Source organism: Spea bombifrons, chromosome 5 (genome assembly GCF_027358695.1).
Source record: "Spea bombifrons isolate aSpeBom1 chromosome 5, aSpeBom1.2.pri, whole genome shotgun sequence".
Lineage (NCBI taxonomy): Eukaryota > Metazoa > Chordata > Amphibia > Anura > Pelobatidae > Spea > Spea bombifrons.
The window spans coordinates 4,215,469-4,358,739 of record NC_071091.1 but is presented as its reverse complement, the minus strand read 5'-3'; the positions used below and the strand labels follow the sequence as shown (position 1 = coordinate 4,358,739).

Here is a 143,271-nt window from a genome sequence, read left to right as displayed (position 1 = left end):
TCTTTTTGTTTCAAGTAAAAAACATGCAATTTTATGCAAACCGCCGTTTTTCTGACACTCGGTGTTACAGAACGCTCCTTAAGGCTGTTTTTCAATGGAAATCTGATTATACAAAATTCTGATGACGAAGAAATGTTATTTCTGACTATAACCTTATCTTTAGCACAATTTGAGGTTGCCGGGGAACGCACCGGATCAAAGAATCGAGAAAGATCTATGCTGCGAAGGCCATGACTATTCTCTCCTTCACGCTTTACCAATTGTCATACTAAACCGCTTGCGTGTTTACGTGTCCTTCCGTGACCTTATTCCAAGACAAAAACAAAAGCTGGGGGTTTTTTTGGCAGAAAGAGTCAAATGATTCCCAAGTCTTATCTCTTATAAACTGCATTCGACCCCGAGCCTTTGTTTGTCACAGTTGGATGCGTTCCTTTTGGCAAGACGATCACCGTACAACACCAAACATATCTGCATATTGTAACAACGTGTGATTCAAATCAACAGAGCTACAATTACCCCATCAGGAGCAAAGAGGCCACCAGAGAGCGGTGAGCGTGCCGGGGCCAGCGGCAGAATCCTCATACCTAGGAAGGGAATATTTGCCAAAACTCATGTAGGATTCTTAGGATTCTTACGAAATCTTTTTGTGGAAAAAGGTAACCACATGAAATATTATTTTTTAATCGTGGAATGTGAGGAATTTTTACTTTATTGAGAGGGGATTACGCCACTACGTCAATGTACCCCAATATTGGCGAGTCCTATGTGCTCCTAACATGGCTGGATTGTTATTGTAAATATTCTGCATTGGAATTCGTCTTATGAATCTCCGAAAAGAAGACCAGACCCCAGCGAAACTGAAGAAAGCGAAGCAACGAGCTACAAATGTTCTTCTGAAATTCACAGGCTTTTTTACTCCCATTTTCTCAAATCTCTGAATGTCTCCCTAGCTTCCATGTCTCGCAGTTCCACTTCTGTCTCTCGTATTTTCTTGTTCTGCATCTTCTTGTTCTTCTCTTTTCTCTCCTGTGTCTTCTTTCTTCTCTCTTTGTCCGCATCCAGACAAACGGCGGAGCTTCTGGTGACATCTCTCCCCCGACTTTAGACTTGGGAGAAGGGACGTCACCGGATGCTCTGCTATTTTGTGCTACGATAACCTGGGGTGACCATCTGCCGAAATGGAATAGCTTCTGGTAATGTCCTCCCCCACCGGAGGAACGGGAGAGAGGACATCACCAGAGGCTCGGGAGGATTTATCAATGGAGATGCGGACGAAGAAAGAATAGATAAAAGAGAGCATAGAAACCTAGAATCTTCAGTCAGATCGGCCCCATCCGGCCCCCGTCTAGTCGCCCGTTTCTCCTGCTGTAAAGACTCAAACCTTAATCAGTCGTTGGTCTCGTCTTAGATTCAGGAGCCGTATTTCTATCCCGCGCATGTTTAATACCCTCACTGTATTACCCTCTACCACTTCTGCTGGGAAGAAAAAAAGAAGAGGTGCCTCTCTGGAACTTTAAGGAATCTTTAAGGAACCTTTAGCTGACGACGAGAGTAATTATTCCTTGTTTTAAAGTCGGCTGAATCGCCACGTTCTGTTTTACATGCTAAATCTTATGTTTTTCTACGATCATCAGTCTCCGCAAATTTGAAATAGCAGTCCTCGTCTCTGCCGGTGTCGCTAATTAATTTAGAAATGCTGCTCCGGGTTTGTTAATTAGCATGTTTCTGAAGATCCCCGGAGCCCTCCCTACCAGTTACAATATTATGCAGATTCTTATTAATAATCCCTCTCGCTGCAAATTAATCAAATAGCGAGATGGATATATCGACAGTCACAGTCATTTCTGAATGTTTGTTAATTTTCTTATTTTAAGTGTATACTGGGTTCTCCTTAAAGAAGCCAAAGCACACAGAGCTACAAAAATATTTTTTTTTAAAAGTAAGAATAAATAAATGAAAATTAAATGAAAATTCAAATTAAAGACTCCAGTGATGTCACAATGACATCATAAGGGAGGGCATCCAGTTTCAAGAGAGATCCCTGTAAAAAAAATGTAAAAATTAAAAAAAAATGAAAAAGAAGAAAAAAGTGTACAATTTAAACAATTTAAAAAAAAATTATGAATGTGGGTTATTATTCTACTCTTGGAACATAAATCAGAGTTTCTTTTTATTTGTGGAAGAAATTCTAACTATAATTGTAAAAAAAAATCTTTTTGTATTTTTTACTGTTTTTGACATATTATTTATAAGTACCATATGCAAAAAAGTGGTATAAAGAGAAAGTCCCATCTGTCCTTGAAAACACGATATATAATAATTTGTGTTTGTACATGAAACGTGGAAAAAGGAGAATTATGGTTGGACAACGATATGCTAAAAATGGCAAAAAAGCTCTGATCACCCCGTGGGGGTAAAAACCCCTCCGTCACAAACACCCCTTACTGAGCATCCAATAATCATATTCTGTGTGACATTCAGATGAGGGCGACCAAAATGGTCTACATGATTAAAGATGGTCAGTAACGACTACGGGATCTTAACCCCTTAATGACAAAGCCTGTACATGTTTTCAATGGGTTTAGGGACCTCCCATTGTCCTTAAGGGGTTAATATGCCCGGCTTTGGGGAGAGAGAAGATAGAGAGGTTGGGAGAGAGAGACGGAGGAGAGAAAAGAGAGAGAGAGAAGGGATAGGGGAGAAGAAAGCACAATAGGGTTTCCATCAGCTGCACATTATAACCTTTCCATGTTTAACTAATACCTTAAAGACACAACTTAATATACCCGGCTTTGGGGAGAGAGAAAAGAAAGAGGGTGGGAGAGAGAGACGGAGGAGAGAAAAGAGAGAGAGGGGGGTAGGAGAGAAGAAAGCACGAGAGGGAAGTTTATTATCAATCGGTTTCCATCAGCCACACATTCTAACCTCTCCACTAATACCTTAAAGACACAACTCGAGACGACTCATGGTTGAGTAGTTGACAAGCACTCGTCTTCACACGGAGAAGAAAAAGCCATCTGTGGGCTGTCATGGCCTCATCGCTAGCATATGTATAGATCAAATGCTGCCGGTGTCTGGTCTTCGTAGAACAGCCGTGTATCTACCCCTCCGAGTTCCACCAGCGCTAAAATAATAAACCCCACTTTGTATGAATTACGTTCTGAGCTTCAATTGTTTCTAATCAAATGTTTTGTGGAGTTTTGCATTCATTTGGCTAAATGTGTTATTTTTATTGCCTTTGGGAAATATCATCACTCGAAATAAATATATTTGATGAGCAGGAAAACGTCTAAACAAATGATCCCAGAGAAATAAACTGCTGGAGAATTCACGCGGGAGGCATTACTTGGCTGAGCGGATGATTAAAAACAGATACACTGACACCGGCTGTTCCGTAAAATGACATAATTAAAGATGATTACACCCAACACTAAGTAGGATTAATTCCAGGAAGTAAGGAACTGACCCAGAGCTCACCGAGAATCTCTTAGAACGGTCGTTTCTCCCCCATCTTTGTATCCATCAAACCAGATACTTTTAAATATCATAGAAAACATAGAACCCATCAGCAGATCGGCCCCATTCGGCCCCCGTCTAGTCGCCCGTTTCTCCTGCTGTAAAGACTCAAACCTTAATCAGTCGTTGGTCTCGTCTTAGATTCAGGAGCCGTATGTCTAGGGCAGTAGAACCCTGCGATACTCTCATATCCAGCAAACATTCTAACCTCCTAGAAAAGAGAGCCATCAGGGGAGGAAAAACAGACACAGAGATTTGGGGACCAAACAGAGACTGGCCCTCGTCGAGATACTTGGGAGGTATGTCTACTCTGTGGGGGCCGACATCAGTCTTGGGGGAGTACTGGCATTGGGATGGCGCGGTGGATCCTTTAATAGGAGTTAAAGGCCTGGGGTAAAAATGTTTGCATCATACCCGGGAACTTTCTAGATAAGCAGCCCCTGAGACTCTTGAAATATTAACCCTTTAATAGCCCATCGCGAAGATTCCATGGGGAGACTCGCCCACATGGCTCTAATACCGGCCCTCATGGAAACCTTGACTTGTCATTATTAAAGATAATTAATAGATAGTAAAGATTCACTTAATGAAGTCACCTGCATTCAAGCAGGGTTATCAACCATAACATACTGGGAGCAAATGTACCAATTGTGAGTCTAAATGATCTTAGCAGGACTCGGCTCCAGACTGTGTGACCCTGAGAATCTACCCCTTCACCCTGAGATTGGGGCAAAACCCCTGAGACTTATGCCCAAACCCTGAGAATTCCCAGGCATGCCCCCCATGCATTTGCAAGGGGTACACCATGCATTTAAAGGGAGTTATTCGCCCCTTAGTGATTACATTGTCTATGAGTCTGAAAGCTGGCGCTTACACCGTATGTATTATTGCTCAGTAAGTATAATATTGTATCAGCACAGTAGTGAAATTTCATCATCCATTCTGTTTTAAATGACGATTTAATTTGTGTAGTTAAGTTACGCAAACGACTGATTCAATTCCGAACGCTGTCGGCGCCTACACAATTGTGAAATTCGTACAGATTAATTCTGTGTACTTAAACGATGATTATCAGCGGTGAAATTATTTTTAAAGACTAACGTAAAACATACTGAACCTATTAACCTCGCATTGCATTGGAGGACTAGGTGGGGGTTTATTTTTTTTTATCAGATGATCTGGCTTTTACCAAATTTTCATAGAAAGGGGATAATAATATAGTATTGTGGGTTAAAATTAAGTAAAAAAGGAAAAACATCAGAATCCAAGAAATGAAAAAGAAAGATGTAGATTGGTTTAAGATGCCGAGAGCCCAAATATTACCTCTTGAACCCTTATGGGTCTATTCACTAAAAAGTCAAGTAGTCAGTCAAGATAAGGGTTACCTTGACTAACCAGACTCAAATTCAGTCGCATGCCTTTGTATGTTAACACTTGCAAAACAACTCAAAGATTCACCACTTTGTGACTTTACATTGTGTGAGTTTCAGACGAGGGCATGTGAGTTCAATGTCATTGCCTGAAACCAAGGCGGTGCCAATGATTGGAGGTGTTAAATACAATACCTGCCCCTTTGTTTTCCCCAACCCCCTGCCCATTAGGCAAAAAAAAATTAACAAATAATCCATAGGAGGGGCTCAGACCCCATCCCTAAAGTTTGCCACCTGTAATAATAACAAAAAACATTTGTTTAAGTGCAGATCCAGTGATTATCCACAAAGTCCGGGCTCATCTACATTCGGCCTATGGAAAGGGGCCATCCAAAAAAACACTTTAAAAAAAGCCTGTGGGGGAAAAAAACTGGGTAACTTAGAACACAGAATATGGATATAAGAGGGTCATGAGATGGAGTCTCTGCACCTCCAAAGGTTTTTTTTTTACCTCCCTCAGAAAGATAAAGATGTCCCCCCCAAAGCCATTCCATTGTCCTAACACATAATGGAGTAGATTGCACCTGCAAATGCCTTGTTTCTGAAATACGCCTCCAAGAATCGAGGTGACCTGGCTAAACGTAGCTTACTTCCAGTTCTTCAGCACCTTACCCGTTATTCACTATTCATGGTTCACAGCGCTTACTGTAAATTATTACTTACAATAAATTAGAAGAAGCGTAAGTAATTTCCATTTTTTGGAGTTTTTGCTATTTAATTATTTCTATTCTAATTTATTCGCAATTATATTTCGATCTATTAAACAAATTAAAGATATCCCCCCGAACTGTTCCAAATATTTTATAATAACTTGATACCTAAACGGTAAGTCATACATATAAAGGGCGCATTAAGAAGGGTATTGGATTCCATCACAATGAAGCCATTATATATGCAAAAATACTTTGAATCTCTTTATCCCAGCATTAATATTTTCTGAAGATCTAATAAACTGCTCTTGAAGGTAAGTCCTTATGAAACCTGTCTCATATTTTCACTTTTTATCTTTCACTGGCCTAAAATAACCAACTCGCCGCGCATGGACACCCTTTGAAATGAAACATAAGCACAGATTAATTTCTTTAAGAACCAATTAAAACGTCGCTCAATGTAAGTTTTGATGGAATTAAAGCAATAGATTTTTACTAACAGAAGCCATAACTAATCACCTAATTAACTTTTTTCATCCAAAATCCAAAATAAAACTGCCTAATAAAAAACGGAATAAAATCTTTCTTTGAAATGTAAAACGTGAACGTCAAACTTAAAATCCCAACATTCAGGATGATTTAAGGAATGATTACATTGTTAAAGTGATAATTGATTTTAAAAAAAAATATATTCAACGTGTTTTGCTAAAAAGAAGAAATGGCAAGTAATTATGTTGTTCCTTTCGATGGAAGACTAGTGCCGTACGTTGATTATTTTATCTGTTATTAGTTTTTTCCTACGTTGTTAAAATTGAATTTTTTACTTTTCATGAAAATTAGTAGTTTTCATGAAAATACTTGACATGTCAAAAATCATACTAAATCCGAAATAAATACACAAATACAAACAGTGAAAAGATTCAACGGACATAGTTTTTAATTTTTTACTCATGTCTGCCTTTTGCTTTCCTCTCACTGTGTAATGCTGGGAGTAATGCTCAGTAGCAGTCATAACAAAAAGAGAATTATTAAAATAATAACCTGCGTTTAGCAGTTAAAGCCCTTTTACGCTTCCTTTTCAAACTAAATCAAGGAAATCAAGAATGTGATGTCCCTGGTGAAAATGGCTCGCTGAATTCATCTGCTACAATGTATCCGGTCTTCTCCGAGGGCAGGCTGTCTACTCTTTGTTACATGGTATCAGACAGAAGGGAGCAAGCGATGTCGGTTAGACAAGTGCATGGACACCAGAATCGATTAGGATAAATTTATCGTTTTTTTTTCTTGCCTTACTTTTTTAAGCAACAAATGTAGTTTCCTGCACTTTCGGATCCAACAAAGATTCTTAGGTTCTTTCGGTTTGGAAATGAACTCTCTGGCTCTTCTTGCTCTTCTTATTTTAACGACTTGGAATCTGGCACGGATTATTTTCTAGGAACTTTGCCAACAGTAAATTGGCATCTGTTACATTTTGTTGGAGTCATAAACGCTAAAAAGCAACCACTTGGAGCCTTGGTCGGATTTGCTGGGAACTTGTCCAAAAGTCAACCACTGTTTGTTAGCACCTGTTACATTTTATTGGAGTAATAAAAGCTATCAAACTGTTTCACACCAACATACTAACAACACAACAATGCTATCTCGATTCACAATCTCTCTGTGTGTTACTGTATAAATATATGAGCAATGTCTGCTTCAAATGCATAAAATGCCCGAGGAAGAGACTTAGTCTCGAAAGCTTGCAACCGATTATACGTCAGCGAGCCAATAAAGGTATCATCTTTACCAAACTTGCTTTCCCTAATAAACTGTTGGCAAAGTTCCCAGAAAATCTGTGGGGGGGGGGAATCAGCCAAAAAAATAAAATATTTTATATCTCCTGGTTCAGCTTTTTAAATTAAAAATTATTTTAAAAAAATTGAATGCAGAAATCTAATGTCGAGCAGGCTGTCTATACAGTATCCAATCGATTATTGGCTTGACTTTGGTCAATTCGGTCAAACATTGGCCACAAATACTGTATACCTGTATGCTGGGATCTACCCCTATCAACCAAGGACCGTTAAGTCTCTCTGACTCCAGATACATGGGAAGGGCAGCAAAAAAGAATACATTGGAAGATATATTTTATTAATTTCTAGCCTTAAATAACGGTGTTTCGTACAATTATTTTTTTGTATTAAAGGTGTAACGACTCCAGCGTCCGCCAGAGGGACTACGGGTGGGCTGTTTGACATCACATATGGTACCAGAAGCCGGGATCATGAGGCAACATTTTAACTTAAACACACGACCCTGGAGAACGACGAAGATGAAAGCGAAGGAATGCCGAGACACTGCGGATTTACCTCAAAAGGAATATTTCCCTCTTTCTTCTTATAGTGGGAAGAAGTTGAAACTTTAAAGGCTGCATTCAGTACAAGAACAGAGGAATGGCCTCCTGATAGACCCTAATTAGCGCAGATTATGCGGTACACAGCTTCCCAGCAGAGCTCTCGCAAATCATACTTAAAAGCAGAAAGGGGGGAAAAAAATTGTAAGGTTTTTCTGAAATGACTTTTGTATTTTCAATGTCATAATTAATGTCAATTGTTTACGTCAAATGTTCGGGCTTTAACTGCTAATGTATCAGGCCCTTTCAACCGTAATATATAAATCAACATTTTTTTATTTTGATAAGCTTTACCCGTAATCGGCGTATTTTTTTTTTGAACACTATTCTCTTCAAGATAAGTGCAGGGTCTCAACAAGCGATGGTTGTTTTTGGACAGCGCAGGAATGAGAATTCAGATAAAATGCCTAAAATTAGAAAATAAGTAATAATGGATTAAATAAAAAAATGTTGGACATTTTTTTCTTTAGGACAAGCCAACAAATGCATGAGCGCGCTCAGCTCCTCTGGACCATCTTGAGACATCGACCCGGAATCTTAGCTATTATTGAAGGGGTCCCAACAAGGGGTTAATGCTGAGCCAAGAAGTCCTTTTTTTAGGGTTAATATTTCGGCCCTTGATGTTGAGGTTTTCAAAATGGAAACTAAAAAAATGAAGGCACCAAACCAAAATGTTGTCTTGGCGCGCTTCTCGACGACTTTTTTTTACGCAACCGGAGGAAAAATTGGTTACAAGAACCTTCGGCTGACGACGAGAGTCATTATTCCTTGTCTTAAAGTCGGCTGAATCGCCACGTTCTGTTTTACATGCGAAATCTCATGTTTTTTCTACGATCATCAGTCTCCGCAAATTTGAAATAGCAGTCCTCGTCTCTGCCGGTGTCGCTAATTAATTTAGAAATGCTGCTCCGGGTTTGTTAATTAGCATGTTTCTGAAGATCCCCGGAGCCCTCCCTACCAGTTACAATATTACGCAGATTCTTATTAATAATCCCTCTCGCTGAAAATTATTCATACATCCCATTTCCAAGACAAAACGGGACGCCCTTCTTGGGAGCAGACATTGTTTTCTCTGGAAAACACTTTTCTTGTGTAAAAACAGAATAAGCCTTATGGCGCCCAGCCATAGAGCCCCCCCCATAAGAAGAGACCCTATCATAGCTTACAGCAAGATAAACAGATTATTACTAGACCAGGGGTTCCAAATTTAGTACCTTTTTTTGAGGTCTCGCTATTACTTTGCTTAGAGGGTGGTAGATAAGTGGAACAGCCTCCCAGCAGAGATGGCAGAGGCTAATGCAGTGAGGGCGGTAAACATGCATGGGATAGGCCTATCGCTCCTGAGACCAACGACTGATTAAGGTTTGTAAAAAAAAATGTCATGGTGTTTTGGGGCTTTTAGTTTTATTTCTCCATTTTATAGTAGAAGTTGGGCGGCTGAGAACAATGAAATTCCACAATAGAATTCTGAGAAATATATTTGATGGTCTAAACCTTTTTTTTTACGCTTCACTAAATGTGATTTTTTACAAATTCTCATAATAATGATAATAATAATAATAATAATAATAATGATAAATTAATAATAAATTAATCATTTAAGTTTGGATTTACAGGTTACTTCGGCCGTAGTTGAGTTTGGCCACAGAGTCCGCTTTGTAATTATTGTGGGATCACCGCGGCTAAACCTGGGGTGGCCACCCGGAGCTCGGCAAACACAATTGCAAAAGAGTTCTATCCTGAGTCTCCCCTAAATAAATTAATTCGGTGGGGGGAATGGATATACGGGTGAAGTTATTATTCCTGCTTTCCTTCTTCTGGACCCGTTACAGATTTGGTGTTTGAGGCGACCATCTCATTTCTCTTGTGGGAAATCTGTCTGACGTTTCGAGCCATGATGTACTTTGAATGAATAATATCCAGTATCCAAGAACGTCGGTAGGATGTTCTTCTGATAACATTGGTCAAACCCAAAGAGTTTCCAGGTAGGGGCTTTAACGAGGTAGGGGCTTTAACGAGGTAGTCCCATGTATGATTATGGAACAATAGAAGGTTCTTATGAAGTTCTTCTCCAAATTGTCATACGGCTCAACAACCAAAGCAATGTTACTTTGTAGAAATTTGACGAGGCTTGGAAGAATCTCATTTTCTTAGGTGGGTCTTTATTCTCATATCATTCAATATTATTCTTCTTCAGATAAATGCTGGACCTTGGAAGGCTTTGCGATGATGTCCCAGCTGGGTAAACGTTGGACCAGCGAGAACTGTCTGCCTTCACGATTCCAGCTTCCGCCATTCATATCATTCATTTGCCACTTGACTGCGACTCCTACTTCATGCCGTTATCCTGGAACATTTGATTTAGACAAACAGAAATGGGGATATTGCATGAATAAATTCAACTGCTTAAGGCTGCCCAGGTGTCTGGAATTTACCGCTTTCATTATCTTTTTTTGGCTGCGATTATGTATAATCACCCATTACGTACATGCTGAGCATCTCAAGTTTTGGAAACCGAATGAGAATGTTTGTTGTGTTTCTAAAATAACTGTCTGTTAGAATTAAACTTGTTTTGGTATCAAGCAACGAATGATTGAAGGGGCACGGCCAGACTGGGCATGACGGGGGCAGCCCTGGCACTTTAAGGTCGACGGCCGTAACGTAAGTATGGCCGGCGGCTGCTTATGAGAGCCCACACGTTATGTTTTTAATGCTCATGTAGTGTGTGGCCGGGTACATCCAACTGGTGGCCGCACACTGCAACATTATATCTGCCACCAGAGTATGGAGCGATGTCAGCCAGCGGCCCACCGGGCTTTTGCTATATAGCCAATCCAAGACTGATCGAAGGCTGGAGAGTTTAATAATTACATCTTGATACAAAGTACCAACCACTACCTACCAAATCTCGTTGCCCGCAGGCAGGGGTGAGAGTGGGCTGTTGCTTTCTCCTGGAATTTTGGCCAAGTGACCGCAACTTTGTTGAAGTTGAAGGCACGCCTAGTCCGAATGGACGGCATGAAGTGGGGGTAACATGGAAACATGTCTGAGGATACTTAGATACTCCATGGCTGTCTGAGTTCGTGTTAAGTATAGGCCATTGCTTAATTATTTGGAGAACATGTACGAGAAAAGCTTTCCGCACATCAACAAAGTGCACAGAAATAACAGTATAGGGTTGGATGTTCCCTACCATATGTCTAATATTCTCAGGATTTAAGTATCGAGCTGTTCCATTGTGTCGGATTCATCTGGACCACTGCATACCACTTTTCGGTCCTTCGTCAAATAAATGGTCCAAAAAAAACAATAAGCGATAAAGATACATTATTTGGAACCCGGAAGGATATGGCATTGTCTTTAGAAGTCCAGGAGATGGAGAACAAGGAACTAAGTTACCAAGATGAGACACGAACCTTGTTGAAGATGGAAACCGACACAGAAATCAGGTTAAAGACCTCTTTTAAACATAGAGCAAATGGTTAAAAAAAATAAAAACAATTGCAGGTTTCGCATGTAGCTGACACAGTCATAAATGTTGTGTGGATTAGATTTAAAATTGATGTTTTTAGCACAAGTCTTGACAAATAAAGGCATTAAAAATGATTTACATTGAACCTACACGTTAGGGAAAACAGGAATAATCTGTAACTTATCTCTTCTATTAGCCTGGGACCTTTCTACCACAGTAACAAAGTGACAAGACTCTATTTATTATGATAAAGGGACCGCGGTGTCGTCGTGGATGGACCAACTGATATATTCATTCACCCTGGAATCCCAATATAAATTGGAACGATAACTCAAAAACCAGCTGACACTTTCTCTTTATAAAACTATTAGCCAGGGGTCGTATAATCGGAGAACATTATGAAATACGCATCAGCAAAGAAAATCCGTTATTCTACTTTAGAAATGCTCAGCTTTCTGGAATATTTTTTTTCACTCATGGAGACCGGTTCCCATTATCGGCCGATGCAGCAGAAAGAAAAACATTCCATAAATTAATGAAAATTACAGAAATAAATAAAAATCTAGATTATCTTGTCGAGAGGTTTGCTGTGTACAGGCATTAGGGATGTGTGATTGTCTTCCTCCAACCTTCAAATATTGTACCTGGGAGTTCTCCGCGTTGGACTCGGAGTCTCGGGGTGAAGGAGAGCTTCCCCAGGTCTCCGGGTGACTTTTCTCTTTCTCCAGGCAAGGGGAGCGGATCGGCTGCCCACCCACTTCTCCTCCCACTGTCAGCTTATTTAAGGCTATCTGAAGCTAGCCCCACCTCCACGAGAAGCCACTCCCCTAAAAGCGGGCCATTCTAAATTCGAGACCAATAAGAAAGCATGTCAGTAATAAATTATTAAATGTAATAATTCAAGAAGAAATTATTTTATTAAAAAAATAATAATAATAATAAGATTGGAAATGATTGTCATTAATTAATTCAATAAGAATTCATTATTTTCATTAATTAAAGACGTTGTTAATTTTTAGTTGGATTTATACAATAAAATTTTCAGACGTTTAATGTGTCATTTGATGTAATAGCTCATAATTAATAGATACTTTTATGTCGTCTTTCTTTTTTAATTACCTCATCAAAACGAAGGTCTTTGCACAGCGGTTGCAGCCCGAGAATTATCCTTCATTCATTCTTCCGCTGCTGGAATATTCCGCTAGAAAATCATTATTTCTTATTTCCAAATTGTTTTTAAAGCTTCTTCTTCCTTCCCTTCGCCGGCTTTCAGATTTCCCTCATCGAAAGGGAGCTTCACGTTTCTTTGAAGCCTTTGGGATAAGGAAAGGAGCCATAATCTGTAACAAACCAGTGTCGATAAAAAAAGGAAAACAAAAATAATGTCTTAAAGAAAAGATACTCTCTGCCGTCATAAAAGGTCGGGAGTTGGACGGTGTAAGGGGCTGAGCTAAGCCTGGGTTTGGAAGGAGTTGAAAGACCGTGTTAGTATTTGGTGTGTGGGAGTCAGCGTGTGGTTTTATGGTGAGTGTGTGTGTCAGTGCATTGTGTTCCAGTGTGTAAGTGTAAGCAAGTGTATGGTGTTAGCATGAGTGTGTGTCAGCGCAGAGTGTTGGAGTGTCAGTGTGGAGCCTGGAGTTAAAGACGCCTGGAGTAAGGATAGGAGGAGCAGGAGAAACAATGTGTGTGTAAGTGAATGGTGTTAGAGTGAGTTGGTGTTGGCCACTAATCCTAGGCTTGCCCTTGCTCTCGTAAGTTTTGCTTATGGGAAGACCGTACGGTGGGGCATTAGGTGGGGTAATGGGTAGGGAATGGGATAGACCTGCCCCATGGAGGTGGGATGAGAAAGGGCCTGTACTTGACCCCAAGAGTTTTGATGGCAGCCCTGCTCAAGAGTGTCCCCCTTTTCCCCACCCCAGCTTTTTTCAAGCGGGAGATTTCATCGGTCCGCTCCCCTGCCTGGAGAAAAACGAAAGTGAGCCGGAGGCCTGGGGAGCTCTCCTTCACCCGAGACCGAGAGCCAAACTCGGAGAGGTTCCAGGGATGGTTATAAGACAGTGTCAGGGTGGGAAGCTGCAGCTTTAACGAGTTAAAGCAGTAAAAGGTATTTAAATATGACCTAATAGGCTGTAAGCTCTCCTTCTGCACCCATAGGCCTTAATGTGCCTTAATGTGATTGTCCCAGTCGCCTATTATAACAGCGCTATGGAATCCGCTGGCGCTATATAAATAAACGTAACGCGCGGCAGGTCCGCTTAGAGCGCCCCGGTTGGGTTTGGGTTAATAAGATGGAAATAAACATTTATCTAATATTTAAGCCGCAGCGGGAGAAATACTTAATATTTCACATGACTTCTGACTTGCAGCGTTCCCGATGTACACCGAAGCTTGCGGCCAGCGGATCAGATATAATTAGTTTGGACAGAAGGCCAGGGGTGAGGGATCCGTCAGCGCCCGATGCCCAGTCAGTCATTCCAGCCGAGGGCAGAAACCTCGGTGAACGGGGGGGGGGGGCAGCTCTAGAACTCTACCGAAATGCGTAAAAATGCAGGATCACGACAGGCGGAGAGTCTGGGAAACTGCGGCAGGGACTCACAAGACAGCATATTTACTTATAAATGGTGGGGAGGAAAAAATGTCTGGGCTCCACTTTTACCAATGTTTGTCATACCTCCTGTGACAGGGCCAGGCTAGCTGGCTCATGTGTCATATGAAGTTTAGCAGGGTCACGGAGCACTTTTGTGTCCGGTTCCGTATACCGTGACCCGGTAATATTTTATATTGTGTATTATTGTGTAACCGGCCCAGAGACTGATGTGGCTTCAGCTCCAGCCTTCAAAGAGACGATCCTATAATCTGGCTGGGGCTTCTAATCAGCCAACACAGCCCGGTCTGCCCAGACGGCACCCGCACTACAGGGGGGATAACACAGGTGGGGGAACCCATTGTATCCCTTAATCCCCTCACCTGATGCATCCCCTGTACACTGATGGAATTTGTGAGGGGATGTGGCTGATGGGATTTGTGAGGGGATGTGGCTGATGGGATTGGGGGTTGGGTTCGGTGCACATAGCATTGAGATTGTATATAAATTCTGTGTGTTTGTAATAAAGAGAGTTCTTCTTGGTTGACTACGAATGGTGGTCTGGATGATCCGTGGATAGCTGAGTGCTATCCGTATGAGGGACTGACTGGTGATTCCGCAGCCCTCAAACAGGGGTACCCAGCCTTGGGTACGGTGACCCTGTAACATTGGTGGCAGCGGTGGGATGAATCCCACGACTTGGGTGAAATCCAAACCACCAACTGGGATTGCAGACGAGAGACACCAAGAGAGCTCCTGGAGGCTTGTAGCAAAGGAAAGGCTACTCTGATTGCGGACTGCAGAGAGATGGACCGGCACCAGGATGCCCCAGAGGAGATCCTCGGACTGAGTGCTCTACAAAAGAACATTCTATGGCACTTATCGCTGTACCCAGGAGGGGCTACATCGGAGCAAGTGACGGCGGTGATTAAAATGTGTCACCAGGAACTGAGCCAGAGTGGGTCTGTATCTCCCAGACTAGGGGAACAGAACACCAAAATATTGCACCAGGATATCCAATCCTTCCGAGAACCAGAGAATGAGACAGACCGGGTTACAGCCGAGGTGTGTGAGCTGGAACACCAGCAATGGCAGTTAGAGTCTGCGCCCCCAGACTGGAGGGATGATTTCTCCCATCCCCACTTTGAAACGTACTGGGCACAATACTGGACAATGTGGGATATACGAGTTCCACTCCTGGGGGAGAACCCGTTGCCGGAGTGGGAAGACGAATTGAGGGGTCTCATATATGCAGAGCTCGACCTCCAGAGCCGCTACCAGGGATTCTCCCAGCAGTTAGAAGGTGAAGACCACAGCGACCCTCTGATGCTGTATAGCCCCGTCGACCCAGGACTGATATATGATGCCTTCCAATTTGACTCGTCCTTCGGAAGCCCCTGCCAGTACCGCAGGGATACAATCTGGGACAACCGTGCAGAAGTCCTGGTTTATGCTATTCCCCCCGAGCTGGAAGCTGTTATGGATTGCCTGGTCCAAGATGAATGGCAGCTCGAGAGGGACTATAAAGAATTGCTGCGGAGAGTGGAGCTCCAGGAGTTACAAGGAGACTGGAAGCATGATACTACAACTTGCGGGAGTGGGACCGAGGTCCTCGCCAGCAAGAAGAAGCGGAGGAGGAAGCCAAAAGCTCCGACCCAAGTGCTCACCAACAACCCTGGCTGCTCTACCCCGGCAGAAGAGATGACTGTCCCCACCGCCCGAGTAAGTGGCACAATCCCCCTCACCAAACCCCTAGCTATGCCCGTAGAAGCCAGTGCCCCAGACTGTCCTCCTGATTTCCCGAGTGTCCTGGAAGAAGCCCGGGTCACTGCCCCAGAGGTTCCCTATGAAGTCCCCGGTGACCCGGTAGAGGCACCGTTCCCCGACTTAGCGAGGGCGCCAGAGGGGCTGCCGAGTTCCCTGGGTCCTTTCAGTAGCCTGGCGCAGGCCCTGGTTCCTATCCCTGTGTTCTCCGAAGTGTTCTCCGATTCCCTGAGTATCCTGGGAGAAGCCCAGGTCCCTATCCCTATGTATCCCCCTTGTCTCCCTGAGATTACCGCAGAGCTGTTTGGTTCTGCGTGCGCCCCTGAGAATACCTGTGACCTGAGAGAGGTACCGGCTCCTGAACTAGTAAGGACGCCGAAGGGGCTGTGTACTTTCCTAGGTCCTTCCGGTGACCTAATACAGGCACCAGGTCTAGTCTCCGAAGTGATCCCTGGTTCCCCAAGTGTCCTGGTAGAAGCTCAGGTCACTGTCCCAGAGTGTTCCTCTGACTCTCCCCGTGCCCAGGCAGAGGCACCTGTCCCAGAGAGGAATATCGAGGGTCTGCTTAACCCTCCCGGTGGTCCAGTATTGGCACCTGTCCCTGCCCCGGAGTATTCCCCTGGGTCCCCTGAGTACCCCGCAGAGCTGCTTAGCTCGCCCAATAACCCCGTAAGGACACCCGTTCCTGTCCCAGAGTGTCCCCTAGGTCACTCCAGTGTCCAGGTAGAGGCCTCTCTTACTACCTCTACGTGTTTCCCTGGTTCCCTGAGTGCCCCTAGCCCGATCAGCAGGGCTTTCCTTCCATGCAACTGCCCTGGCCTGGCAGCTGCCCCAGACTCAGTTCCCAAGACTAGGGAGCAAGAGTCCCCAGGTGGCCCTCTTACCCCGGTGAGGGGGATAGCCATGTGCCCCCGGCTGAGCTGGGACCGCCCTCCAATTCACAGAGAACTACTGACTATCTTTTTGGGCAACCAGGGCCCTGGCCCACCTTCTATGGATGCTTCTGACAAAGGGGGCCATGAACTAAGGCCTGCACCTTTTGAACTTTGTCCACTCGGACAGCCTGCAGCAGACCCGTGTGGATCTGCCTGGTCTGCCGGACCGTTGGTCAAGGGGGAGATCTGTGACAGGGCCAGGCTAGCTGGCTCATGTGTCATATGAAGTTTAGCAGGGTCACGGAGCACTTTTGTGTCCGGTTCCGTATACCGTGACCCGGTAATATTTTATATTGTGTATTATTGTGTAACCGGCCCAGAGACTGATGTGGCTTCAGCTCCAGCCTTCAAAGAGACGATCCTGTAATCTGGCTGGGGCTTCTAATCAGCCAACACAGCCCGGTCTGCCCAGACGGCACCCGCACTACAGGGGGGATAACACAGGTGGGGGAACCCATTGTATCCCTTAATCCCCTCACCTGATGCATCCCCTGTACACTGATGGGATTTGTGAGGGGATGTGGCTGATGGGATTGGGGGTTGGGTTCGGTGCACATAGCATTGAGATTGTATATAAATTCTGTGTGTTTGTAATAAAGAGAGTTCTTCTTGGTTGACTACGAATGGTGGTCTGGATGATCCGTGGATAGCTGAGTGCGATCCGTATGAGGGACTGACTGGTGATTCCGCAGCCCTCAAACAGGGGTACCCAGCCTTGGGTACGGTGACCCTGTAACACCTCCCAAGTGTCTTTGTTCAGTTTGGGCAGTCCCTCTTTGGGTCCAAAATCCCTTCTCCACCCCCCCCACCCGATGCCGATCTGCCGGAAGGTTCTGTGTTTCGATGTCACGCGGCGTATCCTTGAGAAAGCCGTTAAACAGGATGTAGACATTTCCTGCGCCGGTGACGACAGGTAGAATAATCCTCCGCAAACACACCGGAGCGTTCAGAAAAGAGAGAGGCCAACTCAAAGCAGAATTTCTGGCCTCGGTCAACATGCAGTCAGAATTCCCATGGCTTCTTTTATTACGCGCCATCTGTCCGCGCCGCTCCCAGGGGCCCGAGCACAAATATTTGACACGTTTGGTTGATTTTTTTTTACTATATTTGGAAACAATATTTTGATAAATGTATATATTTGCTAACATTTCACTTATTTTGTTTGTGGCATAACTATAATATATATGTATGTTTTGCCACAAGCAACACATTCAGCATCACCCCTATCTTTACACACAACTCAGTTATTATTATATACAGCATGGGGGCTTATATTTCTGTATACAGCGCTGGGGGTTATATTACTGTATACAGCGCTGGGGGGTTATATTACTGTATACAGCGCTGGGGGTTATATTACTGTATACAGCGCTGGGGGGTTATATTACTGTATACAGCGCTGGGGGTTATATTACTGTATACAGCGCTGGGGGTTATATTACTGTATACAGTGCTGGGGGGTATATTACTGTATACAGCGCTGGGGGGTTATATTACTGTATACAGCGCTGGGAGTTATACTACTGTACACAGCGCTGGGGGGTTATATTACTGTATACAGCGCTGGGGGTTATATTACTGTATACAGCGCCAGGGGGTTATTACTGTATACAGCGCTGGGGGTTATTACTGTATACAGTGCTGGGGGTTATATTACTGTATACAGCGCTGGGGGATTATATTACTGTATACAGCGCTGGGGGTTATATTACTGTATACAGCGCTGGGGGTTATTACTTTATACAGTGCTGGGGGGGTTATATTACTGTAAACAGCGCTGGGGGGTTATATCACTGTGTACAGCGCTGGGGGGTTATATCACTGTATACAGCGCTGGGGGTTATATTACTGTATACAGCGCTGGGGGTTATATTACTGTATACAGCGCTGGGGGTTTATATTACTGTATACAGCGCTGGGGGGTTATATTACTGTATACAGTGCTGGGGGTTATATTACTGTATACAGCGCTGGGGGTTATTACTGTATACAGCACTAGGGGGGGTTATTACTGTATACAGTGCTGGGGGTTATATTACTGTATACAGCGCTGGGGGTTATATTACTGTATACAGCGCTGGGGTTATATTATTGTATACAGCGCTGGGGGTTATCTTACTGTATACAGCGCTGGGGGTTATATTACTGTATACAGCGCTGGGGGTTATATTACTGTATACAGCACTGGGGGTTATATTACTGTATACAGCGCTGGGGGTTATATTACTGTATACAGTGCTGGGGGTTATATTACTGTATACAGTGCTGGGGGTTATATTACTGTATACAGAGCTGGGGGTTATATTACTGTATACAGAGCTGGGGGTTATATTACTGTATACAGCGCTGGGGGGTTATATTACTGTATACAGAGCTGGGGGTTATATTACTGTATACAGTGCTGGGGGGTTATATTACTGTATACAGCTCTGGATGGTTATCAATTATAGGGCACAATGCAGTGTGTGTTGGCTACTCTGGCACTAAAGGGGTTAAAAATGCTGGAATCATTATAACAACGCCTTAAGGTTCATTGTGGGGGATGAAAAAAATGTTACAACCTGGGGGGGGGTTGGTGTTCAAATAACTTAGATGTTTCCAGCCAATAATGAATGATATTGTTAATTATTCTTTTTTGTTGGGGAGGAATAAAGTTTACACAACGAGAAGTCGCACAGTCTGCGTCTCGTACCAGCTGGGAGTAACACGCGACAAATATAGAACGGCGAGCTCCCGGCGAGGCCGGCCAGTCTTCGGCTTAAATAAATATCCGAGTTGTAAAGTAATGATCTCTCCTGAGATGTTTATCTCAAAGAAAGAGCCTGAGAGGTTTCCATAAGATTTGGACAAAAGGCCAGAGTAACATTGTTTCTATTTCCTAGACAGCGAATTTACATGAAGCCATATAATAAAATGTACGGTATTTCTGTAAAACTCAGAACATTATATATATATACACACAGTATATATATATACAGTATATATATATATATATATAGGGAGTAAGATTATTAAATTGTGAAATATTTATCTTTGATCCATGTAAAAATATGAATTTATTTAAATGAAATTAATTTGATTAAAACTATTAAAAGTGTTTGCTTTTGTTTCCCAATCTGTGTCATTGTGCTGGAGATTGTATTTAAAAAAAATAAGGGACTTTTTATAGATTAAAAACCAAGAACTGTGGCAAAAGGTGGCAGAGCCAGCATTATCTGACCCGACGTTCTCTCCCTTCTCCTCCTTCCGTTTCTACAAATACCGTCTGAACGAAAACAACAATCTGTAATTGAACGGTAACTGTTACTTATCGGCACGTATTTCTCTGTCTCATTACACTCAGGGGGGAAGATACCGTGAGGGATGAACAGGTAGAGCAGGTAGAGGGACATTTCTCGTCACGAATTAGTATTTTGTGACTTGGGATACTGAGATGTTGCAGCAATAACTCACATAATTCTTGTTACAAGCTCAGGCCGGTCCGGACATTTTCATCGTCGGTAAAGGAGTTCCCACCGTGTGAAAACACGGAACTCGCCTTTGCCACTTTATTTCTGTCCGTTGGGAAAGAGCGTGAGCCGCGGTGTTAATTTGAAACCTGCACTCGCTTGGTTTAACTGGAAAATTACATGTCTAGTCATCTGCGCCGATGTCAGCCGGGCCGCTGCTGTTTACAGATGAAGTCGTTGACGTGCTACAACATTTAAGTTCTTCTAGATGTATCTGCTGTACCTTAGTGGATTGTGGACAAGTCCCCAGTTAATTTGGAAGTGCAATAGTGTTCCTTCATTGTAGAAGGTCCTTAACCCCTATACAGTGTATCCAAGAAGATACAGTTGGATACATTGTAGACATGGAGTGATACGGTGGCGGTAGGACTTACGATGGAAAGCGTGTCTTCCTGCTGGGTGGTTATGCATTGATCCTACCGTTCTCCTACCCCCCCCCCCAAACTACCCCCCCTACTGTTCAGAAAGAGGCCCAACGATGGATTTTCTAACTTAAAGGAGGCCGACGTCAGGGACGGTAAAACAAACTGAAGACTGGGCTGTACCGGTCCTCCGTGCAACCAAGCAGATAAAGGAGGAAAAAAGATGGCGGTGGCAACCCTGTCTTGGGTATCGCTGAAAGTTTATTAAAGTGCCGGAGCCCCCATAGGAGAAACCGGAGGGCCACTTCACACCTCATCACTTCCTAAGACAGCTTTACCGCGGTAGCCTTTTGTCATCTTTCTACCCCGTTTTCTTACTCTTTCTCCAGAACTAACACATAAATTACAAATAAAATTTATTGGCTTTTCTTGGAAAAGTTGCTGTTACGTATAGAACAATCTAGAACCCCTAAACCTCTTTATATGACTTCAGTGCTCGTTAGTATGTATCATGATGCCAGTTTTCCATTGGCTTGTTCTGTCCATTTAGTTGCCGTAGTTACCAGAATTTTGGATGATCAAATAAGAATGAGGTGGGCGACACGTTGCATTAACATTGCTTAATGTTTATTGCTTGTATCCAGCAGTGACAGTCACGGGAGTCAAGCCTCTCGTAACGAGGAGATGAATTTGGAATGAAGCAAAAGAAAAGCAACCGGGACCCAAAATTCCACGGCCCTCTTACCGTACATTTGTCCAAACCAAATAAATAACATATCAAAAAGCTTAGGGCGTAGAAGTTAGAATTTATGTCCCGAGCAAATATTCTGATGGATTTTCACAGCAAATGACATATTAATAGGTACCATATAACACGCACACACATACACGCGCCACAAATTAAACCCAATATACAGGTAGAGAGAAGTCACAGTGTTTAGCACTCCTAATTCAAAGGTAACAGAATGATCTGACTCTATGTATGAGACATGGAATAAGCAGATCTGACAGATATACAGGGCCGGATTTCAGAGAAGGCAACGAAAACACACGGGCTTGGGAGTGGCTAGTGGCCGGGCTCAGTCGCTTTGAGATATATGCTTTTAAGCTCCACCCATGCACTGTCCATTTAAATATATGCCCCGCCCTATTCCTGAAACCACACCCCCCCAGAGGCCGGTTACCTGGGAACTATTTAAGGTTTGCCGTAGAGGTTCCAGGTTATCAGGCCCCTTTTGTTACGCGGGTAGGTGGGAGGAGTGATGTTTAACCCTGCCCACCCACTCCAGCTGTGATGTAATAGGTTATAGCCCCGCCTCTCCCAGCTCCCATATAGAGCCAGAGATTTCGAGGTATGCCTTACTAATGCCGCCATGTTTTTTTTAAACAATGGAGGAGCATCCAGTGCTTTCGTCCCTTGGGCTGCCTTGGAGATAAATCCGGCCGTGCACAAAGAGTTAAAATATTTGTCACAAAACCAGTCACTTAACGTCAAGAACAAATCCAATTTTAAATGGTGAAGTATATTCATATATATAAGCTAGACATCATCAACATATTTCAGGACTATATATTTACAATTCACATTGTATCAAAACATACATTCATTTATATTTCATGTGCTATTCATTAAACCTTATATACAAGTTACTGTACACTTTGAACATGGTCTGCAGGGGGGGGGTGCTTTGTCAAACCTAATGCAGATTCTGCGGCTCAAATTCCCATAATGCAACAATCTAATACACAACGCGGTTTGAAAAATGACCCCCCTCTTTTGAGTATTCCTCATAGTCCTTCAACTTTGACATTGCATTGTTAAAAGTGGGAAAAAGATAATAATAGTGCAAAATATCTTTACTATTGCACCAAAAGTGGTAACTAATGCAGTTTGTCATCTTCCTCAAAGGAGATTTAAGGAGTAAAAAAAAAAAAATCAGTCTGGGCAAATTTTGTTTTAACTAAAAGGCACAGAACAGTGAAATACCCTGTGCAAGATACCATTCCTACAACATGGAATGGAGACAATCATACCTTCTGGGTGAAGGTTAATATGCCTCTTGGTCAGCAAGTTGAAGATTAATTCAAAATGTATTATTTATTAACGGGCTGCAGTACCATTTGGAGCCTGAATACTGATGGGGGCACTGTGGGCCAATTAATTTCTTGATTAAACAGCGCCACCAGCTCTCAGGCTGAAAAAAGTACTGCGCTCGCAAAATGGCATTTCAGTCTTCACGTTAGAACCCCAGTAATTTGGTGAAAACTATAAAAGCGTCACATGGCCACCAAAAATGCACCTTAATAAGAGGAGCTTGTGAGATGTGACAGAGTAGAAGGAGCACAGAATGGACTCTCGTATGGTCTCCATTATCACATCTACTGAAGGCCTAGAAATGTAGCACTATAACATTTAGCCAATATTTCCTTTTAATGACTCATCACAACCTTTGGCATATGGAAATTTAATAATTATAGTTTTTGACATTAAAAGAACTTTTAACCAGACTATTCATGTTTCTTGACGGTACCTGTTTTAGAACTCATAACAAAAGCAAAGGAATTTCTAGATTTTGACAAATTTAGTGCATTATCTGCCATTTTTTTGCCAAGCTACGCCTTTCCGTATCAGTATGCAACCCTGTCTTGGGTATCGCTGACCAACACCCTGAAAAACTGTTGTGCGTACGACCTTTTCGCTGCTCTTAGAAAAATCCTAAATTAATATTAATTACTGAACAAAGCCATGGAAATACACAATTATAATTTACTTTACCAAGAAAAGAAAAAAAACAAAAAAACATAAGATAGGGTTCACTTAATAATAAAAATCAACTAATTCGGTAAAAAAATAAAAATAAAATTAAAATATGTTATTAATGTTAGAGGTAGGGTTAATAAATGAGGTAATGGATCTTAATTCTATCTAGTTTTAACAAAAATATTTATAATCTTCTATTTAGTCTTAAATGAGAATATTTTAATTTGAATAAGGCATACTCATCTTAAATATATTTAAATTAAAAAGCAAATATATATATATCTATATCTATACTTAGCTATATTGTCTACTTTTTTACTAAAGTTACTTTAATGGATTAGTATAAGCTGTCTTTGATTTTTTGCAAGTCAATTGAAACATAAATCAAGCCTAAAAAAAAAAATCATCAATCGCTTTTGGATATATAGATAAAAACACTGTGTTTTTATGCAATTAAATCAATGGGAGCGAGTGTGGGGGGGAGGGGCATTCTTTAAACACCAAAAATCTAAATCAATCTGCATTTTGCCTTAATTACTCTTTATATAATATACTTTTATTACTTTTTATTGGCACTTGAACTGCTTTTATAAATGTTTCACAGAATTATATATCGATATATCCAGAAGTTTCTGCCTACTGATTTATAAAATTTTAGTAATTAGGTGAATATTTTGAATTAGAATCGTAAATTGTAGTCAATCATTAATGGTCCCTATGAAGACGACTGACCTACCTCCTTTTATATATCAAAATATGCTTGTCTTTTTTTTCTTTTTTTCATTTAAAAAAACACATTATTATATAATTAATATATTATATATAATATAATATATATTAAAGAATCATTTTGTTTGGTGTCTGATATTTAGGTCAATCTTTTTTTTTTTCAAAAATAAAAATAGGCCTTGATTCTAATTTTTTTTTAAAAAAAAACCCTTTTCTGGAATATACATTATTTAAATAGTTTTCAACACATATGCAAATTAGATTAAGCATAATGTTCAAGAATATTGCTTCCCTTAATTTGGAGGGAAAAAAAACAATGAAAGTCAACTTATTTAAGTATAACAACAAATAAAAAAAATTAAAAAAAAATTACTGCAAACAATAACAAAAAAAATACTAAAAATATAAAAAAAACATTCTTTTATAGAAACTATAGTTTTGTTATTTTGATAGATCTTGTGCATTAAGTAGCTTAAGCTTGTCTTTGATGCGTTACACCCCCCAAAAAATGTTTTGACTGTGTAAATGGGTCTTGGCTTCCAGCGATACATTTGGTCAACGATTCGGAACGCGATATAAAAAAATCCCACCGCTGTATCAGTCCAAGTCACGTGAGTCGCTGCCTTTGATTATTTTGTAGCTTATTCAGCATAATGGAACATCATTTTTAGTTGAGCGGTTTCATATCGCCCCTGTGAATTTTTTCGCCTTTTTAACCAGTTAATTTCTGGGATGTCACTTTTATCCAGGCTTGGTTAGCAGGTCTTCTTCTAAACGTTGGTTAAAGATGAGGTTTTTAGCGTGATGTCAGGAGCTTCTCGGTCTTGAAATGTTTTAATGGAGCGTTAATAGTCCGCATGATCGAGACCACTCAACCATGATGAGCAAAGTAAAGGTCTTAGAACCTCCTAAAGTGCAAATCCAAAAAGTATTCAGAACTTCCATCAATCTGCATTATCTTGAAGGTGACCCAGCCAAGATCACCGGGAAAAGTTTTACTCTAAAGTCCTCTATCGACGCGTAATATGTCACACCAAGGACAATTCTGCTTGGAAACTGGAACACCTCCTCGTTTTTGGACTGCATTTTGTTAACATGGAGATCTGAGTGCTGAAGTTGGTTCCGTTGCTGCCGAGGGACGGATGGTGGTACTTCATATCAGATCCGAGGAACCTTTCCAGATGCCACCTTCTCCACTTGCGTTTCAGTTCGCCTTGAACCTGGGTTGGGAAACAAGACATTTACCCCAAAGGCAACTCATACACATTGTCGACACACTACTGAAATGATGTTGTAACAGACACATTTGGCTAGTAGTTTGGGCAGTTATTTGGATTTAAGATAAAAAATCTCATATTTTGGGCAAAAATCTCTAAAATTGATAATATATGTGATTCTAGCTGAAAAAAAGGAGGTTGTTACTGATTAAAACGGTTCTCGAATTGTTAACCAGTTCCAGAATCTATAGGCAGCCTTGATGGGACGCACCGATTGGCTGCACACCGATTGGCTGCACACCGATTGGCTGCACACCGATTGGCTGCATGATGTCGGTATGATCAACTGGAGGAACGCACATAGCAAGCAGCAGTTGGAAACATACTCAATTGGGCCAAAATTTTAGCCATATGTGAATTTTCTGTTCTTCCAGTTTCTTGCACAACAATAAGCACAAAACATAAAAAATGTAAATAGCGTAAACATATAAAAAAAAATGTTAACATGAAAATATAACCCAAATTAAAATACAGGTTTCGGCTAGAAATTATTTTAATGTAACAGCATAATAACTCACTCTTACCTCTCCGTTAAGAAAACAGTACAGAACGGCCACCACGAAACCCTGCAATGACGAAGAAAAAAAGAAGAAAGGTTTAAGGTGGGTCTTCCAGCAGAAATTGGGGACAGAAGTCTCGGTTATGGGGAAAATTGGGGACAGAAGCCTAATTGTGGCTTTTTTTAGTAACAAGGGCAGTTGATTTTAATTGGTATTATATTAGATATATTTAATATATTTTAAATATTTTTTTTAAATATTTAGTTGTCTATTGTCGGAATGCACCTGTTTAACATTTTTGGTGGGCCGGAGAAAAATATATATATTTTACTGCATTTGAATAACTCATACCTGAAAAGATCCGAGGATAAGATCAAACACCAGCCTCACTTCAACTTTAAAATTGTCCGGAAAAAACCCAAACATTATATAATGAATTCCAAAAAGTGGAATTAGCAGAAGTGTGGACTTGGCCAGTCTCCTGTATAAAAAAAAAAAAAAAAAAAAACACAACAAATTATTACATGTTAATTCATGTAAAAAAAAAAATATATTAAAATAATTAGGAAAATAGCATTGATTAATTAAAAAAAATAAATCCATGTTTTAATACGTAATATTGTTGTGTTTAAAGGGTTAATAACATATCTAGCCTGTTTTTGCTGGGTATGAGGGTATCACAGGGTACTGCAGCCCTGCAAGTATCAACAATGTATATAGAAACAGCAGGAAATGGCTTTTTAACCCCTTAATGACAAAGCCCGTACATGTATGGGCTCAAAATGCATTGTTTTCAATGCGTTTATGGACCTCCTATTATCCTTAAGGGGTTAAATTAAACTGCATTAATAAAATTAATTCTTCTATATGCCCCACTCAATCAAGGCTTAACTGCCCCAGCTTTTATTTATATATAATCTAACATTGTTGCTTAAAAATCATGTTGCCTGCGGTGTCCAAGGGGTTAAAATAATATAGTCTTTTCTCATTTTCTTTCCCCCCAGAGGTTTCTAAACATCTTCTTTTTCTACAAATGTTAAAAACATGTCAGTTCCAAAACACTTTTATATTATGTAACAGGTTATTTGCGGAAACATTTTATTTTGAAATCGTCCACATTTCCAGAGAGAAAATGGATTTGCGGCTTTAGAAGATAGAAACACTAATAGGCTGTTACAATCAGAAAATAACAGATTTGGCACTTGTAGGCAAAAAGTGGAAAAATATATATTTTTTTCGTTTCAGTTTTTAAGGATATTGGTTTTACCCATAATAACCCATAATTACCCATAAAATGCGGTGAATGGACTGAAGGTAGGTTGACAATTAAGTTTTTGAGAGCACTTAGTCTGTCTTGCCTGTTTTTAAGACTGAATCGTCAAGGACATCATTATATCCATACCTACCAAAAATGTAAATGCTCAACGAGGGGCAATTTTAGGGGGTTAGAGGCATCTCTGGGAGGGGGGGCTTTCTCAAGACTTTTTATGTGACTTTGTGTACTATTGCTGGGGATTTGTATAACGGAGTGGGGCATTTAAAGGAAGAATAATGGGTTTTACTTTATAAAACCATTCCCTGCTGGTTCTATACACATTATTGGGGCTTTTAGGGCTGTAGAACCCTGCGATACCCTCATACCCAGCAAACATTCTGAGCATCAAGGGAAGAAAGAAGGGTATCAAGAGATGAAAGAGATATCAAGAGATGAAAGAGAGATATCAAGAGATGAAAGAGAGATTTCAAGAGAGGAAAGAGGGATATCAAGAGAGGAAAGAGAGATAAAGAGATGAAAGAGAGATTTGAAGAGAGGAAAGAGGGGTATCAAGAGAGGAAAGAGGGGCATCAGGTGATTATCATGGACCTATGTTGGCCCATGGTGTTTGTAAGTTAAAAGGTGACCAGTTCCAAAAAGATTACTTGATGGGCATCATAACCTCAGCCATGTTTCAGGTTGAGAGGTCAACGTGACAAAAGAAAAAAATGGAGGAGGCTCCTAAAAAATGGAAAGACCACGCTTTAGAGGGTAATTATTCATGAGGATGAGAACAAGGACAGAGATGGATGACGTTCGGCTCTTGGGTTCTCATGAGCTACGGGTCCGGCTTCCAGGGTACTCGTCTCCCATACGCCCATCTGCTCCCTTTAATCATACCCAACTGAAGGATCCCCTGATCAGATTACCCAATTTATGGATCCCCTGATCAGATTACTATGCACTAACTGGTTTTTTTTTTTTTTTTTACTGTTCATCCTACCATTTTAAGATTTTTTCGTGCGTCGTTAATCCCGTTCCGGCCATAGTATGAACTGAATTGATATCAAATATATATAAAAACAAAAAATAAACACTTGAAAAAAAATGTTAACAACACTTACATATATTGGCTATTTTCATTTCTTCCAACATCCGGTGAGTGTAATTTTTGCACCAAAATCCTTATGATACAGATAAAAAGAATACAATTGACCTAAAAAGAAATGACATAAAAAAAACAGCTGAATTTTTTTTCACTTTTTTTTTTTACCTAACTTTACAGACAAAAATCCTGTTACACGACAAACACATTTTTATAATAATAAAAAAAAATAATTAAAAAAGTCATTCGAAGCAAACCTAATGAGTCTTTTACTCTCCCGCTGGAATTAATTCATGTTTGGTATAGAGAGACAGCCATCTTGAGCCTAACATCAACTTGCTTGGGACTTTGTGTCATATATCCCAAGTATGATGATGTCAAGCTCATAGAACACAGCCATGCATGACGGAGCAGGGGCCGACCGCGGACAGACGACAAGGCAGCAAGCGTTCGGTTCTATCGAGAACTGGTCATTAAGCGGAACCACAGATATCCAATGCAAATTCTTTCAATTCCAAAAATAAAGTCACGTCAATTTGAAACAACACAAACAGTTTTCTATACAGTGTATGCATTACAAAAATAACCACGAAAAATTAAAAAAAATTCAACTAAATTTTGCATTAAAAAAAACATTCTGTAAGCAGAATTAAAATTCAGAAAAGGCAACAAAAATAAGTTAAACATATAGCATTTATTAAATGTAATGACTGTGTACCATTAGTAAGTACTCATTAAAGTTATCCAAACATCGCAGCAGGCCTAGCCCAATGCTAGATTTTTTTTATATTAAACCGCTAAATAAAAATGTAAAAACAATTCAAAAATAGTAATAACGGCGCCCACATGGAATGGTTCATTTTATGCAGAAGCGCTCGCGGCACTGTATGAAATCCCCCCCCAACCCCCACCATGTGTTCTATATTCAACCTCCTTTGGCTCTCTTACATACAGTTTTAATATTTGATGCTGATGAGTGCTATGTGGTTTAATATCCAAATGCTTGGGTTTTCATTCATAAAAATCAACACATTTTTTATTTTTTTTTGCTAATCTAGAGCTCAAGCTTGAAGCGCAGGGCGGGACCATGACCCAATATTGAATAAACGTGAATAATTTACCGAAAATGAAACCAGAATGGGGGCTCTGATGATCCACCAGTATGGCGAGTCGATTATATCCCAGCATCTGCGAAAAAGGGACAAAAACACTTAAGGGTAACTATGACGGAAAAGGCTATGCTATATATATATATATAATAATTTATTTTGTCGTTTTTTCTTTTTTTAAATAGATCTATCTATAAGATGATTTCATGACATCATTGAATTAGTCGCTGGCCATCAGACTTCTGATATGTGTAAATATATCTATCTATCTATCTATATATATATATATCTATATATATATATATATACACACACACACATATATATATATATATATATATATATATACAGAATAAAATAATTAGAATAACACTTATTCTGGGGATTATGAGACAGTAATGAATGTTTTATTTCGTTAGATTAAATTGTGGTATTTTTAATTTTGATCTGTCTTTAAATCCAATTTAATAACATCAACAATAAACATTTTTTTTTTTTTTTTTTTTTTAATGGTGACTGTCTCTTTAAATGGTTCTTACCCTTCATCATCATAATTGATCCTGGTAACAGTCCAGGCCGTAATAAATACCGTCGGGGACCCTGTTGTGGAAGGAAATAACTTTAGGTTACCCGAGTAAAACCATTTGCATTAAATATCATTACCGAGTATTGATTAAGTGCCAAGACTAATGCCGGCGATGCTTCAACATACAGCCCGCCGCGTTGGATTCAGGCATCGGTTAATCTGATGACTCAATAGGAAAACGATCAGTTCTTTAACCCTTTGAGCACTGAAGGGCCAGACAGCAAAAGGTTTGAAGGATAGACTTCTTTTAGAACTTAAAAGGAAATAATTTACTCCTGGAGTACATAAGTGACTTCACCTGACCAACGTAACCCTGCCACGGTTTCGCTTCCCCGGTTTTTTGTTATCAATTCATAAAACGTCATTTCAGAAAATGCTTAGTGAACAAATACATAATTAAAAAGTGAAACCATTACCGCGGATAATAAACTATTCCGGGTCTGAAAGGGCAAAGTTAATTAATATTTCCCAAAAGCTCGCATCTGTTCCTTCCGATGCATTCCGCATGCAAATCGCCCTAATTTGCAGGCACGCCGTAACTCTGCAGGCAACGCAAGCTGCGAGGGTCTATTCCGCTCCCCGACTGGCACATCATACCAGCTCCTGAATGATGGCGAATAATGGTCATTCTTCTAATAATTGGAGATTTTTTTAAAATTTTTCTTTTTTTAGCAATTTTTTTCCCCTATTTTCTTGCACAGAATACAAAACTATCCCAAATTTTATACTTTTTTGGAGATGAAAAAAAAAAAATCCATAAACCCAAACAGAGGCATCTTGCTGGCCCCATACGGTTCGACTGGAGTCTGCGCTGATTGTCAGTAAAAGCCAACGCTGTGGGATACGAAACACTTAAAGATTTATTTAGGTCCCTGAAGTCTGCTCTTAAAGTCTTGCATTTATTTTTTTGGAGGCTCGAGACGCTACTGAAAGGCACCTTCATTGCACAGACAAGAACGAGCGGACAGCTTGATGGAGCCATCAGTTCTGGTTTGTAATTAAAGAGACTATACCGCCTGTAGGAATCTAGCCTCTAAACATTTCTTTTCGGCAGACCGCATACATTTTATTTAAATAAAATATATATATTTTTATCATTATTTTTTTTTTTTTTGCGGGATCTCTGCAAGCATTTTAAGGGTCACTGTAAAAAAATTCATAAAATGAAACTTATTGGTAAAAAAAAAATCTCTAAAATAACTGATGTAAAATGAGAGGTTCTAAGGTTGTGGTTTTTTTTTAGATTTTTAGCTCAATATAGAGACCTTAAAACTGTCGCAAATTTGCAGTTTTTGCAATACTTTGTGTAATATACTTCTGAACTTAATTTTATTTAATAAAAAGGTGTAAAAGTATTTTTTGTTCAATTGGCAATGATTTTCTACATACTGTAGATTTACCCCCCTCCCCCATAGCGACACTGCCAACAGTCACAAGTTTCCTTGGCTGGTCCTGACAAGCAGGCATTTATCTCGGGTCTCAGGCCCCAAAAGATCACGAAGCGCAGCTTATTATTTAGTATAATATGGTCTAAATAATAAAATGAATGAAAGGAAAAATATTTGAAATGAAATGTTTGGGTTTCAGATTTTGTAAAATTAAAATGTTTTTTTTTTTGTTTAGATTTTTACAGTTTTACTATGAAAGAAATAATAATAAAAAAATAAATAAATAAATAAATATATATATATATATATATATATACTCACCCCAGCCAATCAAAATGTACCACCAGAAATACTTTCTTTCGGAAAAAGATATGACCAGGAGCGTGTGAAGATAAAGTCCTTCCACCAAAAGCCAAAAGAAATTGGCCATAATGCAGTACTGGAAAAACACCATGGCCGCTTTGCACCCAGGCTAAAAGAAAAGATCAAAACGCGTTGGTAGCATTTTCTAAGGATCTTAGCAATAAAGCTGCATGTATTGAAGTTTATATATTAGTTGCAGTGGCGGCCATAAAAACTATTTTCTTTAGGGACACAAGACGTAGAGTTTAGTTCAAAATAAATAGTTAATGTTCCAAACAAATTAGAATTGTTCTGCCTATACCATTAATAAAGGCCAGGGGGTTCCTTGATGATTTTCCCTTCCTTAAGCACGTGAAAGCAGAAAGTGGGTGGAGCTTAGAAGTGGGTGGGGCTATCTGGCAGAGTGGGTGTGGTCAAAAGAATGGGTGGGGTTTAAAAGCAATCTCCTCTTGTTGACTTCAAAGGAATAGGGAGAGAGGAATGGGATACCCAAATTCCAAATTTTGTCTCTACCTCCCATAAAAATCATATTTAAAAAAAAAAATTATAAAAAAATAATAAACATTTCTTGTATATAACCATAACAACCCAACACTAATAAATTATACTATATGTAGAGTTTTTTTTTTAGAGGTTTATATTTTAATTTTTTTTTTTATATATTTTTTAGATTTGTATATATTTTTTCTATTTTTTTAATTTTTTATTGAATGGTAAATAAGCTATAGCTGTCCACAAAAACTATATAAAAAAAATGAGGCAGAATCAGTCTATATATCCATTTTTCGAGCGATCCATACATTAAAAAAATCTGCGGTTTTAAATATTCCGTTTAAACACCCGTAACAAGCTTCTGATATTAAATACATATATTTTAATTAATTGTCCAAATGTTACCACGTTATTGAGTGCTCAATGAACAACAACATCGCTAGTCGCTAAACAAGGAATGTTACCATTTCAAATACATTATTACACGTTGTGTTCATCTGAAAACCATTAAAATGTAATTAGGTTAATGGGTTTGAAAGCTACGACGTGATGAGGTCTGCGGGAAAATATTTCTATTTCTGCTGCGGAAAGTGCCAAGTGTTTATTATGTATGATGACAGAATGCAGCTCATAAAAGTAACAGATTTGGCTCCTTGCGAATTTTTCTTTCGACAGTTTTTAATTAAATCAATTAGCTTATTAAAGATTCTGTCCCACTTATAGGAGACATTAATCAAAGTCTCTAAGTGAATCAAATAAACATTGGCAGACATTCCCTGAAAAATTATGAATGGGGCAAAATGTTACAGGAGTAAATCGTTATTTCTTACGGGAGCTTCCGACATTCAGCCCAACCAGGAAGAACGTTGTGTTTAAGTAACAAAAGTGTTAAATTCAGCAAAGTGGAACAGCATCTTTAAAAAGAACCGGTTACCCCCCCAAAAATGGAGAAAGATACTTTTGGGGACTATGCGTTAATGGCCAACAGGTAATTTTTATTGTTGGGCTATACAGGCAAAAGTTCGAATTAGTGAACGACTAATGGAAATTCACTGGGAGCTCCCCAAAAAGTTTTAACCACTTGTTTACCATAATTTATGAAATAGACTCTTTCTTTTGGGTTGATATGTTAAATTTTAAATTCTATTAATAGGACCTAGACTAAAAATGGCCGTAGGCAAAGCAGATTGTGTCTTTCGCATTCAGGGACGCCATTCACTGCTCCACGTAGGCCAAGGTAAGAAACATCTTTCCCGATTCTTTGGTTTTCTATGGAACTTCTTTTTCTAACCCAAAAAATCTTAGTACATCGAGTTTATGGAATAACATACGGGAGACCCTTCTCCAGAAAGTGGAACAGCCGCTTTAACTTCCTGTTCTCCGCAGGAAGTTATCTCTCCGCTGCTGTTAAGTTGCTGATTGTTATGGATTGGCTTGTGCAGCCTTGACTAATTTCTTTCCCTACAGAGTTTAAATGCAAGAAAAGTAAACAAAAAAAAACAAAACAAAAAAAGGCCAAAAAACTGATTTTTTGAAACAAAAACATCTCTGAAAAGAGGGGTACACAGGGAATATTTGGAGGTGTGGCTAGGAATACATAGTCTGTAGGTATATAAAGCCTGTGTTTAATAGGTGCCTTTAGAGACAGTGCTGCGGTAATTCCTTTAATAAATGCAACATTTCTGCTAAATTTAGACTTTTAGAGATCTGGCGGCAGAGCTATTAAGAGACCTCCGAGGATTTGGAGGAGAAGTAAACATAAAACGGCATTAAATGTGGCATTCAGCCGTCTGCAATATTCAGGTGTTTTAAGTCGTTGGGAGAGCAGACAAAGTGGTTAAGAAGGGCACATAGTGCTGCTGGGAAATATGCTGATCTTTAACCCTTTCAGAGCCAGACAAAGTATTGTCTAAGTACCGTAGAGCAGAACCAGGGCTGTTGGGAACTCTATTAGCCTTTTAAACGTAAACTTAGATCAGTGAACACAACGTGCCATTGGAACACAGGAGTGATGGGAGTGATAAAGGGCCATTGGAACACAGGAGTGATGGGAGTGATAAAGGGCCATTGGAACACAGGAGTGATGGGAGTGATAAAGGGCCACTGGGACACAGGAGTGATGGGAGTGATAAAGGGCCATTGGAACACAGGAGTGATGGGAGTGATAAAGGGCCATTGGAACACAGGAGTGATGGGAGTAATAAAGGGCCTCTGTACGCCATTAAAAAATCAGCCGTTTCCAGCTACAATAGTAATTTACAACATTAACCCCATCAGCGCTGGATTTCTGATCCATTTAATGTTATTGTAATGAGCAAAATGTGCTTTTGTTTCAAAAACAAGGAAAAAAGTGACCCCAAACTTTGAAAGGTAGTGTAAATTATAGATATATACACACACACTGTATTTACAGATATAATATACTCACAAATGGTGGTACAAATTATTTCATATTTAGATTAAATGGGACTTTCGCCTAAAGGGCTTCGGGGAAAATTGCTCCTGGGAATCGACCGTTAATTCTGACCCACTCACGGCGTGTTAATCCGTTTCACACACGAGTGTGCGCGCTTGTAATTCCGCTGAACACGTCAGACGAAAGACTTCAGGAAACCGTAACAAATCGCTGTAGGCCAATATACTCAAAAACAATGATTTCATGCAACGGCTAGCTGCGGAGCCGTGTTTATGGAGCTTTATCTTTTCCTGAATACCCATTAATAACACCACAGCCGTTGTTGGCAATATAACGTAAGGGCCGATAAGCGGAGATAAGATTAGCTTAAAGTAGTTTGTTTTCAACTGATATCAGTAAAAATAATGGGACGTGCGTGACTTTAAACAAAGAGTGTTCCGTGGGGTCTTAGCTGGACTTGTTGAGTAGGTGAATGATATAATCTGCCTCCCAGCAGAAGTGGTAGAGGGTAATACAGTGAGGGGATTTAAACGTGCATGGGATAGACGTTCGGCTCCTGAATCCAACACGAGACCAACGACTGATATATGGCACCTTGATGATGGAATAATTTCCCGCAGATCAGTTTTCCTTCCTTGTTTTATTACTGTTTTTTTTATTTATTTAAATATTCTCACTATTTGGCAGTAAATACAAAACCGTGAGCCTAAAATATATATAAGAAAGAACCAATTATTCTAATAACAGTAAGTTTTCCAGAATGCAGAAACTATAACAAACACTAAAAGCCCCAACTTGTCTTTTTACAGCAAATCCGGACAGTATTTGGACGGCAAAAGTTTGCGTAACAAAGAACTCACGCAGAAGAGGAAACCATTTATTAAAGAATGTTAATGTTTTATTTATTTAACAGAACTGTCTCTTCCACCTCTAGGACTAATAGCGTTCAGCAGCTACTGGTTCTCGCATGTCCTCGAGGAAGAAAACCTTGTCCTGACAGAGAAATATATTGTCTGGGAAATTAAATATAGATCGCATGCCTCGAGCCGTCGATTTCACCTCCCCCTCAAATTAGCCAATTTATAACTCAATCTTATTTATTTCTTCAGGGGTAAAATGAAGAAGAAAAGAAAAGGTGAGAGAGAGAAAGAAAGAGAAAGAGAGAGAAAGAGAAAAAAAGAGAAAGAGAGAGGGAGAGAGAGAAAGAGGGAGAAAGAGAGAGAGAGAGAGAGAGAGAGAGAGAGGGAGAGAGAGGGAGAGAGAGAGAGAAAGAGGGAGAGAGAGAGAGAGAGAGAGAGAGAGAGAGAGAGAGAAAGAAGGAGGGAGAGAGAGAAAGAGAGAGAGAGAGAGAGAGAGAGAGAGAGGGAGGGAGAGGGAGAGGGAGGGAGGGAGAGGGAGAGGGAGAGGGAGAGAGAGAGAGAGAGGGAGAGAGAGAGAAAGAGGGAGAGAGAGAAAGAAAGAGGGAGGGAGAGAGAGAAAGAGAAAGCGAGAGAGAGAAAGAGAAAGCGAGAGAGAGAGAGAGAGAGAGAGAGAGAGAGAGAGAAAGAAGGAGAGAGAGAGAGAGAGAAAAAGAAGGAGGGAGAGAGAGAAAAAGAGAGAGAGAGAGAGAGAGAGAGAGAGGGAGGGAGGGAGGGAGAGGGAGAGGGAGGGAGGGAGAGGGAGAGGGAGAGAGAGAGAGAGAGAGAGAGAGAGGGAGAGAGAGAGAAAGAGGGAGAGAGAGAAAGAAAGAGGGAGGGAGAGAGAGAAAGAGAAAGCGAGAGAGAGAAAGAGAAAGCGAGAGAGAGAAAGAGAAAGCGAGAGAGAGAGAGAGAGAGAGAGAAAGAGAGGGAGAGAGAGAAAACAGGAAGGAAAAAAAGGAGAAAGAAGGGAAGGAGGAAGGAAAAAAGTTTACAAAACAAAAAGGAAAGAAAAAGTAATAAAGAAGAAGAGTAATAAAAGAGAAAGAAAAGAAAAAAAGGAAGAAGAGAAGGAGGAGAGGAAGGAAAATGTAAAAGAAAGAAGAGAAAGAAACAAATGAAAGGAAAGAAAGAGCCACAAAGCAAAGAATGAGAGAGATAATGTCCCTTTTTACCCCGCAGATCCTGCTTTTCTAGGAGGTCAGAATGTTTGCTGGGTATGAGGGTATCGCAGGGTTCTACTGCCCTAAAAGTAGCAGGACCTTTGATGGTCACCTGAATCTTACATTTCTTAAGCTATATGTTTTTTTTTTTCTTTTATTTCACAAAATATCATCACAGTCCTGTCTTCACCCACCAAAAAAATCATCTCCCAATTTCCTTAAATATATATAAAAAAAAAAAAAAAAAATGTACTTACCGAACCGACAAAGCAGTGATCGGACTCTCCGCTTTCGAAGAGAACGACGTCCTTCACAAACACGGCTATGGCCCTCATGATGAAGGACATGAAGAGGTGCATGTGGATATAATTCCGGGTGCAGTGCAGCTTCCTGCGGGGGAACGAAACCAAGACGCGCGTTAGCTTTATTGATCCCCGATCAACACTGATTTGGCTGAGCGTGTTGGGAGTTGTAGCTTGAAAACCCTCAAGGTTATTATCTACCACACAGTAGGTCCCTCGCGTTGCCGGAACCTTAATTAATGCCGTTGGATAAAAACGGGGAGCCATCGCAGGAATATATAACCACAGAGATTTGGGGCAAAAGTAGCCTAACAAGGCAGAAATAATGTAATGGGGAGGAATAATCACACAGATCCTATAGAACAGGAAGTTAAGACAATCTATTTTTTTTGTTTATGGAGTTAAAGATTTCTGGCCGTATATAAAGCGCTTTTCTGTACATTTACGTAGGACGAGTACGAGTGACAGGTCCGCTTTAGCCGTTTAGTTCCTCTTTAGCTCAGACTGCGAAGCATCCCTTTCTGAGGCTTATCAGATAACAAAAAAAAAATTCCCTGACTCATTTCCATGCGATATCCTTATCGGGAACGTCAACAGGCAATAAGAGCCGGCTTTAAATTTATTACGCTAAATGTATATTTACAACTTAAACAAGATAAAATAATGGCTGTTTTTATGGGAAATTCCTAGAATGCACCTAAAAAAAATAATAAAATAAGATAAATCGGAGACGTGCCCGGCGCGCCCCCCATAATACTACACGTTATCGTATCGATCTTTTCATTTTATTTTTATTTTCTGCCCCGTTCCGTGCCCGCTGGCGGGCATTGCGTGTACCGTTCGCGTCTAATAAAAGTTTGCATTGCCGGAAAAGATAGAATCGTTCATCCCGAGAAATTTCTGCATATGCCGGAGATTTGCCTAAAAGGCACCGAAATATTTCCGCATGGATTCATGAATATTTAACCGTACGGGTGCCGGAAAAAGCAAGCGTGCTCACTGCTGCTCAGCGCTCAAAGGGTTAAACGCCATTTGGTGTTTGTTTACAGGATGTGCTTACGTATTAAAATAGGTATATCCTGTGGCGTGTTAAACTTTGGGGTAACCGCCCCCCCCCCCGTCGCCTCTTCCCTCCTAGGGTGACCACATCGGCCATGTTTTCCAGGACTCATATCATTTTTACATACTGCTGGCAAGCCCAGACAAAATGCTGCCCTGCAGTATGGAGGATGTATAACTGGTTAATTCCCTTCCGCGAGTCTATACATTCCACCCCACAGCTTCTATGTTAGGTAAAAAAAAAGGTGCTGCGTCTTTAAGAACCGGAGTCCCCATATATGATGTCATAGCCTGGCGTGTCATCTCTTAAAGGCACAGCAACTTTTAATGAAGTCTATGGCTCAGCACAGCCTCCGTAGCGTAAAAATAAGGCCGGTTAAGGCCTAGCATTTATGTGGTTGGAGACAGCAGGGGGCTCGATCACCTAAGAGGGCGATCTGCCCCACCAGTTTGGTACAAGGGGGGCTGCTATCCCCTTGGACATGTCAGCTTAGGCCAAGATACGTCACCGATTACATCACAAACATTTATTTATTCATTACAGAAACTGCTTACTTTCAGTAGGGTCATAACAGGTGGATGACCTGGCAAGGGTTTTGTTTTAACATTAGAGGATAACCCCAAAAAAAAGTTTTGCTAATCACCACAAGAATTAACACTTTTTTAGGGCAATACGGGAGCATTTTTATTCTTTTATTTTATTTTCTGTCCCCTGTCATGCGCTCGTTGCTGTTAATTGGGGTTTCTCAGGAAGGGAAACAATTTTCTTGAAGATATAAGAGGTGCCCGGAAGCTCAGACGGATAATTGGCGTGGTTATGGCAGCTACCAGACAGCCCTTTGATTTTTTTTTCAGGGGCTCAGAAAGGCAGGAGCCTCTTGCGTTAAACGCAAGCATTTTTTGCATAATAAGCAGAATTTCTCAGAAACCTGCATTTTAAATCTTTCAGAATCAGCACAAATTGTAAATTATTCACAGAATAAGTGAAATTATATTTTTTTTATTTGCCAATTACTTTTTTACAACATTCAGAGAAATAATGAACAGCAAGAAATACAGAACATTTTGTAGGATGAAATATTAATTAGGATTATTTATACAGCCAGAGAGTATATAATATATAATATGAGGAATATACAGGATATAACGGGTTATAAGGACGGGATTAGTTATACGGCCGGAGAGTATATAATATATAATATGAGGAATATACAGGGATATAAAGTGTTATAAGGACGGGGTTAGTTATACGGCCGGAGAGTATATAATATATAATATGAGGAATATACAGGGATATAAAGTGTTATAAGGACGGGATTAGTTATACGGGGGGAGAGTATATAATATATAATATGAGGAATATACAGGATATAACAGGTTATAAGGACGGAATTAGTTATATGGGGGGAGAGTATATAATATATAATATGAGGAATATACAGGATATAACGGGTTATAAGGACAGGATTAGTTATACGGCCGGAGAGTATATAATATATAATATGAGGAATATACAGGATATAACGGGTTATAAGGACGGGATTAGTTATACGGCCAGAGAGTATATAATATATAATATGAGGGATATACAGGGATATAACGGGTTATATGGACGGGATTAGTTATACGGCCAGAGAGTGTATAATATATAATATGAGGAATATACAGGGATATAACGGGTTATAAGGACGGGATTAGTTATACGGCCGGAGAGTATATAATATATAATATGAGGAATATAACGGGTTATAAGGACGGAATTAGTTATACGGCCGGAGAGTATATAATATATAATATGAGGAATATACAGGGATATAACGGGTTATAAGGACTGGATTAGTTATACGGCCGGAGAGTATATAATATATAATATGAGGAATATACAGGGATATAACAGGTTATAAGGACGGGATTAGTTATACGGGGGGAGAGTATATAATATATAATATGAGGAATATACAGGGATATAACGGGTTATAAGGACGGGATTAGTTATACGGCCGGAGAGTATATAATATATAATATGAGGAATATACAGGGATATAACAGGTTATAAGGACGGGATTAGTTATACGGGGGGAGAGTTTATAATATATAATATGTGGAATATACAGGATATAACGGGTTATAAGGACGGGATTAGTTATACGGCCGGAGAGTATATAATATATAATATGAGGAATATACAGGATATAACGGGTTATACGGACGGGATTAGTTATACGGGGGGAGAGTATATAATATATAATATGAGGAATATACAGGATATAACGGGTTATAAGGATGGGATTAGTTATACGGCCAGAGAGTATATAATATATAATATGAGGAATATACAGAATATAACGGGTTATAAGGGCGGGATTAGTTATACAGGCCGGAGAGTATATAATATATAATATGAGGAATATACAGGGATATAACAGGTTATAAGGACGGGATTAGTTATACGGGGGGAGAGTTTATAATATATAATATGAGGAATATACAGGGATATAACGGGTTATAAGGACGGGATTAGTTATACGGCCGGAGAGTATATAATATATAATATGTGGAATATACAGGATATAACGGGTTATAAGGACGGGATTAGTTATACAGGCCGGAGAGTATATAATATATAATATGAGGAATATACAGGATATAACGGGTTATAAGGACGGGATTAGTTATACAGGCCGGAGAGTATATAATATATAATATGAGGAATATACAGGATATAACGGGTTATAAGGACGGGATTAGTTATACGGGGGGAGAGTATATAATATATAATATGAGGAATATACAGGGATATAACGAGTTATAAGGACGGGATTAGTTAGAGGTTGTTGTTCCAGTGAGAAATCAGAGGCAATTTTTGAGTCAAGAAGGAATTTTTCCCCTTTTTGAGGCAGAATTGGAAATCGCTTCGATGTGGGGTTTATTCTCTTCTTTAGCATAAACAGCGAGGGGTAATTGATGAGCTTTCTGTCTTCTTCCAACCCAAATCACTAAGTAACCATTGACAATTAAAAAAAGCAGCAACCATTTATGGGGACTCTTACAGCTCCGATCTTTGATTATCTGCTGGGGTATTTTGCCTATAGGCCATATTCCGTTTTCTCCATAAACTGTGGCTTTAAGCAGCAGAAAGATTCCAGATGGTTTAAAACGATCTTTAGACGTTGCCCAACCTTTTGATTTGGACGGTCGCGTTAATTGCTGGAGAAGTCCTGTAGCTTTAAACTTTTAACGAGCTTATAACAGACATATGGTCACAACGTGAGATCGGGAACGCGGAGTCCGAATGTTTCTTTGGATTCTATTAGGATACATTGTACTAGATTTTAACAGAATTGGATACAATTGACCTTCAGGCTGGCATTTTCTTATTTTATTTATTTTTTCTGTATCAGAGCTATTTTTAATTTAGTACAACGCATCAGTAACATATAAAAGAATATAAAGGAACTGGCCTCCTGAAGGCCACAATGTTAAAAGGTCATTAGTTATTTTTTTTTTTATGAAGTTTCAGAAAAATACGATTTATAGCGATATACAACGACCTGGGGCAGATTTCATACTATCCATTACACAGGGCCATGTCAGTCCATTTTGCAAAATAAGCTCACTGGGACGGCCCCCCGTAGTTCATCTTACCTTTAGGCCAAATTCATACACTGACAACATGCTTTATGAGATAATTTTGTGGATTTTTTTTAGTTATACCCTTTTTGGGGAACGTGAATTAAACTATTTCAAATTTTGTGAATTTTGGTGAATTTGTCATCGTCTGAAAGACAATAAGCTGCAGTTGGCCAAGATGTAAGACTTTAGCCTTGGTGTTCAAAATCCCAGTTAATTGAGAGAGGAGGAAAGAGAAAAAAAAGAGAGAATGAAAGAGGAAAAGGAGAGAGAAGGAAAGAGGAAAAGGAGAGAGAAGGAAAGAGGAAAAGGAGAGAGAAGGAAAGAGGGAAAGGAGAGAGAAGGAAAGAGGAAAAAAGAGAGAAGGAAAGAGGAAAAAAGAGAGGAGGAAAGAGGAAAAGAAGAGAGAGGCAAAAGAGAAGGAAAGAAAGCAGGGGGAGAAAAGAGTCAAAGAGAGAAATAGAAAAAGAGCTGGAGATAGGTGATAAAAATGCAGTGACACGTCTCTATATTTATCTTTTCTAATCAGTTATTTGATGTGCGTTAACTTTGAATTATTCAATTATCTTAATCTTAGCTTTACATTTCTAGATTAGTTTAAGGAAAGGCTTATCTCCTTATTTTTGTTGAGAGAGAGAAAGGAATGCCGTTATATTAGGGACCTTTACAGGGTAGGATTATAAAAACTATATACGTATAAACTATATGAGATAATTTTTAGATTTATGCTTAAAATTTCCATCAGGAGCTAGCGAGTTAAATGCAGGTGAGTGGCCAGACTCAACATTTAAAAGAAGGAAAGGAAGGTGTTAAAAGGAGAACGTTGTGTTATGGGGGGGGGTTAAGAAGAATAGTTCAAAAATATGACTTTTGGGAACTGAGAATTAAAAGCAGAACCTATATAAGCTATTTCTATATGTTCACAATCCCTGGTTTAGCCATCTGACCACAGAAGACCGTATGTTATGTGTGTGGCACCATCCGACTTCTGTATTATGCCACACAAGTATTTGGATTTTGTACACACATCAAAGCAAAAGATCAGCGCATACCCAGTAAATACTAATTTAAAAGCCCCCTATATGAGACATAAATATTGGGAATTCCGACACACTATATGAATCATATATCGCTTAGCCCACCACTACGTCAAATGGGACTGTACTACATGTTAACCGAAAAGAGGCTATTTAAAGCCTTCTCTGGACACCATTAATGAGGTATCGGTAGGTCAGGAGGTTAAACACTCATATAGTTTTGAAGAGTACCCAAGACTGATAACTTTTAGCTTCATCTTAACAGGAGAAGAATGAGAAAAAGAAAAAACGAGGAAAGAGAGAATGAGCGAAAGAAAAAAACGAGTAAAGAGAGAATGAGAGAAAGAAAAAAACGAGTAAAGAGAGAATGAGAGAAAGAAAAAACGAGTAAAGAGAATGAGAAAAAAGTCAGAGAGAGAGAGCGAGAGACAGAAAGAAATAGGGAGAGCGAGAGAGAGGAAGAAAGAGGGAGAGAGAGCAAGACATGTTATGTTTCAAACCAAACTTTGCGTGAAATTTACATTTTAAAACTGCCCGTTAATCTCTTTCAGGCCACTTGGTAAATCTCAGCGCCGGCCTTTTACAGAGGAAACTTAATTAAAAAAAGAGTGTCAGTCTGCGGTGCAGGATTCAAAATCATTGGCACAATTTTTTCTAGACAATTTAATAACAATAAAAATGTTCAATAATTAAAAAAAAAAGTGTTATTAAAACTGCATTCCTGATTCCAGATAAATCGTGATTCATATTCTCGGGAGAGCAGATCGTTTCGGTTAACTTAATACACGTGGAGCTGACGGAAGACCTTTTGGTTAATGAGCCAAATCCTCATTTAATCCCATTTATTATTTGATCATTTTATTATTCATGTAACGTCCCAGATTTACAGTTAAAACGTTGAGGAGTGCGTTATTAGGATAAAAACGAAAGATATAAATTGGTCGATTTCAAGGAACCATTTCAAGGCAGAACCTGCCATATTATATTATTATTTATTGGTAAATTTTAACGATTGTGATTTTTTTTTGGGCTGCAGAGCCCTGAAATTGCATTAGTTTCTAGTACATGCTATAAGGCTTGCATCCACTTAGAAGTTACGTAAAGATGTTTTACTTTACTGAGAGGGTGGTAGATAAGTGGAACGGCCTCCCGGCAGAAGTGGTAGGGGCTGATACAGTGAGGGAATTTAAACATGCATGGGATAGGCATACGGCTTCTGAACGCGACATCCTCAGCTGACATGTTAGTCAAGGAGTGCCAGCGGTCCGTGGCAGCCGTGCCCGTTCTCTGTTAAATATTTGACCACCCCGGGCAATAATTGGTGTTTCAGTAGCTTAAATAAACACTCGACGCAGATAATGATGGAGCGAAACTCTGATCTCGTTATTTAACCATTTGCTGCTCTCTGTATTTTCCCTTGACATATTTCGAGTCTTAATTCTGACATTTTATGATAAATGGAATATATAATACAGATTACCCCAGGGGGGTGGGGGCGGGGGGGTTATTACTGTCTATCGCATATATTCATACCTCGGTACTTTCTAAATGAGCGGACCCCTGAGACTCTAGAGATATTAACCCTTTAATAGGCCATCGTGAAGATTCTATGTAGCGACTCACCAAATGTCCCCCCCCCCCCCAAAATGGCTCTATTACCGGCCCTCATGGTAATCTCGATTTGTCATTCTTTAAAGATAGACTTAATTGAGTCACCTGCATTCAAGCAGGGATATCAACCACAACATACTGGGAGCAAAAGCACCAATTGGGAGTCTTACATCCAAACCTGGGAACTCTCAGCCCACTTCCCCCATTAAAAATAGCGTGTGTCCCGCGACGTCGGCAGGACCACCCACTGGCGCCGGCGGGACGCCCAAGATGTCACCGGGACCTCATACCCCGCAACCCACAAGGGGGACTCTGGGTAAGTTCCCAGATATACTTTTATATATATCTATATATATATATATCTATAGATATATATATATCTATAGATATATATATATATAGATATATATATATATAGATATATATATATATATATATATATATACATATACATGATCATAGCAGGTAGAATAGGAAGGAGTCGGCTCCAGACTGTGTGACCCCCAAGAATCTGCCTCTTCGCCCTGAGACTGGGGCAAAAACCCCATACACCATAAACATTTAACGTTCATATACCGTAGCTATTTGTTTATACTTGTAATATACCGTTTATTACCAGATTATATTTTATTTTAATAAAAATTCCCCTCCGACTCTTAAAATATATAATAATAATAATAATAAAAAAGTGACGATCGACATGAAAATAATCAATTAGTAAAAGTCTGACCTGAATATACAAAGAATGATCATTGCAGCGGTGAGGGAGATAAGAGACAGGCTGTGTCCGATGGTGTATCCGGTCCGTATGATTCCAAAGAATGCGGTCTGTGCGAGAGAACACGAGAAGTTACTATTATTATAAAAATATAGCAACATGTACACAAGAAGGCCCTAAAAGTCACAATAATGTGCGTAGAAACAGCAGAAAAAGTGTTAAAAATTAAATTGTGTCAATGAAAACACATTCTTCTTCTAAATGCCTGCAATACCTCCCTAACATCCCTGTTTAATTTATCCAGTCCCTCTTTGCCACCCGGCAGCAGTAAACTAAACTATGTGATTTTCTCTAAATATTTCACTTAGTTACATAAATAGCTGTCAATAAATAAAAAAAAAAAAAAATCGCATGAAAAAGTCTTGTAAAGCCCCACCCTGCCCACGCCTCTAACCACACCCCCTAAAATAAATCTGGCCATTGGAATTATTGGGAGGTTTGATAATTTATGCGGTAAGAGGTATACGAGTTGGGGGTTTGTAGAAACTATAGATCTTTAATAACCAAAATAAACATTTTTTTTTTTTTTAATATATATATTTTTAAATTAAATATTAAATTAAAAATGTGATTATTTTCGATTGACAAAGTATTAAAATGAGAGTTTTCTTTAATAATATTTCGCTTCAGTTCTGGGCATTTCATTTTTTATTTGGTAAAATTATGTGCCGTAAATGAAAGTCCTCTTCAGTTTTTTTAATTTAATTTTCATATGAAGAGTACATATATCATGTTTATTTTTTTATATATTTTTTTAATGCACCGAAAACACTGTCCCCAATATTTTGAACAGAATAAATGGAAAAATGTTAAATTGAAAAAGCAATACATTTCAAGGCTTTGGCAGGAATTATATATCATTTATTTCTTCCCAGTAAAAAATAGGCTATCAAAAAAATAATAATAATAATAAAAAAAAAATAAAAAAAAATCCAGATAAACTAATGTGTGCGCAGCTTGGCTTTCAGCCTGTTCAGTTTGAAGCGGACATCGCCGGGTGTCTTTGTTAACATTATTGCTTTGGAAATTTTAATTTAAAAAATAAAATAGTATTTTCCCTTCACCAAGCCTGGGTCGGTGTAATGGGTGGAAAAACACAGAAAAACAACTTCATTTCCCATTTCTATATTTATATAAAAAAAAAAACTATAAAATGGTATAGCTGCTAACGGTGCAGAATTTCCCCAAGCAGTCTTGACAAGGGGGCTCACGTCCTGGCTGACTGTTATTTTGGCAGAACGTCGGCGAGTGAGAAGCAGCTATTCCCGACTACATGCAGGTAAGGCCACTATCAGTATAGATATCCCATTATACTTTATAGACATCATCGGAGGGAGCCCAAAATCTAGAAGTAGATTATCAGAGGCTAAGATGTTTTACTTTAATGAAAGGCTGGTAGATAACTGGACCAGCCTTCCGGCAGAAGTGGTAGAGATTAGTACAGTGAGGGGATTAAACATGCATGGGATAGACCAACGACTGATTAAGGTTTGAGTCTTCACTCTATTGCTGTCAGTCATGTGATATTTTGGTGACTTTCCCGGCTCAAACACCACACTGAGCTGATGCTTTATGGCGATGCTAATGAAGTCCGTTCCTCCATAGACTTTCATTAGTCAGAGAGTCCTGCTGGTTGATTGAGACTGAGCCATTCTATTGTTCCCCATAGGCAGTATGATAAGGAGTCGGGGTGTTTAGTAGATCGGGGCTCAGATAACAGTGAGAATCATACAAATGGCTGATATGCAGCTGCCTGAAAACATTATATTATGGGGCAAAAACTGCACCTGGGTGAAAAATAAAAAAGTTCAATTTTTTTTTTTTTTTTTTTATCGGATACAAGGAATAAAACATTTTCATTTAATCATTTTAGAAAGATGATGCCTAAACACTAATTAACATCTTCGTTTCTCGTGGTTCATTTGACATCACGTCATCTTTTTGTGATTGGTTTCCGCTTACATTTTTAATAAAGTGCCAAGTACAAGGTCGAAATTATCCAGTGTTCTGCCTCTTCGGTCTCGTCGTCTCTATTGTGTTTGAATATCAGTAATAGGAGAGTAATGATTTCGAGACGGCGCGTTGTATCAGCAGTAATTTCACCGCCATTGTCCTCGCTGAAAGCTCGGTCCCTTTCCTGACGATTTCTTCCCGTCTCAATTAGTGATCGAGCCCGAAACGTCCAGTAATTGTAATGAAAAAGCCCCGTTATTGGAACAAAAAAGTCCCCCCCGCCGCGGCAGCGACCTGATTATGGATCTTAAAGGAAACGCTGTTCTGTATCATGGAATTTATAATCCCGAAAGCAGCTCTTACACCATATTTACTACTATACCTTTTTTTGGGGGCTTGGAGGTAAATTTTAGGCCAGTCGGCATGTTCAGCTAAATGACAAAGGCTTTCTGATGCTTACAAACGTACCCGAAAATGAACTGCATAAATAAGCATGTAGAAAGCTCTATTGTGGCCCTCGGTGGCCAATCCTTGGTTTCCTTAACCAGAATACCTTCCGAGTGCCCCTGTTTAGTTTGACCAGTCCCTCATCAGATGATCTCCCCTTCCTGTGAGAATCCAGGACTGTTGAGAGGTATGTATCCATTCAATGACATAGAAACATAGACTGTTGGCAGATCGGCCCCATTCGGCCCCCGTCTAGTCTGCCCGTTTCTCTTGCTGTAAAGACTCAGTCGTTGGTCCCGTCTTAGATTCAGGAGCCGTATGTCTATCCCGTACATGATTAACCCCTTCATTTCTCACAGGCTGACAGCCTGGACTCCACCTTGTCAGCGTTGCCGGCTTCCTTCCCACTGATTGTCTGTGATGGAGCAACACCCGGGGGGCAGATAAACTGTTATAACACATGATCGGGCATTGCCTTTTGCCTCCAGAACAGGAGAGACTTGTCAGGGTCTGCCAGACACTGCTGGGATCTCCAATCGCAGCCCCTGCTGGCTGATTGCACGCATTGCGATCAGAAATGCAAGGCTATGGAGCCCTGCTTGCTGACCATGGTGTGATCAGTGCAGAGGAGATTTGAGGGAAGAGATTGAGAAACGGCGTTCTCAAAAGTAATTTTTTTAATTAAATATTAATAAATAAATAAAATATTATATACAGTGAGCTTAGTGATTAGCGAACGATGCGCCGCGCGATGTTTTCTACGCGACAGACGTACCTGATCCGTTTGGCTGCTGTTCGGATTGAAACCACAGGTGAGCGCGTAGGGGCCGGGGTGCAGCTCCGTCCAGCCTTGGTCAGTGCAGTTTCTGGACACGTTTGCTGCAGAAAAAAAGGCTTTTAATGTTAATAGATTGTGAACCGGATCCGACCCGCAACAACCCACGAAAAACCACAACCATTCATTCACCTAACAGCGTTAACATACTGATATAAAACACTTTATATTTAACAGACATTATACAGAAATAACCCCCAGCGCTGTATACAGTAATATAACCCCCAGCGCTGTATACAGTAATATAACCCCCAGCGCTGTATACAGTAATATAACCCCCAGCGCTGTATACAGTAATATAACCCCCCAGCGCTGTATACAGTAATATAACCCCCAGCGCTGTATACAGTAATATAACCCCAGCGCTGTATACAGTAATATAACCCCCCAGCGCTGTATACAGTAATATAACCCCCTGCGCTGTATACAGTAATATAACCCCCAGCGCTGTATACAGTAATAACCCCCCAGCGCTGTATACAGTAATATACCCCCCAGCGCTGTATACAGTAATATACCCCCCAGCGCTGTATACAGTAATATAACCCCCAGCGCTGTATACAGTACCCAGCGCTGTCTGCAGCCCCGTTGCAACACCGCACTGAGCGGATGCTTTACGGCAATGCTAATGACGTCCATTCCTCCACAGACTTTCATTAGCCAGAGAGTCCAACTGCGCAATTAAGACTGAGCCATTATATTGTTTCCCACAGGCAGTATGATAAGGAGTCGGGGTGTTTGTCTAGTAGATTGGCGTTCCGATAACAGAGCGGGAACCTCATACAAATGGCTAATAGGCAGCTGCCTGAAAACATATTAAGGGGGAAAACACTATCTCTGGTTTAAAACAAGGAAAGCAGAGTTTGGGAAAAAAAAGGATTATTAATCTGATACAGGAATAAAAAAAAATCGTTGGAAGTTCCCCTTAAATCCTCCCAGGTGACCCGTGACGTGTAGAGATTGCATGTAGAGCTGCATGTCTCCGCCCCCTTTTTTGGTGGATGGTATCTTAGCGTGTTCTGTAAGATGGACAGGTCCTGGCAGGGTTCAATCTTTGCTAAGCGAGGATGAATTGAAAATGCTTGCATGTGAAGTAGAGGCATGATGGGTAAGCAAGCGGCATTTCTAAGCCAAAAAAAGTTTTTTTTCCAACTGAAAGATTTTTTTTTTAAACTTGGGAAAAAGAATTTGCTACTCGGCGTAGAAACTACAATAAGAATAAGACGAGAGGGCTCAGGCAGTAACGTTTACCTCAAGGATGAGTAGCTAGAGACACCCGCAGCTTCCAGCGATGCCCCAAAAACAAGGCTTACGTGGCCAACAACTACTTACACCACTTTAGGGATACTCAGGATTATTAACATTCCACAATGTTTATAAAATGTAAATAATCTCCACAATTTAGAAAAAAAAACCCGTTCTGCATAGAAACCTAAAATCTGCCAGCAGATCGGCCCCCATTCGGCCCCCGTCTAGACGCCCGTTTCTCCTGCTGTAAAGACCTTAATCAGTCATTGGTCTCGTCTTAGATTCAGGAGCCGTATGTCTATCCCACGCATGTTTAATCCCCTCACTGCATTACCCTCTACCACTTCTGCTGGGAGCCTGTTCCACTTATCTTTAACCTGTGATCCAACACAACTTTTCGTCGGTCCAACGGATGATTTTCATTCATTGCTGACGTCAAGTTGACAAATATCTCTATGAGAGACCCGGCTACCCCTAGTCCTGGAAAATGAAGGAGATGGCTCTTTCTTGCAGGCAAAACCCCAGCCTGCATATTGCTGCCTATGACATCAGTCACACAATGATACCCTGACACGCATAGCTGCCAACAGTCCCGAATATGCAACTAACAAACTAATGAGAGTTAGTTAATCTCTAAACAAACTAATGAGAGTTAGTCTAATCAAGGTGTCCCCCACCACTAGGTGAGAAGACGTTGAGAACATTGGGAGAACTTGAATAATGAGTTAAAAAAACAACCCTCCGCTGGTTTCCATAATGTAGTTAATACTTAATGGAGAAATATTATGTTTCTCTGTTTATTATATTCTGGGGTAAAACCATCGACGCTGACATTTTCCAAAACTGTTGTCAGATTTATCTTCTCAGCCTCCTTCCGAACAAAGTCGATATATATCCCTGGGGGAGGAAAAGAAAAAAGCAAACCAATGCATTCAAATGACCAGAGTTGTGTTTACCGTTATTCTGTGTTCTTGGCAAATATCATTCAATAAAATGAAGTTCTCCAACTCCCGTGGGGTCCTTCGCTGTCCAAAGCAGCATCTCATTTCATCTCTTCGTGTGTTGGCAGTCATCATCGATACAAATTAAGAACGTTTTTTCTCTCGGTGGATTTTCAAAGAATGTGTTTATTTACGACCTTTGTTATTGCAACATAATAAAAAAATACCACTTATTGGGTCGATAAAGCATTCTAACGGAGGAGGCAAACGGGTAGGAAGTGTGGAGAAAGCAAAGGAAGCTTCCAAGTTGTCTCCGATGTAAGCCTTTGGAGAACTTTGACGAGGTTGGTGGTGGCCATCAAGAACCTCCTAAACAGACATGTCATGTCTTCTACTAGGTATGGTCTAGTCTTCTGGATGGATAGACCATTCCAGGTGGTGGTGGCCATGGACAGAGAACATAACAGCAAGCTCTTTTTCCCATCCATGGTTATCTCTTCATTTTGTATTTCTTGAGTTTGTTGGGGTTTTTTGAGTTTGTTGGGGTTTTTTTTATGGATGGCCCATTTTCCTCGGTTGTTGATGAGGATACAAGATCCATGCTCACTGGGCGGTCAAATCATACAGAGATAACTTCTTACAGAGGGATCACCAATGAAAATCACCCAAAACAGCAAGTAAGAGAGGACCTTGTCCTCTCCTGACACAGTTAAAAGGTAAAAGTCTTGTACCAGACCGCTGGATATTTAAAGTTACCCTCACCCCAGCTCATCAGGTATGATGTAGGGGGTCTCGGTGACCATCTGCCCACTTGAGGGGGAGAGGTGATCCAACTGCAACACTATTCCGACTTACAATTACAATTTCGCTAAACAGGACAAGTCCCAGTTGACCAACACCACCAATGAACCTTAGGCTAGACATGAACTTTAAGCGATACAAAAATATTTTTTTAAAAAAATACATTTTCCATTAATCTTAAAAAAGGGACTTCCGACGGCTACATTCCCAGGCAACTCTCTCTCTGGATATACCCGCTAAGGCTTGAAGCTCCATTCTAATTACGATGGACATTTTAATGCTGATTGAAATGGCGGTAACCGCACAGCTGGGGTATGCCACTTCCACAAGATGCTGTAATTAAATACATTTTTTTTTTAGCTTTTTGTAGCGGCGCTATTGGTTACCGTGCTCTGCGGGGGGTCTTTTTATATGTTCTACAGGTGCTGTGTACGTGCGCAGAAACACATTATTATTATGATCAATTTTTTGCCTACGATTAGGAACACAAATGCGAAGCGAGTAAGACTTGTGGAGATTTGCTTCTATCCGATGCCTCGGGCAATGTCTGACTCCTCAATTGATTTGATGAAAAAAAAAGTAGGGACATCTATCTGGCGTCGTTACCCGCTGATTTTTTACTGTGGATGGGAAGGTTTCTTCTCTCTCTGTAATACCTAAATTACATCACATGACATTTATTTATATAGTGCCGGCAGATACTGTATTGTCGCCTTCCAACTCTTTGTTTTGCCTCCAGGAACCCCAACCTCTACCAGGTCCCGATTCAAACAGTGAGCTTAATGGGACTGAGCACCATTATTTAGTCTGAGCTATCCATAAAAGCCATAAAGTGAGGTTGAGGTGCTGTGTTGTCACTTTAAAGGGGGGCCCTCTAGGTTTGACCCAGGGTCTCTCGATAAAGCCCTGTTTCTTCAGGTCTCCAAGTCACTTTCTTCTTTCTCGATGCAGGGTGAGTAGTGGTTAGCCACTCCCATTCCCTGCCCACTCCAAACTGTTGGGAGCTAGCCCTGCCCCCTTGTGAAGCCACTCCCCCAGAAGAGAGAGCTCTGGATAGCCTGCCAGGGGAAGTCTCCAGATATACGTTTTCATTAACTCAACCCTCAACCACAGCATCGCCAGCGATCAGTCGTTGGTCTCGTCTTAGATTCAGGAGCCGTATGTCTATTCCATGCATGTTTAATACCCCTCACTGTATTACCCTCTACCACTTCTGCTGGGAGGCTGTTCCACTCATCTACCACCCTCTCGGTACAGTAAAACTTCCTGCCGTTACAATTAGCATAGAGAATATTTAATCATTAAGCGTTATTCTGTGTTATCCCTTCCGGCGTCTTTATTTAAAGATTATTAAAAGGTCGTATTCCCGAATGTCTAAAAAGCAAAACTGTTTACAAAAGGAACACGCGCTCCGAACGCATGCTATGGATCCCGTGACATTTTACATGTCAAGCCGTGTCAGCGTCTATTAAACATGGCAGATTGCAGCTGCTTGGCTTTACCCTTTACGGTTCCGGCGACAAACAAAAAAGCCATGCAAAGTCATTTTAACTCTTCTTGTGCCACATGGCTGGCCCCTTCAGAAGCCAGATATATACAGTAGATATAGATACTCCTTGCTATAAGAAGAAGCGCACTGTAGGCATGGAACACACATTTCTACAGACATTGCACCCTCCAGAGCACCTGCGTTTATGGGTTACGTCTCCGACGACAGGCAAATCATTCTGGGTGAGGATCATAGGAATTGTAGTCCTATGAACTAAACAAACTATAGAAATCTTTTTGTCACAGCCTCCAATCCTTGCACGTTAGTCGGTGTTAGAAGCTTTCCTGCATGCTGGCGAGCTAATGTAGCTATGGCCAAAAAAAAAATCTATATATATATTATATATATAATAATAAAAAAGAAATTAAAAGAATAAAATATATATACACACACAGAAAGGGGAGCGTATGCACTAAAAGAAATAAAAGGCATAAACATTCAGATTCCTGGGTTGCAGCTAGAATAATAATGACCGCAAAACAAAGCAAATATTCAGCGCATATCCAGTTAATAAAACACCTGATATACACAGGGCAAATTTGGAGAAATGAGATAGGACTCGCCAATCTTGGGGTACTTTGACGTAGCGGCAGGCGAATCGATATGTGGCCATATAGTGCGATATAGTAGATATAGTAGAGAGAGAGAGAGAGAGAGAGAGATTTATTTTTGCCGAGCAGAACGTTCCACTTATACTTTCCAGGGAAACGGGTTGCATCTCTTAATGAGTCGTGAATGTTTAAAGGGCTATTACGCAATACTGGAAATTCGTTTTATTTCATAAGTTAAAGAGGCGTGATAAACGAGCGGAGGATAAAGTCACGATCACAGCGAAAAATGTGAAAGTGCGAAATACAAATAAAATTCTACCCCTCACCATATATATAAAACACAGACTCTGCCGGCCCTATCTGGCCCCCATCTAGGCGCTTGTATCTCCTGCTGTAAAGACTCAGTCGTTGGTCTCGTCTTAGATTCAGGAGCCGTATGTCTATCCCATGCATGTTTAATACCCTCACTGTATTACCCCCCTTCTCAGTAAAGTAAAACCCAAGGAAAAAAGTGATAGGTTTTGATTGCACGCTATGAATGCAAAGGGTTAATCCTATTTTTTTTTTTAAATCTAAATTCTTCGTGTTCCACTTCCAATGTGTTCATCCTGTCACTGCAATTTAATTTCAGACTCTTGACATGCGCCTCTCTCTCCTGCAAAATACGAGGGCTTTTTAGGTTTTTTTGTTTTTTTTTTCTTAAAAAAAAAATATTTTCTCTATTTTTGAACTTTAAAACTTGAGTTACAACACTTCCTGTTAGACTACGTTACTTTGCCAAAAGCTAAACTTACAAAAAAAAGAAAAAGGAAGATAAACTAGGTCAGGTTAACTGCACTGACACTGAATCCGAGTCCTATTCCGGGAGGATAATAATTATTCCGATCAGGGCCGGTCCTAGACCAAGTCTCCCCCCCAGGCAAGAATATAGTACAACCGAGCGGTGAAGAAGCTGCAGAGACTAAGGGGCATCACACCCCGGCACAGGTGGTAATTGCTCTGCCCCCCTACTCTGTACAGCTTCTTCACTGCTCGATGCTCTGCTCTCTGCATGTCGCTCCGTGGACCACCTTCCTGACTTAAACACTATATGCAACCACACACACACATTCACGCTAACACCACACACCAACACATTCTAACACTCAAACAATGCACTTGAACACGCACACTCTGTAACAATGTACATTGACACTAATACTGTATACCGACATCGCCCCATATGCACTCACGCTAACACCCCAGCCACACCTCTAACCACACCCTCTAATACAAAAGTGCCTCTCTTTGGCCAATTAGAATGTTGGGAGCATTGAAAACCATGCCAAACATAATAAGCATAACATATAGAATATATAATTCACGAACAGCACCAAAACAGGTTAGCCAATAGGTCACTAAGAGGTTGATGACCAAGATCATAGAACCGATCCGACGGTTGCTTCTATCCAGGTACAGAAACCCAATGATTTCACCCGTTTGCGCTTTCTCCGTTCGCCTAAAGCTCCCTCGCTGAACACGGCGTCTCAATTAATCTCAATAGAAAGCAGCGCTAGACAGGGAAAGATTCGTTACAATAACTCAGAGCTGCCAGAGCCAAGCCTTTGATTAGGTCGACTTACTGGCCTGCAGGAAAAAAAGAACAGGGTTACCATCAAAGGCAGGAAAATATTGGATATTTGGGATTTCTACACTAGAGGCTCCGGTAACCGGAGGAATTCTGGGTAAATGAAAAGATATCATTGGAGGCCAAACTGACTTCTGCATCTCTATAGCTGATCCATTTACTGGGAAGATGCAATAAACACGCAGTTGAACTTCCTTTGATGCAGCCTGTTAGCTCAACTGCTTGATATAAATTCATAAAGGCGGGGGCTTGAGTTGCCGATGGCGGAGTTTATTATGTGGCTTTGACAGACGTTTGGGTTTATGAACCCAAATCATGTCCATGACATTAGTTAGTAAGCCCCTCGTCTTCATACCCAGAGATTCAGCCTCCGGGTACCCAGAGCCCAAAGGGGGCCCAGGGAGATTGAGCGTTATACATAACCCACCATATCATTAGTGGTCCAGGGGGTCCATTTAGACTATTTGGAAAGGGGAATCAAGGTCGAACCAAGGCTGGGGGGTATCACAAACCATTGAGTATAATATATAAGTGGGCTTCTGCATGAGACAGCTTGACATTTAGTGAACTAGAATTCTGGATGTCAGCCAGCAAGCACCTCTATCTTCATGCAGTTGAGTTACTGCTTAATTAATTAGGCCAAGCAGTGTGTTGTTACTAAACGCACGAAGCTTTTACAAACTATCGAATAACAATGCTTCGTGATCAAGCTGAGGGCATTATTATGTCATTCAATAAATCTTTAGGACGGCGTGAGCCGAGTCCATGCGCAGAGAGATAAATTAGAACAAATCCATACGACCAGAGCCTGGCAACTACAAATAAACTTCATTAGGACGTCTGTATTATGTGATTTTAATCCAGAAGACCTATAACCGGAAATATCGACTATCGTTCTCAGGGCCACGAGGCACGTTCTATGCCACATGCATTTGGTACAAAAATAAGTAAATAAGGCAATTTACTTAAAAGACAAAACAAATCTACGTAAGAGTTTATTTTACTTTGGCCCCCGTGTGCAAAAACTCTCTTTCTCGTTTAATTCAATGCTTTCCGAACCTGAATACAAAGTAACCTTTGCCAAAGTTCCTGCTCACAAACCATTTCTTCGATTTTCCGCCCATAATATTTTCCTGTATTAGGTACGGCCTTTAGAATTTTAATAATTGAATAAAGTATGAAAGGTGATATAAAACAGACATATTTCTATCGCGGTTCCTCGGCTCAGAGCCGTGGAACTCCTCTGTTCTCTCTGGGCAGAGCGAGCGAAGGATTGTAAGACGTGAAACGTTCCGGTGAAAGATGTCCTGGTAGAGCCGTGAAGGCCCGGCGCGTTTCTCAGTCAATGCCCTCTCCCCGCTATTTTTAGGAAAAAGTGGGTTTTGTTGGTGGAATAAGAGCACCACAACCCCTCCGATGTGATTTGGGTTGTCTATGTTAATATCCCACGGTCATATGCGTTTAAAAAGTATTGTTGTATACAGAGTGTTACGGGATGGAGGACAGGAACGCGTCAGGAGGTATCTGTGCTTTTGAGATTCTAGATACACAGAAATCAGAAAGTTGCTCAATGCAGCACGGGCAGGGATAGAACCGAGCCACATTGCCACCTTACATCTTGTGCTTCAGACCTTCAGAATTTTATAAAAACACAGAACCTGCCGGCAGATCGGCCCCATTCGGCCCCCGGTCTAGTCTGCCCGTTTCTCCTGCTGTTAAGACTCAAACCTTAATCAGTCGTTGGTCTCGTCTTAGATTCAGGAGCCGTATGTCTATCCCGCGCATGTTTAATACCCCCACTGTATTACCCTCTACCACTTCCGCTGGAAGTAGGCCTCTGCTGCCTCTGACCCTCATCAGAAGGTTGCGTTTTGCCCTTCCCACCTGTAAAAACTTGTCCAGTCTCACTCCCACACTAACATTTTTAAGGGGTTATTGGCAGTCAAGGATGTGCTCATGTGTGAGTGAATCTGTTTCTGCTACAACATAAAGAGACCCACCTTCTGTGTTGGTGAAGAAGTCAAAGTAATGAGGGCACTGCATCACCACGCTCTCCCCGACCTCCGCTGATGGCCAACAGGTTATGTTGTCCCACATTCTTTGACATCCTGAAAATGAAGGGAAAACATACAATATGTCAGAAAATCGCATCCAATAGTATCTAGATCTGATGATCTCCACAACACAAACAAACCAATCAATGGCAAAGTCCATCCATGAACCTTTGGACCTGAAGCACCTCTTGTGTTGGGAGTTCTCGTTCGGGTTGGAGAAACTTCCTAGCTCTCTTATTTTGCACTAAAATGAGTAACGCTTTACATGTTTTAGTGCATAACCTCTGCAGAGCGACCTGGCCAACGTGGGCCATTCATCATGGTTTCTTTTATTGTCCATTTTCTAGATACTTCCTTTAGAACCTTCAAAAGCACAAGATTTACTCACTATGCCCAGATCCAAACAGCAATTATTTCCAGGCTGTTGGACAGCAATAAGTATGGCCATTTATCACCAAAGAGAACTTGGGAGAAAGCCGAGGTGAACGTGGTGGCATCTCAGGGACCCTGTTGAGTTCAGCATGGTCTGGGGAGGACCTAATGGGGCATCTGCTGAGTTCCTTTAGGGTTCTGTTGCGGAATCAGCTCTGTAATGAAGTTAAAGTAGACCCGAAAGAACAGGGTTTCCAGCCGAACGTACCAAATTTTCTAGTTCAAGTATCCTTGTGTGGCCACCAAATCTGGGATAACATCTCAACTATACGATTACAATGTAACAAGAAGGTAAATCTCCAAGTTCTTAGCAGCGTTAGGGTTTGCAGCTGTTAAATGTCTTGTATGACATCATCTAGAAGAATAACTCTGTGTGACTGATTTCACCCACCTTCCACAAAGCGAAAAACCCACATCTTCAATTAAATGGCAACTTTCACGTTTTGATGCATTATATATCACTTCGAAAAACTGCCTTTGTTGTTTAACCGTTCCTGTACCCCGGGAGTCAAACAGTAAAACCTAAGCGCTACTATATCTTCAGTGGGATTTGCAAGTAAAACTTCACTTCCTCGGATAATCTAAATATGGAAGCTCAAGTGACCCTGGAAATTTGCGGAATGTCACTCAAAAGGACATTTTTGGATCCGTTTACATTCCATTTAAACTAAAAAAGAAAGCTCATCGACTGGAGTAGAACGTTTTCTTTTTATTATTATTTTGAGGGAAACCACGGATAAAAGGTTTGCTTGACTGTTCAGAAATACATATTAAATACGTAATAATAAATAATAACATTATTATTATTAATATTATTATTAATAATAATGACATTTATATAGAATCAACAATTTCCACTACTGGATCTGCTGACGGGATTGTGCTTGGCTGATTTGGGGCAGTGGTCATAAAAGCCAAAGCATCTTCTCCCCAGCCTTGACCAGCAAAGTGTTAAAGGGGCATTATGGGTGACCTTGGCAATAATTAAAAGGAATAAATTAAAATAGAAAATGAATAAATAAATATGTTCTTCAACTGGTGTCCAGTAGATACCCTAGTGGCAGGGTCTAAAATGTTGGTGTGAAGGAATCATGGCTGGACACATAAATAAGTTAACCCTTAAAATACTAACCCTTCCATAGCGGATTAAAAAGGTTATACGACTGCTTAATGGTGGCAGCTGGTCCCAAACTGGCCAGTGGGCAGCTGGTCGAAGCCCGGGGATGGATAGGCAGGGCCGCAGGCCACGGCCCAATAAAAACATAGTGTTCGTCCGCGTCTACACAGCTGTTGGCCACGCTTTACGTCATCAGACGGGCCTCTGGCCTTAAAGCGCCAGGGCTGCCCCGTCGTCGACCAGTCCTGTCCTGGTGGCAACCAAATGGTTCTAAGGCTGTCCTTATGGAAACTATGACTCGTCAGGAGGTTAAGATATTCCAAAAGAAGTTAAAAAAAAAAAAAAAAAAGTTAAAAGAGTCTGTTGAAAAAAAAAAACAACAAAAGACTAAAACCAGCCCGTAAATTTTCCAGGATCAGGGTATAAAAAGCTTTTGCAGATCCCAGGTTTCGTGATAATAACCAGACATGAGCAGAAAATAGTCCGGCCCGGGGTTTATTTCTCTGTGGGAAGAGAATTCCTGTGTGTTTCCAGCACATACCTTCCTGAATTATTAACAACGAGCCGACCTGACGGACTACAAACAAATCACAGGGGCTGCGCTTCCTTATTTTATTGCATGCTCCGGGGTTCATTTGTTCTTAATTTACTATGTAAGAGCAGTCTAATAATTCCGAGGCGAACCTCTCTGCGCACCGGGTGATTAATAATTACAGATTTTATTTGATCTTAAACGTCTCCTGGAAAAAGGAACTCCACGTCCTAGAAGGGATTCGGTCACCAAGATGGATAATACTTCAAAATGCTGACATTTAGAATCAAAACCCAATGCTGGAAACTTATAAGAATTACAAAACTATCGGAGATCCTCAGTGACCTTAAGCTTTATACACAACCATTCAAAAGTTTGGGGTCACTGAGCTGTTTTCATGGAACACAAGGATATTTCTGGCTGTAACATAATTACAAAAGGGTTTTCTAACCATCAGTTAGCCTTTTAAACTTAAACTTGGATCAGCGAACACAACGTGCCATTGGAACACAGGAGTGATGGGAGTGATAAAGGGCCATTGGAGCACAGGAGTGATGGGAGTGATAAAGGGCCATTGGAACACAGGAGTGATGGGAGCGATAAAGGGCCATTGGAACACAGGAGTGATGGGAGTGATAAAGGGCCATCAGAACACAGGAGTGATGGGAGTGATAAATCCACTTCATTCGCTCCGCCGAATATTATCATTTCCCGGTTATGCGATTGCCTTTTGATCGCCATTTACGGCAATTATCAAAAACGCGTCACATTGGCTTGATACGTTTTAGCCGTCAAACTCTCACGGACATTCTGATACTCGCGCATTCCGTGTTTATACAATGCAATCTTTCAATGTTGGGTCTTTTCAGCACAAGTGTTTTCCTCCAGCAGAAACGCTCATTAATCAAAGGAAGGAAAAAGATGTTTATTTGGAATCATTTTTGGGCCGCTAATAGGGAATGAGTCACCGACCCATTCATTTGGAATGCGCTACAATCGGCCCGTCGGACATTCTACTTTCTCAGGCAGCATAAACAAACAAAAACTGATAAAAACTCATAAGGGTCCGCACTTGACTTTAATGGATTAGACTGGAAGCGAACAGCATTTTAATTCCTTAGATACAATTTTTCCCATGCGGAGGGAAGCTGAGGATCGCAGGTCCAGTTACAGTCCTGCAAGAAGACTTTTGGGGCTAATAACTGACTTTTATACCCGTTTTAATGCCCCGCAGTCTGCATTTGGGGCTATAAGTATTATCACACGCAGAGAAAACCAGGTGAAAGTCCTTCTTGCTATATATATATATACCACCCAACAGTCCTGGTTAGCTGCCCCGTACCATGTTTGGGTAATAAGTGCCGGATTCTCTATATCCCACGTACAAACATCTCTATATTTTTTTTCTCTGATCTCCTAAGGTATTTTCCTCCATGTCAAGATGTATAAACGGAGCCCGGGGCCACGCGTCAGATTCGATCAGCGAACGCTTCACAATACGCGAGCGACGGGCGTGGAATATAAACGTTTGAACAAAGCCGTTCTGCATCAGAACGGAGAGAAGGATAGGAGAACTTCTGATGGTTATCGGAATCACTTATGGGGAGGGATGCTGGGAATGGCAGTCGGGAATGCAAATATTAACGCAAATGGGCATTCTATTAAAAAAAATAGAGAACTTACAGGCTCTTTGCATTTTTCTTATTTCTCCCCGCAATCTCATGAACAGCTGGCCAATCAATCACATCCAGAAACCAGGTCATTTTAACCCCTTAATCAGGGCTGGACTGGGGATTAGGTGGCCACGGCACTGGGAGGCTGATTGCTGGCTAGCGCGTCCCCTTTTTATGCTCATGTAGCATGTGGCTGGGCATATCTGGCCAGTGGTCATGAACCGCTGCACCTGGTCGGCTGCTGGAGTGGCAGAACGGGAGCGTATGGAGCGAGGTCAGGCACCGGGCCTGCCCTTAATGCCGTTGCCGGTGGAAGATGGCGTAGGTGACCATTAGGATGTATTACGTTTCCCCACCAGTACACCGGAGATCGGACAGGCATTAGAATACCTGCGAACTCTCCCGTTTTTGGTCTCCGGGACTGTCCTGGATTTGCCCGGAGACTCCGGGTGAAGCGCCACTTCTCTGGGCCTCCCCGTCCACTTCCTCTACAAGGGCTTTTTTCCTGCAAGCGACATCAACGGGACCGCCCACAGACATCCGCGGGACCGCCCACAGACATCCGCGGGACCGCCCACCGACAATCCATAAACTTCCCAGGTATACCCACTCCACGCCCACTCCCCTCCCCCTCCTACCATGCTACAAACCGCGATCAGCAGCCCGTCCACCATTGTCAGTGGACTGCCCACAGTAAATCGGCAATCAAAGATATGAGCATCAAAGAAACACTTTAAAATAATATTAAAAATTATTCCAAAAATAAAGTGTTTTGTTTTTTTAAAAAAAATAAAAAATCTGTTCCGTATATTTGGCGCCATCTTGATCTTTTCTAGCATAATCCACACAAAAACCATTCTAATTATTTAATGTTTGTTCATCTGATCCACCAGATAATCATCCGAATAAAGATGTGCAACGGAGGCCACAAGATACAAAACCACAAGTTTTTAAACAGGGGGGGGCTAACAATTAATACAACAAATTTCAGCTGATTTAAATCCAAAATCCAGAATTTCTGCCTCATAATTATATATATGTAAACAGTGGAATTTCAATTAGAGATAAAAACGTGGCTACAGAGGCACAAATTTATTTTTTCCATCTTGTGAACCATTTTAATCATTTTTTTCTTTTAAAATTGTGCAAAAAATATCAAATGTGAACTATTTCCAACCCCAAGCAAGAATTTGATCGATTGTTGTGATATTGTGGTTCGGCCTATAGATCCCGTCAGCGTATTCTGCCCTACGGCTATAGATAGCGACATATATCTTACCGTAGGTTACATCTCGTGTGTTTACGGGATATAAACAGAGATTAACCCCACATGTGCTGTTTTGGGGGGCTATGAGTAGAATAGTGCGGTATAATTTACCCAAATCACGATAAATACTTCATTAAAAGGGAATTGTCAACTTAACAACTCGAACAAGAAAATGCATTAAAACTCTAGATTTTTTTTTAATTAAATTTTTTTTTATTTAGGTTAATTTTAAATCTAGTGATTTTTGGTTTACAATGTGTTTTAAAAGTATTTTATATTTGCTTTTTTGTATGTGTTTTTAATGCTTTTTCTATGTGTTTTTTTTATTTCCACATACATTTTTTTGCATTCAGTTATATCATGCCATGAATTTGAAGCAACGCCCCTTTGAGGCCACACCCATGCTGAAGCCCCACCCCTAAAATACAGTTAAAAAAAAATTGTGGTCATAGATTTAAAAGCTATTTTTTTTTTTTAAACTATATCAAAAGTGAAATGTGTGACAAAGATGGCAACCAATGACTTTCCTGTCCACGATCTATTATTATGAAGCAAAGGGTTAAAATAATAATGGCTATCCGGGGCTAACCCCGCCCCTTATGTGGCTAGCCCTGCCCCTTACACAGAGCCACTCCCCTAGAAGAGGGAGAACTCTGGATAGCTTACCCTGGAAGTACCCAGGTATGGTAATTATGTACGTCTTGAGAACAGGAAGCTATGAAAGCTTTTAATTACGCGTACAGAATAATATGTAGGAGTTTTCAAAGTCAAATATGAGGACAATCAGTCATAATTCCAAACTAGAGGGTCAGAGACTTAATGAGTCTTACTTTACGGAGAGGGCGATAGATAAGTGGAGCAGCCTCCCAGCAGAAGTGGTAGAGGGTAATATTGTAGGGGTATTAAACATGCGCGGGATAGACATACGGCTTCTGAATCTAAGACGAGACCAACGACTGATTATGGTTTGAGTCTTTACAGCAAGAGAATCGGGACGACTAGATGGGGGCCAAATGGGGCCGATCTGACGGAGCTTAGGACTCTAAACAGGACATAAATGACCCCGAAGCCTCTGTGGTCTGCCTTTCACCTCCATTATTCTTGAACTCGTTAAGCGGACAGCGTTGCTCCAGAACGGTTACATTCCCCACGGCATAAAAGGCGATTTAAAAAGTTTAATTAAATAGAAGGAACGCCGCGGTACCCGACTCGCTCGGAGATTACTGGAAGAACAGCCCTCGGGACTCGGAATCCTAATACTACGCACATTATCGCGCGGGTAATCGCACCGCACACAGAGGCCTTCAATACTTTATTACCTCTAAGGAACGCTTAATATAATTATCCTTCCACAGACATTTCAGGCGTCGTTACGTCAGTCGTTAGTTAAGGGTCATATCTAGGGCTGCAACTAACGATTATTTTAATAATCGATTAATCGGCCGATTATTTTTTCGATTAATCGATTAATCGGATAAAAAAAAACAATATGCAAATTTTTCGTTTATTTAAAAGAATTTAATGAACTGGATGTTAAAAAACAACTTAAAATTTACATTAACATTCTTATTTTGTTATGATGTAATAAAAAAGTACAAGAACCCAAACACAATATTTATGAAACAAAATAACCCCAAACATTCTGAAAAGAGGTGGACTATTACTGTTCAAGAAACTTTGCCCCAGCCCTGGCACTTTGCCCCAGAACTTTGCACCCAGCACTTTGCACCCAGCCCTGGCACTTTGCACCCAGCACTTTGCACCCAGCACTTTGCCCCAGCCCTGGCACTTTGCATCCAGCACTTTGCACCCAGCATTCAGCACTTTGCACCCAGCACTTTGCACCCAGCACTTTGTACCCAGCACTCAGCACTTTGCGCCCAGCACTTTGCCCCAGCCCTGGCACTTTGCACCCAGCACTTTGCACCCAGCCCTGGCACTTTACACCCAGCACTTTGCACCCAGCCCTGGCACTTTGCACCCAGCACTGGCACTTTGCACCCAGCACTGGCACTTTGCACCCAGCACTTTGCACTGTGCCCCTGCACCCAGTCTCCAACTCTGCCCTGCACCCAGCCCTGCCCCCACATTCTGCCCTGCCCCCACACTCACACTCTGCCCTGCACCCACTCTGCCCTGCACCCACACTCACACCCTGCCCTGCATCCCCACCCCCACTCTGCCCTGCACCCAGTCTCCCACTCTGCTCTGCACCCACACTCACACCCTGCATCCCCACCCCCACTCTGCCCTGCACCCAGTCTCCTGCCCTGCACCCCCCACCCCCACTCTGCCCTGCACCCCCACCCCCACTCTGCCCTGCACCCCCACCCCCACTCTGCCCTGCACCCACACTCACGAACCGCTCTGTGCGAATGGAGCCACTCGCACAGAGCGAACCGCTCTGTGCGAATGGAGCCACTCGCACAGAGCGAACCGCTCTGTGCGAATGGAGCCACTCGCACAGAGCGAACCGCTCTGTGCGAATGGAGCCACTCGCACAGAGCGAACCGCTCTGTGCGAATGGAGCCACTCGCACAGAGCGAACCGCTCTGTGCGAATGGAGCCACTCGCACAGAGCGAACCGCTCTGTGCGAATGGAGCCACTCGCACAGAGCGAACCGCTCTGTGCGAATGGAGCCACTCGCACAGAGCGAACCGCTCTGTGCGAATGGAGCCACTCGCACAGAGCGAACCGCTCTGTGCGAATGGAGCCACTCGCACAGAGCGAACCGCTCTGTGCGAGTGGAGCCACTCGCACAGAGCGAACCGCTCTGTGCGAGTGGAGCCACTCGCACAGAGCGAACCGCTCTGTGCGAGTGGCTCCATTCGCACAGAGCGATTCGCTCTGTGCGATCCGTGCACATAGACATGAAGAATACTTACCTCCGGAACGCGTCACATCCGTCACGTAGCTGAAAGAAGGCGGAGACTGCAGAGCGTGTAGCAGAAGCGGGGAACGCTCGCGGAGGTAAGTAAAAGGAGCCGAGTGCTCCAACAACGAATTGATCACTCGATTAATCGATAACGGAAATCGTTATCGATGATTTCCGTTATCGATTATTATCGATTTTATCGATTCGTTGTTTCAGCTCTAGTCATATCGGACCTCGGTGGTCTCTTCAACTGAACCAGCATCAAATATTCATGAATAAGCATTTTGTAGGCGGGGGATAGGAGGAGTTGTAGGATGATAATGGCCCAATCAAGGAGTGGGCAAAAGCATACTTGGGATCTTCTAGGCTCCGGGTACACAGAACCCACCTCTTGCGGGATGAGGATGATGTTGCGGACGGCTCCTGCTGAAGTCAGTGGGTGTTCCTGCTGACATCATGGGACACACCCCATTTTAAGGGGGAAATTAAGGGGGGGTGTCAGGACCCTGCTTCCACGACCTGGAGATGCGGAGTTCCCAGCTATGGGCATAAGACAGGTTGAGAAGTCAGGGAATGGGAGGGGGTAGAATGAGAGCAAAACAATCAGGGGAAGGGGCAGATATAAGACACGTTACTGACTATTCAGAAATGGGTGTGGCTTTTTATAGCCCCGCCTATTCCTCCTTTAGCCCGTAGCCCATGTAATTTGCCCACGACCGATTGGTATCTTGGTAACATTAACCAATTAGCTTTAGCCAATAATCGCTTCGGTTTCACGCGGCTGTTTATCCGCCGCCTTTAAAGGAAACAGATTTTCTGTTTTAAAGAAAACCTATTTCCTAAGTTAACTTTGGAAAAAAGGGACCAAAAAGTTTGGCAGTCTCAGAGGCAAACGAGATAATCAGAGGTATCGTTATATAGCCGGGAAGCTGAGGTTTCATAAGCATAAAGCTGGCTGTATAATTAATTTGAATTAGCATGAGTGTGTAAACATGAGTGTTAGTATGTGTGCATGTGTTTGAATTAGCATGAGTGTGTATGTGTAAATGGGAGTGTGTTAGCATGTGTGCATGTGTTTGAATTAGCATGAGTGTGTATGTGTAAACGGGAGTGTATATGTGAAAGAGTGTTAGCATGAATGTGTACATGTAAATGGGAGTGTGTTCGCATGTGTGTATGTGTGCGTTTTACCAGTGTGTGTTTGTGTGTTAGTTTATGAATGTTTGTATGCATAAGTGTGTGTATGTGTGAAAAAGGTAATTATGTCTCAGCGCCTCACTTCACACCTAGCAGGAACAGAATCAGAGCGTGCGTCTCCCCACACATACACACAAAAGCGATAAACCGAAAAAAGAAAATGAGTACTGAAGTGCGCTTAGTGCAAAAAAAATAAAAGACAATATTAAACTATTGTATTCTTGTGTTTGTGTTTATATAAAATATATATATATACTGTATTCATATTATATACACACACACGTTATATAGACATAAATCCCGCTGAATTTTGATATATAAGAGGCATCCCTCATCTCACGAAAACTTAAAAGCGCTTTTTATTTTTTTTTTACACTGAAGGGAACTTTACGCTACTTTTCTTTTTTGTATGTATGTGTGTTAGTGTGAGAAAGTGTAAAATGCGTGCCAGTGTGTGTATTACTGAGGGGGAGGCAAGGGGCCGGTGGGGCCACTTGGTCTTTTCCTGCCTCCAGGCCAAGGGGTCAGCCCTTCCCTGGTCTCATCTTTTGCTACAAATTTCACTGAAAAGTAATTTTATCTGGCGGTGTGAGATTCGGTACCAGGCACTAGAGTTTTTCCACGAAGACTCATTTTTCACGTCGCCCCTCAGCCGAACGAACAATAATTCTAAATATTTCTCTTAGCGGCAGACACCGTTAAAAAAAATAATAATAATGTTAACGTCTACGTTTACTAAAACTTTACAGTCATTTGTATTACTAAACGCGTTTTCTCTCGCGATTCCGAGGCTACCAAAAATATGTTTTCTGAAGAAAACGGTTTAAGCCGAGGAATGTCTGCAATTACTGGGATCCTAATTAAGAACGGTCAGCTCGGAGCATTTCATTAATCAGAGATAAAGAAATCTCTCTGGCGTCTCATCTTGGTCTTATCTTCCTTTTCCTTCTTCCCTTATGCTTGCACCCCATAACTCTCTCAACTTCCATTTCTGTTCTTTTTCCTTTAAACCGTGCGTCTTTTCTGAATTCCGATAAAAATTTTCTCTTATAAGGGTTTCCCTTCTGCACCCATTAAATATATATATATATATACACACATATATACACACACACAAATAAAAGAGAATAATAATAATATAATATATATATATATATATATACACAAAGATAATATATATACAAATAAAAGATAAAAAAGATAATATAAATATATATACACACACAAATAAAAGATAATATATACAAATAAAAGATAATATAATATTTATATATATATATATATATATATATATATATATATATAGTTTCATTTAAAACAATAAATAGAAACATAGAATCTGCTGGCAGATCGGCCCCATTTGGCCCCCGTCTAGTCTTCCAATTTATTCCTGCTGCAAAGACTTAAAGCTTAATCAGTCGTTGGTCTCGTCTTAGATTCAGGAGCCGTATGTCTATCCCATGCATGTTCAAATCCCCTCGCTCTATTACCCTCTACCACTTCTGCTGGGAAGCTATTCTACTCATCTACCACCCTCTCCTTACGTCGCACCTAAAAATCCTGAACGTGGTAATCCCGTTGAGAGAACTTGAGGCAGCTCGACCCTTGATAATACCGCTTTAAAATAGGTATATGCCGTACCCTAGAGAGACATGCGTTATATTCTGTACTTAAGCTATAACAGCTGCTGGACATTCATTAAAAAAAAAAAAGCTATTAGCTCCCTGGCTCTGAAGGCGGATGATTTGTCTTTCTATACGCTAAGCCAGATCGGCATAATGTAGGAATGCAAGAGAATATCAAAGAAGAAGAACGCGCCGGAGATAAGAAGGATTTGGCTCGCTTAGTCAGTTTCTTTTCCTTGGAAGTTGAAACGTCCTAATATTCTGGTTTATACCTGGGAACTCAGGGCGCGTGGCAAGAGGGGCATCTGCCCCAGGCACAGCAACATGAGAGGCACGCTGCAGCCAGGTGGCGCCAACGTGCCCGCTCCTCCTTGTCGTTCCTTCTGCTTCTGGGATGCCATCAAGGAGCGGGGCCCCTAACCCTGCCCCAGGAGCCCTAGGTAAGGCTCTGTGGGGGAACTCTGGATTTCACTTGGGGTCTCTCCACAGTCAACCCCATTCAAGGCAATTTTGAGCTAACCACATCCTCTTTATCCCAACCGTGCCCCCTTCTGCCTCTTACAAGTAGCAGAAGAGGGGAAGTATTTTATACCCCACGAAGCAGAATATAGTGTGATATCTGCCCTAAGAAAACATCAGCCCTGCCGTGCTGCGTGTTTGGGCACGATGGACACCTTCATGTATATCTAGTTCTGGAACGCACACGTTCTAAAGAGACAGCATTAAAATAAATGCAAGTATCCCAAAAAAAATGCTGTCGTTTCTTCCTTTCTCAGGAAGACTCAGGATTTCACACTGGAGGAAAAACGGACACAAATTGGGTAGATCCAGGCATGGTATGGGTGGAGCTATGTATCTGTCCCCGCCCACCTAACGGTCCAAGTGCAAACTTAGTTTTTCAGACATGGCTTTTCCATTTTGGCTTTATTTTTTGTTGAATAAATGATGACACGTGTAATATGCCATGTCTTGTTGTTCATTTTAGGTTGCATTTACCTAATTGTTAGACCTGCTAAGGAACAGATGATTGTTCTTATGTCCTGATATGCAAGAGCATAGAATTCTTTTCCAGATGACTATAGCCACCTCAAGATGCTAGCATTGCAAGATGGCCACATGGGGGCTACAACTAAGGTCTGTGTCACAGCAGCACAGACCTCCATTGATTTTGCAGCTCCCTAGGCCTACCAGGGCAGATCAAAGGATCTCTCCAACCAGTCCATGATCCCAACTGCCTGCAGGAACATGGGGCATCTACACAGGACAGGGACCAAAAACCATATGAAAACCAGGACTGTTGGGAAATATGCTATTGGTATCATGGTACATATGACTTTAACCCCTCAATCACTATCGAGTAGTTACACGGCCTGTATATAAATCGGGATGTTGGGACAAAAGCTAAAGCCGTCCGGAAATTATAGAGAATTTTGCTGATCAATTTCAACATTTAAAAAAAATTAAATATTAAGAAATGAAATTAAACAAATACTGTTTGGGCTAAAAATATTACAAGTAAAGCACTGTTGGGGAAATCATTTCTTTAAAAATCCATACCCATCACCAAAAAAATTAAAAAAATAAAAAAAATTGTTGAGGATCGTGTCATTTAATTGGCAGGCAATTCTAAAAACTGCCTGGTTAAAAATTAGAATAGAACAGCCACGCAGCAAATCCTTATACATTTCAGCAAATTTACCGGTAAAACGAAATCTACATTTTTTGTAGTTACATAAGCCAATCAATGGCCTGAAATTCTAAATTTAGAAATCTTATATAACACGATTCAAGCAAAACTCAATGAACCGTGAAGAACCGACTACACCTTGTCTGCAGAGGACCTCGACACGCTCGCTGCACAATATATATATATATTCTTCTATCAGGATTTTATGGTAAAAAAAAAGAAAAATAAGGAAAAGAATATAAATGATAATAGTTTTTAATTCCTTTCTAAATGTTAAACTAAAAGACATCATTCCTATAATCTGTGCTTTATATTTTTGCATTGAACACTTAGTTGTCATGTGACACAAAGACAGGCACTGATAGGTTATTGCCATAGCTTTAAAATATATATATATATATATATATATATATATATATATATATATATATATATATATTATTATTATTTTTTTTAAGTATGTTTTTGTTTTTTTATGAGAATTAACCAGCAGGAGAAAGAAATTATATGCTACGGTTTATTTACATAAAAGGAAAGAATTTTTTTAAAATAACTTTACAAAAAGTACAAAGTAAAGTTACAAAGTGAGTCAAGGTTGTATTTGATAAAAGCGCCAGTCTGATTTTACATTCACGAATTCCTGAATTATGAGGATTTTAACATTTTCAGACTAACTTAAAGTATGAATCACTCAAAATGTGCGAGGACGTGAAAGAAATTAAATTGCGGCGGGGGGGAAATAAAGCAAAGAGACTAGCATGGAGGGGGGGGGGCATATTTGATTGGAGTAAAAAAGAGGAGGTCATGAAGAAAGGTTTGTCCGAGTAGATGATTTTGTCTTTGTGGTAGAGGGTGATACAGTGAGGGAATTTAAACATGCATGGGATAGGCATATGGCTCCTGAATCTAAGACCAACGACTGATTAAGGTTTGAGTCTTTACAGCAGGAGAAATAGGTGAATAGATGGGGGCCAGATGGGGCCGATCCGACGACAGGTTTTATGTTTTAGTTCCCACACATATCCTTGTTGTAGCTGCCGAGGGGGGGAATAACGGAGGAGGCATCAGCTTCCCGAGCTCTTTGCATAATTAGAGGCAGTAGAGTCTGATAAGGGCAGATTAGCTATTAAATGATATGGGACCGGCTCACACGCTTCATCTGGTGATAGATTGCCTCACGAGTTACATTAAAAAAGTGAATTGCTCTAAAGGGGTAATATATGCAAATATATGTTAATTAAATCAGTACATGCCACAGCTTCATTTTCTTTATTAAGCCAGTCATGGGATATTTACTTAAAAAGACAGATGGAGGGTGTGTGTATATAATACACACAGGAACATATATGTGTTCACTCCCATCACTCCTGTGTTCCAATGGCGCTTTATCACTCCCATCACTCCTGTGTTCCGATGGCCCTTTATCACTCCCATCAACTCCTGTGTTCCGATGGCCCTTTATCACTCCCATCAACTCCTGTGTTCCGATGGCCCTTTATCACTCCCATCAACTCCTGTGTTCCGATGGCCCTTTATCACTCCCATCAACTCCTGTGTTCCGATGGCCCTTTATCAATCCCATCAACTCCTGTGCTCCGATGGCCCTTTATCACTCCCATCACTCCTGTGTTCCGATGGCCCTTTATCACTTCCATCAACTCCTGTGTTCCGATGGCCCTTTATCACTCCCATCAACTCCTGTGTTCCGATGGCCCTTTATCAATCCCATCACTCCTGTGTTCCAATGGCCCTTTATCACTCCCATCACTCCTGTGCTCCAAAGGCCCTTTATCACTCCCATCACTCCTGTGTCCAATGGCCCTTTATCACTCCTGTGTCCCACGTTGTGTTCACTGATCCAAGTTTAAGTTTAAAAGGCTAACTGATGGTTAGAAACCCTTTTGTAATTATGTTACAGCCAGAAATGTCCTTGTTTTCCATAAAAACAGCTGAGTGACCCCAAACTTTTGAATGGTAATGTAAATTTATATACATACACACCTTCCTAGTTGGCCTAGATGTTAATTATGATCTTAAATAATAAAAGGGGTCGATCCCTTACAAAATTAGAATTTTCTTTTATGTTCCCGTCACAACTGAGCCGTGTCCGAGGGCTCCCTCTTCTCTACCTTGGGGGCAAAAGAGGATTGAGCCACATGGGAGAAAAGCCATTACCATCAGTAAAACTTTGTATTAAATATACAATCGCCCCCCAAATTATCTTATTCGTCACTTTGTTCAAGAAAGGCGTCGTCGGGAAAAAAAAATCCTAATTAGAACGATACAAACAGCTTCCGTTATTAAGGTCAAACCTAACGATATTAATATAGCAAATATATACCAAGCAAACATTGCTTAATGTACACAGCAGGACGCTCCGAAAATACCTAGCAATGTAATAGTTACGGAGCGGACTTTCAACTCCCCTCACCCTTGCAAGGTACATATTTATTATTCGGTTGAATAACTACGGAACACATACCTGCAAACAAATCTCTTATCCTCGACGTGTCCATTACAAGCTCATTAAAAGAGCCGGGTTCGCGGTCTGCGAGGTTGGCACACAACGATCTGGTCTAACCTCGCCTTCTGTTGGCGGAGAATCCAGAATATACGGACAAACAAATTTACTTTGTAATATAAATCCGGTGACATCATCGCACCAAGAACTTCTTGAATTATGTTGATTTGCTCAACCAGTGGCACAGGATATAGATAAAAAAAATTTGGGGGAGAACTTGTTGAGATAAAATTCTAATGAGGAACGTTCTAGGTTTGTCATGAAGAGTCGAGAACTCTTTATAGAATGCTACATCCAGGGAAGGGCTGCCAAGTTCGAGGCTTTGGTGGCGCAGATCAACCTAAATGGAAAAGAGTGTCCCTCAAAATGGGATCTTCAGTCCGGTCCAACATAAAATTCCCAAAAAGGACCCAGTTATGGTGGAAGAGGTCTTTCTACTTTAGATATCCCAGTGGCCATAGGGGAAAAACAAAAATGTTCCAGTAATCTGAGAATCCAGGGCCAGTTGTGGCATCCCCAGCTAGGTCTTTGGCGCATCATCCGAGGGATAGGACCTCACTGGTCACGGATGACCACCTTGCGTGTGCACCTTAAGTTAGCCTACACGCTTCCATTAATTCATGTACTAATTCTGTCTAATGTTCTTGGTTTCTACAGAGGAATGGGGCAACATAGGGTGGGTTTTAACCAAAATGGACCCGATCTGGACATGCTGATTAGGAGAAGTGAGAAGGTATCAATGGTCATTGACCCCTGTCCCTCAGCTTTTTGTCTTGCAGAAGATGCGATCCAGATCCATCAAAAACAAAATGTAGACAGAGGTGGGGTTTGGGATTTTTTTTTTTCTTCTTTTAGTTTAAAAAAAAAAAAAAAAAAAAAAAAAAAAGAATTTCCGTCCTCTAATGTATCGAATTGCCTTGTGTGTTTAGAATGTTCCTACCGTAAGAAGCGCTCCTGGAATAGTTGGCGCTAATGATAAAGTTAAGTAAAAAATATATAATTTTATAATAAAATAATTACCGTTTCTTTAACATAAAAATATACTTGTTTGCCCGAGGATATCCCTCTTCATCCTTAAAACCTTTGGCCCACAAACCTGCCCCTTTGCTCCGACAACCAGCCCAATCACCCTGTGAATCTACCCCTTCATCCTGATGTTCTGCCCCCCTGAAAACGGTTTGAAAAGGCTGAGATTCCGTGGAGCCGAGTCCGTGAGAAATCTAAAAAATGCAGAAGCGCTTTGTAAACGGCGCCCGTAATTTATTGCACGTAAACCGAGCTATAAATCTTAAACAAAATATACGTTGAATGCAGAGTCTGTAAAGAATATAAAAGGAGATAAATATATAAATATAGAGAGAGAGCGTCTGTCTCTTTATGAACTTCCCCTTTAGAGAAGGCGCGTCTGGACATCACAAGATCGCATGAGAACATTATCTTGGAACGTTCATGATAAGGAGGTAACCGACACACTCATGAGTTTGGCTTCGTCTCGCTTTGCACATCAATATATATAACTTCAATTATAGGAATTAATTTAAGCTGATTGGGTTACACGGGTGTAGGACGGGAACGTGTAGGTCAATTTAACTTATTGGCTTATTCACGGGCTGATGCTTTGCCGTTTGTACATGGAGCCTTTAATTAAGTTCAGTTTTCACCATACAGACATAGCTGGGAACGTGTGCGTATAAGGGCAAGCGTGAGTGTGTGTGTGTGTGTGCGTATAAGGGCAAGCGTGAGTACGTGTGTGCGTATAAGGGCAATCGTGAGTACGTGTGTGCGTATAAGGGCAAGCGTGAGTACGTGTGTGCGTATAAGGGCAAGCGTGAGTATGTGTGTGCGTATAAGGGCAAGCGTGAGTACCTGTGTGTGCGTGCATATAAGGGCAAGCGTGAGTACGTGTGTGTGCGTATAAGGGCAAGCGTGAGTACCTGTGTGTGCGTGCATATAAGGGCAAGCGTGAGTACCTGTGTGTGCGTATAAGGGCAAGTGTGAGTACGTGTGTGTGTGTGCGTATAAGGGCAAGCGTGAGTACGTTTGTGTGCGTATAAGGGCAAGCGTGAGTACGCGTAAGTACGCGGCGTGCGTGCGTTTGAAAGGCCCTCACTTTGAAGATTCTGTGCTGTGCACTTCATATTAAAAAATAAAATTATTAGCAATATCCACCATAAAACTTTAAATGACAAAGTTTTTTTTTTTTATTGTGAATTAATTGTGAATTTCAGCAAAGGACATAGGGTCACACATTGCTTCCAGAACATTCCTGTAAAAAACACATCAAAAACTGTATTAATAAGAATGCTAATTAAAACACACTTGGTTTACACAGCCTTTACATTTTTAGAATGATTTACTTCCTAAACCCATCAATTACCAGTAAATTGACATTCCGGCGCAAAATAATGCTCTTGCCCATCCCTCTGGAGAGAAAAGGATTAAGACGCTTTATTTTCCTAAATCACTTACTTAAAAACATAAATACATTAAATATTTACAGCAGAAAAAAAGTCATTACGGGGGGGCCCTCTCTGCATGCATCTCGTTTTGGATCTGAATGGCGGTGTCAGAATATTGTGTGACACTTATATGCTATCACACTTTATTATAATTTATTATACTATTATTATTATTAATGAGAAATCAGCAGCCAATCTCATCACACCGTAAAGACCTGGGGGGACCCCTCTCTGCGCACCGAGGCTTACGAGGCTCTCGTATAACAGCCCCCACCTGTTCGGTACTTTGTAGGCTCATTCAGCCAAGAAATTATTTTAACCGGAAGGAATTCTACCATTAAATTGCACTGGGATATTCTCGAAATCACTGGAAAACAAAGTACATTTTCTCCATTTTCCTGTAAAATCTTATCAACGGATTTTTCTTAAAGGCCCCCCCCCGATATGACGGCCCACGCATGTAGATTACACACGAGTCCCATGTAGGGGACAAAACATATCGTAGGGGAGGCAAACGTTAAAAAACAAAATGTAGCAAGAAAATACACCATCACGTCGAATATGACAGCTCGGGAATATCTGCTTTTGGAGGCTCACTACTGTGGCTGAGGGTCATGGGAGTCCAAAAATGTTCAACTTCCTTTTCTTATTGAAAAAGATATTTATGCATGATAAATAAGTATATAATATAAACATATAATATATAACAAATGTTTACATTTATAGAGTTTTGACAGCTAGGTCAGAACCTGTGAAATCACCGTCTGATCCTCGCCACCATACAGTTATTTATGAAATTTTTTTTATGTGTTGTCGTGGTTACAGACAGGCAGCGATCTAATCTTTATTTTTCTTTATATTTAGATAAATACTGACTACACCGCTGTATGCATTGGAAGCCTTTCCGCAATATGTACATGTAAGGTATTTGTGTGGAATCTTGCCAGAGAAAGCCTATCAGAAGTAATCCCACCACTCCTGATTGGTCCATTCTGCTCATGAGAGCCAATCAGGAAGATTTTGATCATACCAGATCATGGTTTTATTTTCCTGCACCCTCATTGGGCCTAAGCGTCATCACAGCTCCATCTCTATCGGTCAATCAAATAGCTAGCTCTTCTATTATTATTGTTTATTGATGTATTTGGCGCGGGTAAACAGGACATAAAAGCAGCGCATGACATAAAAATTAAGACAAAAGGTCTTGGGTCGTTGATTACTTTTTAAGGTTTATTTGTTGCGTATGACCTTGACTTACGTTGGCCAACCTCGCCAACGCTCATGGTTAGATGTTCCCGTGCCTCTGTTTTTACCCAGCCTATGAGTTTTCCCAGATTCCTTAGCTACCTCGCTCGAGATTTATCCTGTATTCCACCTCCTTGCCAGGCCAAAGAAGTTCTGAGACCCATCGAGTACCGGGAACACTCGATCAGATGGTAAAGGTTTGTTGTAGATGGAAACCCTACCAGCAACGCTGGGCATTCCAACCGTAGGGTTCGCTTGGAGACCGTTGTTTTATATGCGTATCTCTCTTTGATCTTTTATCTTGATGGCTCTCCAAGGAGTCAACCCACAAGAAAGATTCCATTAGAGACTTAACATGCAACCAGCTATGAGATCATCCCCTCCCCAAGATCTCCCGTCAAGATCTACTTTACAATCAGTGCATACTCCAGATAACAACGAGATTAACGTTTACAAAACCAGAGAATGTCATGAGTCAGAAGACGGCTCTCCCTGCAACCATTAGGCGAGAGCAAATATTTAACCAAGGGATAAGTGGGGAAGAAAACAACATGATTTTTCATCCTACCTTTACAGGGAAAGGCACAATTACATGCTTTGTCAGTTAAGCAATTGATGAAAGGTGCCCTGTTTGCACGAGAATTAACATAACTCAATTTACATATAATGTTTATTTTTAGAAACTTTTGGAGACAAGACCCCTTTTTTTATACAAAAACAAGTCTCCAAAACTGCATAAAAGAGATAAGAAAAAAAAATAGAATACTAATACAGTCTTGTCGTTCATTCCAGGAGGCTAAAGGTGAAGAGCTGGACAAGTCCTTAAGGGTTAATCCAAGAGGTTTTATGGTCATTTGTTCCATGAAAAAGCATAAAAAGGTGAAATTAGCCCAAACATTTCCATTACTAGCCCAGCATGTTACTCTCATGCACCAACCCTTAGGGTTGTCAAGGTTTTGCCCTGCGCCCCGCAAAATGGCCTGGATGGACTGGAAGATCCATTCCAATGGAACAAGAATACCTTCTGAACCAGCGCTGTCCGACTTCTCGGAGGGAAGGGATATAATTTAAAATCACTTTGAGGGACCCAACATTGGACGTCCCATTCCAGATGACCTTGATGTCTTTTTTCAACTTAAATTACTGTTACCTAGACAAGCATTTTTATTACAGGACCATAGGTTGGAGTGAGGCTTCACCGAGGACTTTCTGTGACCTTTACGTAACTCAGACATTAAGAACAAAAACACTGCATTTTAGTTATAGAATTAGATCAATAAACCCATTTCCTGCTGTTTCTACACATATTATCGGGGCTTTTAGGGCTGTAGAACCGTGCGATCCCCTCATACCCAGCAAACATTCTGACCTCCTAGAAAAGAGGGGGCATCGGGGGAAGAGAGAGACACAAAGCGGTCCATCTCCTATTACATTCCCTTACGAAAAAATTACTGCAGTTTTTCTGAAGTAATACTGCAGTTTTTTGGACATGAAAAAACTGCAATACTGCACTTTTACTGCAGTATTACTGCACATTTACTGCATTTGTACTTCACTGTACTGCAGTTATTTTTGTACGGAAGTACAAATGCAATAAAGCTACAGTACTTTGAAGTACAACTGTAGGTTTGCAACATTAAAAAAAAGTGCAGTAAAAGTGCAGTATTGCAGTTTTTTCATGTCCAAAAAACTGCAGTATTACTTCAGAAAAACTGCAGTAATTTTTTCGTAAGGGTTGGTTGGGTATTCGGAAGTAGCAGGTATTTTTGCAGGAAGCAGAATTTCTCTGCGGATTAAATATGGCAGCCTATGCCATGTTTTTGATCAATAATTATCCCTCGGGGGAGGCGTCACAGCGAGGTGTGCCTGGAATATTAAATCCAGCTGTAGACAGATCGACGGCCGGTGCTATCGAGCTATGGAATTTTCTGAATTCTGACATAGAACCACTCAGAATCTCAAAGATTCCACCATATGGCTGACATTAACTCTTATCGTAAAGTGTCTTTAGGCCGTCAGTCACAGACAATAACCGTAAAGAATAAATGGAAAACAAGTTGTTGGATGAACACACATTGTGGAAAATCCATGAACACCATACGATATGTATCTTAATTTAATCTCTTGGGGAAAAAAGATATATATAGATATATATATATATATATATATATATACACACACACACACAGACGCACACACAACCTTTCCAAACAATTTTTCCTGGTTTTGCAGGAAAAGCATACAGCGCAGATGGGGTTAATGCTGTAAATGACTATTGTAGCTGGAAACGTCTGATTTTTAATGGAATCTCTTCATAGGCGTACAGAGGCCCTTTATCACTCCCATCACTCCTGTGTTCCAATGGCCCTTTATCACTCCTATCACTCCTGTGTTCCAATGGCACGTTGTGTTCGCTGATCCAAGTTTAAAAGGCTAATTTAGTCAGAAAACCCTTTTTGTAATTATGTTACAGCCAGAAATGTCCTGGTTTTCCATGAAAACCGCTCAGTGACCCCAAACTTTTGACCTGTAGTGTGTATCCTTCAATTCCATACGAGATTTAAAAAAAATACTCTCCTTATGGTACAAGACATATATTTTTATTTCCAGATGGTTAAGATGTCAGACACTTACGAGAAATGAATTTTAATGGTTTCCAAATATCTAGAGGTTTCGTTGCAATAAAATTTTGGCTTAAATGTTACTGGTTTGCCTTAAATTCTTTACATATGACTCACGGTGAAGCTTATATTATTAAATCAAATAAAAACGATGGTGTTGGTAAATTAATAAGGTACAAACTTTTAAAAACAAAATGGTAACAGGACCAGGCCAGGGAAGAAAAACGACCCCGGCACTTTAAGGCCAATGGCTACTAAACGACATGGATACGGATACCGGCCAGATCCACGAAGCCGTCTCCTATGCCACAATAAAGGTAAGTTTATGATGCTGTCAGCCACCGGGCATTTTTACAGGTTGTCACATGACCTGTAAGATTAAAAAGGTGCTGATCCACCAAGAGTGCCACAAATGCCACCAGATACGAGCCGCATCATGTAAAGAGATGTAAAATAAACCTACCATTGTAGGTCCTCACAAGCTCCTCCACCATGCATTAAATCACAGCACTCAGACCTCCTCCAACCAGAGCAGTGCAGAGGGCACAAATTGCTGCGCTGAAGGGTGTTTTTTTTGTTTTGTTTTTTTTTTTTTGAGGAAGAATAATGGATTCCAATGAATATAAAAAGCCGTTTCCTGCTGTTTCTATACACATTATCGGGGCTTTTAGGGCTGTAGAACCCTGCGATCCCCTCATACCCAGCAAACATTCTGAGCTTCTAGAAAAGAGGGGGATCAGGGGAGGAAAGAGGGGGATCAAGAGAGGAAAAGGTTGCATGGGATATATATATATATATAGATAGATAGATAGATAGATAGATAGATAGATAGATAGATAGATAGATAATATATATATATATATATATATATATAGATATATATACACACACACACACATATATATACACATATACGCTAACTATGGGGCCAAAAGAAGGTCTGGCCCCACTAAAGAGAGACACTTGGGAGGTACGGTCTGTTCACAGGTAAGGGTTACGTTGGCTTAACGGCTTTCTTAATACAATAATGGAGTAAATGTGCTTTTAAAAAGACCCCACTCGTTGCTCAACGTCCACCAAAGCTTTCCGCAAGTACAATTCTTGTTATTCCCCAAGAGATATATATATATTTATATATTATATATATACATACACACACACACCATAAGTACGGCTGCCAAAATACATATAGTGTATCGATTATTCCAGGCTGATCTCAGCGCAGCGTTGTGTCGGTCGGTCGCGAGCGAACATTCCATTTATTATATTTGGTAATTAAACATATGGATATTAAAAAACACACACAATCAGCACAAAATTGAATCCTATTGAATTCCGTATCATTAGATAACGAACAGAAAAGCATTTAAGGAGATTAATGCGCTTCAGAGGACAGCCGCGCAAAAGAAAAATCAATGGTTTTCCGGGATTTCCAGGTACGGCTTCGCCGGACCTCGTTAAGATAACAAAACTGATGGATAAGTCGTTTTCTCCGAGGACTTCAAAACAATTAAGATAAAGTGACCGCTGTCGGGATTCGCTCCCTTGGGAAATCTGGATATTTGTTAAAGAGAATAAAGACAAAGAAAGAGGTTTTCAAACAATAAGCTCGGAACAGGCGATACGAGACACGTTACGAGACGACAGCCCTATAAAAAAACCCCGTCCGTGTCTCTTATTCTCAGAGAATTCATTTCGTCATAAACTTTAATTTCTAAAAAGCTGCATTTTTAGGAAAAATCCAGGGCTGAGGTATTTTACGTACCCCTCCCCCCATTTTAAAAGGCTGAACGGAGCACTCTTGTTTTAGGGGGTGTGGTTAAGGGTGTGGCTAGGGGTGTGGCTTAACAAAGGCTGTTTATGGGACTTATACGACTTATCAAGAGCAAGTAGGTAATGAAACGGTCACTGAAACACTACTACAAAATAATTATATAAAAGATAATACATTAAAGCTGCTTTCTCATTGGCTTCTTCCCCCCCCCTTGCTAATGAGTAAAAAAATAAATAAATGAAATATGTCCAACTGCCATAATAATAAATAATAATAAATGAAAGCTCGTCTTTTAGCCAACTACAGTTCAAATTATGGCGTCTACTAAAAAATCTGGAACAACTTTGTGTCCAATACAAATAAATTTCAAATTTAATAATATTAAAAAAAAAGGCAAAATTACATCCAACTCAAATAAAAACAAAATAAATAACAAAATATATATATTTTTTAATATACGGTATAAAAAAGAAACAAATGCGTAGATCAAAGATGCCTTTTTTTTTTTATATATAGCTATAGGAATGTAACTATGGTTCAAATTATGAGGTCTACTAAAAAATGGAGCAAAATTACGCCCAAGCCAAATAACTTATTATTTTTTAATGGCTGTTTTTTAATGTGATGTTTCTAAATTCAAGTGTTCCTGGCCCTTTTATTTTTATTGGTTTTATACGTCCAAAAAAATTACATTTTCCTTTATTGCACAGAAAAAAAGCGAAAGAAATGGACCTTCAGGTCTAAATACACTTTAGAATTATTAAAAAGTATTAAATCTGTTACCAGTTTTCTCTGTGTCAAAGCCACGCAATTTTAAATGAAATGTCACAAAATGTGCATATTTTTGGAATGGAGGAAAAATAATCATTTACGACATTAACCCCATCTGCGCTGGATTTCTGATCGGTGTCATGCTATTTTAATGGACAAAATGTGCTTTTCTTTCAGAAACAAGGAAGTTTCTAAGTGACCCCAAACTTTTGAACGCTAGTGTATACCGGAGCAAGACCGTCACCGCGGTTTTTATATCGACTTCAACACACTGCCAATCACCTAAAGACGCGAAGACAGAAACGTTTTAAGAAACGTTTTCGGTTTCTAAGCAACAACCTATGAGTGCCTGCTTTTATGTCACATGACAATTTAGTGTTCCCGAGAAAAACTACGAAAGTGTCAAAACGTCATGCGATTATACAGTTATTTTTGGGAAGGGTTGGGGAATTCAGCAGTACCAGGAATGAGGATTTCTAATCCTTCATTTATTCACAAGTTTGGGGCTTTTTTATGTATTTTAATTTTTTATTTTTTTATTATTATTATAATTTTTTATTTTTTTTTTTAATTTTTTTTTTTCCTTCCAGGATGTCATTTGTGCCACCCTCCCTTTTTTTTTTTTAAACATATATTTAGGTATATTTCGTTTCTATGGATCCGCATTTACATGGAAACACATTAAAATGATTTTAATTGCACGTGCGCAGGCGCCGTGATTTATGGAATCATGAAGTTGCTGGCGTGCGAACAATTAATATTATTAACAGTGTTTTCCAATAGCAGCTACGACACCGAATAAAAATAAATTAATAAAAAAATTCGAGGGGGGGGGCGGCATTAACTCTACGAAACGCAGCCGGGGAAGCCAAGAACACAAAACACAATACATTGTAAATTATTTCCGAGAGCCTTAAGTGCCGTCATTCCAGCCCAAGAGAAACGGGATACGAGGAGCAATAACAACATATTTGGCAGTAAAATCAGATCGTTAAACCGAGCGCTAAATCAAAACGCTTATAAACTTTCCTATTCTGTGACGCGGCCAGAAGGTGTGCGGATCCAGAGACAAGTCCCGGGAGTCAAAGTCCGGGAGAGGGGCTTGTTTAAAAAGGAGGAGAAATGTTAGAACAAGGAGGCCAGATTCAGCGGTTTAGATGGAATGAAAGAAAGTTTTAATTGACTAAGAGTAGTAGGTAAATGGAACAGCCTCCCAGCAGAGGCGGTAGTGGGATAGGCATACGGCTCCTGAATCTAAGACGAGACCCACGACTGATTAAGGTTCGAGTCTTTACAGCAGGAGAAAGGGGCGACTAGACGGGGGCCGGATGGGGCCGATCTGCCGTCAGCAATATTAACACTTAAACGTCCTTGTAGAAAAAGCACATTCTCCGATTAAGCGGATAAACCTTAGCAGATCTTTGGTTTTATTATTCTTTGAAATGAAGATTTAATTTGAAAAACAGGCTTTTTTGGAATGTTTATGGCAACAACAACAACCACCTATCAGTGCCTGCTTCTGTGTCACATGGCAATGAAGTGTTCCCAGCAAAAAAAAAAAAAATAAATAAAAAAAAATTATTATAATCATATTTAGAAAGCAGTATTTTGACACAATTTTTTTTTTTAACAGGTACTGTTCCTTTCACAAGCTTTTAGCATAAATCTACCAAACCATAATGAATAAAACATCTCGTCTCTTATTCTCGATCAGCGTAATTATTCTGTAATATTTACATATTTTGTCTCACATCCGTGACTCGACGTGGCAAAAATAGCAATTTTCTAAATTCCTGCCACGCACACCATGGCTGCCTGAACCAATCGGTGACGATCAGCAACTTGGCGTCAGGGGAGAGGAAAAATCATGCAGGGAATCGGAGACGAATTTGGCCATATTTTTTTGAGGAAGATAAAGTTTTTTCATACAATAAATTGGCAGAAAACATATAGCAGACAGCTCATACGTACCCGATGTGTGGTTTTCGCTCTCCATGTACCTGAAACAATCGTCCTGTTTTTTCTGAATTAACAACATGATGGTGCATTCGGGCGGCACGCAGAACACCTGAGGACAAAAAAACGGGTGTGAAAAAGGGAATAATGGCACAGAAACTGACACCTAATTCATAACAGCCAAGGGTAGGTTCCATAAATCACTCCAATATTTTATTTTACAGCTTCCTGGGCTGGACGGAAGGGGGGGGGGATCAGAGGATCTTCCCAACGGACCCATGATCCCCACTACCCGGGAGATGTCTGCCAAATTCTAGAGCTATATCCCTATCCCACTATCCTACCACCTCTGCTGGGAGGCTGTTCCATTTATCTACCACCGTCTGAGTAAAGTATAACTTCCTTTCATTCCATCTAAGCCTCTGACCCTCTAGTTTTAGATTAAAGCCCTGGTAGAGGTTGCATTGTGGGCACAGGCCACACTCGTCAAATTATACCACAGTATAAAAAAAAGTTTTCAAACTACATATTTTCCGTCTCCAAAACGGTGTCATTACTGAGAAAAATCGCCGATCCTTACAAATACGTTGAAAGGATATTAGTTAATGTATCATGACAGGCGGCGCTCAATCACGGAGAGATACTTTGTTTTATTAAATCAGGGCTATGACACGGAATGATCTATGACATCAGACACGGGTGTCGGCGGAGGACACGGCGGGACGGGTCAGTGCCGGACGGAGCTTTCGGCAGATCTAGGTTAACCTGGACGGATGAAACCGGACAGGCAGAGACAAAACGTGGGAATCCTACGGCTCACGGGGTAGCGATGGGGTCACTGTGATAATTCGGGAACGGAGACTGATGTTAACAGGGATCTCAGAAATTTAGGTTTATTCCTCGTATCAGAAAAAAAAATATTTTCAAAAATATTACTTTGTTACTTCTTTTTGCCCAATAATATAATCTTTTCAGGCAGCTGCATATTAGCCATCAGTTCTCCCTCTGTTACCTGAGCTCCAATCTACTAGACAAACCCCCCGACTCCTTATGATACTGCCTGTGGGAAACAATAGAACGGCTCGGTCTTAATCACCCAGCAGGACTCTCTGACTAATGAAAGTCTATGGAGGAACGGACTTCATTAGCATTGCCATAAAGCAGGGTTCGGCAAACCCCAGGCACCAGGTCACCATATTGATAAGAAATTGCTTCCTTGTGCCAAAGGTTTTGCAGTGGGGGGGCTGTACTTTCTGTAATGGCGGCCCCCACATTGCAGGGAGCCCTGTGCCTAGTACCCCAAACACCAGGCGCGCAGAAGCAAACCGTGTGTAAGGACCATGAGGGAACAAGCAGCAGAAGAGCGGTCTAGAACCAACTAAGGTATAGGTACAAAAAAGCGTGTGTGTAAGTATGTCACAGTGCGTGTGTATTTTACACACCAACATACTTACACACACACGCCTTTGTCATGGAGGCAATGTCTCTGTTTGGCATATTCAGAACTTCCTGCGAGAAGAACCTGGATGGACCCGCCAACTTCAGGAGAAAACTTTATCTGCGTTAAGCGCGAGTGATACGGGGCTGGCGCAATGCGTCCTGCAGAAGTTCATCGGAGGTGGTCCTCCATAACGAGTGCCCTCAAGTCAAGATGTCTGGGTCTACTGGAAACTTAGCCAACACGTCTTTCAATACATACAACATCTTGGGGGTCTCCATCGGCTCGCCATTTAAATGAATAAAACACAACCAACTAACCAAGGAGATACCGAAATCTGGATTCTTGGGTCTCCTTGAACAACAAGACCCTTGGCCACCACTCCTCTTCCTACATCGACCTTACTTCTCATGCCGCCGCTGCTCAGGCGGTTAGAAAAACCTCTCTCTCCGTCTCCTTCCAAAAACTTTCCGTTGCCTCTTAGCAAACCCTTGAAACCCAAGATATTTGTATACAAAAACTTAAGAACTGCTTTCGCATGATCATGTTCCTCCACCACGGCCAACTCCAACTCCATCTCTATATAAAAACGAGGTACCTGCTATACGAGGGCCCCGCTAATGGATTCCAAATAAAATCCGATTACGGGCAGAACAATAGCCGCCCGGCCTTTCCAGAAAACGGCCAAAGTTTAAACGGGACTTAAATCCTCGGCATAATCTCCTTTTCTAATTTGTTTGCCCACAAAGTAATTAGCTTGGCTTTGGGCAGACCAACTACAAATAAATGAAAGGATCATATTTAACGAGCCCTGATCTGATTCAGCGCAGAAATGTTTCTTATCGATTGTTCCGGCGATGCCGACAGACGTGTTGGAACTCGCTTTATCGCGTCGAGTCCCTATTTTGTTTGTTTGGGGTTTTTTTTTTTAACACGATATTTGTCAATATGAAAAAAGAGTGCGCTTGCGGAAAAATATTGCAAGTTCTAAAAGCGGATTGTGGATCGGAATGAGCGCGCTCGGCTTGATGTAACATGTCAGCGAACCCGACACTCGTCTCCGCTCAAGTCATTATTATTATTATTTTCCGTTTCCAAGTCCGCACAGAACGAGAGAGAGAGGGTGCGACGGGACAAAAAAAGGCTATTATGTGTCAGCGGAGATAAATATAATAAAAGAAGGGGGAAAACAAGTTTACTAAAACAGACGCAATGTCCGACTCTTACAAAAATATAGAATCTGCCGGCGGATCGGCCCCCATTCGGCCCCCGTCTAGTCTCCCGTTTCTCCTGCTGTGAAGACTCAAACCTTAATCAGTCGTTGGTCTCGTCTTAGATTCAGGAGCCGTATGGCTATCCCATGCGTGTTAAAAATGTAAACACTATACTAGCTATATAAATATATACAAATTTTAGGGATTTTTGGGCTGTAGAACCCCCGTTATACCCTCAAATCCAGAAAAAAAGGAAATCGGGAAGAAAGAGGGGCTTTCTTTAGTCAATGTCCAGCTCGGTGATTAAGACCGAGCCATTCTAATAATCCCCACAGGCAGTATGATAAGGAGTCAGGGTGTTTGTCTAGTACACCGGGGCTCAGATAACGGAGCGAGAACTCATTCAAATGGCTGATTTGCAGCTGGCAGCAAAAAAACTACAAGTGGGTAAAAGCTTATTTTTAATCAGATACCAGGGATAAAAAAAAACAAAACATAGAAGTCAAAGAAAAATGCTTGTGTCTCGTGTACATAACTGTAATTTCAGTTTGCTGACAGATTACATGCCCTGAAAAGCCTATAATGGTTAAATCGGTCATTTCTTCCTAGCGAGTATATATTTTTTCCTAATTCCAATATATTTCAAATAAATAAATCTTATGTTCTGCAAAAAACGGACTAGATGCTTTTAATAAAAAAGCAAATGTCAAATGCGGTTTCCTTAAGCCGGCAAAGCATCAAGTTACATACAAAAACCACAATGTTGCGAAACTATAAATCAAGACATTTTCATAAATAAATCCAAGAAGCTGAAGAAACACAATTTAAAAAAGTCACGTTATCGGCCAATTTTTTTATTTTTTAAAAGAATATTATCAGCAAATATCCGTCCCCCGCTACTATAAAAAGGTGATATTCTGCATGGATGAAACTTTAACTGATCTCTATCATATGAAGCAGCGCTATATATTTTATTATATAAATAAAAATTATTCCCTAAAAAAAATTAAAAAATCAGAAGCACAATTTTAGAGCAATAAATCCTTGTTTTTTTGTGAATGGTGTGGACATTCAGAGGCGCTAGGAATGGCATTTCGCTATCACACGTCGAGCTCTCCCACCCTCGTCAGCTGCCCTTGTCAATTATCACCCGGAGCTAGTGAGTCATTAAGTGCTAAGGTGCGAAACGCGTCAGTTTTCCAAGTTGCTTCCATTTCACTTTAATAAGCAGGGATAAAAGAAGCCTAGCCACCCACAAGCTTGCAGGGGTGTATGAATTATTAAGTGTTAAGGAATGAAGACGGCATATTACTTGGAAATGTGGATCCATTTACTGTAATGCTTTGGAACATGGCAGTCGGCCCCCGGAACATGCTACCTGCTTCCTATCAGCTAAGGTGAGACACATGGGAAGTAGCCATTGTAGATGCCTCATTTAATCATCTTTGAATATTACACAATATTACATTTTACAGTCCAAAATACACCAAGTGTAGATACAATGGAAGCAGCTATGTTAACAATATGGGAGAGAACAGGAAGTTAAGTTGCTGATTGTTGTTGATTGGCTCACAGAGTCTTTGCAAGGGTAGGGATTCACTATTTTTTTTTTTTTTTTTAGAAAAAACAATCTTTAAGAAGGGAAATTTAGCAGGTAATTGTGGTGGGGCCACTTTTTGCCACAAACCTAATCTTTAGCAAAAAAAAAAAAATTAAATAATCATCGTACCAACAGACTGAACATTTTGTGATTTAAAAGGCCAGTACCATGGAATCATTCTATGAAATATATATAATTTTATTTTGTTATTTATTTAATAAAAAATTTCTTTTGGGTACTTAAAATATTAGCAGCAAGTACTCTTATGTAACAAACGTTGCATTTTAATTATAATATAATGAAGGAATGGAGTATAATTATTAATTTAGGAAAACAATTTATTGTTAGGTATTTGAAAATCTAAATACACTGGAAATAATTTTGCAGTGAACTTTACTAATAACGAAAATGTTTGCCTTTGTGGCCCTGTATCTCGTTAATGACGTTATTGACTTAAAATCAATAAGTTAAATAAAAGCACAGAAAGCAATTACGGCAAATTCATTTCCTTAAGTAATTTAAAATAAATATATATATATACTGTGCATATATATATATATATATATATATATATATATATATATATATATATATATATATATAGTATAGTCGTTAAGTTTGTGCTCCTCTAGTATATACATTTTGTATATTAATTTTGAGTTAATATTGTTTGTATTTCTTTTTCTAACACATACTACAAAAGTATAAACAATTCAGCAGTGCCAGTGGAACAGCACCTTTAATACTTACTGTACTTTTTAGACTTTTTTTATGGCCAATTTATTTAGGGCAACAATAGAGATACAATGTTTGTACGGAAAATACACTTTCTTTTACAAGTTTGGGGTCACTCGGCAGCTTTCATGGAAAACAAAGTAATTTCTGGCTGTAACATAATTACAAAATGGTTCTAACGATCAATTAGCCTTTTAAACTTAAACTTGGATCAGCGAACAACATGCCATTGGAACACAGGAGTGATGGGAGTGATAAAGGGCCATTGGAACACAGGAGTGATGGGAGTGATAAAGGGCCGTTGGAACCCAGGAGTGATGGGAGTGATAAAGGGCCATTGGAACACAGGAGTGATGGGAGTGATAAAGGTCCATTGGAACACAGGAGTGATGGGAGTGATAGAGGGCCATTGGAACACAGGAGCGATGGGAATGACAAAGGGCCATTGGAACACAGGAGTGATGGGAGTGATAAAGGGCCATTGGAACACAGGAGTGATGGGAGTGATAAAGGGCCGTCGGAACACAGGAGTGATGGGAGTGATAAAGGGCCATTAGAACACAGGAGTGATGGGAGTGATAAAGGGCCATTGGAACACAGGAGTGATGGGAGTGATAAAGGGCCATTGGAACCCAGGAGTGATGGGAGTGATAAAGGGTCTCTGTACGACTATGAAGAGATTCCATTAAAAATCAGCCATTTCCAGCTACAATAGTCATTTACAACATTAACCCCGTCTGCGCTGGATTTCTGATCCTTTTCATGTTATTTTAATGGACAAAATCTTCTTTTCTTTCAGGAACAAGGAAATTTCGAAGTGACCCCAAACTTTTCAACAGTAGTGTAATTACTTTCTAGTATATGAGTCAAACAGGGACATTGATCGAATAAGAATCTGTTTAGAATGTTACGGGATCAGTAAGAAGAAGACAGAACCTGCTGGCAGATCAGCCCCCGTCTAGTCGCCCGTTTCTCCTGCTGTAAAGACTCAAACCTTAATCAGTCGTTGGTCTCGCCTTAGATTAAGGAGCCGTATGCCTATCCCGCGCATGTTTTGACCTCTGCTACTTCTGCTGTTCCACTTCTCCCATGTAAAAAATAATAAGAACGGTACGTTGGAACTTCTCCTACAAACTTTAAGCCCCATAGAAAGGTCGCCGTCGGTTCCAACGCTCCTTCCTCGCACACAAGGTTCTACCTCCACGCAGCGATCCGCCATCCAACCTGGACAGACCCCATTAAATTGAATTTCCCCCATTACGTCCGTGGGGTGGTTTCGCTTCTGGCAAACGACTGCCCGTTCATTCGATAAACACCAACGCAGAGAGTCAAACGGCTTAGAGCAGTTGCCTCTAACACAGCTGTTTCCTCTGCCGATCTCCAGTGACCTTTCTATCACTGAGAAGACCGAGGACGAAGCAATTTGGACAATTAGCGATTAAATAAACATTATTTGTTTTAAATAAAGGAAATCTCTCTCTCGCATCCCTGCTGAAAGCTCTACTTGGCTCACGAACCACAAAGGAACCAGAGCTGGATTTGTACTCTAGAACCCCTTCTTAAGAAGTAGTAAAAAAAAATTCTAATAGAAAAATGTTTAAGAACTCTTGTGCCCAGGGCCGGCCCAAGACAAAATTGCGCCTGGGGCAAATTTTAAAATGCCGCCCCCCCCCTTATCTACCCTTCCTCTCCCTCCATCCCTGCCGCCACCCTCCCATTATCTACCCTTCCTCTCCCCCCCCCGTACTTACCTTTCAAGTCGGCTTGTAATGCTGAGCGCTGGAAATGAGGTCATCTTCGGGCGCTCAACATTACAAGCCGGCACTGAGACCAAACAGGGAGACTCGCTGCAGAGGAGAGAGAGAGAGGGGCGCCAAGCGGGTACTGACAGCTTGGTAAGCGACAACCACTCGGCGCCCCTTTCACTCACTTTCGCTTAAAAAAAAAAAATTAAAAAAAAGGGGGCTTGGGGCGGCAAAGTGGAGCGGTTGCCCCACTCGGCTCCATTGTCGGGCCGGCCCTGCTTGTGCCCCTCTTTCCTCCCCTGATGCCCCTCTTTTCTAGGAGGTCAGAATGTTTGCTGGGTATGAGAGTATCGCAGGGTTCTAGAGACCTAAAACCACCGATAATGTGTAAGAACATGTTAGGAAAAATATTTTATAAATTTAAATTTAAATTAGGAATTGGAATATTGGTAAAAACATTTTGTATACTCTCTGCCACCATCATACATCGATGGTGGAATGGGGGGCTGAGGGTCATATAGGGGTCCAAAGATTAATCTACTGTGCCACTGGTACATGATGGAAGCAAGGGGTAGGTTCACGAAGGGCTCAATGCTTCCCACGTCAGGGGTTAGCGCGCAACTCAGAAGAAACTTGTGAATGAATGAATCATACTTTTTTTTAACTGGAGACTTCATTCTTTCGCATGCAAATACAGGTTGGCAACAGAGGGTATTCAGATACATCTTGCAACATGCTGAAAGCTTTTTTTTTTGCCAACTCGCATGCTCTCACAGTTAACTGAAGAAGTCACCCAATCTCAAGCTTTATTAACTCCTTTTTAACACACGGTAACATACATTACAGACGCATACCACACGCGTGATCCCAAAGAGCTTCTGCTGCAGGAAAAGCTTGCCTGACATGTGTACTTAAATCAGTGGGATGCCCTGTATAATGTATAGTTATTTTTCTTGAGTCTTCTCACCCATTAAATTATGCATAATACAGGCCTGCTTAACCCTTTCATGATTGGCCCTATAGAGCACTCTAAGGCCAGGCCCTGGAGGGTATGTTTGTTTTATGATTTCTGAGAAAGAGACTGCTGGACAGTCTTGTGCGTATTTATCTGCTGGGTAATAAGACTGGCAGAAAGCTGCAGCGTTTAGCAGGCGCCGAGGAGCAGAGACTTGTTTCGGTCTCATCTCATATCCAATTGGCTTCCTGTTGGTTCGCAATAAACAACGCGGCTCGAGCCTTTCCCAACCCTACTGTGCGGCCGCTCTGCACGGCTCACTGAGGGTAATGCAATTACATATATCCCGAAGGCAATACAGAAAACACAGGCAGAGAGGGGTCAGCAGTTTCCCCGCTAGAGATGCCAACTGGCTAGTATCTGACCAGCGTAACCACTTGTTTTCCTTCAGTATCCAGTTGGATACCCTGAGCGGCTTTATTCTCACAGCAGAATGTAATGAACGGATGTTTTACAGAGAGGGTGGTAGTAAAGTGGAAAAGCCTCCCAGCAGAGGTGGTAGAGGGTAATACAGTGAGGGTATTAAACATGCATGGGTAGACATACGGCTCCTGAATCTAAGACGAGACCAACGACTGATTAAGGTTTGAGTCTTTACAGCAGGAGAAACTGGCAACTAGACGGGGGCCGAATGGGGCCGGACGGCTGAGGCTGCAGACTTTGATCCAGTGTATCCAAGGGAATGAGTGCATTTAGTTAACCTATTCAGCGCTGGAGTACAAACCCCCCATATGTGTGAAGTCTGTCTGTGGTTAACCTCTTCAGCGCAGGAGTGCAAACCCTCTGTGTGTCTGCGTGGTTAACCTCTTCCAGTGCTCGAGTGTGTGTGTGTATTTAACCTCTTCAATACCAAAGTGCAAACCTTTTTGATTGTGATGGCAAATAATGTGTTACACTTATGGGCGAGCGCATGGGACCACGGCGGGGATGCCAGGGGCATTGTTAAGGCCACCCCCCCACCTCATATTGGCTCTGGTAACCCTATTGCCCACCCAGGATGACCATTTCATGGTTTGCTACTTTAAACATTTATATTTCATACGGTTCCTGGGTGTCTTCTGTAAACAGCAGATATCGTCTTCACCACGAGAGATCTTGTCTATTCTGAGAAACCATCCTGACTGTGCTTGGGAAAAAAAAGACACACACAATACCACATTTACACACCAAAAATACTTCAGCGTGTTTAAAGGTGCTGTTCCACTTTGACAAAATAACTGTGCACATTAAGCAAATGAACCTCAGCTGATGTCATGTTATTCTTTCCTATTAAGGGTTAATCGCATAAAGAAACATTAAAGTAGCTTTTTTTCAACTACTATGACATCATATCACAGCCTGTGACACATGACAAGTGAGCTTTCCCTGACAAATTATTGATGCTCTTCAACACATCTAGGGGGGGCTCCAACATTAACCCTGCCTACAGGAAGTAGGGAGATCTTTCCTGCCAGTGATTGGCTGCTTCGGAACCCTGTTTTTTGACAAAGAAAATAAATGTATTACAGTACGTACAAAACGCTGGAGCTCATGTAAATTCTTAAGTGTTTTAAACGTGCAAGTTGCAGTTGAGGTGACATCACTGAAGAGTAATGATGTCATGTGTTTTATCATGACTGCCTCATGATGCAAGAAGTTGGGTTAGAAGTCTCTGCCCGCTCAGCCTATCCAAGCTTAACTCATTAATGTCTCCAAAGGGCTACAATGCCAACGGCAAGGACTAGGGGACAACGCATTCTCCCGATTGCCCAGGGTGCCCAGAAAGTCTACTCTCAAGGATCCGAAACATCCCAAGCTGAGCCATTCCCTTTTTTTTTGTATGTAAACTCCAGGCTGAACATAGCAACCTTACAATATGCGGCCTCTGTAAACAGTAAATAGCACAAAATAAAGCTTAGATGGCAGATAAGATGTCGAGGATCACGTTGAGCGTTAGCGAGGGAGCTTAGTCATCATGGCTCGAGTTCACCAAGGGGAAATAAACTGCAAGAAGCCACCGGGCAAGTCCACACAACACACCGGCTGTGACTAACCACAAAACCGCACGGGAACAAAAGGAATTGTTAATTAACAATCCGTACAGGTCTTGTCCAAGACGTCCACGGCAATGTTTGAGCCCCTTCGGAAGCTCCGTCCATGAGCCGGTGTATAAATTATACAATGAAATAATGTAAATGGATACAATGTGGCAGCAGTTTAAGAATTTTTTTTATTTTTTTTTTTTTGCCCAATAAACGTAAAAATATCCAACGTCGTATGTCAGCGGTTCCAATAATTCCAAGAACAGGACTCGTGCTGAGCGACGATATCCAGAACGGATTCATTATTTCACTAATAATAATAAAAAAGGGTAGAGCGGAGACGGAGCTGGAATTATCCATGAAGCCCGATGGGGAATTTGGAATTCAGGAAAAGTGAAGAAAAAAAAATAAAGAAATAATGGAACGGATGGAAAAATTAAATATTGAACAGTAACTTGTAAAATTAAAGGGAAAAAAAACTAAAAAGAAAATATGTTCCATGGATTAATCCCTCAACAGATGGTGGATACTTTTAAGAAGATGACATTTTGGGAAAGGGGAGAATTCCTGCTTCTGTATAGTTAAATGGACTGTTTAGGGTAAAAAAAAAAAAAAGGCAGCCAATCCGTGGCAGGAAAGCGCTCTCATTGAAATTAATAGGCGCGCTTTCCAGGCATGCACACTGGGGTCCCATCCACAGCGGCCCCAAAGTCAGCCCTGGAGTTGACCGGCATATTACATGCAAGAAAATGTTTTCAGCCCCAAAACAAAAAGGGGCAAATGCATGTCGGGGGTATTTTGCAGAGTGCATTTGCAGGGGGACACCGTGAGAAACTAATGGGACCAAAAAGCTATGGTATCCGTTAAAATATATAAAAATAAATGGCATAAGGATCCCTTATATTCATATATACGGTATATGCATCCACACAGAGATCCTCACCTGTACACCGTGCAAATACACACCCGAACACTGCACATACACGGCAGACACACACAGTAACACATGCTAAAATATTTGTAAGATTTATTTAGTTATCTCCCCCGGAGCAGCGCGGAGGCATTTCTTTTTACACTTGAACTGAGAAGCAAAATATTTTATAGAATAAATAAAATTATCTCTTGGGAAAAACGCCGCAGACAGACGCGCAGAGATGACTGGAGGCTGTTAGATTTCTTTTCCGAGGATTGAAAATTAATTTTGAATGCAGCAAAAAGGGATAATTCATGTTTATAATCTTGATAATTAACAAAATAATAAAAAAAACTCTAAGGTTTCGTGTGTATATACATTATGCACACACACACACACACACATATAGAATCTGCATTATGTTAAACAGTTAAAAGATAACAACCATTATGCTAAAGTGTCTCTTTTAGAGAATTAATTCCATTAAAAATTGACAAGCTTGATGTCCCAAGCCAATAATAAAAAATAAAATCTGATGGAGAAGCTGCAGCCTCGGAGCTGCAGCTCTCCAACACCTCTTTGGACTGACTATTAGTTATACAGATTGGCTGCTTGGGGCAGCCAATCAGTGGCAGGCACACGGGGGGCTGACTGGTAGGAAGCATATCATGCGCAGGGAGATGAGTTCATCTGAAAAATAGGGGGTGAGGAAAGGGGCAAATGCATGGGTAGGGGTGTGCAGAACCCCCCTTCCCCCATGGATTTCCAAAGGCGACAACACAGCACAGCTATCATATGCACTAAAGTACAGATAATGGCTGGACTGTCCCTTTAAATGTTACACATGTATAAAAAAATATTCAAAAAAAAAATGTGCAAATATTATTAAAAAAAAAAAGCACAGATCCAGCAAAAACGGGTTAGCTTTTCAGACACTGGTGTGATTTTTTTTTCTCTTTTATAACCATTCCATATCCTACCAAGACACTAAAACATCCTTTTTACGATTTACATTTAAGGGCCGTTTATTTAATCGTCAGAATTCTGCCAATAAGCTCGTTTTACCCCATAAAGATCTAGATATAAAAACCTCTTCATTCTGCAGAAGCATGGAACGGCTCGACGTCGGCTCCCTGATGTCACTTTCACGTAAACGCTCGCCGGCTTTAATAAAAATATTTAATCTGGTTATATACACCCCCCCCCCCCGCGTAATCTAGCCATCTCCACGTTCTTCGGTTACCGCCAATATTTCTTCGAAGCATTTAATCGTCCGCTCGAACATACCGTATTTTTCGCTCTATAAGACGCACCTGCTGATAAGACGCACCTAGATTTTAGAGGAGAAAAAAAAGGAAAAAATATTTTGAGCTAAAAAATGGGCTAAAATATTTATTACAATAACTGAATAAGCTATGAACACAGTAAGACACACACAGACACAGTGAGACACACACACACACAGTAAGACACACACACACACAGTAAGACACACACACACACAGTAAGACACACACAGACACAGTAAGACCTCCCTCCCTAACCCCCCTTCTCAGTATCTCCCCTCTAACTCCCTAACCCCCCCTTCTCAGGATCTCCCCTCTAACTCCCTAACCCCCCCTTCTCAGGATCTCCCCTCTAACTCCCTAACCCCCCCTTCTCAGGATCTCCCCTCTAACTCCCTAACCCCCCCTTCTCAGGATCTCCCCCCCCCGCCCCGGTCACTTACCTTAAACTCCTGTGTTGGAAGCGTTTGTCTCGGGTGCCGGCACTTCACTGCTGAGCGCCCAGCGTAAAGCGCCGGCACCCGAGACAAACGCTTCCAACACAGGAGTCGAAGCGCTGAGGCAGGCGGCGGTGGCGGTGGCGGCGGCGGCGGCGGTGGCGGTGGCGGCGGCGGCGGCGGCGGCGGCGGCGGCCGCCAGCAAAGGATTCCTGTATATCTGTCAGGCAGGGGGGCCCGAGAGTTGCCGAGCGGTTGTCTTCAGCAACCGCTCGGCACCCCTTGGGCCCCCCTGACTGGCAGAAATCCAGGACTCCTCTGCTGGCGGCCGCCGCCGCCGCCTGCCTCAGTTGCGACCCCGGATTTATCGGCGTATAACACGCAGGTAGGGTTTAAGCTCCGGATTTTAGTTAAAAAAGTGCGTGTTATACGCCGATAAATACGGTATATCGTTGCCCCCCCCTCCCTGCCTGCATCTTCGCTCCATAAGACGCGGCTGATTTTTCATCCTACTTTGGGAGGAAAAAAACTGCGTCTTATGGAGCGAAAAATACGGTAATTACTCCGCAGATAAGCATCGCATGACCCTGGATACAGAACGCAGCTACGCCGAGAAGATGTGGATATCTTTCTGAACTTGTAAACACCGGGAGCCGATGGGACGTTGGCTTCAGACATTTACTTTCTAAGCGTTGTTTGATTAACCCCTTAAAAGGACAATGGGTTGTTCTTAAACCCATTAAAAACAATGTATTGTGAGCCGGTACACATATGGGCTTTGTCATGAAGGGGTTAATGCCGTTTACTCATGTGCACGTCGGTCCACCGCCTCCGACGAGACTTTCCTGGTCAAAGCACACGCTCGGAGGACGGAGACTAAATTGTTGGGTCCTAAGGTGCGACCTTAACACGGTAGAGTAATGATGTCATGGCAGCCTCAATGACATCATACACCACACATATAAATCTCATGTCCTGCTGATGTTACAATAGCAGCCAACAGTCCCAACTGGCGGGGACAGTCATCCACAACTAGAGCGGTTTCTCCCAGCCATGGAGGCCGAAGACATGCCATGAAAATATTGTATAAAAATGATAAAATACAAATAAAAAACTAAATGAAAATAAGATGAGCAGGAACCCCCAGAACTCCATATTAATTGGAATGTTTGTCTCTAAAAGAGAAGGGGCATCTATATGGAATAAAAAAAAAACAAGAAATAAGGATTATAAACATATGATATATGGTTCCCGTCAGTAAAACGTCCAGGGCTTGTTACCACAAGCCTCCTGGGTGTGCGCGATTAGGGGACAGGGCTACTTACCCATGGGGCAGGATTAGCCACCGTCAGACCTTAACAGGCAATTATTAGCCAGGGTTGGGAATGGGTAGACCAAATGTCACTCACCGGCCCGGAGATTCATAATATTAACCAAGAGCCCCGGAGAAACAGCACGTTACACGGAGACACCAGATTACTTACCCGCTGAAGTAGCAAAAGGCTGATCAATAATCTATTTTATTCCTCAAAAATAAACTGTGTTAAGAGAAACGTAGAATTTTCCAGTAGATCGGCCCCATCCGGCCCCCGTCTAGTCTGCCCTTTTCTCCTGCTGTAAAGACTCAAACCTTAATCAGCCGTCGGTCTTGTCTTAGATTCAGGAGCCGTACGCGGCAAAACTAGCAAAGTTTATTAATTTTCTGTCCCTTCTCCTTCCCAAAGGCTGCCTGGACCAATCCACAACAATCAGCAACTTAATAAGAGGGAGAAGAATGATCACACGGATCCCGAGAACAGCCGGTTAAGATGGATATACATAAAGTAGCATTCTAATACGTACAGTATATCGCCTATTGTAACCTATAACCCCATTGCGTGGGTTCCGGTAATCTATATAATTCAGGTGGTTTTTCTCTAAGAGTAAGAGAAGGGTTTCCACCAACGAGTGGACTTCTGCCATTTTAGACGTTCTTACGTCTGATAGAACGATCTCTGCCGCCCCCCGTTTTATATAATATGTATATTCTATGGCATTCGTTATTCATACTTTAGACAGACTTCGCTCTGATAGGCCCGCTTAGTCTGATCACAAGCAGTTTGCGCGCTCAGACAACTGAACTCTTAACCTACAAAAGGTTTGTTCTTAGAAAGCAGAGTAGAACGTTCCTGATCTCGCAATCCAAGGAACCCTCTTGAAGCTCGTTATCGTTAATTACCGCGGAGCTACAACTGGTATTCATAACCACAAAGAGCTCACTTAACCCTATTATCGGCCTCTTCAACCTCAGACCGACGGATTCGCTGTGCTTCTCGAACCACAGATGATGTACGATGAATGACTATGCTGGGGTACGATCTAGATTTGCCCCACGGATGGGGGTTATTTACAGTGGGATTTCGGTGCAAAATTCTAAAAGGAGAACCCCCATTGTAACCAAACCAGCATTGTCTCTGCCGACTGGACCATACCATTATTTATTACGGTAAAAAAAGGCCACTTTTACATCTTTGCACCAAAATTCCTCTTTTGAAACATCCAATACCTCACAGTAATTTCTTCCCAACGATATCTCCCGATATTAACCTTTTAACAGCCGATCATAGAAAAAAAAAATTTTGTGCTTTTTTTTTTAATGGAAACCATGCGTATAAAGCCTCTAATTGCAGCTGCTTCCGGAAACACAAACATATTGGAAGATGTTGTTTTGTGAGCACACAATCGTAATCTACATCCTGGAAATAAAACCAAGGCAGCGAGCCATACGGGTCAGAAAACCCACGGAGACAAACAGGTTGTTTATTATCACGCCTGTTACAGGTTTTATTACATCGATTAGGGAACGGAACACGAGTCGGTTTATTGTATTTATCAAAACTATTTATTTAAGAAAAAATAATTCTTGCAAAACTAAGGGATCTCAACAAGTCCTGCGTGGAAGAAGAAGAGAGAGAGGATAGGAGACAGAGGCTGAGATGGAATGGAAAGGAAGTTTTACTTTACTGAGAGGGTGGTGGATATGTAGAACAGCCTCCCAGCAGAAGTGGTAGAGGGTAATACAGTGAGGGGATTTAAACACGCATGGGATAGACATACGGCTCCTGAATCTAAGACGAGGCCAACGACCGATTAAGCTTTACGGGCCGAATGGATCTGCTCTACTGGAAAATTCGATGGTTTCAATATAAACACTGGTGCAGGACTCAGGACACCAGCAGCTGCTCTACCTGAATAATGTATGCCTTTTATTATTAGATCAGTAACAGCCTTCAGGGTTTTTTTTTGTACCCATAGTTTTAAGACTAATCTTTTAGCAAAATTACAATTTTCTTCTGAAGTTGCGAAGTCGTTTTATCCTTAAAAAAAAAAAAAAAAATCCGGGCTTTTAAGCGTTTATTACTTTGGGAAGATGTTCCCGTTGGAGATATAAAAAGGTATGATTTGGTTTAAAATTATCACGTGCGTAGGTGGGTTACAATGAAACAGGATTATCGCTTCTGCGCAGAACGTTACAGAAATAGCGTCTCTCTTGCAGAAAAATTATTGTAAAAAATAAAATTCCCGTCAGTTTATGAATAATTACCTTAACTGACAGTTATTGCTACTATAATTTAAGAGATAAAGACCCTTTATTTTGTTACTGTCTGGGTCATACAGCCCTCTTTTCGCATGCAGTCCATTATTAATGTAATGTTTTATAAGTTCTTCCAGTCTCATTTTTCTCTCCGTCCCCTGGTTGTCTCTCCTGAAAGCAGGGGTCATATAATTGATTGCGCATGCGCTGTAACACACCTGGAATGGCACCAGCCATTTCTATATATCGTAGCTGAAAACTGATGTTCAAGTAGCACGCATCCGATTGCCTGCCATTACTAGGCATGTACAGGAAGTATACTTAAGTATGCTTCCTGTTTACATTTCCTGGTTTCAGCTGAGACAGAGAGAGGAGCAAAACACGACCTATTCTTATTTATAGAGACCTGAAACGTCAACCTTTAGTCAACAAACAAAAAAACCCCAAAAAACATTTCATGCCGTTATCACTCCTGCGTTCCGATGGCCCTTTATCACTCCCATCACTCCTGCGTTCCAATGGCCCTTTATCACTCCCATCACTCCTGCGTTCCAATGGCCCTTTATCACTCCCATCACTCCTGCGTTCCAATGGCCCTTTATCACTCCTGCGTTCCAATGGCCCTTTATCACTCCCATCACTCCTGTGTTCCAATGGCCCTTTATCACTCCCATCACTCCTGCGTTCCGATGGCCCTTTATCACTCCCATCACTCCTGCGTTCCAATGGCCCTTTATCACTCCCATCACTCCTGCGTTCCAATGGTCCTTTATCACTCCCATCACTCCTGCGTTCCAATGGCCCTTTATCACTCCTGCGTTCCAATGGCCCTTTATCACTCCCATCACTCCTGTGTTCCAATGGCCCTTTATCACTCCCATCACTCCTGTGTTCCAATGGCCCTTTATCACTCCCATCACTCCTGTGTTCCAATGGCACGTTGCTTTCGCTGACCTAAGTTTAAGTTTAAAACCCTTCTGTAATTATGTTGCAGCCCGAAATGTCCTTGTTTTCCATGAAAACAGCTGCATGACCCGAAACTTATGAATGATAGTGGCAGTGTCAAAATACCTTGGAGGTTCCCCCCCCCCCCCCATTTGCACTACTACCCTTTTTTTTTTTATTAAAAGGCTCTAAAGAAACCTAGAAGTTGCCAGCAGATCGGCCCCCATTCAGCCCCCATCTAGTCACCAGTTTCTCTTGCCTTAAAGACTCAAGCCTTAATCAGTCGTTGGTCTCGTCTTCAGGATTCAGGAGCCAAACGTCTATCCCATTCATGTTTACATTCCCTCACTGTATTACCCTCTACCACTGGAGGGCCGTTCCACTTATCCACCATTCTTACTTCTTAAGTGAAACATAACCTAAGGGGCTAAAGGATCAAATTAACCAAGAACTTCCTCCGTGTTCAGAGTTTGCTCCGAGGTGCATGTCACAATAATTACAGATGATTAAGTCCTTTTATTATATTATTATATCTGATAAGAGTGAAACGATGAAATGTATTTGCTGCTCTGATGTGTAATAAACATGCTAAGTGTCCCGATATCGTAATTTGCATTTATAGTATAATATTTATTTAGTATAAAGATTAACGTTATCATACCGGAAAAAATTATAAGAGAAATAAACCGCCCCGATCTGACTGCACCAAAACTTTCCAAGAAACGAATTACCCTGCATGAGTTCCTGCACGGCGCATGCACGTTCTCCTTAATAGGGATCACCCCCAATTTTCTTTTATTATTATTATTAATATTTTTATTATTACTAGTATCAGACTAAATATACTTTTTAAAAAATGCTTTAATTTTCTTTTTACCCCGTTTGTAGTTTTGCCCCATAATATAAAGTTTTCAGGCAGCTGCATATCAGCCATTTGTATGATTCTCGCTCTGTTATCTGAGCCCCGATCTACTAGACAAATACCCAGGTTCTTTATACTGCCTGTGGGGGACAATAGAATGGCTCAGTCTTAACCACCCAGTCGGACTCTTTGACTAATGAAAGTCTATGGAGGAACGGACTTCATTAGCATCGCCATAAAGCATCAGCTCAGTGTGGTGTTTGAGCCGGGAAAGTCACCCCAAATATCACATGACTGACAGCAACGGCGGCTCCAGATCTGCAGATAAAAAGGAGTTTATTGGAACAAAATTAGATAAGGTCGTTAGATAAAAAAACAGATTTTATCTATCTTAACGAATGACATTTCTGGACACACCCTGTATACAGCGCCGGAGGGGTATATTACTGTATACAGCGCCGGAGGGGTATATTACTGTATACAGCGCCGGGGGGGTATATTACTGTATACAGCGCTGGGGGTTATTACTGTATACAGCGCTGGGGGTTATTACTGTATACAGCGCTGGGGGCTATTACTGTATACAGCGCTGGAGGGTATATTACTGTATACAGTGCTGGGGGGTTATTACTGTATACAGCGCTGGGGGTTATATTACTGTATACAGCGCTGGGGGGTTATATTACTGTATACAGCGCTGGGGGTTATATTACTGTATACAGCGCAGGGGGGTTATTGTATACTATTCATTTGAAGTCATTTGATGTTAATCGCATAAAAGGCTACAGAGCATTTTCTTTTTTCTTCTCTGCGGTATGTGCAGAACACTCACTCATTATTGTCCTTTCTGCCGCTATCTATTATACGCTACGTGATTTTCCCCGGCGGTTTTAAACATACATATTAAACCTCTGCTAACAAAGCGCAGTTAAGGACAATCGCTGCTCAGGACACTCAAGAAAATTGTTGCAATCGGAAGACGCTACATCTTCACTTTCACTTTTTTTTTTTTTAGTTAACCGCCGTAGCTTAGAGACGGGATACACCATAGGCGGTTGTTATATTAAACATTAACCAGACGTTCCCCGGCATATTTATACAACAGAGAGATTTATCAATATATTCAAGGAAGGCCTGTCAGTGCCCTGCATGTGATCAGAATGGAAACGCTTATCCCATCCTTCGCTGTACTTTCCTAAAATGAAAATTGAGGGAAATTGTATTATTATATTTTTATTATTATAAATTTTTCTATTTTATTTTTATTATTATATTTTTCTTCTTTATTATTTTTCTATTATATTTTTATTATCATTTATATTGCGCCAATAGTTCCCCCAGCACGCCTTACAGTGCGTACATTCAAGTCTGACAAAACTAGAACTGATAGACAAAGACCACCCGATGCATTAGGGAGAGTCCGGCTCTTTCCAGCTAATTTGACAGCTTCCATAAATTATGTTTTTACTTAAATATATTTAAAAAATGATTATCCAAATGATTATTTCATATATAATGTATTTTTTTTTTTTTTTTAACAGGTTATTTTTGCAATATTTAAAAGTTTTTTGTTTTTTTTTTTTGTTTTTTTTTTTTTAAAGATTACCAAAATACGACTTTACACAACCACATTACCGTGCTATATCCGGAAGCATCTCTAGTTCCTGTTTTAATATTCTTTAAATAGGTTTAGAATTAAAAAAAAAAAAAGCCCTATTTCGCTGTTTATAACACGCAATCTCTACTATTTTTATTCATGCGTAAAAAGTCGGGCACATCAGAAGATATTGAAAGGGTTTCTAGGCCTGACCTGATCGTTTTAGTCTTAGTGGCAATAATTGTCTGACTATGGAGGAGGTGGGCAGCTGCAACTGCAGGGCTAAAGCTTCTCCCTGTTTCCATGTGGAAGAAACCATAATAAAGTATTTACAGAGTGAGTGAGAACAAGTGAGAGGCTCTGTCCCTGTATTTTATTTGACCTACCCAGGCCGTGACATGCAAATTATCATTGATTTCCCATGATCCCTCGGTGCAGGCAGCATCAGAACCCTCCCGTCAGCCAAAGCAGGAAGTTGCTACCCACTTCCTGTTCTCTCCTCGCATTGTTTTAGCGGACAGCTCATGAGCCTCCAGCGCTAGAGATTGTTTCCTGCCGCACAGGCCCTCTGTAAAGCTATTATCACAAATATCTTGGGGTCAGGCAACGATTTAATCCGTGAAAAGGCAGCAAGATGGCGACTTATGCTTACACCACAACAGGAAATAACTTTTAAATTTATAATAAATAAAATAAAAAAAGAAATAAGGCTAGTATTTTGTGTATATAAATATATTTTATAATAAATGAAATAAAAAGAAATAAGACTAATATATATATATATTATATACATACACACACAAAATATTATAATAAAATAAAAATAAATAAGGCTAATATTTTCTATAAATATATTATATACATACACACACAAAATATTATAATAAAATAAATAAGGCTAATATTCTGTATATAAAAGTGTACAAATGAACATTACAGGTAATCTAGAACGTGACCATCCCCTTTAAGTGACTTTGCAGCTTGGGAACCGTATCCTCGTCTTCTTTACAAGAGACGCGCAGCTGAATGCCGCACTTTGGGCCAATAAAACCCTTCTGACCTCCCAAACGCCCTTCACATCACCCACTTTTAATTGTCTTTTTTTTCTTTTTCTTCGCGTTTGCCGCCAGTAGTAAGTTTATCGCTCATTTATGTTAAACTGTAATCAGCGTATATGTAAAAATAGAAAGTTGCTGTTTGCGTTTTGCATTTCGTCTGACAGCACGCCGACTTTATCCTCCATGTATGAAAACAGACTGTCTGTAACGCTGCGAGATCACGTAAACAGATTCCTAACCGCCAGTAATACGCTTGTTAAAGTGTAACGGCGTCGTAATTGCCGTTTGTCCTTTACAAAGTCTTCTTGCCAAGGAGAAAGAATGTAGGGGAATCTAGAGGGTGCGAAGCTTTCACAAGCCACTCCGGCCAACCTTAGAAATGGCCGAAAGGGGACGTTTTACGTAATCAAAAGTTAGTTAATTTATAAGGCCGTTTCCTGCTGTTTCTATACACATTATCGGGGCTTTTAGGGCTGTAGAACCCTGCGATCCCCTCATACCCAGCAAACATTCTGAGCTCCTAGAAAAGAGGGGCTTCAGCGGAGGAAAGTCATCGGGGGAGGAAAGAAGGACATTGGGGGAGGAAAGAAGGACATGGGGATTTGAGCCCATGAGGAAATGGCACGGATGTATAAAATAGGGAACGTCTGAGAAATAATAGCCAAGAGGTCTCAGACTTCATGTCCATATTGAAGCCAGGAGTGGATGGAGGGAGTCTTCAGAAGGTCGGACCGGCCAAGGAAAAGAAGAGCTCTCGGTAGGTTGGTTGATATGGATGTAGAACGGGCCCGGCTTCATATCTCTCCCAGCCCAAGACACAGGTGGGCAACAGGACTATCCCACAACAGTGCCAAAAAACCTCAATTTGTGTCCAGATTGTTAGGTCCACATTCTCAACACATGCATGGAACACCGTGTATTAACCTAGGAGGCAAAAATGGAAGAGGACCCCAGTACAACGTTGAATCCAATAGGTGTCCTGAAAACAGAAGACCCCGAATCTCAGAACGAATGTCTGAGCAATGGCTGCTCCCATGGATATCAAGCAAAGAGCTGCCATACCTAGAGCCTCCATAGTTTTGGTGACCATAGGTTTGTACGACAAAAAATTAGATTTGACGTTACGGTCTGGAATGTTCTTTCCAAAAATGTTTAAATTTCAAACTTCTAGTTTTGGGGGGGGTTTGATGGCTAAAAATATAGTTAAAACTAAAAACACGGACCGAACGCAGCCTCGCATCACAGATCGCCAGAAATTAATCACTTCCTAGTCGCTTTCAGAATTGACTCTGGTAATTCATTATGTCTCGGACTGCCAAATAACCAGAGGAACCACGCGCGGCCAATCCAGCAGCTGGAACGATAAGGAATCGCAAAACACACAAGCGGAACAAACACATCGTTTCAAGTAAAAGAGTAAATTCACTAAAAAGGGACACCGAAGCCATCGTGTTCATCCTAATGCATACGGCAGCTATCCGGCCCTTTAAATGGTTATATATTTATTACATATAAATAAAATATATATAAATGCACCAAGGTTGGAGGTCATTCCCAGCTTTGTGATACTTTATGGACTTAACTCCTACAGTGCCAGCTACGCAGGAGGACCTAAGCAGACAAACTAGGCTCAGGAGGTGACACTATACCGCGGACGTCTCAAGGTGAAGCCCACTCTCCTTCACAAAGCCACAAACATGGTATGCAAAAAAAAAAATTTTTTTTTTTATAAATAGCATCTGTTGACCTCTCTGATTCTTCGACCGTGGCTCGTTCTAGAATATTAAATTCTTTAATTTGTTGGACCCCCCCTGGTCGCTGGTTATCCCCATGCATGCCAAGGAGTAGGGGATTCAATAATCTCTAAGGGTCCTTAGTATTCCCTGCAGCCACGACCACCGAGGCTCTCTCCTGGGGCAGAAGCAGGCAGAGCGTCCGCACACGGCTGGTGGAAGTCATTGTTGGTTATGGGGTATTTGGTAAAACGTCCTTCAAAGAATGTCACTGGTATCAGATTAAATATAAGTTATCACAAATATTGCGCTCTTCATTTTTATAACCGGTTGTAGTTTTTGCCCTATAACAGGGGCGTCCAACATGCGGCCCGCGGGCCAAATGCGGCCCGCGAGACCTCGAGGTGCGGCCCGCGTAAGATCGGCAGTCAGGGCAACCGATCTTACACGAGCCGCACCTCAAGCCCTGCTACTTACTTGTGGGAGGGTCTTCTGGACTGCACACAGAGGAAGCGGAGTTCACGTGACATCCTACTTCCTCTGTGCTTTAGCAGAGAAGGCAGAGGGAGGCCGCGCCCCCTGCTGAAGTCTGTAAGCGGCATCGAGGAGCTGCCTTGCAGGTAAGGAGGTGGGGAGGGTGTTTGAATGAGTGTGTGTGATTGAGGGAATGAATCTGTGAATGAATGATTATATGAATAAATGAGTGTGTGTGTGTGATAGCATGGATGTGTAAGTGCTGGAACCTAGGCATGATGGGACTGTGATTGCTGTTAGCAATCACACTCCTATCATGCCAAGTCAGCCAGTACATGCTGAAACCTGGCCATTGTGTATTGATGCTGCCAGCAGTATGGGGTCTGCACTTCCAGCCACCCTGTACCAGCATGTACTGGCTGACTTGGCATGATAGGAGTGTGATTGCTAACAGCAATCACAGTCCCATAATGCCTAGGTTCCAGTATTTACTGGATGGATGTGTAAGTGCTGGAACCTAGGCATGATGGGACTGTGACTACTGTTAGCAATCACACTCCTATCATGCCAAGTCAGCCAGTACATGCTGAAACCTAGCTAGCTGCCCCCCTTGTGTAGTGATGCTACCAACAGTATGGGGTCTGCACATCACTTACAGCCACCCTGTACCAGCATGTACTGGCTGACTTGGCATGATAGGAGTGTGATTGCTAACAGCAATCACAGCGAGCACAGTCCCATAATGCCTAGGTACCAGCATTTACTGGTTGCCAAGTCATATTGCTAATTTTGTCCAATTGTGTGTTACCTACTTTTATTAAAAATGTGAGTTTTTATTATTATTTTTAAAGGTGGGGGTCATTTTCGGTTTTGGCTAAGTGAACCCTGAATGTTTTGGTCCAGAATTTTCATTTTAGTTCATCCCTAGAATAAATCTAGGGAATCCTGAATTTGTAGTCGCAAAACTTTCTAGGCCCAGAAATCAGTGAGAGGAAGAGTAAAGGTTTTGTGTCATTTTACTTTATTTTAATCTGCATATTTTATTAAAGGCCATATTTTTTGTCACAGTGAAAAATGAGTGCAGCCCGCGCACGTATACAATTCTGATGAAGTGGCCCACTGCAGAAAAAACTTGGACACCCCTGCCCTATAATATAATGTTTTCAGGCAGCTGCATATCAGCCGTTTGTATGATTCTCACTCTGTTATCTGACCCCCGATCTACTAAACACCCCAACTCCTTATTATACTGCCTGTGGGGAACAATAGAATGTCTCAGTCTCAATCAACAGCCAGACTCTCTGACTAATGAAAGTCTATGGAGGAACAGACTTCATTAGCATCGCCATAAAGCATCAGCTCAGTGCGGTGTTTGAGCTGGGAAAGTCACCCAAAATATCACATGACTGCCAGCAACGGCGGCTCCAGGTCTGCAGATAAAGGGAGTTTATTGGGACAAAATGAGATAAAACCAGGTTTTTACCAACACCAACCAACATAACTGTATACAGCGCTGGGGGTTATATTACTATATACAGCGCTGGGGGGTGTATTACTGTATACAGCGCTGGGGGTTATATTACTGTATACAGCGCTGGGGGTTATATTACTGTATACAGCGCTGGGGGTTATATTACTGTATACAGCGCTGGGGGTTATATTACTGTATACAGCGCTGGGGGTTATATTACTGTATACAGCGCTGGGGGTTATATTACTGTATACAGCGCTGGGGGTTATATTACTGTATACAGCGCTGGGGGGTTATATTACTGTATACAGCACTGGGGGTTATATTACTGTATACAGTGCGGGGGGTGATATTACAGGATACAGCACTGGGGGGTTATATTACTGTATACAGCACTGGGGGTTATATTACTGTATACAGTGCTGGGGGGTTATATTACTGTATACAGCGCTGGGGGTTTTATTACTGTATACAGCGCTGGGGGGTTATATTACTGTATACAGCGCTGGGGGGTTATATTACTGTATACAGCGCTGGGGGTTATATTACTGTATACAGCGCTGGGGGGGTTATATTACTGTATACAGCGCTGGGGGGTTATGTTACTGTATACAGCGCTGGGGGTTATATTACTGTATACAGCGCTGGGGGTATATTACTGTATACAGCGCTGGGGGGTTATATTACTGTATACAGCGCTGAGGGGTTATATAACTGTATACAGTGCTGGGGTTATATTACTGTATACAGCGCTGGGGGGTTATATTACTGTATACAGCGCTGGGGGGGTTATGTTTAAGGAGGAAATATTTTTTTCATTGGGAATTCCTCTTCTGTGAATAATTCTGAGGCTTTGGTTCGCACTTTGAGGTCACCTGCATTTTTTTTTACTGCTCACCAGAAAATAGGAAGACGTCATGATTTGTACGCAGCGACTCCGTTATCACTCTGCGCGATTGCGTTAAGAGATGTTATCTTATCTCACGGACGGTCTTTATCAGACGAAAGCAGGGCCGTCATAAACACCGTCCTTTTCTTACGTCTTTCCCAGGCCAGGCTTAATCAGCTATAAAGTGAGGATGAGCGCATGTAAAAACGTCACGGCGACCGCCGGACCCAGCGCCCCGATCGCCAGACGTCAGAGTCATCATTATTGAGAAGAAAAAAAAAAGAGTGGTAGAAGCTGCAGCCCCCTCTGCAGTCTGATGATTATTTCTACCGAGTGGCAGGAATGCATTTCCACTGAAATCAATTGGCTTCATTTGGCTAGGGAGTGGGGCAGAGGGGCAAATGCATATGGAGGCATCCTGCAGAACCCCCCCATGCATCTGCAAAATGGGCACCACTATAATTTAAGGGGGTCACACAGCTATCACATGCGTTAAAGTGTCCCCTTTAAGGGCCAGCCTCACCATGCGCGACGGCAGCTGTATAGAACCTGCACGGCTGGAAAAGCTCTAGTGCTAGAGGCTTGTGTGCATTCCTGCGAATGCTCCGGGGTCGCCACTAAAAACCTCTGGGTCTCCGGAGCAGCATTCCAACATGCCCCCTCGCTACGCTTTCCTCCCCTTATACAGCGGAGTATTCCGTGATGTCAGCAAGACCGCCCACCAACATCAGCAGGACCGCCCACCAACATCAGCGGGACTTCCTGCCCGCATCCTGCAAAGGGGGGCTCCGGGTATCCAGGTATGCTCACACGGCGTCCGCTAAAACAGAGAGCGAGAGAGAGAACAGGAAGTCGGTAGCAACTTCCTGCTTTGACAGGAATTAAGATTCCGGTGCAATATGGGGGGGGGGGATCAAGGGAAATAAAAGTTAAATTTGCATGAACTACCTTATATATATTTTTGGGGCTGAAAAATACAAATCTGAATAACTTAAAAAATACACAATATGGTGGGTTTTTTTGGTCCAACTGTCACAACTGCACATTAACCCTTTGTGCAGCATATATTACCCAGGAAATATGTTTTCTGCAGATCTCTCGTGACTCTTGGAGATTATCACACTTTTTTTTCTTTTTTGTTTTTATTACAGATACGCCAAAAAACACAAGATATTCCCCGGGAAGACGAGGAACCCCGTCCTCTGAATTTATTTATATTAGATTTATTTTACTTGTAATGCGGAGTTTAAATGGGATTTTAATGTCTGTTTATTATTTTCAGTCCCCCCCCCCCCGGAGATAATTACACACGACGGGTTTGATGTCGGGGGCCGGGCGGCCGCGCTCGGTATGTTCGCCGCGTGAATGTGTTTTATAAATATATCCTGGGCCATAAAACAGCAAGCGTCGACATCCCCGCCTGCGCAGCACAGCCCTTATTGCACAATGGCATGTTTACGCCGGTGACCTCATAAACATCGCTTTGGAGAAAGAGCTGACTCTTCACACAGGTGTCTACATCTGGTAAATAAGACCAAGTCTCACTATTTTCTCCTGCTGTAAAAGACTCAAACCTTAATCAGGCATTGGTCTCGGCTTAGATTCAGGAGCCGTATGTCTATCCCACGCATGTTTAATACCCTCACTGTATTACCCTCTACCACTTCTGCTGGGAGGCTGTTCCACATATCTACCCCCATCTCAGTAAAGTAAAACTTCCTTACATTCCATCTAATGACAGCACAGACATCAAAATAAAATTTTTTTTTAAAAAAAGTTGTTTTTTTTTTTTACTACCAGGGGATATGGTTATATATATATATATATATATATATATATATATATATATATATATATATATATATATATATATATATATATATATATATATATATATATATATATATATATATATATATATATGCCTGACCTCCCCCAATTAACACTTAATTGGCAGCATAAAACCTTAATGAAAACATTTTTTTCATGATTATATAAGTATTATTTTGTATAAATCTTAAGATTTTCTGGAATATTTTTTAGGTATGTATACGCAGCACTTAAAAACAAAACTATAGGTGATATTCCTCATTTATTTATTTAAATGGCGCCATCATATTCCGCAGTGCAGTACAAAGGGTGACATTAATGCACAATTTCACACGTTAATCCTGTGTGCGCCTCAGACGGGGCGATGTTTTGCCACCGACTCCCCAAAGGGTTAAACATATATATATATATGACTATTTATAGTGATGGGTGAGATCTTGACCCCAGGAGCTTACAGTCTAACGGGCAAAAACGAGGCATGGCAGGCAGAAGGACTCGACGTGTGCTTTAACATAGAGTGTACGAACGCCGTATAGCGTGACGCTTATGACATCTTGTGTGTGATGTCATAAAGGGATTTTCTATATCGATTGGGGCAAATAGGGCGATAAGGTAAAGCCGCTGATTATTTGCCCCTTCAGCTTAGTCATTACCCCCCCCAAACTAATGCACAAACAAAGTCCTTCGTAGAAGAGATGCTATCGCCCCGCGCACTCCTCAGCGCCTATCTTTTTGTGTAACTCGGCACACGACCGATAAGCGCTCATTATTGGGCAGCAGGAGCCCGGCAGATAAACGCGTCAACTGGTTTTAACTGGGGCAGAATGGAAATCCTCCCAGCTGGAGGCGAGAGATACCCGGCCAGCCACCCAGGACAATAATATTATAGGGTGGGGATAAAAAACAAAAAAAAGAGCTGTGTTAACCCATTAAATAACAGAGCGGGGCAACAACAAAAAATTAGTCTGGCATGTGCGGGGTTAACACTTCCAGTCATTCCAGTAAGCGCAGTTTGTTTAGCCTCATTGTACACAACGGGGAGGAATAACCAACGAGATTCAATAAAAAGAAATAAGACGGTGGAAGGAAGCCTCTTCTCATCACTCCCAGCCGCAACAGACGTAACCGGCTTATTTATAGCGCCATCGTATACCGCAGCGCTGTACAGCAGGTAAACGGGACACAACAAGCAGCGCATCACGTAACAATTTGGAACAAAAGAGCTTGCAATCTAGAAGACCTTCAGCTACGCCAAAGGGGCTGTTAAAGATAACAGAGGTGGCAGAGCCAGGTTTAACCATTTCTGTGCCAGTGAGGGTGTAATCCGCAGCAGGGGGGTCCCCTCTCTATTTCCAAACGCATTTTAATCGTGATTCGCCATGGAAACCTCCGCTCCCACATCAAGAACAGTACAATACACCAAGCGTATTTATTTAGAGTGCAAGCTCTTGGGGACAGGGACCTCCTTTCCATTTATATTCATACCTGATGATAATCTCTCTGTGACCGCTTACTGATGATGTGCTTACTACATGGCTGCATTTATTATACCTCTCCTTTATTATACTGTAAAGCACCGTGTACATCAGCACTAAATAAATAATATACAGACATATAAACAAGGGCAGCTCCCAGTGGGGCAGGGGCTTTATTTCCAGGCTATTTAGAAACATTTTCGATCACAGATACCTAGGTGAATATATATATCAGTCACAGACCACAGCTCAAAGGACCAAAACTAGTAAAATTGACAGTTATTCCTCCCCAGTGGGTTCACTCTAATGGGACAGGCAGACTTGTTTATAAGTCCCCCCATGTGAAGTCTGATGCTGTATCACCCTGGGTGAGATTCCTTTGCCCTACCCCAGTGCTAGGTGGCATTTAATAGAGGGGGTGGGTACTGGGAAGAGTGGTGAAAGGGGTGGGGGCACCAGTAAAAAAATAAAATTAAAAAACACACATTGAATGCCAGTGAGTCACAGACTTGGCACCCTGCAACTCACACCCCATGCACACGAATGGGGCATTAAATTAACCCTTAAACTGCCAGGGTCCTGGATTCCATTCGACCTGTAACCCTTTCAGTGCTGTATATATATGTATATAGGTCCCTGAGAATATAGGGTCTCCAGCAGGTTGTGATGCCTTTCAGTGGATCAGTGGCTAGTCAGTATGGGTTTACTAGACACATATGCATATGGCAAGGGTAGGGTTAAATCAGAGATGCCCCTGCATTCTATTTGCATTAACTCCTTAATGGAGGCACATATGGTGGTTTTCATTTATTATACTGTAACAAAACCGCAGGAACGGATAAGATCTAAGATTCCACGAGACAGATAAAGGAGCCACATGGCATGACAGTGGGGTTTAACCCTTTGATTCCTCCCTGGGATGCTGAGTACGGGGCAGAGGGCTACTTACAGGGCAGATGACAGTAGCCAGCAGCCACAGGCATTGTTTTAAAGATCCCATGTCCGGATAAGGCAGTTTCTGCTCTCTTTAGATCCCAATCTGCTTCCAGATCCTCCTTTCAATTCAGCAGTAGTTTAAGGTGCAGCGCTGTGCACACTGTAGGTACAGCAGGGCAAATCCAGTGCACCCAACCCGGACCCTCCAGCACGCAGCGATCTACTGCCCCCGGGGAAGTGACAGGTGGAGGTAACGCGAGTCCGCGCAGGAGTCAGGAGTCCGCAGGGCAGCCGCCGCACACTCGCTCTATCTGCCCATCGCGCTGCGCTTTCATTAAGAAAGTCTAACACACGCAGAGCAGCCAATCCTTACCGAGGGACTAGCAGCCAATCACAGAAGGGACGGGCGGGGCTTGTAGGTTATTTAATGTGTGAAGCTCGCACGACTCGCAGCAGTCGCTACAGAGGCACAGGGTGATGTGAGTTGTGTCTTTCTACAAAAAGGAACTCTGTCCGGAAAAGTGAGTCTTTATTTGCAGGGCAATGGAACACACGAGGAGCAATTATGGTGCAAAGTGACAGATATGGAGCAATCGCCATGGCAACCAATACAGTGTCCCTACACTTTGCATTTAAATTGGGTGAAGATGTCCCGGGGACACATTGGGCATTACACACACACTAAAAACTGCTTTGCTTTAACCCTTTCTGTACCAGAGGGATTCACTCCCTCTACAGTAACAGGCAAGGCAGCTTTAGCCATCGGGGACTACAATTCCTATCACGCTCAGCCAGTTACTCTGGACCCAGAGCTTCATCAGTTGCTTGTGAAGCCACATAGTACATGAAGGACCACCGGGGACATTAATGCCTTTAACCCTTGCAGATCCTAAAGGGCAGACTTAAGACCCCCGGTAAATCTCTTCTATACGGTACCGATGAGCTGTTTATGCACCAAAAGCTGTTGTTTACATTCTGTCACCCAGATAATTTCACTCTTTGCAAATTCCCTTGAATTGCGTCACGGTTGAAAAAACCTCCTCGGAAGGCGATTTATGGCTGCTTTGAGGCAGAAGGGATCGGGGAACTGTCCCCCGCGGCACTGAGCAGGTTAATTCAGGAGAGAGAAAAGTCAGCCAATCAGGAGACCTGGGGATTTAATATGCCAACCAATCAGCAGACTCATGGGTGTGGTTAACATATATGTTAAACCAGAACTTTAGCTGTCAGTGGCTGGATGGCTGCAGTTTGCTGCTGGAAACTAAGAGGTGGACGAATCGCCAAGATTATTATTATTGGTATTACTATTATTATTAGCAGATTGAGTAGTATTAGAAGTAGAATTATTATTAGTAGTAGAGGTATTATCAGTATTAGCAGCAGTAGTAGTATTAATAGTATTATTAGCAGTAGTATCAATATTAGTAGTAGTGGTAGAATTAGTAGTAGTAGAATTATTATTAGCATTAGTGGAAGTAGTATCAATATTAGTAGTAGTGGTAGAATTAGTATTAGTGGAAGTAGTATTACTATTAGTAGTAGTATTAGTATTAATATTGGTAGCATTAGTTGTAGAATTATTAGTAGTATTGGTATTAATTAGTAGTAGTAGTAGTGGTAAGTAGTAGTAGAATTATTAGTATTAATATTAGTAGTAGAATTATTAGCAGTAGTAGTATTAGTATTATAAGCAGTAGTAATAGTAGTATCAATATTAGTATTAGTGGTAGAATTATTATTATTATTAGTGGAAGTAGTAGAATTATTGGTAGTATTAATATTATTAGTAGTAAAATTAGTAGTAGATTAATTATTAGTAGTATTATTATTAATATTCGTAGTATTTGTTTTATTTAATTTTATTATTTTTTGTAATTTAAAGTACCAGCTAGGCATAGGTTGAGTTTAACATCCTTCTGTTGCTAAAGAATGACTCCCATCATGCTTAGCCCAATCCAAATCCTTAGTTGAGCCAATCACCTTGCAGAGCTGACTTTGAGCAGTTTGGTTTTTCATTGCAGTATAAAAGATCTCAATACGTCCGGCTTCGGGGAGAGAAACCTTTCACTAGGTAAAGAGATAAAGGACAGGAGGGAATTTATTCCAAAGGAGGAGAAAAGTTACAAGAGACCAGAATCTAACTCTAGAGGGTCAGAGACTGAGATAGGATGGAAGGAGGTTTTACTTTAATGACAGGGTGGTAGATAAGTGGAACAGCCTCCCAGCAGGAGTGGACGAGGTTCAATATAACCTCCTCATCTATTAGAGGCGGAATCCCAAATGTGTGTGTATATGTGTGTATGTATGTGTGTGTGTGTGTGTAAATGCGTGTGTATAATTATATATATATATATATATATATATATATATATATAAATATACATACACACCTTACTAAATTGGCTGTGGCAGCATTTTCACTATAGCGATAGAAACCTCCCAGCAGATCGGCCCCATTCGGCCCCCATATCTCTTTTTAACCCAATCCACTAAAAATAAATCTGCTTTGCTTTAACCCTTGCAGTACCAGTGGGGTTCATTCCCACTACAGTAACAGTTTTAGCCATCAGGGACTATAATTCCTATCAAGCTCAGCCAGTTACAATGGACCCATAGGTCCTCCCAAGCTTGATTGGTTGCTATGGACCCAGAAAGTACATGAAGCACCACCAGACACTATAATTCCTTTAACCCTTGCAGTATCAAAGGGCAGACATAGGCAATAAACAGACCCCCGGTACAGTCTGCGCCCGCTATCTCTTCTATACGCTGCCGATGAGCTATTTATGCACCAAAAGCTCTGTTTTTTTGATCATTTTTGTTATTGCAGCTGTCCTGAGAACCACAGCTGTTCCTTTTTTATTCCTATATTTAGAGGATTTTTTTGCATTCTTTTCTCTTTTTTTTCTGGATTATTTCATGTTTATTATTTTATATTTGGGAATATACCAGCTGGGTATGCGGATACCACATCTGTTATATTTCACCGCACGTCCCTCTGGTGATCCCTCCGGTTCGGGTAAATTTAGGCAGAGATACTTAGATGTTCATCTCAATCTTTTATCAGAATAAATACGAAATAGGATTTTTTTTTTCTCAAATTTTTTTTTTACATCTCAATTTCATTAAAACTGCAACCATAGCAAGAAAAATGCGTATTTTTAAAGGGCTTGTGATGCCTCGTTAGCTGCGCAGGGGTTGGGGGTGGACTGTGGTGGGACGATAAAGTGTTAAAATACTAAAAGCTAGTTATTCTTCTCCAAAAAGTAAAATATTTAACTATTTATCCATAATAAAAAGAATCAATAAGCTCCACGATGAGTCCGTGTGCAGAACATGTTTGGAACACGGCTGTCAGGCTGGAAAAACGGTGGGTTTCCTGCGCAAAACACGCTAGCTTGTATCAAGGGCCTAGAGCATACCTCCCTAGTGCCCCGGTTTCCTTGGAAATTCCTGATTTTTGAGGGGCTGCCCTTTGTTGCTCTTTAGTGAAGAGTGGGGATCATGGGCCAGAAGATCCTCGTATGATCCTTCCCTAGTGTCTACGTTTTCATGGGACATTCCTGGATTTTCGGGAACTGTGCTAGGTAGCCGCCCCATTGTCCCGGTTTGCAGGTAGCGGGGATCATGGGTCAGTTGGGGAGATCCTCAGATCTCCCCCGATCAGCCCACAGAGCTCTTTTTCAGCCTCCACATGGCCACCTGGCGACACTATGCAGCTGAGCGCTGTGAGGTGGTCCTTCGGGTAAAGTGAGTGAGTGGACAAGCTTTCACTCAGCTCCCTTCCACCACTGACCCTGCTCGCTCGCTCCCTTCCACCACTGACCCTACTCACTCCACCTGCCTTCAGATATCAAAGTTCATTTTTGTAGATAAAGATAAAGTTGTGTAAGTTGTCAGGACCTCAGAGGTCTCTTCTTCAGATGAAACGGCTGAAATACCGTGCTATATAATATTTTGCATAGATTAGATGTTTGATAAACGGAAAGAGGAAGATAGATAACGCGGGGCAGATTAGAATATAGAGAGTCAAAAGACTCAGATAAGCAAATGAATGCATGTGATCATGATGGATGTCACAGAAAACAGAACAAAATGTGGCATGTTTGGGGGAAAAAAACTGTTTTTAATGCGAAGATCTTGGTAAATAAAAATGGTCCTCAAATCGCATTGGCGCTCACTTCAATTGGTTCAGGGGTGATAATGAGGCTCACCAGGTACAGAAGGTCACAAAGCTTCACATCATCTCTTAGGGGTTTGACCCGGAGTCTCCTGGCCGGCAGGTGCCACCTTAGGCAAAACCTCATTTTGCTGCCCCTTGGCTCCACCCCCTGAATCCCACCTCCCGAATCCCACCAACGTTGACCGAGCCCTTGGGTCCTTTCCTTCACTGTGCCCCCCCCATGTAGTTTAAGTATGGATCAAAAAACACATGGAAACATCACAAGGTATAGATCAACTCAGCACTGAAGGTATAGATTAAATAATTAATGCATTGAAATCACTGGCATTACCAAAGGGGTGCGCTCCAGGTCGGAAGGTCCCTTTTCTAAACAATTTTGAATCGGCACGGGGGGAAAAAGCTTGACCCCGCCACATGACCCCGCTGTGAAATCCAGGTGAGAGGTAAGCGGGGGCGGGATATATGTATATGTGTTTGTATTTATGTATGTATGGATCTGTAATTGTGTGTGTTTGTATGCATGGATGTGTAACTGGGGTAAGATGGAGTGTGTGTTAGTGAGTATGAGTAAGTGTGTCATTTGTGTGTGTTTACGTATGTTGGAAGGGGGGGGCAAGGTGCAAAGAAGGCACAGACTAGCTGTTAAAGTTGGGGGGGCCCGGGATATTTTCGCACCAGGGCCCCGTGGTTTCTAGTTACGCCCCTGATTGAAACCCAAAATTGCAGACATCTGCCACAAAACTGGGAGCCGATCGCTATATTGGAGCCATCAGGCTCCCCCCCGTAGCACCGCTGCTCATTTAGCCACATAAAAGGTAGAAAGCTGTTCTCCCCATCAAGCCAATAAACGGTGTTGAGAGTTGTGCCGAATCGACACGGTCCTCCCTGGTTTCCTATGACATCATATCCCACGCGGAGTCTGGATACATTGTTACATCCCAACACCCGGCCGTAAAGGCGGCGATACAGAGGGGGTGGCTGGTGGCGCTGCCCTGGGTTAGCACAGAAAATAAATATGTATACTCACCATTTAGCTAATAAACCCTTTGACTTGAAATGTGTAACTTTTTAATGGGTAGTTTCTGAAAATATTACTATGAGCTGTCTGTAGAATATAGAACGTCACAAGATATTATACTACGAGCTGTAAATGCAGGACATGACGCAGCGATAAAAAGCCAAAGCAGGTCAATCTTGTACGTTTTGCATACATATTTTAAAGGATTTTGCAAACATATTTGGTACAAAGACGTGATTACACCTTAAAAATATCTTAGAAATGTAAAAATGACATTTAGGGGGAAAAAAATGACTTGTCAGGAGGTAAATATATTCTGAATGATGTCACCTGTATTCAAGCAGGGATTTCAGCTCTCATATAGCAGGAAGAAAAGCACCAATCAGGATGCTTAGAAATCACTAAATCAGAGAAGAATAGGAAAGAGTCGGCTTCAGACTGCGTGACCCTGAGAATTTGCCCATTCACCCCAAGACCATGAGACTGGGGTAAAAACGTTGAGAATGTGCCCATTCACCCCGAGACTGGGATAAAAATCCTGAGAATGTGCCCATTCACCCCAAGACTGGGGTAAAAACCCTGAGAACCTTCCCATTCACCCCAAGATTGGGGCAAACTGACAAGTTCCCAGGTAGAGAGGGACAGAAGAGATTGCCCAATGCATCATGGAATGTGTCGAATAAGACGTTTTCACGCGCCTACGCCATTAACATTTTTTGCGTACACCTGAGTTTATATATGTTGTGCGTAGAAGAGACTAAAGGTCGTCCAGTGATGACGGCTGAAGATTTATTGGTATTATATGTGCTGGAAAAAAAAGGTGACCGTCAAGTACGTGAAGTCAGGGAGCATAATATATAACACTTTAAATCACAAAACATGCGTTGTTTCGCCTCACACTTAATTTCCCGGGTCAAAAAGATACATCGCTGGATTAATGTATCATCCGATCAAAATAACAGGTCGTACATTTTTTTTCTATACAAATGTGTGACTTAACCAGGAAAAAATATGCAAAAAAAAAAAAGTTCCGTTATGTCTGAGTGTGAAAATATACAAAAATAATGTAATTTTGAGTCAGAAATTTCTCACTTTGAGGAGATCCAGAAAGCCATAGGGTTATAAACGCAATAAAAGGTATATTAGTCAGAATCTAAATCGTGAGCGGACCCGGGGTCTAACGACAGGAAGCTATTACACAAAGTTGCCGTGGAAACACGGGCGCCATCCTGCAGAGCGGGATTTATATTCTAGAATCCAGTAGACATGGCGGGTCTATTTACAAAGATTTGATTTGTCAGGTGTGTTCTAGAGAGTAGCTCAGATTGAAACCGCTGAAAGAAACCAACCGGAAACTCAATTTATTTGAGCGGCGTTGTTGTCAAACTGCCGCCATGTTGGCCATCGCAAGTCTTCCATCGAAAGAGACATTCGCGCATCGCTGTTGAGGTGAACGCGAAGCTGACAAGTTGACACAGTCAAGTCGCTCTTGCAAGTCTGTTGGATTGAATCGTCAGGTTGGTACTTGAGCCTGTCTTGGTGTGAATACGTTCTTGGTCATCTAGCTTACTCCTGAGACACCATGTTGATTTTGTCACGCAAGAGCCTTCTTTCAATTTGGCCGCCAACTAAAATCGAATTTCCATGCGTGGACACGTCGCCGTGCTCAGGTTGCCAACCAAGACAAGTTGACTTGGACTGGCTGGCGGTCAATTTGATTTTTAGTGAATAGATGAGTCGCAGCTTTTCAGCCAACTCTTTTGTAGATCCCCCCATCCCTAAAATCATTTTTAAACAGAATGACAGACACGACATATGATGGACCCAGGCAGAACATGCTAAAAAAAATGGGTTGGCCATGTTTAAAGCAGGCAAAGCATGGTTAGAAGTGGAGCACCCGGTATGTGAGGAACTTCATGAAGGTTGACAAAGTGTCAAAAGCCCCCAGAGATGTTCTATATATTAAAAGCTCAAACAATGCTGGGCATCGATAGACAGTAGATAAAATGTGGCATTTATTACCTGGACCAGAAGACTCGAAGAGTGCCTTCCCCGGGCTTAGAGTTGGTAAGTCTGAAATGGTAGCCATGAAAACCAAAAAGCTATGCAAATTTGGACCTTCCTCTGTCCCCAGATGTTATTACCAGTCCTACTAAAGTGTTAAGTCTGAGATTACGTCATATCAGCTCTGGCTTTCTTGACGTTGATCTGAACTTTTGCTCCATACCATGGGGATAACGTGAGACAAGATGGAAGTCTCTCCACGTTCTTACCGGGCCGTCCAGTTACCCAACAACGGAAAACCCTGAGACCGTCTTCCGAAATTGGTTTACGTTTCAGGCGAATGGCTTTGTGGTATTATCATTCGCTCTTTTATGCAACTTTTTGGCTCAATTAAAAAGTGGAATCCTACTAAGCCTTGAGTTTGAGAGTCAACTCAAAAATTGTGCCACAATGTATCGCATGATCTACCTGGTCTGATATGAAACAACATATGAGAGAAGCCTTTGAGCATTAACACAATGACCTAGTTGAAACTAAATTAAGCTCTTCTAGCTCTCTTGGTTCCGTGCCACACGTCCCAGATCTTTATTTTTGTGTTTTTCCAAGTAGCTGTTTTATTTCCTGATGTGACATTCAAATACGAGCTATTGTGTTGTGAATAGACGCTGTATCCGCGATACCATTGTTTCGCTCTTTTCCTTACACCGCCGATAATGATTCCATCATGCAAATAAGAAACAAGACCTTTTCGTGTTCCGCCAGTCAAATGAAATGGATCAGATAATAAATGACTTTGAACTTTGAACTATGAAGCCGTCTAGTGCCAAACCTGTCCCGGTGTTAAACCGAACACCGAAAGAAGCTACAATAAGAGTTTTCAAGAACCACGATTTGTAATGCAATATAGAGCTGCCTATTAGTTGTTTTTGAAGGCTCAGTAAATATAACTATTTTGCCGTCGCTAATTCCTCTTTCCTTTTAGTCCATTCACTTCCCGGGCAGACACGAGCCGCCTTGTATCATCCCAAACATCGGGCGAATGGACCGCTGGCCAACAGCGCATCATACTCGCTCCAGCGGTAGATTGCGTGCTGGAGTATGGATATCCCTCGCGGCACGCTACACGAGTATACAAAACATGAGCGTGGCTGCTGTTTGGATACACGTGCCCGCATGTTATGTCAGTAGGCAGCCACCGGCCTTAAAGGGCCACGTCTTACCTGCTCAAGCTTTTATGGTCTTGCTCCAGGATTCAGTAGGCAGCCGCGCAGCTCCCCATTCTCGCGGCCTGCTAGACAAGCTAAGGTATCGGTGCAACATTTTGCGTTGCTGTGCGAAAAGGTAGGGGGGACTCCAAGATTGTTAAAAAAAAAAAACAAAAAAAAAAAACTATTTATAATTTTTTTTTTGTTAATAAAACCCCACAAATTACTCTCTTTAAGGTAACAAAACCTACTAGCATTTTGAGGCTCTAGTTTCTAGAATAACAATCACCTTGACTCGATGACTTTAAGGTCCATATGTCGCCCTTTGGGAAGACCGGATTTCTTAAGAGTTTTCATCGTGATTAATTACTAACGAATTAACTTAATTATTAACTTACAGTTACTACATAATGAATTCATGCATATCAATAATTATTTATTAATAATGCGCAGTACCAATCTCATTACTTATGCCAGCTGTTCAAACTTTCTGGTGGGGCTATATCACGGTGACGTGGTCACTCGAACTCTTTAAACGCCAAAGGTTTGTGCGAGCGTGATAGAACGGAACACTGGCCCTCAAAGGGTTAACGTTAAAATCTTAATGGCATGCCCACTTTACATTCAAAATGTCACGAAAAAGCCCAGAGCTGCCAATATTCGCGTCTCTTCCATTAAAAGTTCATACGTAAGCAGGAGAGAAGAGTCTGTGATGAATTAGTCAGTAGCACTCTGAGCTCTTAAAACGGCTAGCATCTGGTGCTAAACATTTTAATTAATTTCAGATAGATCCGTCGTACAAACCGTTATTAGCTCCCCGCTCTTATGTAGAAAAAAAATAATAAAAAACTCATACGTCTCGCCTTTTAAAGTAATAGTATTGCATATTTAATGCTACATAGACTTCTATCACTTATTAGATCAGTCACTTCGCCCGAGTCTACGTTTTCCGCTTCTATACATTAAATAATCCTACGTTATCGCGCCCCGGGGACACTCACAGGAAAAACCTCGTTGGCGTGTACGAGTGCCAAGCCTGATTGTGACACAACGCATGTGCCGCTTCAAGACGTATTTGGTATTTCGGGTGCGATGTCAGATGTGACCAACTTTTCCGATACTACTCACTTTTATCGGTTGAGTAATATCAAAAGGCAGCCTTTTGAAGTAACTTTTACATAAGTTATGGTGGGTAAAGGTGATGGAAAACCCTTCCACTAAAATTAAGGGGGTAGTAGAAGTATTATTACACACTCATCTACAGACACCAGACAAGCCACAAGGGATTCTGGGTAGGCGCGTGCAAATAAGGTTAACAATGATCTTCTTTTGCCTCTATATCCGCTTTATACATGGATTTCTTGAAAGTAATTGCCCGCTGTACAAGACAGCCTTTAGACAAAACTCAGATAAGAGGTACAAGCTATATGTGTCCTAATTAGCTGCAGTCTCTGAACCTTGTAGAGAGCGATCAGTTTTCTGTAGAGTAGTGGGGCTGCCTTCTCCTACCTACCCCAGCGGGGCGTCTTTTGTGTTTGAGTAGGAGCAAGACTTCCATCTCAGGAGATGAGTAAATTAATGTAACAAATAAAATCTGATCGTTGCCTAAAGGGTCCATGAAGCAGGCAACCAATATGGCTGCCTGCTATCGTAACCCATGATGCTACGCAAAATGTTACTGCCAGCCGATCTATTTGTGATTATGCCAAAGAAACACTATATAGGTACTTTTATCATTTTGGTGTGGTTTGTAATTCAAGTGTTTGGAGTTTCATTATGCGTCTGTCTTTTTTTATGTTTTAAATCATTTATTGGGGGTTGCTTTGATAGGGTATCATGTAAGCTGAGATGAAAAGATTGTGTAAATTGTTAAATTAGCTGCCAGCATGCAGGTACCTTTATGCATTTACTAGTTGTCATGGAAACCGACAAGCGTGCAATGATCCCCGATTATAGGCAGGGATCTCATTTATTCTTTATTGGTTTTGCTGATCAGCTGCATTCTCTCCCCCATCGAGGTCCTAATCTTTGAGTGTAAACACGAGGCCTCGGTGTATAATGGTAGTGTTGTGTACAACGGGAGAACAATGGCAGGACTGTATGGCAGCAGGAAACAAGTGCTGCCAACCAAATTCTGCCAAAACATGATTGACAATGAGAAATTACAAGCTACACACATATGTATCCTTCCGTCGGCCGCACTTAAGTCATCACGAGGCCACTGGCCTTAAAGTGCCAGGGTCGCCATGTCATTGCCAGTCTGGGCCTTATGATATGTGGATGTGTACAAATGCAAATGTAGACGCTTTCAGATGATCATAAACACACACACATGGCAAACAATGAATAACTATAGCATTAAAAATGACACTATGCAAAATTCACAACATTAAAACCTGTTAAAACAGAAGGAAAAGAGGGCTCTGCTCTTGTGAGCTTACAATCTATTAGGTGTTGACGTGAGAATGAGATAGGAGAGGGGCTGCTTGGGTGAGGAAGGTTTGATTGTTGAGAGGGGGATGTGGAGAAGTTGATGGCTGGAAATCTCAATGGTAGGGAGAAGAGATTGGTATCTTCAGGATGCAAATTGAATGTATTAGGAGAATAGATTGTAAGCTTCTCTGAACAGGTGGGTTCTTAGTGAAAAGTTAGGAAAAGTATAAGATATTCTGTGAACGGGGCAGGGAATTACAGAAAATAGGAGCAGCGCGGGACAAATCCTGGATATGTTAGTGGGAAGAGGTGATAACAGTTGAAGAAAGATACAAAACATGGGCAGAGCGAAGAGGGCCGTCAGGAGATAAGGAGGTATCATTTTGTCAAAGGCCCCATTAGGATGAAGGGTTTTTATCCTGCAGGGTATGGGGAGCCGGTGGATAGATTGATACCGCGGGACAGCAGATGAAGAGTGATGGGATGAGAAAATGAGTTTGATTAAAGGTGTTCAGAATGGAGAGGCAGGAGAGAGGAGGACAGTTAGTAGGGAAGAGCAATAATCCAGATGAGATATCACAAGCAGTTGGGTTATATTAGTCTCTTGTGTGAGGAAAGAATTCTTGAGATGTTTTTCTAATTAAAAAAAAAAAAGCAAGATTTGGTGAGCATTGAAGAAAGCAGAGTTGAGTAATGCCAGAGAAGAGAAATGGTGGATAGATTGTGGAATTGAACAGTGATGGAGATATCAGAAACTGGTGATAGAGGAGATGGGGGGAATAACCAGAAGCGCAGACTTGAAGATGTTGAACTTCGGGTAGTTAGGATGGCATTCAGGATGCGATTTGAGGGTGAGTTTGGTTAGTAAGGCGAGTTAGAGGAGAGGCTGTGAGGTCAGAAGAGGAATGGTAGACTAGTGCATCATCACCCCATACATAGTACTGGAAGCCAAAAGGAGAGATTCGTTTTTCAAGAAAGATGGTGTAGATAGAGAAGTCCCGAGGCACCAACAGAGAGCTACGGGGAGAGAAACAAGTACCAGAGAAGGAGATGCTCCTGGAGAAGATTTGATCCAAGAGAGCCATGTCATGAACCCCATTAGGATGAAGGGTTTGGAGGAGAAGGGAATGATTAGCAAAGTCAAAGGCTTAGTATAGTTCCAAGAGGATGAGCAAGCGGAGGAGAGAGAGGGGAGCCGAGTGGTTTTCGCTTACCCGCTCGGCGCCCCTCTCTCTCTCTCCTCTGCAGCGAGTCTCCCTGTTCGGTGCCGGCTTGTAATGCAGCATTACAAGCCGGCACCGTGGCAGAGCAGGGAGACTCGCCGCAGGACTGTTTAAAGGTAAGTACCTTTAAACGGGGGGGGGGTAGATAATGGCGTCGGCGAAGTTTAAAATGGCGGCGGCGGCGGCATTTTAAACTTCGCCCCAGGCGGCATTAAGTCTTGGGCCAGCCCTGGTCTCTTGATTCTACGGTACTCGGGATCCTTTACCAAAGGGTGGGTTGTAGTCATGGACATAAGGTTTGACCAGCAAAGTGGAAACGTTGTCTCTAGGACAGAATAGTGGTCGATGAACATTTGTGTGTGGAGGGTCTATTGTGGGTTTTTTTTGGGGGGGGGGTTGTTCGAAGAAGTACTGACCTTTCCCCATAGTCATCAGCGTATGATATGGTATTAACATAAAAACAGACGCAGGACCGAGGGAGAAAGGTTGAAAATGTGAAATTATGAAATACAATTTCTACTTTGCAGAGAAGACTAATTGCAGCAATTAAGAAGAATATTGTCACCGTGCTCTTTATCTGAATGCAAGGACTTTTATTTCATGATTTTAAGTGCATGTGTTTCCCTAGTTTGCATAAAACTTGCTGCGTTAGTCGCTTTGAGTTATAGGATTAATATTGTTGTTTCTACAGAGCAATAATTGAACTCTCACTGTTCCCAATTAAATCTGATGGATACTGCCCCATCCCAGTATATCTCTAATACCGCTTCTGCATAGTATACAGGAGGGCTCGATAATAGAGCCTCTTAATATGCCAACAATTTCCAGTCTGAAAGAAACCTTCGTTTCCCCCTCCTTCCAGAATTTTAAGATCTTCTGCGTGGGACCATCCTGGCAATCAAGTCTTCGTCTCCCATCTTTTGTCTCGTTCTCATCGAGCTTTCAACAGATTGTAAGTGCTGAAGAGAAGTGCCCTCTTCTATTGTACCAGTATGCCTGATGTGTGTTCAGGTTATTGTTACATTTATATGGTGTAAGCCCAAATGTTCTATTCTGCTGATAATTAGTCCTTGGTCAGGGGAGGGCTGGCACCTTCTGGCCCAAGGGGCAAGTAAAGCTGAGTCTCCCCCCAGCCCCTTCTCATACACTAGAATGCACGCTCACTAAAACATCCTCATTTTATCATCGTACCTATCACACCTCACAACCCCCTCCCTTGTACCTATCACACCTCACAACTCACTCCCTAATACCTATTACAACCCACTCCCTAATACCTATCACACATCACAACCCACTCCCTAATACCTATCACACATCACAACTCACTCCCTAAAACTTATCACACATCACACCTCACTCCCTCATACCTATCAAACATCACAACTCACTCCCTAATACCTATCACACCTCACAACTCACTCCCTAAAACTTATCACACCTCACAACTCACTCCTTAAAACTTATCACACCTCACAACTCACTCCCTGGTACCTATCACACATTACAACTCACTCACACAGTGTGTGTGTGATCATCTGCGATATTACAGGGGGTCACATTATGGTACGTGACCCCACTATCCTCCCACCTCTGCAAGTGGGCTAGTCCTAGTCAGACCAGCCCTGTTTAAAGCTTTTTGGACTGGTCCAGGAGCTATTGCCCTCCTGTTCTATCTGCCCCTGTCTTTGGCATCGTATTATCCCCAGGGAAGCCATATTGCCTATCCCATGCATGCATCCCCTCCCTGTTGGAAGGTATTTGTAATTATCCACCACCCTTTTCACGAAATACTTTCTCACATTACATCTAAAATACTTACCAAACAACTGGTTTTCTTCAGAATAGTCCTAATTCTTGGGCACTGTCCCGCATGCAGGGGGGGGGGTCAGTTGGCGAGACCCTCTGATTTCCCATGACCGACTCGGAGAGCTGTTAAATCAATGGAGCTCCGTGTTATTACAGCACAGACCTTAATCACAGCTTCCACGTGGCCATCTCATAATGTTCTGAAACCCCAAGGTCAGGTAAGGTCAGAGTCAGTCTTGCCCCTGCACCCACCTCTAGATCTCCCCACATCTTGCCCCCAACAAAGATGTCCAGGGTTTAAGCAACTGAAATTTTGGGGGTAAGCATCTAAGCTGATAACTACAGCCTCCTGTCCCTGCATTTCTCTTATTTATAGGAAATTCTCCCCGTGATTTGCTTAAACCTATTTATGAATGTAAATGTTTGTATAATAACCCCCCTCTTTTACTACTTCTACTAATTTAAAATACCTTAATACTTTTTTTTTTTTTTAGGAATACAAAAACGAAAACATTCCACTAAATCCTTTTATACTTCCAGCGGTCCGGGGTTTATTTGCATTTTGTAATATCTAAATCTTTACTCTGTCTCACTTTGTTGTAAAAAGTATATTAAATGAAAGCATATTTTAAAACAAACTGGGCCATATTTATAAGGAAAATGAAATTCTGGGGAAAATATCTAAATATAGAACAATAAAAAAAAAATAGACTGGTCTTGCGGATTTATGCAACATTTAACAATTTAGGGGAAGAAAAAAAAAAAACAAATTTGGCCTGAGAAATACATTTGGTGTTGGCACCCATAAAGACCACATTTTTTTGCTATTTATTTATTTATTTACTTTTTAAGTTCCACTTCTGTTTAGTGGGTGCAGGAAACCAATCAATCACTAAATGGAAGTAGAAATTCAATTTATTTTTACTAAATATAAAAAAAAAAATTACATTTTTTTTTACTTAAACAAATAATTTAAAACAAACAAAAAACATATATTCTAGTTTTCCTTCAAAATTACTTATTACTTATAATGAAAGAATCTTCCAAGACGATGAGAAGCCGGCTAGGCGATTAATATGTTCTACAGCAGCGATCGCAGATCCATCCTTTGCGTTGATGCTAATTCAGGAACCCGTTCTTCGGAGACGCCCGATACTCCATGGGAAATGTGTCCTCAATGCAAATTCTAAGTAAAAAAAAAGTGCATCAGATGTTAAATATCAAGGAAAGAATGTTTTTAATTGTTTCCTATGGGATCCCTTTAGATATATGCACTGTATATTTAATGCTATTTCGCCCCAGTTCTCCAATTCCGCATCCTTTTCACTAAAACTTTAGTATTTCTTGTTAGTCTTAAGATGTTCTTTATTATGTTGCATTTTGTCTGTTTTTGATGTTCCTTAAAGGGACAGTTTAATGTTTTTATGAGATTTCTGATCTCCTCTGCTGGCCATTGTACACTATGGAGGTTGTGACATCATAGCCCGGCGACCCGTAGTAAAGATGGCAGCATAGGAAGGTAAATACATAGCTGCTTGAAGTACTACATGAGTACTTTAATATGCATTATTTTAAATGGTAATAAATCAAAGAAAAAAAAAAAATAAAGTAAAATTGTTCCTTAGGTAGAAGCTGCAGCTTTCTATTTCTTTAGCAGGCAATGATTCTCGATACTGATTGGCCGCTTACGTTACCTTGAGTAAGACCATCTTTTTCATTCTGTACCAGTATTATCTGATTGTCAAATTGCATGTTCAGGTTATTTTTCACCCTCCCCTATGGTAATGGCGCCGATCACCTCGACGGCGCGTGCTTTTCTTTTCAGCAGGGTTACGTAAGGATGCCAATTCCTGAACGTCGCTCAGAGTTCTTCAAGCCAAGTAAAATGCCCAATGCCCTTTACGTCTGGATCCAACCGAAACTGAACAAATAAAAACTAGATGCTCTTTCTGAGGTTAAGAGGATTATATTCCTGCAAACCCGTCCGACTGGAAACAAAAAATACACTCAATACATTGCACGTTGTTGATGTTCTTTTCTCGTTGTTCTTATGAATACAGATTATTACCTCCGATGTTTTGTGCTGTGATTTGCCCTGACAGTTGTCGTAATGCCCGTTACACTTGGATACTTTGTTTTTTTTTTTTCTTGATAAAGAGTCATTCATCTTTGTTCTCCGTAATACGGGATTCTATTGTGGCAAAACAGACGTGAATACCGCCGTGTTACATTTCGCCTCCTTCGCTTGTACTTTTGCCCTTTACGTGTCTTTGTAGCTCAATGTGCCAACGCCGGGGCATCTTCTGTCAAACTCCACCACTGTGACCAAGATTATAAATTTCGGAGGCTGAATAACCTTCAACGCATACGGCACATAGACGGTTAATCCTTTAATTTTATTTAATGATTTTAGTTTAAAAAAAAAAAAAACTAGAAAATATTTAACAAACATGATTTAATACAAAACAATAATTATACATACATACTCATTCATATCTATGGTACTCTAAGTGTGTGATGTGTAAGTGTTTGTGTGTTAGCATAGATGAATAAGTGCTGGGGGGGCAAAGATGGCACACGCAGGCTGTTTGGGGGGCAAGTCCTTTGCGTCCAGTGGATGCTTGGCAGGTACGTTTCCATGTGTTTATTTTATCTATGCCAGAACTACATGTGGAGGAAAAGAGGTATGAGACAGGGAAGGAGGGGGCAAAAGGACTCTGGGGATGATGAATAGGGTGGCCCACACAGGGCACCTGAATACCTAAAGCCAGCCCTGAGCACGACTTGCACGTCACTTAGCGGACCAGCACCATTTATTTGCTAATCTGCAGAGTCAGCGTGGCAAGTATTTTTGGTGTTGGGGTGGAGGGCGTGATTGCATGCTAGGGAGCATGGGGAGTGAGTGTATATGTATGAGTGTGCGTATGCCTGAGTGTGTGTGCGAGTATATGATAAAGTGTGCGTTACTGTATAGTGTTAGTGCGAGTGTGTGTGCCAGCATATGATAGTGTATTATGTTAGCATGTGTGTGTATTGTATGAGGTCTGGGGTGTGCCTAGAGTGGCCCCTGACAGAAGGGAGGAGAGAGTTAGCATGTGTAAATGTATGGTGTTAGAGGCTGCATGTGGGTGCAAAGACTCAGTGTGCGAAAATGGCATTTAGTTATATTTTCAGCGAATGCTAGCAGACGAGTCGGTCGAGGACACCAACTGGTTGCTGTGGGTTAAAACCTGTTTTTTTAATTTATTTATTTTAATAATTTTAAGCAAAATGCCTTTAACGAGGAGACGGGTCGGTGGAATAATAACAGTTTACTTTACCGACCCCTGAAACGTTGGCAGGATTGTCCAGGTAATGAAATGCAGTCAGTGGCGGCTGATACTAGCGGAGATTGACCTACTGTATGCTTAGAACATTAAATACGTTCTGTATATATATTTTCGTAAGCCCGGCGGTGTTTGAAATAGCACTCCCTGAGCGTGGTTATTTTTTTTTTTGTGTGTGATGTTCTTGGTAAGTTTGAAAAAGAAATAATGTATCCCTCGTGAACAGTCAATATTTACCTTTGTTAAAGCTGCACCTTTTTAACTGTTACAACGGGGTCATTTTGCAACAAAAAAGAAAAAGTTTGAAATCCTCACATTGTCGGCGTTAAATAAACTGTCATGACAAGAAGCGGACGCCGCGGGAGTTCTCGGCCCTGAATCAACCGGCAGGGGGTCGATCCCCAAGATAGGCGGACAGCGACTTTACTGATCCCTGCAGTGAGGATGCTCAGGTATAGGCAGCTGGATACCTGTGTAGGTAATGCTTCAGGTAGATGCCAGGACAGGTATGCAGAACAGGTAGTTTGCCAATGCTGGGTACGGTACACTAAACGGTAGTCAGGAAAGGCAGTTAAAAAGCTAACTAAAAAATACTTTGTACCAATTTTTCAATAAGGTAATGTGAATGTAAACGAGAACAATATATTTTAATGATATTTTTTTTTTTTTAACCTTTGCCTGTACGGTTTATTTGCATTTAAAGTTCTAATGTTAGCACAGGATGTTGTATAACAATACAGAGGCTTTTCGGAACTGTTGTGTTAAATCCTAGACAACCTGCCAGCATATTTCAGGTCTAACCTATTCATAAAAGATAAACATATATAAGTCAAGATATAGTGGTACAAATGTAATATTTTCCCCATAACTTTTAGCGTATGCCAAATAATCAAAGTAACAAAGTAATTTTCTTAAAGAATCACCTATATGTAAACTGCTTTGAATTGCATAGAAAGTCGATCGGGCATTTAAACCTGTAACAGTTTTCTGCTGACAGGGGGAAGTTGAGGCTGTCAAACAGCAGCCTGGTCTCCCATGTAGCGGCAGGGATGTGTCCCTGCCACTGCAAGAAGCTCAGGACGTACTGGTACGTCCATAGGGGACTGAAGGGGTTAACAATTCTGATTTCTTTATTTCCAGCAACCTCTGTGAAATACGCAACCAAGTCTGTCTTTAGAAATCCTATTTTTACTCTATAATATTTACAGAAGGACTTACCCCAGCACCCAGATTGCACCCTCAAGACCACAGCGGTCTCCTCTCAGAGTCTCAGGTCTCTTCTCAGTCAGGGCTCCTCTCGGTCTGGCTCACATGCACCTTTTATTGACTGTATACCCTTCAGGCTGAAAACACTAATGGATAGACTGTCACAATACACACATATACTCTACTCTTTCAAATGCCTGCCCATAAACACACACATTCACAAACATCCTGGCTCACACTTGCCTTTGCATGCACATGCTTGCCTGCTTGCTCTAAAGTGGATATAGAGTGGATACATACACGCGGTGAGCGCACGTTTTCCACTGGCGGCCTTCCTGCACTTTCTTCTCCTTGTACCTTCTGGTCTTGCAGTTAAGAATTTTATTTTTGAACCTGGCTAGGCCAGAAATCGCCTGCCCTTATTTTTTATTTATACATTCACTACGTTTTACACGTGTGCTTATTATTAATTTGTTTTTGAACAGACTGGATGGGCCTACTGGTTCTTATCTGCCGTCACTTTCTATGTTTCACGTTTGTAGTTGTGGCAGCACCATGAGATTTCTGAGGGAAAAACAATCCTTCTGGGTTGTCTGGTGTCTGTAGATGAGTGTTTAATAATACTTCTACTACCCCTTAAATTTTAGTGTGGAAGGGTTTCCATCACCTTTACCCACCATAACTTATGTAATGGTATTGCTCTAACATACAAACACTTTCAAAACAAAAACACACTCTTGCCTCTCTCTCGGTTTCTCCCCTTTCTTGTTATCCCCCTTTATCGATCCCATTTTTATTTATCTCTTCCCTTCTCTGCGATCCTCCTCTGTCCTCCTATTTTTTTCATCTTAATAATCTGAATTTATTGCTTTTCAGGAACAATCACAAAGGCTTATACACGCCCCCCCCCTTAGCTCGGCTGCAGCTTTTGTATGCAGTGTCCAGGCAGCCTCACGTTTAACCGCTGGGTCACATGACCTCGCCTAACGTGACCCCGCTCTGTTGCTGCCTCCCTGGGCAAGTCCAAACCAGCCCTTTTCAACAATTTTGGGCCGCTGCTCTCCCCAACTGGTTCTTAGCGCCAGGATTCAATCCGACCGTGTGCTCCCCCTTATTTGGGGAGAGTTAGAGGGAGATCCATGATCTCCACAACCGGCTCTTAGCCCCAAATGGAGGATCTGCTGCTAAAGCATACTTTAGTCCCAGAGTCTCCATTCAGAGCTATGAAGTTGAGATTCAGGGCTTCATCCCCAGTAGCCCCCCTGGTTTTCAGATCAAAATAAACATTGTGTATGAGAAACCTCCCTTATGTACACGGCTCAAAATAATAAAGGGAACACTTAAACAACACAATGTAACTCAAAGTCAATCAATGGTAGCATGAGACGGAGTCTACAACCCACACAAGTGGCTCAGGTAGTGCAGCTCATCCAGGATGGCACATCAATGCGAGCTGCGGCAAGAAGGTTTGCTGTGTCTGTCAGCGTAGTGTCCAGAGCATGGAGGCGCTACCAGGAGACAGGCCAGTACATCAGGAGACGTGGAGGGGGCCGTAGGAGGGCAAAAACCCAGGAGCAGGACCGCTACCTCCACCTTTGTGCAAGGAGGAGCAGGAGGTGCACTGCCAGAGCCCTGCAAAATGACCTCCAGCAGGCCACAAATGTGCATGTGTCCACTCAAACGGTCAGAAACAGACTCCATGAGGGTGGTATGAGGGCCTGACGTCCACAGGTGGGGGTTGTGCTTACAGCCCAACACCGTGCAGGACGTTTGGCATTTGCCAGAGAACACCAGGATTGGCATATTCGCCACTGGCACCCTGTGCTCTTCACAGATGAGCGCGTGTGACAGACGTGACAGAGTCTGGAGACGCCCTGGAGAACGTTCTGCTGCCTGCAACATCCTCCAGCATGACCGGTTTGGCAGTGGGTGAGTAATGGTGTGGGGTGACATTTCTTTAGGGGGGGCCGCACAGCCCTCCGTGTGCTTGCCAGAGGTAGCCTGACTGCCATTAGGTACCGAGATGAGATCCTCAGACCCCTTGTGAGACCATATGCTGGTGCGGTTGGCCCTGGGTTCCTCCTAATGCAAGACAATGCTAGACCTCATGTGGCTGGAGTGTGTCAGCAGTTCCTGCAAGAGGAAGGCATTGATGCTATGGACTGGCACGCCCGTTCCCCAGACCTGAATCCGATTGAGCACATCTGGGACATCATGTTTCGCTTTAGTCCAGATCTGGGAGGACATCCCTCAGGAGACCATCCGCAACCTCATCAGGAGCATGCCCAGGCGTTGTAGGGAGGTCATACGGGCACGTGGAGGCCACACACACTACTGAGCCTCATTGTGACTTGTTTTAAGGACATTACATCAAAGTTGGATCAGCCTGTAGTGTGGTTTTCCATTTTGATTTTGAGTGTGACTCCATATCCAGACCTCCATGGGTTGATAAATTTGATTTCCATTGAGGATTTTTGTGTGATTTTGTTGTCAGCACATTCAACTATGTAAAGACGCAAGTATGTCATACGATTAGTTCATTCATTCAGATCTAGGATGTGTAATCTTAGTGTTCCCTTTATTTTTTTGAGCAGTGTATATACCATAGGAGCAGTCATTTTAACTTCCTGTTCTCAGAACCATCATGACCCCCCTCCTCCCCTATGTGTATCCAATAGGAGCAGTCATCTTAACTTCCTGTTCTCAGAACCATCATGACTCCTCCTCCCTTATGTATATACCATAGGAGCAGTCATCTTAACTTCCTGTTCTCAGAACTGTCAAGATTCTCCCCTCCTCCCTTATGTATATACCATAGGAGCAGTCATCTTAACTTCCTGTTCTCAGAACTGTCAAGATTCTCCCCTCCTCCCTTATGTATATACCATAGGAGCAGTCATCTTAACTTCCTGTTCTCAGAACTGTCAAGATTCTCCCCTCCTCCCTTATGTATATACCATAGGAGCAGTCATCTTTGTGACGGAACCCTCCATCACTGGGACCACTGGAGAGGCCTAACTGCCAGCCTCCTCCCTATTGACTATGGGCCCTGGGTCTGTAAATACTTTTGTGGCTACCCCCAGCAGTATCATCTCATCACTGGCTGAGGGGGATTATCTAGTTACTGCCCCTGTTGTCTCTGGGAGGCAGATTAAGGGAGCGGTTTGTGTCCCAATATCTTGTTTTATGTTAATGTGTGTTTTGCTGAATATATCCAGCCCTGTGTGTCCAAAATAAATCAGTCTTCGTTTGGTTTTACCCTACACTGAGTCTCGGCTAGTGAGTGGGGAACCGGGGAAAGTGTGTTGCCCCAGGCTAAGGGAGCACAAGACAGCGTAGGTAGTCGGTCGGACTAGCCAGCTCCGTGACAATCTTAACTTCCTGTTTTCAGAACCGTCATGACTCCTCCTCCCTTAAGTATATACCATAGGAGCAGTCATCTTAACTTCCTGTTCTCAGAACTGTCAAGATTCTCCCCTCCTCCCTTGTGTATCCCATAGGAGCATTCATCTTAACTTCCTGTTTTCAGAACCGTCATGATTCTCCTCATTAAGTTCTCACCCCTATGAAGTTGCTGACTGCATTTAAAAGGGGCAGAAAGAGGGGAAATGGAACTTCAGGACTGGAAATTGCATTTAATGCCATTTCTGCCAACCTTTGCCACAAATCTAATTTTCCCCGAGTTCAAAGTATGACCTTCACCATTAAATTAACAAATATATTACGATTGGAAGACCACAAGCTGTAGGTGGTTTTGACAATGCCCTCGGGAGCTTTGACCCATGTCGTGGTTACGTTTTCCGATGTATTTGTCTATGTATTTATCACGGTTTATGGTTCCATTCTAGAATCTCAAGTGCTTTTTTTTCTCTCTTTACAATACCAAACAATATTTTGTAATGCCTTGGACCCGCGCCACATGGAAGGTTATTTATAATTTCATTACAGGTCAGGCTTTGTTTTTCATTGACTTGAAGAACTATTTATGTGAACAGAACTCATGTTGATATGTGGCTCCATATAAACAATTCAATTTGGAAGGCTAAGGCTTAATCCGCTAAACAGTGGAATACCAAGGCGTACCATAAATTAAGCCGTGCGGTTTTGGCTCTGTCTGTAGCTGTTGGCTTCTCGCAGAATGTTTACTGAACAACGAAATGTATTATTCCCTAAAGAAGCACCCCAGAGCACATTGGGGTCCATTTTGGATGGAGTTGATTAAAGTGATTTAATTATGTGCTACCCTTAACTTTAACCCAATAAACTCTAAGCTAATTTTGACCCTCTTTCCTCCATCCATTGGTCTCAAATTCCTTATTCAGCTTCTTCTGCGTGTTTATTTCTTGTTTCCATGGCAACCAGACAAACTGATGGGATTTGTGAAAATGAAAATATTGCGGAATTTCGTCGAATACGAAGAGCCCCCCCCTACACCCGAAAACTAATACGAACTTTTCACGGGCGCCCAAATCTAATGCCGGGCTGCCTTAGTGAACGTCAGTTGGGCCCTAAGCACTCGCACCAATGTATACGGGGTAAAACGGACCCCATTGTGTTTTGTGCGGAATAAAGCCTTGTAACAAAGTATTGTAGTATTAAGCGGCATTACAGAGGATCGTTCACACAGCTTTTACGTTTATTTAAGTATTTAAGCCACTGCCTGCCTTCTAGACGCAGGGATACCAAGACATTTTGCCACCATGATGGTTATGTAAATACATGGACTTCCCTAGGTAGGCACCCTATTCTGGGGGTGCAGCTTCACATTAGGGGGGTCGCTAACTGTGCTTGAACTGGGCAGCTGCAGTGCTCAGGGAGGAGGAGGGAACATGGGCAGGTGTGGGCGTGGTCACATGCCATTCCTCCGGCTGGAGCTAGAAGAAACTGACCTGGAGACTCCGGAAAGCTGGGCTTCTCCTGAAGACTCCGGGTCAGACCAGGTGAGCAGCCAGGTGGCTGCTTTATAACTACAGGAACTACGCTACTACAAACACAAAGGGGCCGGCCATACAGCAGCCAATGGAAAAAGATTTAGAAATAGAATTAAAGCCATTAGAACTGATTAGACAGATTAGAAACCTGCCGGCAGATCGGCCCCCATTCGGCCCCCATCTAGTCGGTCTGTTTCCCCTGCTGTAAAGACTCAAACCTTAATCAGACGTTGGTCTCGTCTTAGATTCAAGAGCCAAATGGCCATACCTCGGAACTTATGGGCTCCGTCTACCCGGAGCCTTCACTTGCGGGACGCGGCCAGGAGTGCCCACTGACACCAGCGGGAGTTTCCGTGACGTTGGTGGGAATTCCCCCCGATGTTGGGGGCGTTCACGCTGATGGCAGCGGGAAACACCCCCATTTTAAAATGTAATTTTTCGTACATTCTTATGTTTTGAAAGGTAATCTTTTCCAGCCAATAAGGTGCTCCGTGTGCTCCCTCAATGCTAACATCTCAGCTCGATGGCATCTTACGGAAGTCTTTTTTGCATAGATGTCAGTCTTTGGCTGTCCGGGGGGGGGCGGAGGGGGGGGGCGGATTACAACCAGACTTTTTGACTGTTTACAGCAATCTAATCAGATACAGTCGTAATGTTTGCTTAGCCGAGTGCACGTGATCTAAACAAACCACGAAACGCGAAAACCTATTAATTTCAGCAAAATGACGTTATTTTCATCTAAAAACTGTTTTTAACATTTAAACGTAAACATGACAATAAAAGCGTCCGCCGCGGGATCACTTTAATTATTTATCCACAGTTTCCAAGTATTAGGTTTTTTTATTATTATTATTAATTAAATAAACTCATCAAATACTGGAGTTTACATGAAAAATCTGTTCTTTACGAGTCCAGCGGGTTGGGGATTTTGTGTTGTTTTTCCTTTATTGTAAACGATTTACGGGATTCCAGCTGCTTGTGTATCGGAAACGGGTAGAACTGTTTGTGTTAAAGAACGGAATGTGGGTGGCTTTTAGGAATTTAGATAATGAAACTGTGTGTAGGGGTACTGGCCGTTTGTGTTACGAAGGTGAAGTATTAAGGGGGGCCAGTTGTGATGTCATCAGTGATGTGATTTACATCATAATGTGACATGGCCGGACCGGGGATGATGAGATGGCCCTTGCACTTTAGTGTGGATAGGTGAGGCCGCAGGTTATATTTTTATGTGCATGTTAGGGGGGGACATTTAGTGATTTCAGATAGCGACTCACCGTGAGGTCATGTGACTTTGCGTTACGTGACCCTCGTAATGTTCTTCCGCAAGCGGGACGTTCCAAATTAGATGTTATGTAGGGACATTTAACTGAGAAGGTTCTTCACATGTAAAGCAGCCTCCCAGCTGAAGTAGTAGAGGTTGGTCCACCGCTTCTCGTCTTCCGACACATTCTATGTTTTTGGAAACCTCCCAGGGATGGTCCCCGGAGCTCTTTGTCTCGCGTTCCTCATAAGAGACAGGAAGGGAGTGTGACCATAAGAGAGCCATCTACCCGGATGTCTAACTGATATGGTCTTGTGTGGATGTCTCCGGAACTTATCTAAAGTGGAACAGCCTCCCAGCAGAAGTGGTAGAGGCTAATACAGTGAGGGTATTAAACATGCATGGGATAGACATACGGCTCCTGAATCTAAGACGAGACCAACGACTGATTAAGGTCTGAGTCTTAACAGCAGTGAGAAATGGGCAGACCAGACGGGGGCCAGATGGGGCCGATCTGCCGGCAGATTCTATAAAACATTTTTTTCCAGTGGTTTGGTACAAAGAATACACCCAACGGATTATAAAACTTGGCGATTTTGACTCTAGTTTGGGATGTAACATTTTCACATAATTTCGCTCATACAATCAGAAGTTATGGAGAATAACGGGAACTTCATAACGGAGCCCCTGATAGGAGTTTAGCGGCAGACGCATCGATCTCGGCTTCTATAATAAGCAGCAATGGTTGTTCTGTGGATTGGGTTTTGGGCTTCAGCGCTCGCAGCCGGCCTGATATATGTTTGTCTGGAACTTTAATTTAATTCTTTTTTTTTTTTGCTGCGATGGCATTTTGCGTCTTCTCCACTTTTTTTTTTCTTACACTTCCAAGCGGCTCAAAAACAATTTACGTCTCAACTGACATTACATGTTCTCTAATACAGAATTTTATAAAAAGTGGAAAAATACACTTTTAATTAGTAGGCGGAATTAGTTAACAGCAAATATATATATACACACACACATATACATACATATACATACACACATATATACACACATACACATTTTTCAGCAATAACATTATGACCGCCTGCCTAATATCGTGAACTAAGGGTGTTTCCAGCAGATGTCAGTGGTAGCCAGAGGCCAAAAGTTTCCAGGTATGCTGATCGGTGTATGTACTACCTGTGTAGTTATTTTTAATCCCCACCGATTTTTTAGGGGTTCCTAAAAACGTATTCGGCTCAAGGCTCAACGCCCTCTTTTTCGAACAACAAATTAAATTTTTTTTTAAACCATAGTAACATTCGTAATACACAGAAAATTAAGATACCGGAAGATATTAAAATATCACGAACATTAATAAAAATTAAAAAAAAACGCTGCTAGGAGGGCCGGCCGCACCTCGTTTCTGTAAGTCAAATTGTTATGTTATATACTACTTGTTATGTCCTGTCTACCCATTGTACAGCGCTACGGAATATGATGGTGCTATTTTTTGTCAGCAGCATTCTTTAATCACTGCGTTCCACTATGACGGGAAAACAATGACAATTAAAAACGTTTGTATTATAACCCATAATCCGGGATAAAGCGCAGCTCTCTGCTTTTGCGGACTCGACCGTCCCTCGCTTATACTCATAACTACTACTACAACCCGGCCCCCCCAAGGTAATATCGCCCACTTCGGGAAGCATCGGTCTCGGCGAATGTTCCTCGTGGGAAATTGATCTCTCCGTCGGCATAATGACTCATAAAGGACCTTTTCCAAAAAAAAACAAAAAACTAACAAGATGACTACAAGATGTAGCGGACTCGTCACTGAAGACATTTCAGAACACTGCAGGTTACGAGCAGCTCTTTTACTTAAAAATATATAATCTGCTAGTAATTCTCCGGCCGCCGGTGATTTATAGGTCGTGCCTTCATTTTTTTTCTGGATTTGATTAAAATCTGTTATTCATACAATTTAACTCCGAAAACACAATTGATTGTCTTTTGTTTTAAATTAATTGTGTAGTTGTAGAGTCCGACGCTTCATTTATAATACGGTAACACAAAACCCTGTTCTATTTGCTTTTCGCCCCCCCCCCCCATTCTCGTTTTATAGCGAGCAATAAAATTGTTAACATATTATAACAACATTTCTGCTTTGATGGATCACAAGACTTGTGCCTCCCAGAATTCCACAACACGGAGGTGACTGATTTATCGTGATTTATGGCTCATCGTAAGTGAGCCAGTCCCCCCCCCCCCAAAATTAACAATTAATTTTCACTTTACTGAGAGGGTGGAAGGTAAAGGGAACAGCCTTCCAGCAGAAGTGGTAGAGGGTAATACAGTGAGGGTATTAAACATGCGCGGGATAGACATACGGCTCCTGAATCTAGGACGAGACCAACGACTGATTAAGGTTTGAGTCTTTACAGCGGGACGGGCCAAATGGGCCGGAAAGGTTCTGTGTTTCCGTGTTTAAACGCACCATTTCCGGATGTTTATTTAAAATTTGAGAACCCCATGTGCAGGAACTTAGCGTCGCAGCACAAAGTGATCTCCCCGACGCGTATAATTTAATAGGATATTAAGGGCGAGAGATAAGAACGGACTTGAAGAAAACAGAACGTTAAAAACATTTCCTTGTTTAATCTTTTAATTGCTGCTCTGAGTACAAAGCCCATTCTATCCCGAAATAACCCCGGCACCTAATAAAAGCAAAAGGCGCTCGATAAAACGCGACGCCTTCCGACAGCTCTTCCACTTAGCAAATAATCCTTAAGAGATCTCTGCCATTTAATTGTTTCCCTTAAAGTTTAATCTCATAAAAAAAACAAGCTTTATTCACTGTCTACGGCAACAGCCTATCAGTGCGTCTGTGTCACATGACATTAAGAGGTTCCCTATTTTATTTCATTTTGGAAAGTGGGCGATCGGCTATCACATGCATTAAAGTGCTAACAATGGCTGGATTGTCCCCCTTATGCCTCTTCAATGTGATTATCATATTTAATCTGTTTTATAATATAGACGAGACCGGCTTGTATGGCGTTAATTTATTCTTAACAAGAAAACATTTGGCTTTAGAGTTGTCGGAGAAACCGCGAGAGGGGGTATTTCTCTGGGGTAATAAACCCAATTCTTGTAATAAGAGGCCGGCACTTTGTGCGGGAAACTAAGCGGAGCCGACAGCGTAATTTGTAAGAAGCAGACGTCCGTTTGATTAAAAAGAACAAATTGTCAGCGTCTGGATCCCTCCAAACATTCAAGCAAAGTACGCTATCCGTTTAAAGTGCCGCCACTGCTTAAGCTTTAATCGCTCACAAGCTGACATACATCGTAACTGCTTCGTTTTCTTTTAAAGAAGTTAGAAGTTATAAATTTAGAATTATTGGGAATTATTGCAGCTTTTAAATATTTTACCATAAAATAGAAACATAGAATCTGCCAGCAGATCGGCCCCCATTTGGCCCCGTCTAGTCGCCCGTTTTTCCTGCTGTAAAGACCCAAACCTTAATCAGTCGTTGGTCTCTTAGATTCAGGAGTCATATGTCTATCCCATGCAAGTCTCTACCACTTCTGCTGGGAGCCTGTTTCACTTATTTACTACCCTACATTCCATTGACGCATCTGACCCTCTAGTTATATTCAAATATTTAGTAATATGCACCAATCTTTTAGAGTAAAAATAAAATAAAATAAAAGCTTCCACAGAGAGAGAGACAGTTTGTGACAAGAATCACCAAAGTGGGGAAAAACCCCCAAGGGGGGTATACCTATAGGGAACCTTAGAGTTGCAGGTGTGGAGAAAACGTTATATAGACCTAAGAAAAAAAAAAAAAAAGGCTAAAGGACATCTATAAATAAATGGGACAATTTAATGAATGTTTCAGTGTCCCGAGCGGGGAGCGGCTATTAAGCAGCTTTACACCCTTAGTGTGTTCATCTCATACTTGTTTTGCACCGATTGAGAACCTAAAACGTTCTGGGGCATAAGTGGTCAGTATTAAGATATTTTTCATGATGATTTGTGAATAAGCTATAGGGGTAGGTAGCTAATAACCAAACAAAAAGCTGGTTAATCTGTAGGGGGGCTAAAATATGACTGGGGGGGTATAGTCACCGAGTATACCCGAGAGATGATTTTTTTTTTTAATGTATTTATAATTCATGGGTTTTAAAAAAAAATAAAAAATTTAGATGGCAGGGAGCATGTATTAAATAAAACAAAAAACTAAACTTGCCACACAGGCGCCTTTAAACTACATGGTAGCTACTTGTTAAGCAATATAGCGGTGAAAAATGAGATAGGACTCGCAGAACTTGGGGTACTTTGGCATAGTGGTGGGCAAAGCGATGTGACAGAATCCCCAATATTTAGATGTTTCTTGAATGGTATTCACTGAACTCCTGCTTTGTTTTGTGTATTTATTAGCCATTTTTATTCTAGCAGCAACCCGGGAATCTGAATGTTTATGTCTTTCATGCACTCCCCTTTCTGTATATATATATTTTTGCTGTGCATTAACTGTGATTTTGGTTGGAAGGTTTGGATGTTCAGAGAGTTCCGGAAACTGATGAACTGGCGTCTCCGGTCAACCCTTCCCACTACGTGTCTTACTGCATCCGACCTGCGCTCTCATCATAAGTAATTGGAATGGCCTCCAGTTCACATCCAAGAATTTGGAACCATCATAAGCCACAATTCTCAAACGGCTAAATCTCTGGTAATCTCCATAAACCGACAAGTTCATAAGCGTTTTTACAAGAGTCACGGATTGGGTGTAACGCCACAGGTGACGGCAAAAGATCAACAACCAATGTACTCCCACTTAAATCCATCTCGGGTATTGTGTCACATTTCTGTGGTTGTTTGCGCTCAGTATAACGTGTGTACACAGTACATAGTGTGCTGGAATCACCCGTAAAACAAAAAAAAAAAAAAAAAAGCTAAAAAAACAGGTAACTAATGAAAAAAAAGTGAGTTAAAAGTCGGAGGTGAACAGTAGACACCAGTACGTCTCAAACAGTTTAAAACTTATACCGTATCAGTGATACAATGTAATGGGAGGCCATATTGAAGTATATATATATATATATATATATATATATATATATATATATATATATATATATATATATATATATATATATATATATATATAGTCCACCAATTGTAGGCAGAGCTCATTGACTTCATTCTCCAAAATAATGATTGTAGGCATTTGGTTCAAAAAAACTCGCCAGTTATCTAACTGGGAGAACATTCATTGACCATAACTTGTGTTTTATTATTCATGTACATCTTATATTCATTCCCATTAAAAAGGTAAATCCACCCCCCAGATCACTGAAGCAGCAGTTCTGCTGAAGGGACGCTCGTTACAACTTTGGAGGAAAAACCCGCACTCAGCCTACGGTGTTCATTGAACCCACAAGTTTATACATTCATGGTAATATGTATATATCATGCGTACACTCAGTTAAATGTAAGTTCCTAACTCAAAGTAGTTCAAGTTAACAGCATTCAGTCACTCCGCTGGAGAAGGTGGGAGGCTGGGGAAGGTTGGATCTTTGGTTCCAGCAAAAAGAAAAGGTTGGATCAGAATGTTATCATAGAATGCCGAATATACCTGGCAGGTCGGGACTGGCCCTCTGGTACATCAGACAAATGCCTGGTGGGCTGCTGGCCATCGGCACCCCATACTCGGCCGCCCCCTCAACAGATCAGATGCCGCATCATATCCAGCTGCTCATTTAAAAACATTGTTTCTATATTTTACCAATCGGTGTGGGGGCTTTCACCAACATCTTTAATGTGTTAAATGTATAGCTTGTGCTTTTTTGTTAACAGGACCCATGATTTTTTTTTTCTATATAACCACTAAAAAACCATTTCTGTATTTGAAATAATAAAGCTAATTTTGGCACATTTTTCTTTCCAATTAAAAGAGGACGTATCGTACATCGGGTTCCCGTGGGTGAAATTAGTTAAAGAGAATAAAAAGAATGCCTTATGTATTTTTTCTTTAACGCTCCAAATATTAGCTTAGCCAAGGCTCTCAGACTCGCGGATCACCATGGCAGCTCATAGTGGAAAAACTACCCATTTAAAGTAAAGTTTACATACATGACCTACTTTCCACCTGTGTGACCTGCCGTGTAGTGCTAGGTTTTCCTCCCATGTCAGAACATTTTGCTAATCACTGGGGTGGGAAAAATCAGGATACAATGTAACCCACAGCGTTCCATTATTGTCTGATAATTAGCAAGAACCTGTTTGGTTATTTAACAGAATACCGGTAACTATACAATCTCCATCCTCATTTACCAACATTTAACCCCTTCGTGACCAGACTAAGCTATCAGAGATCATTTTGGTATCTCTTGCTATGTCTCTGTTCTGTAGTACACTCACAAGAACTCTATATACAATATATATATTGTAAAAGGGTATCATCCCGAAGGGTATCAGTATTAAGAACCCACTTTCAACAACCTACAACTCACCAGCAGCTGAGAACATCTGCAGACGAAGCAGTGAGAAACTACGTAACATCCTAATTCATCAGCTATATGGAAGTAAACAAAGAATATACG

At 41.5% G+C, this 143,271-nt stretch overlaps 1 protein-coding gene and 1 long non-coding RNA gene across 2 annotated transcripts; both read right to left on the bottom strand.

The window, feature by feature from the left end:
* Nucleotides 1-22,105: 22,105 nt before the first annotated feature.
* Nucleotides 22,106-23,311, bottom strand: LOC128498032 (uncharacterized). The gene is made up of 2 exons (XR_008354379.1): nucleotides 22,969-23,311; nucleotides 22,106-22,928 (listed from the first exon to the last, which is right to left on the bottom strand). It is a non-coding gene; the product is annotated as an uncharacterized LOC128498032 (long non-coding RNA).
* A 1,526-nt stretch (nucleotides 23,312-24,837) lies between these two features.
* LOC128498026 (vasoactive intestinal polypeptide receptor-like) lies at nucleotides 24,838-112,378 on the bottom strand. The gene is made up of 13 exons (XM_053468296.1): nucleotides 112,092-112,378; nucleotides 82,846-82,942; nucleotides 57,024-57,131; nucleotides 48,247-48,350; nucleotides 45,024-45,121; nucleotides 36,912-37,044; nucleotides 31,646-31,796; nucleotides 29,890-29,950; nucleotides 29,363-29,429; nucleotides 28,261-28,352; nucleotides 26,233-26,362; nucleotides 25,906-25,947; nucleotides 24,838-25,324 (listed from the first exon to the last, which is right to left on the bottom strand). The coding sequence occupies exons 1-13, from the start codon at nucleotides 112,140-112,142 to the stop codon at nucleotides 25,133-25,135; spliced, it is 1,326 nt and encodes a 441-aa protein (XP_053324271.1). The 5' UTR covers nucleotides 112,143-112,378; the 3' UTR covers nucleotides 24,838-25,132.
* Between the last annotated feature and the right edge of the window lie 30,893 nt (nucleotides 112,379-143,271).

Coding starts and splice junctions, on each gene's coding strand:
- LOC128498026 (XM_053468296.1), bottom strand. CDS start 112,142: ATGGGATCTTTAAAACAATGCCTGTGGCTGCTGGCTACTGTCATCTGC. Junction 48,351..57,023: donor CTTCTTCACCAACACAGAAG/GTGGGTCTCTTT, acceptor TTTTTTCTGCAG/CAAACGTGTCCAGAAACTGC. Junction 25,948..26,232: donor TTATCCTCGGATCTTTTCAG/GTATGAGTTATT, acceptor TCGTCATTGCAG/GGTTTCGTGGTGGCCGTTCT.